Source organism: Panthera onca, chromosome A1, assembly GCF_046562875.1.
Source record: "Panthera onca isolate mPanOnc1 chromosome A1, mPanOnc1 haplotype 2, whole genome shotgun sequence".
In the NCBI taxonomy this organism is placed as follows: domain Eukaryota; kingdom Metazoa; phylum Chordata; class Mammalia; order Carnivora; family Felidae; genus Panthera; species Panthera onca.
In genome coordinates this window covers 8249916-8370235 of record NC_138339.1, presented here as the reverse complement: position 1 = coordinate 8370235, position 120320 = coordinate 8249916, and the positions used below count along the sequence as shown (strand labels likewise).

The window sequence follows — 120320 nt, the reverse complement described above, 5'->3', positions numbered from 1 at the left end:
CCAGATGAGGCTGTGTGCGTGTGACAGGGGTGAGCACTCAGTCGATCTTAACTTATCATCACTATCACGATGGCTGTTATTTAGGACGCAAGACTAGAGACACCATGAGACTCTGCCTGGTTAAAGCAAACACCACTAAGAGCCCGAAGAAACAGGGCGAAGGCAGTGGGGCCCTGCTGTAGGCCTCTCGAGAACCCCATGCTCTATGACCCCCCAATGCCGACTCAGGGGTGCACGAGCACATGCCTAAACCCGAACAACGCTCTCCCCATCCTTGATCCGGCTTCTTTCACAAGCCAGGCACGGGCGCAGGGAGCCAGCGCGCACTGGGAGCCAAGCTTCAGGGTGCGGCAGGCCCGTGGCGGGAACAAAAGCAGCCGGAAACAGCGGAAACGACTGGAGACAGTGGAACGACCACCGGCAAAGTGGAGGGCGCTGCCCGGCCCGGGCAGATACCGCCTTCAGGCACCCCAAGAAAGGGCAGGGCTGGAGGGAGGACCTGGAAGGGGACGAAAGAGATCGCCAGACCCAGCAGGTTTTTAATTAATGAATTAGTTCGAAAACATCTGCCTCCTGCCTCAGCGGCCGGCGGTGCCCTTCTGCTGTTCTCCAGCTTTTTAGAACGTCACAGCTGCCATGCTGGTTACATGCTTCTTTCTACAAACCCCAAAGTAAACTTTTTTTTTTCCCCCAAGACTTTGTATCCTGCTGGCCTCTGCAGTATACAGAACAAAAGCAAAACCAAACCAAAAAATCCCAGGCATTTCATAACCGTCCCGGGAGGCGTCTACGGCCATATGCTCCTGAAGTCGAGAGGGGGTGAGTGGGTGGTGGTGGTGAGCTGTGAAACTCCGAGGACTTGAAATTTCCTCAATAGTTGTATTAGCTAGAATTCTCCAGAGAAACAGAACAGGAGACGATGGTAGCTGACCATAGATATAGATGATAGATGGATATGATAGATGGATAGGTAGAAGATGATAGATAGTTAGATAGATAGATAGATGATAGATAATAGACAGATAGATAGATAGAAGATGACAGATGATAGATAGATAATAGATGATAGGTAATAGATAGATAGATAGATAGATAGATAGATAGATAGAAGATGATAGATAGATGATACATAGATAGATAGATAGATAGATAGATAGATAGAAGATGATAGATGATAGATAGATAGATAGACAGATGATAGATAGATAGTAGATAGATAGTAGATGATAGATATATGATAGGTAATAGATAGATGATAGATAGATAGATAGATGGATAGATAGATAGAAGATGATAGATGATAGATAGATAGATAGATAGATAGATAGTAGATGATAGATGATAGGTAATAGATATATAGATATATAGACAGAAGATAGATAGATAGATAGTAGATGATAGATATATGATAGGTAATAGATAGATGATAGATAGATAGATAGATAGATACATAGTAGATGATAGATGATAGGTAATAGATACATAGATATATAGACAGAAGATAGATAGAGAAGATAGATAGACAGATAGATAGATAGATAGATGATAGATATATGATAGGTAATAGATAGATGATAGATAGATAGATAGATAGATAGAAGATGATAGGTAATAGATAGATAGATAGATGATAGGTAATAGATAGATGATAGATAGATAGATGGATAGATAGATAGAAGATGATAGATGATAGATAGATAGACAGATGATAGATAGATAGTAGATAGATAGTAGATGATAGATGATAGGTAATAGATACATAGATAGATAGAAGATAGATAGATAGATGATAGATATATGATAGGTAATAGATGATAGATAGATGATAGATGAAAGATAGATAATAGATGATAGATAGTAGATGATAGATGATAGGTAATAGATACATAGAGATGATAGATAGATGATAGATTGATAGATAGATGATTGATAGATAGATAGATAGAAGATGATAGGTAATAGATAGATAGATGATAGGTAATAGATGATAGTAAATGATAGATGATAGGTAATAGATACATACATAGATAGAGATGATAGATAGATGATAGATTGATAGATGATAGATAGATAGATAGATAGATAGAATAGCCGGCCAGAGAAATAGATAAAGAGATTTGTTTTAAGGAATTGGCTCACATGATTACGGAGGCCAGCAAGTCCAAAATCTGCGGGGTAGGCCAGCAGGTGCGAGACCCAGAGAAGAGCCAGTGCAGTTCAAGTTCAAAGGCCATTTGCTGGCAGAATTCCTTCTTGCGGAGGGACGCCAGTCTTTCATTGTTCGCAGGCCTTCCCACGACTGGATGAGGCCCACCCACATTGTGGAGGACACTCTGCTTCCCTCAAAGTCCACCGATTTCAACGTGAATCTCAACCAAAACCTCACAGAAACATCCAAAATAACGTTCGACCAAATATCTAGGCCCCGTGGCCCAGCCAAGAGGACAGACAAAAACGAACCATCCTGACTCTATGTAGTGAGAACACAGAATGTACTTGGATACTAACGAAGTCTTCATTATCTCTAGGGCTGTGGTCCTCACTCGGGGGGGGGGGGGGGGGGGGGCATCTTACCCCCAGAGAACCTTCGGCAATGTCCCAGCCGGGGACTGGGGAGGAAGAGAGGGGCACTAGGGGTGACATCCAGCGAGTGGAGGCGGGGGGTGCAACCCAAACTCCTACAATGCACAGGGCAGCCCCGACCACAAAGAATCATCCAGACCAAAATGTCAACAATACCAAGGTTGAGAAACCTCAATGGTCCTGTTCTAGAAGTCCATGACTTCTCACAATGAAATTACATAATTAAAGGCAAATTTCCCTCATCCTGGACTCTTGAAAAAAAAAAAAAAAATGTATGTGTTTCAGTGACAAGGGCATGCTTGGTACAGGCAGCTAAAGTAGCTGGAGCTTCTGTGTGCTTTTCCGTCCCTGGAGCAGAAAATAGCAAACCACCCTGATTCAGATCCGCTCCTGGATGCAATGGAAAATTTTAGATAAAGCAAGCCCTTTCCTTCAGGGAGCGCGCACAGCATGACGGCTGTTTTCTCAGTCACCGATACAAAGGACAGCAGAGATTAATGTCCCCCGTGGCTCCCTCGGCACACTCACCTAGAACAGGCAGGACAGACACACAGGCTTTTGGCTCAGCTACTTAAAGATTCTCATAAGAAGGTCTAGAAACCTCTTTCCAAATGACTGCAGCCTATTTTCCAAAATGGACCACGTACGGCTCAAGCTGATGAGCCTCGGAGTTCATACACACGGCAGAGGGGTGAAGGGTGAACTTGGAGACGGCATCTGTCTATGGAGCCAGCCTCGGAGCATGATGTGGAGGGAAGAGAAAGCTGTATAAGCGAAGCTCTCCTTCAGCTGGGACTTCGGCCACACCTTACGTCCCTGTCTCCTGGCAGAGTCCCCACCCTCCACACCCACCAGCAACCCTCCACAAGCCCTTGTCTCTGTCACGGAAGGACTAAGACCAGCTGTGACCTCGTGGGGAGGCGGCCGCTTCTGACCCACAACTCCATGCGTGCGATGCTGACATCCTTTCTACCCCTCAGATGTGAGGATGTCCAGTGAGACGGTTCTACTCTTAAGCCGCGACATGCACGGCTGGATGACATCACGAGGTGGCTGGAAAACACGTTTCAGGGCGCCAGACGGAACAGGCATTTGCAAAAGTCACGTGCTTGACCACAAAAGTCTCCACCTTCGGTGCCAATGATGCCTCAGCCTCTGCACATCAGTTGATTAGAGACTTTCAGGTTCAGTCACTTCTAGAAACCCTATCTGCCAGGGTGACATCACTAACCGGGGAAGCCCTGTGTGAGTGCGGAAGTCATTCGGCACAAAGGAGCGGCTTTTTCGGTTACGTTAAGACTCATCCTAATTCCAGTCCCTAGAATTACCCGACGTCAGAGCTGGTGTCAGGCCAGAGCCAGAAAGGCAGCCCAAGGGTTTGTGGTCCCTGGATCTTCTGCACCTGCAACCTGGAAAGCAGAGCACGGCGGGTGAACACCCATCCTTGCCCGGAGGACCCATGTGAGAAACCCACATCCTGGCCAGCACCAGCTCTCAGACTCGTGTAGATTGGGCAGATTTTGGAGTAGAAAGGACCCGTGAACAAAAATCCCAACCCAAACAAACCAACGGACCTAGGAGACCATGTCTGGAGCAATCCTAAGTCAGATTTCCTTAAAGCATAATCAGGAACCCCCCTCAGACGACATATAACGTCACGTCATATACCTCTAACGGCCCCGGGAGGATGCTAAGTGGGTTAAGATAACTAATGAAGCCCTTCATGTACTTATTGTGTGGGTTTCACAGCTGAAGCTTTTTTCCTGCCTTAAAACAAGTTTTTGTCAACTTAATAGGTTCTTGAACTATCCTCATAGAGCCCCTTAGCATCTTAAAAGGATCCCCCCCAAAAGTCATCCTAGGAAACACCACCACAACCAGAAGATTATTACCTCGGAGGCAGAAACCATCACAATGTCTAAGAAAGAGAACCAGCATCAGTCTGATGAACAAGTATTTTCCTCAAGGACAATTAGGTAATCTGAACAGAATGAGAAAATGATAACAGAGCACTTATTACTTGTGCTTTGTCTCAACTCTAGAGACTTAACCAGAGTTACACTGTGTTTCAGGAATCACAAAGGCATCCAAGGAGACCTGTTTCCCACCACTACCTCCACCACCGTTATCTTCACCATCACCTTCCTCCTCGCATCTACTGAGCACTTGCCATGTGCCAGGGACTCACGGCAACCTTACGTGGTAGACGCTGTCACTGTTGATATTCCATAAGCACGGGGCGGTAGATAACCTGCTTCGCTCACACAGCTAGAAGCTGGCAAAGTGACATTGATCTGACACCAAGCTCTAGGCTGTTCACCACCCGTCTTTAATTTTTTTTTTAACGTTTATTTATTCTTGAGAAAGAAAGAGACAGAGCGTCAGCGGGGGAGGGACAGAGAGGGGGGCGGGGACACAGAATCCGAAGCAGGCTCCAGGCTCCGAGCTGTCAGCACAGAGCCCGCAAGGGGGCTCGAACCCATAAACCATGAGATCGTGACCGGAGCTGAAGTCGGACGCTTAACCGACCGAGCCACCTGGTGCCCCTTCGTCACCGATCTTTGAAGAGCAGAACGCTCCACTGCCGTTTCCACATTGCATCCATCCCCTACCCTCTGACAACCCCGACCGTCGCCAGGCTCCTCTGTCTCCCCACAGAAGAGGGCAGACGTTGCTCTGCCAATGCACAGAAGCCATCCCAGGGGTGGTAGGCATCAGTAGTGGGAGGAACAACAGTGAGGTCCTCTGGTTGCCAAACATCTGGATCGGAGCCCGACAGGTGCTGGGTCCTGCTCCCGGGATGGGTAAACCTAGGAGAAATTTGGACCCCATTCCTCCTGAGCCGGAGAACGAAAGGGAGGAAATCGTGAAAGACTAAAGTCCAGCTTCCAAGTTCAAGACCCCGTCTCCTCCAGAGGTCAATGGGACCCCCTATGGACATGCTGCGGGTCCTCATCTCCAGTGGGGCTGGGGCAGGGAGCTCGAAAGGAGAGCCGATGGGGAGAGCTGGTCTACAGTGGTGAGCGTCCCCCAAAATCAGATGGACAAGAGGATGGGGCCACCCCCTGCTTGCCCCTTGGGAGTTGACCGAGAGCGGAAATACAAAGAAAAGCACTGAGCTTTCCGCTTTGCTGCGGGGATGCCAGCTTCTCCCCAGGGCCCTTTCCCCCCTCTTCCTGGGAATGGAGCCCATTATAGACGTACGGGCAACGAGCCCATTTCTAATAGCTCCGTTTTGCAACCTGACAGTTACACGTGGCGCAGGACAGAGTTCTGGTGAATGTGATACAAGTGGGGGGTGTCTTAAGGGAGTTGGATCATCCAGAAGATTTGCGTGTTGTTGCCCCTCACCTCTTTCTCCTATGTGGAAAACAGGTATGATGGCTTGTGCTCCAGCAGCCACTTTGGATTATGAGGCAACCAAGGGAACGGACGCTGTTGCCAAGGGTGACGGAGCAGAAAGACAGAAAGACCCTGGATCCCTATGACAATGGAACCACCATGCCAGCCCCAACCTGCCTCTAGACTTCGCTTAGAGAAAAACAAACACTCGAGTGTTTAAGCCACTATTTTTTGGCCACAACAGCAAAGTTCAGAGCACACACTGAGTATATCTCAGCGCCTCCACTCACTAGCCCTGAGACCTTGGATAGGTTTCTTGACCTCTCCTTATCTCAGTTTCCCCATATGTAAAATGAGGCTAATTAGACCTTCTATTCCAGGGTTTTTGGGCGCCTGGCCCACAGTAGCATAGTAAGCTTTGACAGTGATATGAATCGTAATGACGATGACGGTCGTTGATACTAGTGACACCGACGACGATCATTCTTGAGTTTTCTCACACGTGCAGCTGAACCTAATCCTGTTTGATACAAATGCTCACCGTGGCCGAGCGGGAGTGCGTTTTCCCTGGAACAAAGGAGGAGACATCATTCCTTAACCTCCATCAGCAGCTGCACCAGGAAACCATGAGGTCAGAAAACCAGAGGCCAGTTCCCGGGAAGGAGCTCCCTGGGGCAGTCATGGCAAAAGCCTGGTAAGTGACTCGTCCAGCCCACTCCCAGGCTCATGTTTGCCGGGTCGGCATACAAGCAGGACGCAATAGACAGAATATCAAGGTTGCGTGAGGGAAGGAAGGGGGCGAGACCATCCGGAGACGACGGGGCAGGGATGAGGTTCCCGTGGGAGCACATCCGAACTGGGGAGAGTGGGTAAGGTTGTCCGGGATGACGCTCGATGAGGCCGGCCCCCCTTCCACCCTCTCCGACACCTACAGTAAGACCACCAGCCAGGCTCCTCATGTGCGCTCCTGTCCTGATTTCCTGAAGCATCCTGTGTCCATAAGTCCTTCAGGAAAGCAGCATAATTTCTACCTGCTTATAGCAGAGAGAAGAGAAGCTCACAGTAATTAAACACCTTGCTGGCTGTGTTCTCCGGTTCTCAGGGCAGGGGCAGACTCCACCGTCCTGCGGATGCCAGCATGGGCCAGAGCCAGGACCGCTGGGTGCTGACGTGCGGACCTGGGACTGAGAGCAGGGGCCCGCTTCTCTCTCTGCCTGCTTTTCTAATCCCAGGTGGCTGGATGGTCGGAGGGCAGGTTGGCAGCAACCGTCCACCTCGGGGGGCACCCCCTGCTCCCAGAAGGCCCGAGGATGGGCCTGTTAGCGGGGCTCCCCTGCCGGCTCTGGGGACAAATGATGCACTTCTCGGGGAGGGGGACCACCCTCCTACCCCCTTCCTCCTTCCTTCTCACGGTGGTTGGAAAGATCTTGACCCAGATGGCCGGGGATGCTGCACCTGGCCCTGAGGATACCGCAGCAGCTGAGCCGAGCACCGATCGGGGCCGACTACCCACAGTTGGCGGTGCGGCCCTGAGATCGAGGAGCTGGGACCCCTCTCCAGCCGCTTGGAAACCATGCAGCATCCAAGGCAGCTCACCATTGCAGGGACTCACACAGGGCCTGGGGCTGAAGAGCTGTGGCCGGATTCTCTCTCTCCTAATGGAGCTTGTTAGGACGCAGAAGGCCTTTCAAACGTGCCTGACCGCATCCCCGCCGCAGGCCATGATTGCACTCGCCTACCTTCCGCTGGGATTCGCAAGGGTTCTCCAGAGGCATTCCCGGTCACCTGGGGGCCATGGAGGCAGAGAAGTGAGGGCCAACCCCTGAGGACAGTCTGTCCAGGCAACAGGCCGGGCGTGCAGACTTCCTTCAGAGATTCGCTCTTCTTTACGGAAATGACTAGCGCGGCCGGGCTCACAACGAGAACGTGTAGTGAAGCCGGGACTGGACCCGTCTGTCCGTCTCCAAAGACCTTGCCCCGCACCGCCTAGAATCTGCATATCGTCACTCCGTTTCATTAAGCAAGCCAAGCATCTTCTTCCCCGTCTGCTCCTCTGGGAGAAAAGCCAGGCGGGATCCAGTAAAGCTGGGTGTTTTCCACAGCGCGGTTACCGCTGAGCCGATCTCACTGGTTTCCATTTTCACTGAACACGGTCCTTGTCGGATGGCAGTCTCATCAACGCGGCCTCATCAGCCGGATCCCCAGAGGCGATACCACTACCCCCTGGGAAGCGGCTGCTGGCAGGTCAGATTTTTGACCGTTGGGCAGACGAGATGAGGAGGCTGGTGGCTCCCCGAGGTGTGCGTGGTACCGCCCCCAACTTCTGCTCACCCCCCCCCCCCCCGGGAACACAGCCCCGGCCCTGTGAATGACCTCTGGAGAGGACACGGAGAGCAGCTCAGAGGGCAGCACAGCCCCGACGGGGAAGAGCCCGGAATGACTCCGGGATGGGGGCCCCAGCTCAGCCCTCAAGGCTGCCCCAGGGCCAGGCACAGAGAGGGAAGCGAGGCCTTCTCTTTCCTCCTGCCTCTGTGGGATGCAGGGGTTCTGTCTGGGGGACCCCAAGTGCCCTTGGTGCAGGCGCCGGCTGCGGCCGGCCATCCTTCCAGCGTCAGGATGGGAAGGTCCAGTAGGTCACGGATGTGGCCTCCGTGAAGTCAAGGACCTTTCAGAGCCGGGGGAAGTGAGCAGACGTATGTGGGAGACGGTGGGGGGAGGGCAGGGTGGAGAGCTCCACTCACCCGCCTGGGAGTCTGGTCTCAAGTTAGAAAGCAGATGTCGCTGGGACTGTCCCCGGGCTGGAGTCTGGAGGACGGCGGAGAAAGGAAGGAGACAACTTTTTACTGGCTGCCAGTTCCGTGTCCACCCTGATAAAGAGCTCGGTACAATTTGTGTCGTTTAATTAAATCTTCCTGAAAACCCTACAGACCAGGAAGATCCCCACTTGAAAAACGAGGACGCGGAAGCACGAGGCAGGCTCCTTGCCCGGAGCCCTGCAGCCAGAAGGGCGTAGGGTGGACCCAGGGCCCACGCGCTCCTGGGTCCACTGTGCCGCCGCCGCCCAAGGGACAGAGCGGAACTCTGCTCGTGGCCTCGGTCCCGAGTCAGGAGGCCAGAGTCCAGCTCGCCAGTCCACAGATACTCCTGGGGCAGCTGCCATGGGCCAAGTCCTGTTCCAGATGCTGTGAGATAGCACTCAACCCCAAAGACGTGGCCTCTACACTCATGGCTTCTCGCCTTCAGGGGTCGAGCGAGGAGAAGGGGCTGGTGACACCAGTGGCCAGCAAGGTGGGAGAGAGCTGGACAGCGAGTGTCGGGAAGGGGTCCCTCAGTGTGCAGAGTTTAGGGGGACGGGATTCCCAGGCTCCTTTGCCCAGGGAGGGAAGAACTTTGCAACCTTTCCCGCTACAAGCTAACTTCCCCCCCACCTGACAATCCGGAACCCCCCTGTCTCTCTGGTGGCCCAGAGAGAGCCCCCCGGCTCCCGGGGTCCAGCTTCTTCTCACCTAGGCTCTCGACGCTGACAAATTTCCTTTTTCTTTTTTTCAGTAAGAGCTAGAGAAAAGTTGAAATCATATCCCTGCGATTGAATTTCTTGGTGTTGTTTTGTAAATACCGCTCTTAAAATATCAAGGCAGGTTAGAGTCTGATTTACACATTTCATTTATTTATTTATTTATTTGCCAGGAAAATGTATTAACATTTTGTAGGTTTTTGTTTGTTTGTTTGCTTGTTTTTTTTAAGTGAGACCAAGAATGAGCTCGGGCAGGATAACAGGTCTTGAGGTGGGCGGTGCTGGGTGGTGGCCGCCCACGGCTGTGACCTCGCCAACCCTGATGTGGGGTGGGGGAGGTGGTGACCCCTGGGATCGGGAGCTGCTGGCCAGCTCACCAAGGACCTGAGCCATCTGCACATCGAACTTTGTTTTGTCAGCAGACCGGGGGCTTTCAGGCCACCTAGGCCACCTGTCCCACCACCCCCCCCCCCAAACCAGCTAACACATCACCAAGGGAGAGGGCAGGAGCGACCCTGGGGAGCCAGCAACCCCTCCTGGTGAAGGGGAACCGGGGCTACAGGCAGGTGGCCGTCCTGACATCCTTGGGGGATGACGTACTTGACCACACGACTGCCCCGTGTGGAGACGCTGCTCCGGAAGCCAGCGGACGGGGGAGGGCACCCCGGGGTGCACCCTCCCGAGGCCTGTCCCACTGCACCCTTAGCCTCAGTGGGCGGGGACCTGGGGCTTCACCGTCTCCCAGCGGATTCAATCAGGAAAACAGCGGGGGCAAGACCACCCCCCTCACTTTTCACGCCCCGGTTTTCACTGTGCTAAAGGACTATCCCTCGTACATATTCCTACTTACTAATATTTCTACCCAACACACGCACACCTCATTTGTGTTTACACAAACGACAAATACAAATAGTCTCCAATCACCGTCGTGGCCTGGACAATTTTATTTAAAATGTGACTTCCCAGTTAGGTCCTTCCTTAATAATTATGATTTTCGGGGAGTAGAATTATGATCTTTTAATGTGTCAGACTTCAGACTTCCTAAAGACAGGGCTGAATTTTCCAAATAAATAGGAGTTGTTTTCGGTCTCATCGAAAATAACCCAGGGGCACCTGGCTGGCTCAGTCAGTGGAGTGTGAGAGTCTTGAGCTTGGAGTCAGGAGTTTGAGCCCCATGTTGGGGGTAGAGATTACTCTTAAAAAAATAAAATTTGAGGCACCTGGGTGACTCAGTCGGTTAAGCGTTGGACTTTGCCTCGGGTTGTGATCTTGTGGTTTGTGGGTTTGAACCCCACATTGGGCTCCTTGCAGACAGCTCAGAGCCTGGAACCTGCTTCACGTTCTGTCTCCTTCTCCGTCTGCCCCTCCCCTCCTCGTGCTCTGTCTCTGTCTCTCTCTCTCAAAAATAAACATTAAAAAAAATTTGGGGGGGGGGGGTGGTGGCACGTGAGTGGCTCAGTCGGTTAAACGGCCAACTTCGGCTCAGGTCATGATCTCACGGTTCATAGGTTCGAGCTCGCATCAGGCTCTGTGCTGACAGCTCAGAGCCTGGAACCTGCTTCAGATTCTGTCTCCCTCTCTCTGCCCCTACTCTGCACATGCTCTGCCTCTCAAATATAAAAAATAAAACATAAAAAAAAAATTTTCTTTTAAAGAACATGGTCAAAAGACACATCAAAAGAGGCTCTCCCTCGCCCATAATTGGGGAAATGAAAATTAAAATGAGATACAACTTTGTAACCATCAGACTGCAAACATCGGAAAGTCTGATGACCAGCCGGTGTTGCTGCGGGAGGGGCACAGCCTCTCTCGTCCACTGCGGGTGGGCCAATCCCCTCCCTCGCTCTCTCGGGAATCTTTGGAAAGGACAACACAGCCGTGCCTACCGAAATTTACATCGGCCTTCCCTTCGATCCGGCAAATCCCGTCTACGCGCCTGTTCCGGAGAAACATTCACTTGTGCACACGGGTCAGGTCAAGGCTCCTCACTACTTGCGTATGGTAGGAGCCGACACCACCGCAATGAGCCGGGACCGGGAAATGGTTAAGTGAGCCACGGCACACCTGTGTCCAGCAATTCTGGGTGCCACCGACCGACACGAGCAAAGGGGCCAAGTGCACTCTCCCCAAAACACGAGAAAGCAGCTGTACGTGCTACAGGAACTCCTCTGGATGACACAGGAAGGGGAGAAAACATTTAAAATATACTTCTAGGGGGCGCCCAGCCGGCTCAGTCAGAAGACCATGCGACTCTTGATCTCAGGCTTGCGAGTTCAAGCCCCACGTGGGGTGTAGAGATTACTTACATAAAACCTACAATTTTTTCATTTAAAAAAAAATATTTTAATGTTTATTTATTTTTGAAGGAGAGAGAGAGTGTGAGTGGGAGAGGGGCAGAGAGAGAGAGGGAGAGGCACACAGAATCCGAAGGAGGCTCCAGGCTCTGAGCTGTCAGCACAGAGCCCGACGCGGGGCTCGAACCCACAAACTGCGAGATCATGACCTGAGCTGAAGTCGGACGCTTAACCGACTGAGCCACCCAGGCGCCCCATCCTAAAAATTTTTTAAATACATATATATATATATATATATATATATATATTTCTAGAAGGATGCCTAAGTAATTCATCTGAGGGACTGCCCCGAGGGAGGGTCAGGGACTTTTCATCTGAGACCCTTTCACGGCATTTGGTTCATTTTTTCTGTGTTTGTACATTCCTTTTTTAGCCATTAAAAGAAAATCAAATTAGTTTTAGAGTTTTTAAAAAGCTTTTCAAGGACATGCTTTAAAAAAAAAAGCATGCTTTAAATAAAGAAACCAAAGAACAACATTTACATTGTATCAGCTAGGAAAAAGAATACACAGAAAAACAAAACCTGGGGCGCCTGGGGGACTCAGTCAATTAAGCCTCGGATTCCTGATTTCAGCTCAGGTCATGACCTTGGAGTTCCAGGGATCAAGACCCTTGAGATTCTCTCTCTCCCCATCTCTCTCTGCCCCTCCCCCGCTCGTGCTCCCTCCCTCTCTCAAAATAAATAAACCTAAAATAAAAACCGTATTTTTGTTTTGACACATGTATGTAGATACATGGACAGACGACTGAACGGTGCCCACCTCCTAGTGCGTGGGCTGCAGTGATGCTATTTTAACATAAGTGAAAATATTCTTGGATAAACCATTAATTTAAAAATCTTACCATTGAAAAAGTAAAAGTAAAGCGTGTTCAGGTAAAAGTGTGTCAGAAAAAGAAAGTGCACATCTATCCCGATCAAAAGAAGTGACATGAAAAATATGTGACATATTTAATTGTCTCATTTCCTACACACGTCAAATATCACACCCCTGTACAGTTTATTTCACAAGCGCTTTTTAATCCTGTAGCCACAATCCCCCCGTATTTTTACATTACTTTTGTTTAACCTTTTTAAATATTAGATACAGAATTTGTTAGAAGGTGACAGGGAACAGACACATTCTTTATGCTGAATAATGTATCATATTTAACGTAAAGATTATTAACGTTTTTGATACCAAGAATTGGACGCTGCTGGGAGTCACATTTATTTGTAGGTCCCAAAATAGCCCTGAGGTCTAAATAGGAAAATATCTTTTATAAACCGTAACAAAACTCACCTTCAAAATAAAAAGCTATGAAATGTACCCAATGCTATCCCCGGTCAACATTTTCAAAACAGCCATTTTCAGAAATGACAATGGAAATAACTTTACATTCAGAAAACAGAGCTTATCCCAAGATGACAGAACTTGAAATCTGGTACCCCGTGCAGAAGTCTGTTCGATTCTCAGACTGCCATAAAGTTGCCATTATTAAACACACATCCTCAGACACCCAAAACATGACAAGGCAGGACAATGATTTCAATGAAGAGAATTCCAAGGAAACCTTTTTCTGTTCAACTGACCAGGGGTGTATCATTCAAATTCCTGAGGACTCCCCCACAGGCTCGGAGAGCTGCTGGTAACATTTCCAGGTTTACAGCTTTTTTTTCTTTTTTGGTTTTCATCCAGTCGTCCATAATTGTGCAGTTCCAAACCAGCTTCTAGAACTTCTGCTCAAGAGCTGGTGTTAATAAAGTGCTTCAAAGCAGGCTCCCAAAACATTATATGGCGTCAGGTCAACACAGGTCACTGCCCTACCAGCTTCATTTTTGTTTCTCACCTACATCTCCTCTAAAAACAATATAAACGTGATATACTATGAAGAATCGACGCCTCTCAAAACCCAAGTTGTGTTAGCTTTGATTAGAGTACTTCATACTTGGGATTTGGGAAAATCCTAGTGCTTCCTCGAGGTAAGGTGCTGATTCTATGGGCTAACCTGGCACCAAATTCGAAGTTCAGTCCCCACCCTGTGGCCACAGCTGAAAGTCTGCTGGAGCTCCCCAAGCAGAGTCCTCTCTGGCTTTTGCTTCTCAAGGCAGAGGACACGCGTCAAAGGCAGAGAGACGTCCCCGATTCGGCGACTGGACCTTGTCCTACGTGAGGCGCCTGGCCCAACACTCCACTTCGAGAAGATCCGGGTTACGACATGCATCTGTGTTCCACGCCCCACTGGATGAAGTGTTTCCAGTAGGTCTTGGACCGTCCAACCCTCCTGAACACACACATCGATGAAGGTCACGCCTGACGCTCCCCGGGAGCCACCGCAGCCGTCACCTTTGCGAACACAGGACCTGCTCTTCCTTTAGTTGTTCATTTGTCTGTGCGCATGCACGTGCGTGTGGGCACACTCACACCTTATCACACACCGCGCACTCCGGCTCGGCCTGCAGCCGAGGGCCATCAGAGCGCTGCAGGGACCGTGCCTCTCTCAGAAGTCTTGTTTCAGGCTGGGACACAATGCAGAAATTGTGCGCACGGCACGGGCATTCAACCGAGTCGCTCGAAAACCAGTTAAATCAATTCGGGTAGTGGTGAAGTTTTGTGTTTCGTGTTTTTCTGTTTGTCTCGGGTTTTTTCCCCCCAAAACCAGCCTCCAGAGGAATTTTTTTAGCCGCTCGTTTTCCACGTTAATGAAGAAACAAGTGAATTCGAGGCCACAGAAATGGGCAGCTGACTCAAGAGTTACACAGACGAAAGAAACAAGTTCTAGACGCATCGAGGTGTCAAGCTGAGAAAACGGCCGTCAGCACTTTAGGGAGACCGGTTTTGTCCTAAGTTCTCTGTGGGTAACAGCACCCCCACACTGAGGATTATTTGCCAGATTCCAGTTGCCATCATGAACGCGACCTCATCGTTCTGCACGGGCCGGTTGTGACGGACCTCCTGCCTTCCCTTCCCTGAAGGAGAGTGGTCCTCTAGGCCGTTGGCCTGGCTCAAAGGGGCTGGTGCGAGGCTGCCGTGGCGGGGAACGAGGACCCGGCACGCGGAGTACCCACAGACAGTGCAGAGCCCAGTCACTCACGTGGGCCGGAAAGGGCGCTGAGCAAATACCCGGGCAGCGTGTCAGAACTTCCCCAAATACTGTGAGGAAGAACGAGTGCTTGTACTTGACCGCATGAAAGACGGCGACTTGGAGCTCACAGTAGGTCATGATGAGCCTCCACGCTGCGGGGCGGACAGATGTTGTAGGAGACAGGAAAGGAGCAAGCAGGAACGTCCAGGGGAGCCTGGGGGAGGAGGAACCCCTGACTTCCATCAGAGCCTTCCCTAGAGCAAACAGGTAAATTAGGGAGAGACAGGCTCCTCTCTGACTGTAGTGTGGACGAGGGGGGAAAGGCAGTGCTCTTGCCAGAGGCTACAAGGGACGAATCGTGCCCCCTTCTGAGTCTTGGCTCATTAAGTTAACTCTCAGGGAGGCCTTTCTTCCTAACGTGGTACCCTGATTCTTCCCTGCAGAACACGGGCTTGGCATCCCTGTCAGGACGGGGTCCGGCCTCGCCTCGTGGGATTCTATCTCGCACACCAACTCCTGGTCTCCACGCAGACGCCGGGCCCCCGGAGACCCGCTCACCACTGACAGCGTGGAAGGAAGTGGGCAGAGGCGTCTGGAACCGCCTCTCCGCACATGCAGGCGTCACGTCCCAGTGGACATCATGAATCTCTGTCCCCTGCAGAATGAGCCTGGTGTCTCGGGAGGACCCGACGCTGAGACAAGGAACCAGCTGCGATTTCCCACCTCCTGTTCCTGACGTGCTGCCGGGAGCCTGTTGGGAGATGCTTCAGAGACAGTGACGAAGGTCCGTGATGCTATGGGCCGTGTGTCCCTAGTGTGGCCAAAGACGCGACAGCTTATGCCTCTCAACACTGAGGCCATTCCAGACGGACTTCCCTCGGCTTTCCAGATTTTCCCTCTGCCTCCCCAGTGGTGAGCGGCACACCGGGATGACCGTGGAACATGGGTCCACATGAGCCAGGACAAGAAACTGTCATTCCCACGGCATGCACCCCGACAGCAGACACGGAGGAACCAGTTCTAGAGGTAAAAGTGACGAATGGCCCGTCTCTGTTATCCCAGCCACCGCTGCTTACATACAGGCTGAATCTGTTTTAAATACAAGGGTTCACATCCACAAGAGGTAACTGAGAGGTGCCGAGGTGACCGCACATCTACCCCCAAAGCCGTTTCAGCTGCCAAAGTCCCGGGTCTCCAATAACCAGAAAATCTCAACAGAGGGAGCCTCTGGACAGCTCCCTGGAAAACAGCAGCACTGATATCGTGTTAGAAATATTTCTTCTGTCTAGTGTGATCATAATTCACTCAAACGCTAAAAAGTATTAAAATATACTTCATCTTTTCCTCTAACTATATTTATATATAAATCCCTGAGAAGGTACCTGTCAACTTGAAATTCACTATTTACAGTTAATAAGCATCAGGGGTGCAAGCAGACACCGGGTCCTCCCTGCTCCGCACAGCAGGGTGGTGCTGTTATCATCTGTCAGGAGAGCAAACGAGGTCTCTTGCCCTTAAAAGGGCATAGCGGACCGGGCCAAAATCCTAAACCAACTGCAAAGAAGCTGGGGAAATCTGTAGTTCATTCACTGGGCAGGTGGAGGTCACTACATGATAATTCAAGAGGGACACCGCACTGCCTCTCACGATCGCCTTGCTTTTCTGCCCTTTTTAGACCTCAGAGTGGTGGTGCCACGGAGGATCAGGGCATTTAGCCAAAAGTAGAGAAGAAAACAGGCAAAGGAAGAGAGTAGGCAAAGGAGATGGCAGGGAACAAATGTGGGGACATGTGCAGAGCAGAAGGAGGTCACCGCCCATCAGTGCCCCTGCCCCCGACCTACAGCGGAAGCCAGGTGACAAAGAGTGACCCTCAGCTAGAAAATGCAGCCAGCCATCCAAAGCAATGAAAATACATGAACGTGAAAGTTATCTCAAAGAATGCCGGACTGGACTGTCAGGGAGCTCAGGTGTGTTTCTCTTCACCTTGGGGACCAGTCCCCATCTCATCCGAGGGCATTTGGCCAATCCCGACTCACACACAAGGGTGGCCTGCAGCCCCCTAATATCAGTGATGCTGAAAGAAAGCATTAGCATCGCACCTTCTCCCATCAGTCTGGTGCTGCCCAACAGACTGTTGGTTGAGGTTTTTGGAGAGGTGAGTCTGAGACCCCAGATTGCTCAATGCCCGATGGTGCCGAGCATCACAGGAGGATAGGCAGAGGCCAGCGCCATCCCAGCCCACATCATGAGACAGGTGCACATCACGACACAGCCAGGGAGCAGCACGATCTGACATGTGAATCCAGGGTCGGTCTCTACTATTTTAAATCTATGGCTTCCAAGTAGGGTAATTTTTAAATAAAGTGCCGTCAGTAGTGCATATATATGACAGATACTCTGCAACCCAGATGGCCAGAGAGTCATTAGAATTTCTCAGTGCTTCAGAGATAAAAAGTATGGATGGAAACTCCCAGTGAGAGCTCAGAGCCCAGGGCAAATCGCATACATGCTCTGCCGAAGTCCCCATATCTTGGAAATTCTACAAAGTCAGCATGAGAATGAACTGAACATCACAGGGAGTCATCAAAGGAAAAATAAAAGTAATTCCACACCAGGGAATCTTTGGAACGGAGTCTGGAGGAGGGAGCGGCCCAGCCCACGCCAGGACAAGTTGCCTAAGATGAGTTTGTTTAATGTTTAGTCCTGATCCCTGTTCCGCTAGCCCCTCTCTCTCCCCCTTTTCAGTGGTTTGTATCACTCTGGAGCCTTACTCTTTTGCATCTTTTTTACGTTTTAAGGATATCTGAATTCAATTTCTGTAAGAGTACATAGAACTTAACTTTGTATTTCTACTAAAAATTTATTACATTTGCCCCCATTTTATTAAGCAATAGGTTTTTCTCCTATCTATTTTTGAATATGTTAAAGGCTTTGCATCCAGTTTATCTGAAGTCCCTTGATTAAAATGTTTAGTTCTAGCAATAAATACATGCTTCTCTATGCAGGGTTTTGTACTTCGACAACAGGTTTTTCTTCATTATTATTACTGTATAAATAAGAGCTTTAAAAATAAGATACAAGGAACTCTGATCCCCCTGTCTCACTTCATCATTTTGCTGTAAAAGTAAATGCCTCCATCAAATAGAAACAAATATTCAGCATCGCTTAATCAAATCAATAAGAACGTAGGAAGCTCATGCACACCTACGATGAGAAGGAAAGGCAAAGACTAGAGCAAACATCAAGGAAAGGGGAGGCTTCCGCAAATTCTGTATGAAATCATAGAGATATCACAAATAATTATTGCTAGAAACAGTATTTTAAACAAAAGGTCTTCGGGCAAATGTATTCATGACGTCTTAAATACAAAGACCAGTAAAAGGCAAATTTGATCATGATTAAAATACAAAATTATTCCGAAAAGGCCCTTTGATACATTGGTCTTAAAAATTTCTCAAGTGAGGTTCTAAAGGTAGGCTTTTTGGCAAATTGCCCTCTAGGTGTACCGACTGCTAAGGGAACTGGTTTTAGGCTAATCTTCTTGTGCCCTGCCCAATTCACTCTCGGGTGCTGCCTGAATAAATATGGAGCGCGTTCTGGGCCCCCCCGGGAGAGCCTGTCTGCAGGGGATGTGCGGCGACGTGCGGGGCTGTGCAGCGCGGGGGAAGGGGCGCAGGCGGGGGGGCGGAGGGGCGCATCCTTCCCGGCGCCGAGCCCCGCCGCCTCCTCCCCCAGCCGCACACGCTTCCAGGCAGCCGACCCCTCACGTCCTTTTCCTCCAGGACGGCGCCCGCCTTTCCTTCTGCGCGGCCGCCGCCCGCTGCCTCTCCGCCTCTTCCGCCTTCCTCTTTTCCTCCTTGGCCTCCTTGTACCTCCACTTGGGGAGCTGCAGGTGGGCGCTGTCCTTGGTGCTGCCCTTGGCGGCCGCCCGCTCCGGGTGGAAGGTGGGCGCGGGCGCCTTGCTGATGCGCACCCTGGGGATGACCACGCCGGGCCGCACGCTGGTCCTCCTCAGCAGCTGCAGGGGCAGGAGGCTGGCCCTCCGCGGGGCGCCTGGCAGCTGCGGAGACGGGAGGCTGGCTCTCGGGGCCCCCTCTCTGGAGACCCCCGCGGCCTGGGGGGTCCGGGATTGCCGCTCGGCGCCCTCTACCTGATCACTCTCCGGGGCGTGCGTGTCCGGGTTCCCCCGGGCCTCCAGGATTTCCTGCACCGCCAGCCGCCTTTTCCCCACACAGGGCGGGTTCTCGGGGCACACAGTCTGGCAGACGACGGCCACGGCGGGGCTGTAGAGGCTCGTGGTCATCCTGACCATATGGTCCAGGACGCCCCCATCCTCCAGGCCCTGGCGGGAGCGGGGCGTCAGCGTGGACCGCACAAACTCGGCGAGCCTCTGCAAGCAGTTTTTGGAGCCCGTGGGCTTCAGAACGGCCTCCGGGGGGAGCGGCAGCTCTGGCTTGTACTTTTCCCCAAACTGCTCGGGGCTGGGTCGCTCCAGCAGCCTCTGGATGAGGCGGACGGCCTCCAACCGTCCCGTGTAAGCAGCCCACTCCTGGGAGGACATCCCACGGCGGGGGTCCCGGGCATGGACATCGGCCCCTGAAAGAAACCAAACGCAAACAGTAATGGGAGAATGCCTCGAGAACTTTCCCCGTCCAATGGCAGAAAGTGAAAGACAGTGAAATGGATCAAAGGCAAAATTTCCACAACCTAGTAACAGACTCCCTGGAACTGTGCCACCCGGATGCGCCTGCATCTGACCATGAACTACTTACTGTGTGCACTACTGTAACACAACCCAGCTTTAAGTGCTCCTAATTTAATCGCTTGCCTTTCCTAAATAAAACCACCTGAACTCAGCACCTAAGTCATGGAATTTTTTAATTTTTTAAAAATGTTTATTTATTTTTGAGAGAGAAGGACAAAGTGCAAGTGGGGGAGGGGCAGAGGGAGAGGGAAACACAGAATCGGAAGCAGGCTCCAGGCTCTGAGCTGTCAGCACAGAGCCCGACGTGGGGCTTGAACCCGTGAACCGCGAGATCACGACCTGAGCCGAAGTCAGACGCTTAACCGACAGGCGCCCCTAAATCATGGGATTTTTAAAGAAATAAGATTTCATGGCTTTCCAGCAATGAAGAGATGACTAGACAGACGTGTGAACTCTTCAATGATGTCACCAAAATGTTCTAGAACACTAAAAGGAATAATCACTTGTGAGGGTCCCATTGTGCAGGAAACATGTGGCCCTTCACTTCTTGTACTGAGTTGGTCGGTCCTGGGTCTATCATCTTTACCAGACCGTGGGCTTCTCCAGGACAGAGCCCCCACCTTACTCATTTTGGTTTCCTCGACACGTCATCCTGGCTGGTGGGAGGCATGCATTTCATAAAAGTTTGCTACAAAATGGATGGCAGTCACAGTGGCCAAGGGACCTACCTGAGGCATCGAGGTTGCTAACAGAAGGTCTCCTCTGTGTGTATTTCCTGCCCACCCGTCAGGGAGGGTCACTTCCTCTATGACGCTTAGTGCTCTGTGTCAACGTGGCCAGACTCTGGCACCCCAGCGATTTAAACAAACACTAATCTAGGTGCCCTGTGAAACTGTTTTGTAGATGCCATTAGCATCCACAATCACTTGTCTGAGTAAAGGAGATTACCCTCAATAACGTGGGTGGGCATCATCCAATCGGTCGAAGGCCTCAAGAACAAAAGCTAAAGACTTCTGGGGAAAAAGGAATTCAGCCTCAAGACTGCGGCATTAACATCTGCCCAAGTTTCCAGCCTGATGACCCGGCAGATCTGGGGCTTGCTGACCCCCAAGGTCATGAGCTAATTCTTTAAAATAAATCTCTTAACATGTATCTCCCATTGGTTCTGTGTTTCCGGAGAATCCTGACTCCTATATCCTCAGTCTCCCTTATACTAGTCACTTCCTTAATAAATCTCCCCTGTTGCACCCACCGCCCCCTCGTAATATTGCAAATTTAAACTTCAGCTCAACCTGATGAGATGTTCATAAATTTCAGCGCAGTCGTATAAGAGAAATTAAGAAGGAATTGCTGTTCAATTAATCTTGGTCCAATCTCAGCCCCATACACAGTTAAAAATCATTCAGGATTTCAGGTCCCATTAGTCATACTTTGACTGGCAAAGCAGTGTGGAGAACTAGGGCAATTATCTAGTCTGTGAGCTCTCCAGGGACTGGGACCGGCAGAGGCTTCTGCATTTATGTCTCACGCGGACCCAGGTGTTTGACATGTGGTGGCGGCTCAGTACGTGCTGAACGGAGGCGAGGAGGGGCTCAGCAGCCTCCCCGGCCTGGCGCCCCTCCAGCGGCCCCCTGGCACAGGCAGGCCCGCTCACCTGGGCTTGCCTCGTAATGTGCTTAATTCTGTGGCACATTAAAGAATAGACGTACTCGGAGAGTGATAATTATTTGGAACTGGAAATCGGGATGGAACTCATTAGCCAGAGTACAATTTATAAACTGACAAAAATGAAAAGGGGGCAGTAAAAATGTCATCGCAAAAAATAGATGACACATTAAGCCTTAATTAATTGCACGTCACTTAAAAAGGAACAAACTGCAAAATTAAAATCTTAATGAACGTGGCTTGAGAGAGACATTTTTCAAAAGCTAATAGAAAACTAAAGGAGCAGCTGTCCAAAGGGTAGTTCAGTGCTTCCTGCTGTTTTCGTGCCTTTCCCAAATGATCTTGGAAGGGGCGCCTGGGTGGCTCAGTCAGTTCAGTGTCTGACTCTTGACTTTGGCTCAGGTGGTGATCTCTCGGTTCCTGGGTTCGAGCCCTGCACTGGGTTCTAGCGCTGACGTCACAGAGCCTATTTGGGATTCTCTCTTTCCCTCCCTCTCTGACCCCCTCCTGTCCCTCTCTAAATAAATAAACAGAAAAAAAAAAAAAAACCCTTCAAAATGATCTTGGAAACCACACACTTTTACAGAACAAAGGCCACTCTGATGGTAATGTAGCCTGAGGACTTGAGCTATGCTACACGTCTGGGATTCATGTCGTGAAGAAGGGCAACATTAATGGCCTAGACAGAGCGATGAAACCGTGGGAGGCCAGCACCGATGGTCAACACTCTATAAGTGAATGTTTCAGAGAACAGAGGACTCTGAAAGGCCGGTGTGTGCATCTTCTCCCTGGGACCCACTGGCACCCTCACTCCCTACCCCTGCTGTCTCACCCAGTGCTCCAGCCATGCAGACAAAAGGTGGGCTCCTACCCACGTGTCCGTTTGCTGCCATGTTGAGTGCTGTGAGTTGTCTACACAAAGTCCTCGATTTTACTCAAGGCAGCAGCATACTTAGTTCTGGGCAATGCATCATGACTGGCGTAGACCAGGGTTTTGCCATGTCAGTACTACTGACATTTTGGGCCAGATCATTTTGTTGTGGGGGCCGTCCTGTGCATCGTTAAGACTTTTAACAGCAACCCCAGTCTCTACCCAGTGGGGGCAAGTAGCATTCCACAGTTGTGACAACCAAAAATTTCCCCAGATATTAGCACGTGTTCCCTGGGGGGGCAACACCCACCCCCAGTTGAGGATACTGGTCTAACCCAGTAACTTCAATCCTGTTCCCCTTTTCCTTAGCCTCTCTTACAAGGGTCAGTGAGCCCCAAAGAGAAGGCTCTTGCACCCTGATAAAAGTGATGACTGTGGGTAGTGCCGCTTTCTGTCTAAAACACATATCTGAAGCCTAGAGTTCTGGTGCAATGTGAAGTAACCAGCCAACATGTGGGGGGAGGGGGTTGCTGAATGGGGGAAGGAGGGTGCTGGGGGGAGAAAGAGGTGCTGTGGGGGGGAGGGGGTACTGGGTGAGGGAGGATAGGAAGTGCTTGGGGGAGGGGGGTGCTGGTTGTGGGGGGGAGGTGTTGGGGGAGGGGGGATGCTGGGTGGGGGGAGGGGAGGTGCTGGGTCGGGGATGGAGGTGCTGTGGGAAAGGGGGTCCTGGGGGAGGGGATGGGAGGTGCTGGGGAGGGGGTGCTGGATGGAGGAAGGGGTGCTGCTGTGTGGGAAGGGAGGGGGTACTGGGTGGGGAGGATGGGAGGTGCCGGGAGAATGGGGGTGCTGGGTGAGTCAGGGGTGCTGGGTGAACAGAAAAGGGAACCCAGTTCTGGGATGTCCTCATGGAGCCCAGGGCCAGCTCTGCACAGCTACTGCCTGCCTTGAGACTTCTGGTGGGGGGGGGGGGGGGGGACAGAGGCTTGTTTGCTTTCAGTCCCCATCAAGTCAGGATGTCTGTTCCTGGAAGCAGAAAGCATCCCAAACAGGTGCCAAAGGAAAAGAAGCTACCTTCCGTCATTCATTCTCAGATACTGTCCCCCCAGCAGTCATGGCCAGACTAGAAGAAGGCAGACAGAGCCTGGGCACATCACTTCCTTTCCAAATTCTCTGCCAGCCCCCCCAACATTACCTACCCTTCTAAGCCCGTCTCTGGTCCCCTCCCAGCAAGAGGCCTTTCTCCTGACACAGGAGCCTGTGGACCAGCTCCTGCAGCTTTCCTCCCGTGTGCCATCCCGGCTTGTATCTTGGGGATCAATCAATACGATCAGTCAGGACACGGGGTCTCAGGAAAGAGCCTTGATTTGGGGGGTGGGGGATGGGGCACCTCCTTCTAGCCTGCCCCACCCCCAAAGGCATTTCTGAGATACCTTGTACTTGGTCCTTCAGGGAGTCTCAGCAGGGCTGAGTCCCAGTTGCCCACAGGGTCTCCCCTTTGTATCCTTCACCCGGCTCCCTCACCTTCCAGAGAAACTAGTTGTCCCCACGTCCTGTCTCAAGGTTTCCTTTTGCGCCAAGCTAAGCTCCCAAGCTAAGACACTGTCTGTGGTGACATGGAATGCCTGATTTTTAGCCCTTTCTCTACAAATTAATCTAAAATTATTCCAACTTGGCAAATTCTCAGCTCACAAGAGATTCCTGTTATCCTTATAAACAATAAAGAAACCTCTGCTGTGATGTTGTATCACTTGGCTTTGCAGAAGCACACACAGTCGGGGCTCGCCTAGGACACGAATGACCACAGGACCAACAAGGAGAGTGGCCCTCGTTAAGCAAGGCTCCTACACCTTCCTGGATGTCTGTGTCGTTGCTGGGGATCACAGACGCGTGAAGGGGTTTGCCTGTTTCCGCTTCCCGAAGGCCGAATGCCACAGAAATCACATCACACTTCAGGTACAAGAGCCTAGGCAGGTCTAGAGCTTGCCAACCTCCACTGAGTTCTGCTTCTCTTCAGAGAAAGTCGCATCCTCATTATGGCTTCTCAGGGCCACTTATTTAAATAGACCTGTCACTTCGGGGCATTAATATTCCACTGAATTAACGAGAATCCACAGCCCCACTTGGGATTCTTATCAGCAGAGCCGACGCTACTCCTGGGGAAGCCGAAAACCAAAGAGCCAATAAATCAGCTTCCCAGACCCCGGTTACGTTTTTAATAAAATCCAAAGTTTTGATAATTCCCACGTTATTTCGTTCTGCCTGACGAGGTAAGATAAGAGCTGACGTGTGTCTGTATGTTAGGAACTGGGAAATCTAAACAGTGCTGGCAGGGCATCCAATTCGATGATCCATCATTTCTCAAAGGAGACGCTTCCTACTGAATATAATGAAATTGCAACTGGGAAATTCAACTCAGGTGCAGGAGAAAGCCTGCACTTGGAACAAGAGGGATGATGTATGCATCTCGACCCATTAACGCATAACAGTGCGTGTGCCTTTTGCTTTTGAAATGATCACATGCTGACCACTGATTATCTCTCAAGGGACTTTCCACAGCTACACTAAACACGCTCTGTGTTCAAGTGTCAATCCCAGGAAACACTCATGCGTTAGTATCTTCAAAGGCTTTCTTAATATTGACATATTAAATGGAAAGAAGACTTAAAACTACCTGTGCAAATTTTTAGGCATCCCAACAAGTATCCTTATTGCTCTCCATCCAACCCAGGAAACACATCCGATCACACATTTTTTTTTCTTTCTTTAAAAAAATCTTTTTTGACGTGTATTTATTTTTGAGGGAGACAGAGACAGAATGCGAGTGGGTTGGGGCAGAGAGACAGGGAGGCACAGAATCCGAAGCAGGCTCCAGGCTCTGAGCCGTCAGCACAGAGCCCGACGCGGGGCTCGAACTCACGAGCCGTGAGATCGTGACCTGAGCCGAAGTCAGACACTCAACCGACTGAGCCACCCGGGTGCCCCTTTTTCTTTTTTAAAAAAGTTTATTTATTTTGAGAGAGATGTGCAGAAAGAGAGGGAGAGAGAGACAGAATCCCAAGCAGGCTCCTCACTGTCAGTGCAGAGCCCGATGCGGGGCTGAAACCCACGAAGAGTGAGATCGGGACCTGAGCTGAAACCAAGAGTCAGACGCTCAACTGACTGAGCCACCCAGGTGCTCCTCACTTTTTCTTCTTTTAAAACACACACTGTACATCTTTACATCTACTGTAAAGGGAAAGTGTAACGCATTTTCCTGGGGAAAAGAAGCGTGAGCCACCTCAGAGGTAATAGTAGAAAATTAACACCTTCGAGAAGTTAAACACCAAAACCTTAGAGGGCAGTTCAGAAACCCCTCCGAAGAGCTGTCAGATTTTTATTTTAAGAAGGACTATAGAACAAGCTGGAAAGAGGAATGCATATAAGAAGGAAAAGATTCTCTTCTTTTTTTCTACCCTTTCCCATTTAAATTACTGACATCAGTGTTTCTCAACAAGAGGCCGCTTTACACGCCCAGGGGACTTTTAGCAATGTCTGGAGACATTTTTGGTCGACTGGGAGGGTGCTAGCATCACCTGGTGGGGAGAGGCCAGGGCAGGTGCTGAATATCCTACAGTTCCCGGGATGCCCCCCTCCCCCCACCACCACAAAGAATTATCCAGCACCAAATGACAGCAGTAAAAAGATTCAGAAGCTGCGAGCTATGTGCCCACGACCCTCGGCAGGAAAGTTTAAGTATTTCACCACGGGGATATTTTTCAAGGGGGAAAAATACACCACTGCTTTTCATTCATGTGACAATTACTGAGCACATAAATTCACAAGTAACAATAATAATAACTGCCATTGACCAGAGGCTTCTTCCACACCGGACATACACCCAAGGGCTTTCCACATGGGAGTTCATTCAGTCCCCATTACGACTTCCTACAGTCATCCACCTCCCGTCCCAGCAGAGGCCCAGGGCGTTAGGTGACTGGCCCAGGTGTAGAGACAATAAACGAAGGGACTGGAATCAAGAACCAGGGGTCCTGGCTTCCAAGTCAGTTCTGCTGACCATTCTGCTCGGACAAGGAACAGTTCAGGGTGGGTGGACCACAGGTCTGCACCCGTGAGAACCGTGCTCGACTCTGATGCGCAGGGCTCAGGAGGAGGGCACAGGCAAGGGGGAGGAAACCTAACGCCATGAAACCTAATGCCAAATTCATTATCCATAACCGAGGCCCTGGACGCGCTGCCCTGAAGCAGGTCCATCCCTCAAGAGGCCCCAGAGGCATTTCTGCAATCCTGTAAATGCTTAGCGAACGCCTGAAACTTCCATCAGACCCAGAAAAAAAGCCGAATGACAGCCAACACCTGGGCATTTTCCGGAGTGATGGCAAGGCAATTGACCTAAGAACAAAAGGGCCTGTAATTCAAATTAATTCATCAGGAAAAATGAAGTGATGTGATTAACACCATAAATGCTTGGGTAGAAAAGGAAATTACTAAAAACCTATACTCAATTATAACTAAGCTCCAGAAGCAGTAAAAGCAGACGAAGCCTCCCCCAAATACAAGAGCATCACAAACACCGGTTAATTAGGAGGAAGCGTCTCTTTCCTGCTATAGGACAGGCAAGGCCTAAACTCGTCCGAAACTGCTGTATCTCGCCTTTCAAAAATGAAACTGTCAGAGTCAAAAGCACAATCAATGGGACTAATTCTAATTATGATCTTTTTTATTTCCATGAAAGTTTTCCTCTTTGAAGCCTGCCATCACTTACAGGATTTATTTTTCTTCCAGTTTCTCCTAAACCCTCAGGGTAAAGCAGGAGGAAAAAAAAAAAAAAAATCCAAAGCAAGCGGTGACTCATATAACCCCAATCCAATCACAAGGAAAACGACAGGCCGAGGACACCATACGGGCCAGTTTGGAGCCAGGCAGGTCATGAGCAGGGAGGTAAGACTGAGAAACTGTCACCGACCACAGGACACTGGGGACAGGTGGCCGTTACATGTGGGAGCCTGGATGGGATCCTGGAACAGAAAGGGGACAGCAATGGGAGAAAGGGTGGAATCTGAGTAAAGTCTGGGGTTTAGCTAAGAGTCCTGAACCAACGTTGGCCTCCCAGTAAGACGTTAATGTGCAGGAAACAAGTGAGGACCAGGTGGGACTCTGTACTATCTTTGTCACTCTCCATTCATCTAAATTATTCCAATAAAAAACTTAACTTGGAAAAAAAAAAAGTCAGTCCATTAAGCGTCTGACTCTTGATTTCAGCTCAGGTCATGATCTCATGGTTCGGGAGTTCGAGCCCCGCATCGGGCTCTGCGCTGACCATACAGAGCCTGCTGGGGATTCTCTTTCCTTCTGGCTCTGCCCCTCCCCACCCTTTCTCAAAATAAATAAAATAAACAAAGAAGAACAAATATGGGCAGGAAGGAGCTAAGGGTGAAGGACAGGTCATCAGGGAGCAGGGAGGGGTTTGCTGTGGGGTGACAAGTGCTGTGACCTCCCGCCCCACCCTGAGGGGTTTGCTTTCCTTTTTGTTTGTTTCAGCTCAGAGGATGACGGCTGCACACCTCAAAGAAACCATTCTTGGCCACATCTGCTAGGCTTAGTCTCTATGGAACTGATTCCTCTCGATACACATTCTTTTTTTATATAAGCTTATTTATTTTGAGAGAGAAAGAGAGAGAGAGAGAGAGAACACAAGCAGGGGAGGGCCAGAGAAAGAGGGAGAGACAGTGAATCTGTCAGCACAGAGCCTGACGTGGGGCTTAAACTCACGAACCCATGAGATCATTACCTGAGCGGAAAGGAAGAGTCGGGACACTTAACCGACTGAGCCACCCAGGTGCCCCGTCAATACACATTCTTTCAAGGGCCAAAATCAGCACTTCCTGAGACCCCTGGGACCGCACAGGGCAGGTAGAGACATACCTGCCAACATCAGGGCTCGGATGCATTCCGTCCGGCCCTGCATGGCGGCTTTCATCAGGGCCGTGAACCCAAACACGTTCCTCCTTTCAAGGTCAAGGCCGGGAAAATAGTTCAACAAGTAGTTGGTGATGGTGGCATGTCCTGCAAAGAGAATTACACACGTTTACTGACCACCTTCCACAAGGAGTGTGCACCCCAGTGAAGCATTCTTCCTAGAGAGAGAACGTCCCATGGTCGACCTCCCGGGCCAGCCCGCTTGCGGGGGGTGGGGGTGGGGGTTGCCTCTTAGACACAAGAAATAATTCTCACGAAGTCCGGTAAACAGGAAGACACAGGGAGCCACCCTGGTTCACTCTGGTTCTCTTTGGCCCGCCCCCGTGAGGGTTCAGCTGTCCGTCAGGGGGTAAGGTTCCGGATGCTGTCAGCTCCCAGCAGGAGATGCCAAGGCAAACAGATGCAGAACGAAAAAGGAACCTCAGAGCCATTTCTCAGTGCTCCCAAAGAGAAGGTCACCATCACACCAATAGGATACGCCCGTTCATGCTGTCACTGTCCATTACCACTCAGCCGTGTCTGTCTATCTGTCCGTCTGCCTGTCTCTCACACACACACGAACAGGCAGACAGGGAACTGGGAAAGATTGCTACCCAGACCCAGCCATAACCTAAGCTGGTCAGAACATTCATTTCAGAATACAGATTTTCCACTCCCACCCCCAAAAAAGAATACAGATTCTCCCCTTTATCACCTTGCACCTCCAAAAAGGACCCGATTTTCTGCTCATTCCCAAAGGGGCTCATCAAAAGCCCACAAGTTCTTGGATCTGGGTGAATAAGGAGAATGCCAGGTAAAAAGCATTATTCCCGGGATTCTCCTGGCTCAACCCCAGAGAACCAAAATGGAGGGGGGAGCTCCTCAAATACAGCTACCGGGGCCACATTAAGAGATTCTCGGGTCAAATAAACATGCTGCCCGATGCCCACCGCTATACTGAAGTCCTAGTGTGAAATGACACCCTGCGTCCCTCCACTTCAGTCACCTAGAGCAGGGTCCCAAGCTTGGGGCTAGTGACATTTGGGGCCAGATTATTCTTGTTGTAGGACTGCCCTGGGCATTGTAGGACGGTTAGCAGCATCCCTGGTCTCCCCCCTTAGATGCCGGTGGCACCCACATCTCTCCTCCTGCCCAGGTATGACAACCAAGACTGGAAGAGTCTGCACCCGAATTTTTGTTGACAGCGGGCAGCCATGAGGCCTCACCTCCTCTGCCACAGCCCAGATCTCATGCAGCGACTGTCCTAGAGTCAGCCAGGGTTGGAGGGCGGCGGGGGGGAAGTGGCCAAATATTGCCAAATATCCCCGGTGTTGGACGAATCCCCCCTGTTCAGAGCTCTTGCCCTAGGGGCTCAGATTTCACAGTTTGAGGACCAAACGCATGGAGGTGGGAGATGGCTTTCTCTCCACCTCCCCTTCACCTGGGCCCCTGCATCTGCAGACCCTTCCCTGCACCCGCAGACCCTCCCCGCAGCTGCCATCTGCACCCCGGCCCCTGCTGACTCAGCTAACCTACGCTGGAGACGGCAAGAGCCTGCAGGACACCGTCTCCTGGGCCTCCGGCTCTCCGAACCCCCCCATTCTTTCCAGCGCACACGTGCTCCTGGGGAACCCCCACTGTCAGGCTGCAGCCATGGGGCCTCGTGGACACTCCAGTGCTCTCTGAGGTTAAGTAGGTATCACCTCCTCCCCCAAGGAAGGCCTCTGCACCATGGAGATGCCAGACCCATGAGGCCACTTCCCCCCCCCCCCCCCCGCCCTGGCTGACTCTAGAACAGTCCCTGCATGAGATCTGGGATGTGGCAGAGGAGGTGAGGCCTCACGGCTGCCCACTCTCGACAAAAATTGGGGTGCGGACTCTTCTAGAAGCATCACTGTCCGCTTACCACGGACCTCAGCCCATCTCCTGAACTCATGGCAAAAACTGAAAGGTGAACCATGAAGCTTTCTGAGAGAGAAACACTGACTAACAGCACGACCTTGCCGGGAACAAGCCAGAAACACACGGGTGCCACACACCAGCCGTGACTCACGGTTTCCGACCAGCTCGTGCTTCCACTCACTGTGCCCTCCGTTGTCATCAAAGGTGCCGGGGAGGGTATGACGCCAGCCGCCAGGTGCCCAGAGCAGCTTAATTGCTCTAAACTGTCAGGGACCGGAGGGTCCTTTGATCTCAGTCAGGTTTGTCACCCAGCTGAACGCTCTGCGGCACCTGTCACTAAGATTTAGCCAGGGTCGAAGCGAAACGAATTGCAATTCGTTCAGAGCCATTTCTTCTAAAATGCGAAAGCGTGTCTGTCGTGATTTGCACCAGGATGTCCTTTGCACCAATATATCCTAAACGCTTTGAACAGGCGGAGAGAGGAAAATTTGAAAATCCACACTGCAAACAGCCCATTATACAGAACTGTTCTGCTCGTTATGTTGAGCTCAGAAAAATCAACGTGTGGCTGACGCCTTCTGACATCCAGGCCTGAGCTTCCAATGACCCAGGAAATCCATCCTGCCTCCCCACTGGCTTTCTCAGGATATCAGAATAATCCCTCTTTAACACAGATGGTCTTGTTCAATGAAATCAACAGTGGACAAGATGCTTCTAAGGACATAGAGATATTAACCTGTCTTCTGTAAATAACAAGACAATAGGTCCAAAATGGAATCACTATGCTAAGTCCTCAGTCACCAAACAGTTTTTAATTACAGTTTGGCTCTCCCAGAAACGGAATCTTAGAGCGAACAGGAGAGGGGCAGAGAGAGAGAGGGAGAGAGAGAATCCCAAGCAGGCTGTATGCTGTCAGGGCAGAGTCCAATGCAGGACGCAATCCCACAAAGCGTGAGATCATGACCTGAGCTGGAATCAAGAGTTGGGAGTAATAGAGACAGATAGACACAGAGGACAAACACACACAGCCTTGCTTACATAACCAGGACATGCACCACACTGAAATCTAGTTTGAGCCCCGTCCAACCTTCTGGGATTAGATTTAGTTCCTGAAGCCCTTGGATGAAACCCTTTCAAAGGATGGGCTCTCCATTGAGAGCCCCAAAGCAACCCCCATGAGCTTTACCCTGCCTAAGAGAAGGCCACAAGTGACCCAGGGGCTAAGTGAATTCTGGATGAATTAACTTCAGTGGTATGATTAAGCAACAGCCTAGACAGAGAACTTAGTGCTTAGAAGAGCTGGCTGCGAGAACACCCAAGTTCAAGTCCCAGCCTGCCACTTAAAAGGTGGGTGACGTTGGGAAGGTGAGCCAACTTCACTGAGTCTCTGTTTCCACTTCTAGAAAATGGGAGATAATATCGACCTCACCGTTTTTGAAAATTACAGACAGTGTGTGTAAAAAAAGTGCCGTGCAGAAAAATTCCAGGTAATTCATGCAGGGCTGCACTCTGAAGGCGGTGGGACGTAACAACCAGCTCCTTACGCGCGGCTCTGCAGAGCGACTTCCTTTCAAGGAGACTATGGTGAGCAGGGAGGGGACAGCGGAGACACTTGACGAACAGAACAGCCTCAGCCAGGTGACCAAGGTGAACATCCATGGTGGTAAGTCATGTTGACGGCCGTACTGACAAAGATTCTGTGCTTCACCAAACTTCGGTTGGGCTCCTGAACCCTCTCCCTGGCCCCTCTGTGCATTTCCTTAGAAAATCTAGTTTTAGCAAGAACTCCGTTCAGTTTGACCAGCACCCCACCCTCCATATCTGATCACGGTCCTCACCCTCCATACCCCCCCCCCGCCCCGGGAATGACAGATCACCCTGTCCTGTCTTCAGCAAGAATCCTGTTACCTCAGTTTAGCCAGAACTCCCTTTACCCTGGATATTCTTCTGAGTGATTTTCCACCTGCTGTCCCTCACCCTGTTCCTTGGCTATAAATTCCCACTTGCCCATGCTGTACTGGGAGCTGAGCCAAACCCCTTCCACCATCTGCAAAATCCCATGGCAGTGGTCCCTGTACCTATCTCAATGGTCCTGAATGAAGTCTTTCGCCATCTTTAACAACTGTCACTGCATTTTTTTTTTAAACAGGACCTTTGGAAAGATGTGACGAGAACAGTACTTTCCTCCGTGGTCCTCCCCGTCAAAAGTTACAACCCTAGTCTAACCACGAGGAAACATAAGGCACACCCAAACTGAGGGATACTCTACAAACTACCTGACCCGTACTCCCCACACCGTCAAGGTCACAAAAACAAGGAAAGTATGAGAAACCATCACAGACAAGAGAAGCCTCACATGACAACTAAATGCAACGTGGAACCCCACACGGGACCTGGAACAGAAGAAGGGCATCGGAGAAAAGCTGATAAAGTCTGAGTAAAGAACGGACGTGAGTGAATGGTAATAAAGCATCGATACTGTTCATTCACTGTGTCAAACGTATACCACTAATGTAAGACGTAACCACAGGGGAACCGGGTGTGGGTATAAGAGACTCTCTGTACCATCTCTGGAGCTCTTCCGTGAGTCCAACTGTTGTAAAATCAAAAGCGTGTTTTCAAAAAGGGGGATCTAGCATGGGGCCACTCGACAAGAATACAAGGTCAGGACAATGATTCTGGGTGGGCAGCTGGGTGTGGATCCTCTCCCCGCTGCGCCCAAGCCTTCCTGGGCGGTGGGTGGGCAATGAGCCCTGGGAGGGCAGGCGGGTGGAGAGGCGTGGCTGACTTTGAGGGCCCCTGAAGACCTGACCGGACAGGCCCTGATGACTGGCTGAGCCAGGAGCAGAGACTAAAAAGCTGAAGCTGAGTTCTGGTATCATTCTGGCTCCAATATGGATGGCCAAGAGCATCATCGCTGAGTGCATGTATGAGGGTGGAAATCCGTGACAGCCGTGGTGCCCATGGATGGAAAAGGTCGCCTGGATCCCCCACCCAGCCCACCTATGCTGTTTCCCAGCTGACTATCCCCCAAGTCCCATGTGGAAAAATTTTAACTCTCCCACTGCTTTTTTTCTTTTTTCTTTTTTTAATGTGGAACTTCACGAATTCACATGCCATCCTTGCACAGAGGCAAGGCGATCTCTGTATCGCTCCGCTTTGAGCACGTGGCTGCCGAAGCGAGCACAAACTTTCCCACTCTTAAACCACCTACCTCCCAGCCAACCCCACTCTCAGGAGATGACACACCCTCTACCTCACAGAGGGAACAGAAACCACAAGAAGGGAACCCCCCGACTTTCCCTCACCACCCCCACAAACTTCCCCACAGCCACAAGCAGTCTCTCGTCCTTCCCTCCTTAAGAAAAAGGAAGGGTGACTCTTCTGTTTAAAGATGCCAATCTCTACTTCCCTCCCAGTGCTTTAAAAACACTCTCTGCCCACTTCTGTGGAATATCTGTGCTACTGATGACCTCCTCTCTCTTCAACCTCTCCCTCCTAGCAAATCCACTCTGATCAGATTGCACTGATGGCTCAAATTTTTCACTTTGTCCTTTGTCACATGACTTCACAGTTCTTCTGTTAAGAAAAAACATTGGCTGGGGCGCCTGGCTGGCTCAGTCGGTTGAGTGACTGACTTCGGCTCAGGTCATGATCTCACAGCTCGTGAGTTCAAGCCCCACGTCGGGCTCTGTGCTGACAGTGCGGAGCCTGAAGCCTGCTTCAGAGTGTGTGTCTCCCTCTCTCTCTACCCATTCCCCGCTCATGGTCTCTCTCTCTCTCTTTCTTTGTCTCCCAAAAATGAATAAAACATTTTAAAAAATCCAAGTATGTTAAAATAAATAAATAATAAAATAAAATAAAATAAAACAAAACAAAACAAAACAAAACAAAATAAAATAAAATAAAATAAAATAAAATAAAATAAAATAAAATAAAATAAAACAAAATAAAATAAAAGGCATAATGCAAGCAGAAGCTTGAAACGCACTTACTTGGCTAAACTCCTTCTCGCACTTGTGCCTTAGCTATCTTCATAAGAAAAACATGCCCAAGCCAGCCTGATGGTCCCAGGAAGAGGACAGGAAGTCCATGGAGCAGACCTGCCATAGCTGGAGTACACAAGCACACTCTAGAACAGGGTCCAGCTCACTCACACACATGTGAGCCAAAGTAATCTAGATTATCTGATCCCCAGTCCGTTCAATGATGCATGAACAACAAATATATCTTAAACTAGAGTTTGGGGTTGCTTGTTACGCAGCAATAGCTAACTGGATATTCATGTGAACGGGTCTCCCATCTTAAAAAAATTTCATACATACATATGACTGTCTTAGTCCATTCAGGCTGCTGTAACAAACTGCCATAGAATGGGTGGCTCAAACAACAAATATTTATAGTTCACAGTTCTATTGTCTGGGAGTCCAAGATCAAGATACCAGCAGATTTGGTCTCTGGTAAGAACTGATTCTTGGTTCATAGACAGCTGTCTTCTTGTTGTGTCCCCTCATGGCAGAATGGGGGAGGGAACTTTCTGGAGTCTCTTTTCTAAAAGCACTAATGCTATTCATGAGGACTCCACCATCATGACCTCATCATCTCCCAAAAGCCCACCTCATAATACCATCATCTTCGGGGTCAGGATTTAACACAAGTTTGGAAGGAACACAGACATCCAGTCCATTGCAATGACCAGTAATAATCCTGTGAACCTGTCTGCCCATTCCAGCCCCGACCCTCAGTCATCTGACTTCTAAGCTCAACTTCCTGAGTCATCCACTCTCACTCTTGCTACTTACACTCCCCAAATCCTCCTGAAAGTACTTTCCATCCAATGACCATGTTATAGGGGAACCCAATGGCTATCAGTCAGTTTTCCTCTTACTTGACGTCTTCATAGTTTACCCCTTGTCTTGTTCCACTCTTTCGAAACACTCTTTTTCCATGGATATCCTGATAGTTCACCCTTCTGATTTTCCTCCTCTCTCTCCAGCCACTCCTCAATTTCCTTTATGAGAGTCTCTGTTCTCTTCTTCCTGAAATGCTGTTGTGCCTCAGATGCAAGACTAAGCCCTCCTCTTATCCATACACTCTTCCTCGATGACCTATCCGTTCTCCTGGATCCAGATATCACTCTAGAACTCCCAGACTGCTTATCTCTAGCTCTGTCCCTCTTCGTGACTTTCTTAGCTAAATATCTGTCTAATGGATATTTCATCTTGAGTGTCCCACAAACAAATCAAATCCAAAACAGGTTTCTTCGAAACCTGTTCCTCTCTCTCACATTCCTTATTCAGTGATGAACATCACCAATCACCTAGGTGTCCAAGCCAGAAATCTGGGCTTCGTCTTCAGCCCTCCCTCACTTTTCCCCCATCCAAAGTATCATGCAATTCTGCCAACCCCATCTCTTAAATATCTTGCAAGTCTATTCTTGTCTCCCCATCCCCATAACTACTCCCTGATCTGGACCATCACATCCCCAAGGGCTACAGCCCATCTCCTAACTGTCCTCCTTAGTTCCATTTCTGCCTTCTCATCAATTCTCCACATTACCAATATGATAACTCCAAGAAGAAATTCTTCTGATCAAGAAAACTACTACTTAAAACCCTTAATGGTCTCTACTACTTCATAACTCTTTAGAAAGCTAGTTCCTTTTGGGGCACCTGGGTGGCTCAGTTGGTTAAGCATCTGACTCTTGAGTTCAGCTCAGGTCATGATCTCAGGGCTCTGTGAGTTCACCTGCACCAGGCTCTGTGCTGACAGTGCGGAGACTGCTTGGGATTCTCTCTCTCTCTCCCTCTCTCTCTGCCCCTCCCCTGCTCGCCCTTTCTCTCTCAGAATAAATAAACAAAAACTTTAAAAACAAATAAACACTTAGCTCCTTTTAATCTGGCCCTGCTCCCTGAAAGGTAGCAGAAGATGCCACCCCAAATTATGCTGCTTTGATATATATTATTTTAAACTGAAGGCAGACACAAGGAAAGCTCCCTGTCCTCTCCCATTTGCTTAAAAGCAGGACACAAATTTCCAAAAGAGTCCCTCCTTCTCTTTGTACCAGGAAGAGAAAAGTTAATTGCTGAGGCAGTTGCAGATCCTATCAGCTTGGAGAGGCCCCAGAGAAATCTACATGACAAACTTTCTAGTCTTTAGCTACCATTAGTTTACCTTCCCACAGAGTACCATCCCTGGAAGCCTAAAACTACTTTGTTTTGTCCTGTCATTTTTCCACATGTTTGTTCTTTGCTCAAGATCCCATAGAAGCTGGAGTTCTAAGTCACCTCTTTGAGTTACTCATTTTTCCCTGGCTATCTCCTGTATGTACATGAAATATACATGTTTATAAACTTGTTTTTCTTCTGTTACCCAGCTACTTGATAAGCCATCTCTTCCAATGGAAGCTCTTTGCTGGTCCTCCAAGCCTGAGTTAGGCACATGAACCATCCTTGTATCCCAGACCCACATTTCCATGTGGCTGCGGATTCCCACCACCACTACAACCCTCATGACCATGCTCATACATCCAAAACTTCCAACTGACAGCAAAATAAATATATATCTGGAAAGTGATATGGCTCAAGGATTACTATCTCTCTTGGAAAAAATTCACTTATCAAAAAGGTTAATCACCAAGCTATAACCCACATAAGAATTATAAGGACATGGAATTACATTGTGTAAGAATTACATGGACATCACAAGTATTAATTGCTGATTAACTCAACATTTTATTGAATACCAGTTTTGGGCTAAGAATCTTGTTTACTCCTTTATTCGAGGGAAGGAAACAGACAATAAACCCGTGCTCCTCTAAAAATGGGAAAATGTTACAGGGTTTGAGTTGTCCAAAGATTTGACTTAGTTTGACTCCAGGTACTTGAAATGTACTTTTCCAAATTTCCAAATCAGGCCAGTAGAGGGAACTGTTGACTTTGGAAATGTCACATCCAACCACAGCTACAAGAGCAAATAGATGCTCCCCAAGTGGGGTGGGGGGGGGGGGTGGGGAGATACCGAGAAGGGAGTGTGAGAAAGTCATTGACGGGCTTCCTCTCAGTCTGCGGGACAGTCAGGTGTCTGAATGAACAGCAGGGTGAGCTGTGGCCTGGAGAGGCATTGCAGTGGCCAGAGAGAAGGGCTCAGGAAACGGGAGTTTACAGGAAAAGGTAGGGCAATGCTAGGAAAACCCAGAAACCTGCCAACCTCTACTTTCTTAATCAAAACACACAGAAACCAAGAAAAAGGAAAACACTTCAAAAAACTAAAAAGAAAAATCAGAATGAAGTCAGACTAAAATCATGACCGTGGGAGGTGATAACAGAATAAATAAACTGAAGAGGCATTTATTCCCGGTTTCGAGCCGAGTCATGCGTTCTCCTCTGAAAGGGGCCCTCCCCAAATCCAGTTCATGAGCCAGGCCTTGCACGGGCAGCCTGAGCATCCCCCCCCCACACCCCCAGCCCCAGTCCTCACTGCCACCCTGCCCTCTGCAGTAAGAGGCATACAGAATGTCAGGCCAGCTCTCAGTGCATTTCCTTCAGAACTGTAAAAATAAGTTCAAGGAATCACAAGTTTCAAGGACGCCAGAGGTTACTTAGACCCAACCAACTCTATAGTGTCACCAGCTCAAAAAGACACCTGCTACTTCCTCACGTTGTCACACTCCTATCAAAGAGGAACGAGAAACGGAGAAAGGAAATGCCTAACTCCATTCTTGAGACTAACTCATTTCTTTGGTTACTTCACTTTATATTTTTTTTGTTGTTGTTGTTGGGGCAGGATAGAGGTTGAAATTGCTGGCTAAATGAGATTTAGGGATTATTTGAGGATTTATTTTCATACACTCTCTCCAATGTAAAGGCCTAACACAGATTCAGTGGGATTTTTATTATGCATTAAGTATCTGAAGAGGTTAGACTTCTTAGAGAACCATTCGACAGGCAGATCAAAGGTATTTGCGTCTTAATTTACACTCATGAATGCTGAGTGAGGGCGGTAGAAAGCCAAGACCCCCGACATTCAGTTCAGTTGTGATATCAAATAATATAAACATTTGGTTGCTTTAAAGTTTTCCTTAACCACACAGATCCTGTTGGGGCCAACGTTGACCAGACCAAGTCATTTGGGGTCATTCTGTCACCCTTGCCAGTGACTTGCTTTGGCACGGGGCATGTAACACAACCCTGGCAGTGAGATATAAACAAAACTCTGTTGGAGGCATCTGGAAATGTTTTCCTGCCCTAGAGAATAGGACACAGACAGGGATTTGCTCCCCCCTCCCAAAGTCTCCCTGTGTTAGTCTTGGCAGCATGAGGGAAAGGTCAACAGCACTTCTGAGAAGCTGGCTCCCTGATCCTGGCCTCTCGGAGCCGCTCAATGAAGCAACCGCATCACCGTGGCCTTCAGACACATCGTGTTGCAAGAGAAGGCAGCTTCTTCGTCATCGAAGCCCTGTTTCACTGGGTGCTCGGGCAACTGCGCCCAGAAACATCATAGCAGATCCCGGGCTGCCGTGAGAATCAGGCAAACACAAGTTCAAACCATAATTCAGGGACTGGCAAACACTAAAGATTGATCTTTCCCAGGCTTGGCAAGAACGCCCTTGGGAACTTGGTGGAAAGTATAAATTGTTGTGGTTTTTTTCTAAAGGCCCCTCGGCAGCAGCTATGGAAATGTGTGTGTCCTTTGACCGAGCAATTGAGTTCTAAGAATCCAACCGTGCATTTCTTCCCCTTCCTTGTCTGCCCCCGCTTTCGGGCGCAGAGGCTGGCCTCCAGAAAGGGCACCTGCCCATTCTCAGCCCTGAGGTCTCTGGTGTGGCTCAGCAGGGGCTGTGGCAGAAGGAGAGACGGGGGTACTCACCCCTGCCTCCCACCCCCCTCCCACCCCACAGACTGCCAGCTTCCCCTTCGCAGTGTCAGGTGAATGAACTGAGGGGCAGGCCTCTGCCTGGGTCACTCTCCCAGGGTCCCGCCTCTGCAGACAGTCCCCTTACAATTCCTCACTCCAGCCATCTGACAACACCTGTTGCTCAATACACCCTCTTCAGAAATGCACCCCCAGGGCCGCCTGGGTGGCTTCACCGGTTGAGCATCTGACTTCAGCTCAGGTCATGATCTCACCGTTCCAGAGTTCAAGCCCCGCATCGGGCTTGCGGCCGTCAGCACAGAGCCTGCTTCAGATCTTCTGTCCCCCTCCCTCTCCCTGCCCCTCCCCTGCTCATGCTCTCTCTCTCTCAAAAAAAAAATAAACATTAAAATATATATATGTATATTTTTAAAAAATGCGCCCCCAGACACAAACGACCTCACTACAGCACTGTCTGTAACAGGCTAACTTAGACCCCACGTGCACTACACACAAAGGTTGGGAGGCTGGATTCTGTGTGCTTCGGCTCACTGTGGGTAGCCCTCGGATGGCAAGTAATTGCTAAATAAATATTTGTTTTAAGAGCGGATCTGCTAGAGAATGGGTGAGTTACAGTTTCCTGAACTGCCTCACAGTTACTGGACACGGGGGACCCGGCCGTAGACACACAATCGTACTCAGGAGTGTGCTGCAATGAGAGCAAGGTAAATCTTGCGTCCACGGGTCGATGTGAAAAGATCTCCCGGATCTACGAAGTGGAAAAAATTAAAGCCAACGTCTCTATGGAATTATCCTACGCACGTAAACAAAACGCACACGCACACACGTGTGGGCCTGAAAGGGAGACGCTGAGGTCTGGAAGTGTAGGCGGCTGGTCGATTTGTGAGATAGAGAATGTGAGAGAGGGGAACACGACCTTTTTAAGAAAAAAAAAAAAAAGAATACTTCCGTGGTGATTTTCTACTGTAAGCACGGATCACTAGGCATCTTTTGGAATTAAGAACTCACCAAATAAATAAAACTGGTTATGCAATTGGGGTAAAATGGGACACGACCATGTCTCAGCTGAAAGCTCAAATAGCCGCTTTCCTAAAACAGCGGGGAAAGGCACGAACAGATTCTCTGCTGCTTTCCTTTATTCTCGCTTTAATGACGCCTCTGTGTCCCTCTGACTTCTCACCGGGCCGCATGGCTTCCCCAGCCTCGAATGCCCATCGAGAGACGTCCCCAGTCACTGCAAGCTATGACAGCCTCCACGACCTCAATTCCCTGGGGCACCTGGGTGGCTCAGTCAGTTAAGCATCTGGGTCATGATCTCACGGTTTGGGGGTTCGAGCCTCGCATTGGGTTTTGTGCTGATAGCTCAGAGGCCGGAGCCTGCTTCAGATTCTGTGTCTCCCTCTCTCTGCCCTTCTCCCGGTGGGATCCCCAGACCAGCAGCAGCAGCAGCATGGGCTGGGAACTTAGTGAGATGCACATTTTCAGGCCCCTTCCCAGACTTTTTCAATCTGAAACTCTGGGGGCAGAGCTAGGCAATCCTTGTTTTAACCAAACCTGCATCAAAACACAGATTACCCACCCCAGGCTGGTGATGAGAACCAGGCTGTGTTGTAAGGTCCCAATGTTCACAGGGACAGGGGCAACCCCTGGGGGTCCCGTCACCACCTTCAGAAACAAATTAGGGAAAAATCACTTCCTCCTTTGAGGCAATTAAGACAAACAAGGAAATGCTTTTCAGTCAGATTTTTTAAGGTGGAAAAAAAGTCCCTCCCCTCCCAGCACCCCCCAAACTAGTCAGTTCTAAAGCAGGCTTGGGGCGGGTGTCCCAGGCGTCAGAGCCCAGGAACAGGGACGGGGAGCCAGGTGGAGAAGAGGGTGGGGCCGGAGAAGTGGCCTCATTCCCAGCTTGAGCAACTCAGTAAGCAAGTTAAGGATCACGGACACCAGCAGAAAGAGAAAACTTAAAAACAAGGAAAGCGGGGCCCCTGGGTGGCTCAGTTGAGCGTCCAACTCTTGATTTTGGCTCAGGTCATGATTTCATGGACCAGGAGATCAAGCCCCCGTGTCGGGCTCTGTGCCAACAGCTCCGAGACTGCTTGAGATCCTCTCTCTCCCTCTCTGCCCCTTCCCTGCTCATTTTCTCTCTCTCTCTCTCTCACTCTCTCTCTCCAACCAAATAAATAAACATTAAAAAAAAGCAAGAAAAGAAAATAGATTGTAATGATATACCTATTGTTTAAGAAGATAGAAGAAAAGCCAAATTAACCACGGCTACCTCCAGACAACAGAGCTGGAGCCCTGGGAGTGAGGGAGGAGCTAGGAGATTTTCACCCTGAACTCTACTGGCTTTCTGTGTTGACCTTTAGCTGCTTATGTGGTTTTCTTCCAAACACTGTGTGTTTTATTTTATACTCAACTGAGTGGCACACCCCCGGTGCCAGGCAGAGAAAGCGCCCAGGACAGCCATCCTGCTGGACCACCCAGTCCGGGTCACGGCCTGGGCACCTGCCCACTACTCGTCTACCCGTGGTGCCCATGTAACTAAATACACCCCGGCCATGCTTGGATCATCCCTAGTGATGTAACCTCGCCACAACCTGACCCAAGCCGGAGGAGAGGCTCCAGCAGGGACCCCCAGCTCTCTTGAGGTCAGAGTGGGGGTCCATGAGCACACAAGTCTCGTCCCCTTCCCTGCCTCCCACGGGTGACCAAAGGAGTAGAGAGGAGGCAGCAGAGCTGCGGGGAACCACAAAGGGACCGCTGGAGGTGGAGACGGATGTGGGACACAGGGGAGGACCCAAGCAGCCCATCAAGACCTTGGGAAAGTCAGCAGTGGCCCAAACGAGAAGGGCGGGGCCAGAAAGAAAGGTGGGCTGGGGGGGGGGGGGGGCACCGAGACCCACCCAGCACACAAGGCCAGACAGGAAGTCCCTGGTGGTCCCAGCGCAGAGCGAGCACGCGACGGTGGGGGCTCGTCCTCATAACACAGGCTGCTGACCCACCACGCACAGCCTGGAAATGAAACCACAGGGACGAACCAGGGCTGCGTGTAGCCCCTGATTCCTCCGCCTGTACCGCAGGGCCATGGGCCCTGAGCCTAGGTTCAGCGGCCCCCCCTTTGCTGGGCCTCTCTCTAACCCTGAGAGGGCCTACTTCATCTTCGACTTAAAATACATCAATTCAGGAAAAGCACGGTCCCTGCATAAGGATGGGTGTTACAGAATGAATGTTCATGTCCCCCCCCAACAATTCATATGTTGAAACCCCAAGACCCAGTGTGACTACATTTGGAGATAGGGCCATTGTGGAAATAATTAAAGTTCCATGTGGCCACAGGGGCGCCCTGATCCAATTGGACAGGTGTCCTCGTAAGAGGAGACACCACGGGGCGGCTGGCTGGCTCAGTCAGTTGAGTGTCCGACTCTTGATTTGGGCTCAGGTCATGATCTCAGGGTCATGGGATCAAGCCCCGAGTCGAGCTCTGTGCTGAGCACAAAGCCTGCGTAGGATTCCCTCTCTCCCTCTGCCTCTCTCCCCTGCTCGCTCGCTCTCTCTCTCTCAAAATGAGTAAACAAACAAGTAAATAAATAGGAGGAGACACCAGAGACCTCACGCTCTCTCTCCACGGAGTGAGGACACAGCAGGGAGGCACCATGTACAAGAAGCCAGGAAGAGAGTCCTTACCAGGAACCAAATCCCCTGACATCTTGATCCTGGATTCCCAGCCTCCAGAACTCGGAGAAACAAATTTCTGTTGTTTAATCCCCACCCCCAGATTCTGGGACTTTTGTTACAGACGGCTGAACAGACTGACCCTACACATGTTCAAGACGAATAAAGTAAATGTAACCCAGTGAATGGCAGAAAATAAACTACTGAAGTAATATGCAGAATTTACCCAGTGCTTAAAAGGATAGGGAAAAGAAAAAAAGGAGAAAGAAAGCGGTGATGGCAGGACCAGGTGACTTATTCTCCCCCTAAGAGGGAATCTCAGGAAGAAAGAACAAAACAAGGCAGGTAGTGTTTCAAAGAGATTAACACAAAAGTGTTTCCTGCAGTAAAAATATACCTAATATAAGTCGAAACGAGCACAGAGAGGAGCTTAGATGTAGGATAGTTGGGGAGGGGGTGTTTTCAATGTCAAGGATGAGACGGGAGATATTTCCAGGTCTCAGCAATACCTAGGTATCAACAAAGACACAAACACAGGCTGGACTCCCACTGATTCCCCTGCAACACTCAATGAGGGGAAAAAAGGGCAAAGGACAGATTGTTGCTCTAATGTGAACACAAAACGCATTTTCTTTTTTCAATTAAAAAATTTTTTTTGATGTTTATTTTTGAGAGAGAGAGAGAGAGAGAGAGCACACACAAGTGTGAGCGGGGGAGGAGCAGAGAGGGAGACACAGAATCCGAAGCAGCTCCAGGCTCCGAGCTGTCAGCCCAGAGCCCCACGTGGGGCTCAAACCCACAGACCACGAAATCATGACCTGAGCCGAAGTCGGACGCCTGTCTGACTGAGCCACCCAGACGTCCCCATGAGACATTCTGAAAAGGCAAGAATTCAAAAGGTGTCTCACGGGTATTAAACCACAACCAAAATCCTTACCACACACAGAGTTCTTGCCAATCAGCAAGAAAGGAAATCTCTTCCTACCGCACGTTCTCCTAGCGTTCACGCCTGGTCTGTGCCGTGGGCCCCACTCTCCACCCACCCCTGATGCCCCGATCTGTCCCCCATGGGAGCACTGGAGTTTGGAGCTCCAGACCGTCCACCTGCCGCGGAGACCTCTTACACGTGTCACACGTCTCAAAGGCCTGCGCACCAGATGGGCCCGGTGCTTCCCCACCTACTGCTCTCCGTGTACCCCTTTGCATCAGTCATCCCCTGCCCCGAGGCTAGAGGCCATCCCAGCTGCCGCCTCCCCTCCACCATCCACATCACACGTCCCTTTCTGCCAGGCAGCTTTTTTGCTCCTTCTCTGCCTCTGAAACCGCCTTTGGACTCCCAGGATTGGTCAGCCCCTGGCTTCACACACCCAGCCAGCCTCATGGCACCCAAATGGATTTGGTACCTAGACCCTTACTGATCTGGTCCCCGTCTCCTCACGGGACCACCCCTCACCTCTCCTACTCACACTCAATCCTACTGCCACATACAGTGCCCGAGAAGTGTCGGGCTCCCTCCTGGCCCCGCGCCTTTGGATGCCTCGCCTGCCACGGCCTCCCTCTGAGTTCCTTGGCACTCAGTTCAAGCCCCCCTCTTGCACGACCCCTATCCTGAACCCCCAGGCCCATTCTGCCCACACCACCCAGTGCACCTGCCGTCAGGGCTCCATCAGATGCCTACCGAGCCGGAGAATTACTTGAGGGCAGAACCGCCCTTGACTTTGGCATCCCTGGTTCCCGGCCAGGGGGAGGGGTTGAATAAGGAGCCACGATCACTGAATGCCTCACGATAGCCTCTTACACCTTTGCCGTTCAGGACACTGTGGACCTGGGCTTTACAAAGCGTGGGGTGCCTCTATGAGGGCAAAGCTTCATACCCTGAAACCTGCTGAGGCGAACGGGTGTTCGCACAGCCTGGCCCCTACGTTTGGGAAATTCTCCGCTCACCCGCCTCGACTGAAAAGCAGCGTGTACAGACTACTTCCTGCTACATTACGGGGAACGGAACTGCCAGATGCTGGCTTTGCGGGCTCCCTGGGCTCCCTGGGTCCGAGTCACCCACGCTGGCTCTGACCCAGGAGCTCGTGATGCAAAATATGGGACTGAGAGGTCTCGCTACGGTGGTAGCAGCAGACGCTGTGTTTCCAGAATCAATGTGCGGCATGGCTTGGGGCATCTCTGCCAGCCTCCCAGCCCCGAGTCCGACACTCAACAGCTCCCAGCGACACGGTGAGGGGTCCTACATTCCTGTAATAAGCGAACGCCTTTTCTTCCCGACTCAGCAGGAAGCGGCTTCTTTGCGACTGACAGCCTGACTGACGAAAGAGATTACTCTCGGAAGCCAAGAGTTTGGCTCTTGGCCACAAAGTGGCCACAAAGTGGTCAAGTGACAAACCCACTCAAGGCCACAGTTACAAATGACGCGTGGTTCTGAAGGGATGAGCACAGCTTTGCGTCTGTCTCCCACAAATGATGCTAGAAGAGGACAGCCACAAGGCACTTGGCGGTGTGGGCAGAAGTGCCACTCCTGGCAATGACCGTCTTGGGCCAGAGGACACTCAGTGGGACGCACACCTGCTGAGCTGTCTCCCCAACAGTCCTGCCTCTTTGCCCTGACACACCCTCAGCAGGCAGCTCCTGGCTCGTCTTCACGCTGCAGGCAAGTGTCAGGTGACCCTGTAAATACGCCGATTTGATACAGTAACTCTCACTTGTGTCTCCTTCAGCTAGGAGTCCACCAGCCTCTCCCGGCCCCCAGCTCCAAGCACCGGGTGGGGCGCGAGGCTCTAGGTGAAGGATGACAAGGCCGGGTGGCCGGTGCAGCGTCACGTTCGGGCGTCAGGGTGAGGTCCGCCCAACGCTGAGCTCTGCACAAGTAAACTCTGCATCGTCCCGAATGCACTACGATGATGTGTTTGCATACTGAGCAGCAGTTTCTCGTACCTCTTACTCGGAGAACGGATTTCTGATCAATTCCCGTCTTTACAATAATCTCACGAGCTGAGTTCATGTGCGGGGGGCCCCCCTCAACCCCACCACCGGGTAGCTGCTCCCCAGCCTCGGCTCTGGGAGGGAAGAGCTGGGTCTTACCTGCCTGCGCAGCCGTGATTAGGGCCGTGTTCCCCTCGCTGTCCTGCCAGTTGACGTCAACGTGGGGGCACTCTGCTAAGACCACAACAGTATCCACAAAGCCGTGGTAGCAGGCGACAATAAGGCCGGTCTAGAAGTGAAGAGGGAAGCGGGTGAGAGGGGCAGAGCCCAAGCATCACCCCTGCAGGCCCCGTGTGCGTGTACCGTCCCCTGGGGGCAGGGAGGGGGGTGGTGGGCGAGCAGTGGTGGGAACAGAGAACCCTGAGTCCAGGTTCTGGGTGGCAGTTTGGAACAACCCAGCCATGTTCTCGTCCTCCAGCGTTAATATTGAGCGCTGACCGTGAGGGAGGCACAGTGCCTGGAAAACACCAGGGACCCAAGACTCCTGCCCTATGTGGTTCGCCTTCTAGCGGGAGGAAAAACAGCAAACTCTACAGCTAACATACGGGTAATGACGGTTAGAAGGTAGATTAGGGTAAGAGAGGCTGTGAGTGCAGGGGGGACGTGGCTCAGTCTCAGGTAGGATGCTCAGAGGTCGGGGGCGGGGGCCTCCCTGGGAAGACGTCATTGGACACAGACGGGAAGGAGGTGAGGGAAGGGGGCCGTGGAGGGGGAACATCCAGCTGGGAGGCCCGCAGGCTGGAGCAGTGAGAACCAGAAGGAGGAAGTCAAGGACGCATCAGGACCACAGAGGCCACCGCACAAGTGCTCAGACCGAGTACCAGCATCCCGGCCGGCCGCTGGTTGGAGATACACTAGGAGACCAGAGTGGAAGCGGGGAGACCAGTTGGGAGGGGGTGTGTAATAAAAATTAAATGATTTGGCTTTTGTCCCCAGTTCCTGGTGCACAGCTCTTAAAACCCTCAGAAACGACTGTTTCTTACACGCAGAAGAGATGATGCACATCGGGGACAGGGCGCTGGTAGCTTCAAAATGGGGGCCAGTCTCTAGAAAGACCACCCACCATGTACGTTGGAGGTCGGATCTCGCCGCTGCTCTGCATCACCCAACCCTACCTCTGTGGGGGGAGCAGGGCTGCAGACCAAGTGCAATCACCGGTAGCCAATGACTGGATGGCTAGAGCAAACCATGTCTGCTTAACGTAAGTTTCATAAAAACTCCTGAACGACAGGGTTTGGGGAGCTTCCGGGTGGGTGGACACATCGAGGGGCTGGGGTGCTGGGTGGGTGGCACACCAGGAAGGGCATGCGATCGCTACACCCTTTCCCACACCCTGCCCTGAGCACCTCTTCCATTCGGCTGTTTCCGACTTTCACCCTTTATGATAAGCCAGGGATAGTCGGTCAAGGGCCTTCCTGAGTTCTGGGAGTTATTCCAGCAAATTATCGAACATAAAGGTGGAGGGCGGGGGAATCCCCAAATTTTATAGCCCGTGGGTGGACACCGGAGTCTGAAAGTGGGGGCAGTCTTGTGGGCCTGCGCCCAAAACCTGTGGGGTCTGTGCTAACTCTGTGTCAGAATTAATTGTTGGAGACCCTGTGGGGGTCAGAGAGCTGGAGAACTGGGATGGAGAAACGACATAGATCTGGTGTCAGAAAAAAAGACGTCCCAGGGGATTCCCGCGCATGCTGGGCAAGCGGTGACGGCGGTCATCCGTGAGCCAGGAAGCATGCCCCCACCAGAACCCGGCCGTGCCGGCACCCTGGTCTCAGATGGCCAAGGCTCCGGAACCGTGAGAAACAACTTCCCGCTGTTGACAAGCCATCCACTTTACAGTATTTTGCTACAGCAGCAGCTGAGCTGAGCTGACCCAACGCTTCGTAACAAAGGAAAACGATCGAAGGCTCCTCACACACGTGGATTCAGCGGCATGTGCAAAAACTCAGCCCAGGGAAAGACGTGTCAATCCGGAGTTAATGATCGCATGATCTGAGCCCCGCCAGCCACACACAACCACCCCACGGGGGATGCAGAGCTTAAGTTTGGAGCCACTCCACGGTGACCCGGCTCTACTGTTGCCAGACTTTTAACAAGAATGCAATTTTTCACGGAACAAGGAGAAGGCATGGGCGCTCCCACCTGCTTATCTCAGTAAGGTCTTAGTTGCTGTCCCAAAAGAGAAGAGCGAATCACAAATGTTACAATCTTTCGTCTTGGAGCCTACCACAGATTTTTTAAATACTGACACCCGTTCTACAATGCCAGGATCTCTATAATGTTGGGACTCTAAGAAAGGCTATTTAATATGCCCCGGCTTCTACGTTCTTTGCACTAAGTCATTCTGTCTACAGAGTGAAATGTTTCACAGTAATTTTAAAGAGAAGAGAGAGCCTGGGTGGCTCAGTCGGTTAAGCATCTGACTTCGGTTCAGGTCATGATCTCACGGTTTGTGAGTTCGAGCCCCGCATCGGGCTCTGTGTTGACAGCTCGGAGCCTGGAGCCTGCTTCAGATTCTATGTCTCATTCTTTCTCTCTCCCTTCCTCGCTCTCTCTCTGTCTCTCTGTCTCTCTCTCTCTCAAAAATAAATAAACATTACTCTGTCTCTCTCTCTCTCTCTCCGTCTCTCTCTCAAAAATAAATAAACATTAAAGAAAAATTTAAAGAGAAGAGAGCACAAGTGATCCCAGGCTTACAAGCTGCTAAAGCTTTCAGCTTCTCTGATAACTAGAGTTCACTGCCACCAACATCCACATCCTCCCACCCACCTTGTCAGCTCACTGCTGCATAAAGGGTCTGGAAAACTTGTGACTCCATTTGGCAAGTGCCAAAATCTCATTTTGAACTTCTTTGGATGGAGGTATTTCTCAAGTGGTCTACAATTTGCAGACTTATAAACAAGGCATGCTGGACACAATGTAACCTCTTCCTTTCTACATGATTGCACAAGAGGCTCACATTTATTACAGAAAAAAAAATCTGAAAACAGAGAAGAAAAAAATTACCCAGACATACACAATCTTACACACACACACACATACACACAATTTTTCTATGCCAAAATAGGATTATCTGCTATTATGTTTCAATGAGGAATATATGAGCAACATCTTTTCAAATCAATAAAAACACTCCGTGTCAACATCTCCAGCAGACACGGAACATTATATTCTAGAACACAGCATAGTAGTATCTAGTATACAATAGCTATTATATATCTACAATAGTATCTACTATATAATAACTATTCATAGTTATTTAATGAATCCTCACTCCTAGATACTGAGATTGATTCCTATTTCTCGCTATTATGAGTAAAATTTGCAATGGAAGTCCCCTGAACCACACCTTCATGCATCTCATTCCTTATGGTCTCAGGAGACATTCTCAGAAGTAGTATTTCTGGACTGTAGTAAAGAGGTATCTTGAAAGCTTTCAACACATATTGAAAACCTGCCCTTCAGAAATATCCCAAAGGGTGTCCACCTTGGCAGTCTGGCCATCCAATGGTTACCTCAGGACTCTGGGTTAAAAGGAGGAATTTCCATCGGCAGATAACAAAGCAATGAATGTTCTCCAGTGCTCCTGTGCACCTGCCTCTTGGTTCAGCTCTCTCTTTTGAGATGCTCACCTCCATTCCTTGTTACCACAACCACTGGGAGGGTCCACTCTGGAACCACAGATCCTTCCAGCCACCTAATGTAAGACTTCCCAAAACGTGCAGCACGCTGCTGCTGGCAGTAGCCTTGGAAATCTTGGCATGACCTTAGGTCAAAAATGAAGAGTATCAGGGGGAAAAATAGACCACTAACTTGGAAGGCTCAGAATAAAATGGTATCAGAAACAGAAGGGATATATCTAGTCTCCCAACAGAGACTGACTTACATTACTATCAAAAACAATTGTCTTTGTTCCCTGCCCCCTGGGAGTCTATCCCATAAGTCTGATATTTCTCTGTGTAAGATTAGTGTTTAACTGCAGGTTAAACTCGGTTTAAACTGGGACCCCTTGGTGCCCCTTGACAGGAACATTGGAGGTACAGTCCTTGGCCACCTCAGACCATGGTTTCCCAAGACCAACCGCAACAAAAGTCTCATCACAAAGGCAAATAAATATTGGAGCACCTGGGTGGCTCAGTCAATGGAGCATCCGACTTCGGCTCAGGTCATGATCTCACGGTTCGTGAGTTCAAGCCCCGCATCAGGCTCTGTGCTGACAGCTCAGAGCCTGGAGCTTGCTTCGGATTCCGTGTCTCCCTCTCTCTCTGCCCCTCCCCAGCTCACTCTCTCTCTCTCTCTCTCTCTCAAAAATAAATAAACGTTTTTTTAAAAAAGGCAGATGAATATTAACCACTTGCTCTAATGACAGAAGCCCATTTGTGGATGGTTCCTAAAGCCACATATAGGATTTTTTTTTAATTATAAGCAAACTGTCCATGAGAATAAAATAATATTATTAAGAAAAAAAATAAGTAAACTACCTACAAGTGGAAGTTCCCATTTGGACATCAGCAGGAAATTCTAGTCCCTCCAAATAGAAGCTTAATTTTGAAGCCAACACACCACAGAAAAGTTGGAAGGACAACAACAAAATGGGTTGAGATGCTTCTGCTTAAAAATTGTAAGGGTTGGTACATGGAAAAAAAACAAATAAACAAATGCAGACCCCATTCCTTGCAGGAAGAAAGGAGGATCTAACACCAGGATATTAGCAGCATCATTTATTATGTTGACAAATAAAGAGGGGGAGGCAGGAAGAAGAAAGGTGATCAACACACACACACAAACATCCAGAAAATGCACAGGAAACATCTAGATGAATTACACCAACGTATTAATGCCCTCTGTAGAAGGAATGGGAATAGAGTGCATGTGATGGTTAAGTTGATGTGTCATAAATTTACATTGTACCCAGGTATCTGGTCAAACATTATTCTAGGTATTTCTGTGAAGGAGGTTTTTTGTTTTTTGGGGTTTTTCGTTTGTTTCTTTGTTTTTAATGAGACTAACATTTAAACACACAAATATACACACATCTACATAGTTATACGTAATTGTTATATAATTACATATAGCTAAATAGATACATATCTGTGTGTGTATCTAGCTATACATACATATAGAGAGACACGCATAGATATATAGATATCTCCAGGTACACACAGAGATTCTGTTGGTCTATTTCTCTGGAGACTCCAGAATAATTCAAGATAGGTGTGGGAAAGGAACACTTTGAAAGAACTGCTTTTTATTCTTTTTATTCTTTATTTTTCTGCACAGTTCACATTCTTTGTTTTACTTTGTTTACATTTATTTATTTACTTTTAAGAGAGAAAGAGAGCACGAGCAGGGGAGGGACAGAGAGAGAAGGAGACAGAGAATCCCAAGCAGGCTCTGTGCTGTCAGCACAGAGCCCGATGCTGGGCTCAAACCCACAAACCGTGAGGTCGTGACCTGAGCCAAAATCGAGAGTTGAACATTTAACATTTAACCAACTGAGCCACCCAGGCACCCCCCCCTCCTCTTTTTTGTTATGTTTGTACAGCTCACATTCTTTAAAACAAAGTTGTATTTGTGAGGAACTTACACGATTTTAATTCACAATGAAAAACAAGTACAAGTAATGATGTTTACATTCATAACATTCTCATTAGGAAATACAGTTTTATAACTACCACTGTAAACAGTCAAGGAAAGAACCATCTGTGAGGAGGAGAGGAGGGGCAGCGGGCAGACGAAGCAGGAGATGACAAACAGCCAAGTGAAGAGACCGGGACACCAAGAAGCCCATAGAAATCCCACAGCTGTATGGTACAAAAGTAGGTACAGTAATTATCCTGATCATCCAGAGGGAAAAGGTTATTGCCCATGTTCTGATGCAAGAACAAAATTCCATCATTCATAGTACAACCGTTTAAAGTTTGGTACCAAGAGAATTAGCTAGAGTTACTCGAAAACCCATGTCTATAAAACACCTCTCTCCGTTCTCTACCACGATACCACCGACAGGAAGCAGGAAATGTTTATGCAGCTTTAGGAAAAAACTTAAGAAACTCAGTCGTCTAAAGATATGCTGTTATTTCTAGAAGATGCCATGAGTTACGGCTAGCATGGGTGTGATTCGTTGGGCATACTGTGTTTGGCACAGTTTCAACAATCTTATTTATGATTAATGGGCGCCATGATGAAAAAGTAAATCCCAGGATGGGAATTTGATCTACGTCGGTCACTGCCGTGTCCTCAGCTCTAAGAACGATGCCGAGCTGTTACGTACTTGTTGAACAAATAAATGAATACTAGGAATTTTAGTGAACAGCTTCTTCCCAGAGGGTAAATGGATGCGGCCTTTGTGCTACCACATTTTGATGGCAAGGGCATGGCCAGGACCCTCTGGACAGCGGGCAGTGTCTGCCATCAGCCTTCTGCTGCTCCCACCTTGGCCCATGCCCTTACACACGCGCTTGGAAGGCAAAAAAATCCAGCAACGATCACCCTCACATTGCCTGAGCCTGCAGGCTTTAAATATTTCTCACCAAACTATCACTTTGTAAAACGTTGCTTTTGTGTTTCGCACCTCGTAAAACATTTGCAGCTTCGGGGAGGAGATGTTTCACTCTAAGAAGCGGTTCCTGCTCCCTTGAGACATGCTCGCAATTGGGATGGCTGATTAGGTCGAGGGAGCAGTTGGGGGATGGTCAGGAAAATCCATACTCTCGGGGGAAGCGCTGTTTGCACGCCTGGAAGTCTGTCACACAGACGTTAATAAAACAGATGCTAGGCTGGCCGTCTAGAACTAAAATCACATGGGGCGCCTGGGTGGCTCAGTCGGTTAAGCGTCCGTCTTCGGCTCAGGTCTTGATCTCACGGCTCGTGAGTTCGAGCCCCGCGTCGGGCTCTGTGCTGACCGCTCAGAGCCTGGAGCCTGTTTCGGATTCTGTGTCTCCCTCTCTCTCTCTGACCCTCCCCTGTTCATGCTCTGTCTCTCTCTGTCTCAAAAGTAAATAAACGTTTAAAAAAAATTAAAAAAAAAATTAAAAAAAAATCACAACAAAGTGTCCCTTTGTTAACGTCCAAGATGATGTGAATTAAAATCAAGGGCCTAAGAATAGCCCACTGCAGGGTGGAGGTGGGAATCCAGGATAAAAATAAATCAGACCACTGGCTGCAGCAAAGACAATGGCCTGAGAAAAGAGAGGTCCCTGCGAGGGACGGGTTCCTGGTTCAGCCCCACACAGTAGAGCAGGCACACTCGGACCTGTGCAAGCAGAAGACTGACACAGACGGTCTACTCTGAGAGTCCTGTGAAAACACCTCCTTCCCATCTAATTAACCTATTCTCTCAACGAGGTTCCCAAAGGAAGGGGCTGGGTATTCTATAAAAGTCTTCCCCTGACACCAGTCCATTATTTCCATATATTATGGAGAGAAGGTGAGTGATGAAGCGACAAGCCCAGCCCCACAGGCAGGAATGCTTTCCACACCCGGAACACGGAAGGGGGATGGGAGAGGTCTGTGCACCTGCACGTCAGGGAATCCTTGACCTGAGCCATCTTGTAGAGACGCCCGATGGTGCATGTCAAATGGCACCGTTCCTCTTAAATTCTTCATTAAACTAAGAAACGGTTGTGGCTCGAGGCAAACCCTGCCCACCTGTGTTAGGGGAGTTGCATCAACTCAACCGCCCAGGCAGCAAACTTCCTCTCTGAAGTGTCTCCCCAAGAATGCACGTTAGCGTGCAATTTCTAAGATACAACATCTATTTTCCTTTAAAGACACACACTTGTAAGACTTCCTAGGTGTGATTTTTCAGTATCTGGAGCCGGATCACTTCCTCCGATGTGTTGTCAGAAGTTTGGAGGGTAAAGAGATGTCCAGGTCTGGTGGAAAGGGGTTGGGGGTGACCACCTGGCCAGCAGGCAGGTCCCAAGGGCACCTCCCACTGCAGAATGTAAGCCCAGCACCTCTCAGAAGGCAGTTCACAGGAACGAGCACCATGGAACATTCCGTGTACAGCGCGTGCAAACACACGCTTCCTGAGGGCCTACTTGTGTCAGTCACAGTTCAACACTGGGGGACGCAAGGGAACCAGGCAGAAATCAGCATAGCCCCTGACAATCGACTTGTGCACAGACAGCCCCTACACCCAGCAACAATCTCCGGGATGTATGCAAGAGTGTTCCTTGTAGACTAATTCCAAATACTGAGAAAAGTAAAATAGAAAGTCAGTAATGTAACAAACACCCTCGTCACTCAGCTACATTAACAAAGGCTAAGATTCTGTCATAATGGCTTCACATTCCTGTGAGAAGTCAACATTCCAGAAGGAGCTGACATTCCTTTTGTATCCTTCCTCCCCAGAGGCAACCAGTTTCTGCGCTGATATGTATCCTGACTTGCCTTTTGAATTTTTATTACCAATGCATGTGTCCATAAGCAATAGGTTAAATATAGAGTTGTTAGTTTGTATTTTAAATATTTACAGAAAAGTTGTATTTCCATGGATATACGAGCACGCACCCTGATTTCCTCGGCGCTAGATGTGACATGTATCATCTTCAAACACGGGTCTCTCGTCGGTCATTTATACCCCCAAACTGGCAGACATTTCAAGTGGTTCCAAAGTTCCTCAACTGTAAATATGGAGCACTGAGTGAAAACCTTGGTCTGTATCTCCTCATGCACACCAGCCAGAGCTCTACCTTGGAATCGGCATCTAGAAGTCAGGGTTTCTCGACTACAGCACCACTTACATTCAGGCCCTGTAGCCGTGTATTGTGAGAGGTGAGCCATGCACTGAAGGATGTTGAACTGCATCCCTGGCCGCTACTCACTAAATGCCAGTAGCACCCTTCACCCCCAATCAATGACAACCCAAAATGTCTCCAGACATTGCCAAATACCCCCCAGCCCGGGGAGGGGAGGGCAAAATCATCCCCAGGCAAGAAATACCTATATACATAGACTACATGGGGGCAGAATCTGCCAAAATCCTCCCCAAAGTGGTTGTAATGACTTAAATGCCGCCACCGGTATATCCAAGTTCATTCTTCACCAATATCTTCATTCTCACCAATATCCAATACTGTAAGCGATACCAACTTTTCTTTTTTCTTTTTCTTTTTTTTTAAGTTTACTTATTTATTTTGAAAGGGGGGAGGGGAAGGGGCAGAGAGAGAGAGGGACAGAAAAATACCAAGCAGGCTCCATGATGCCAGCGTAGAGCCCGATACGGGGCTCGAACTCACGAACCATGAGATCAAGACCTGAGCTAAAACCAAGAGTCGGGGTGGTCAGCTGAATGAGTCACCCAGGTTCCCCCCAACTTTTCTTCTTCACCAATTTTAGCTTGGGTTCCCAACTGCCAGATTGAAGGTCTTCCACACGTTTATTGGTCATCTGCTTTTCCTCTCCAGTGAAGGACTGATTTACACTCTTGGCCATTTCCTACCGGCTTCTCTTCCTTATTGATCAGTCTGAGTTCTTTATAGGTTCAGAGTCATCACTGTCCAAGAGAAATATAACAGGAGCCACAAATATAAGCCACATATTAATTGTAAATGTCCTGGTGGCCACATTCAGAAAGGCAAAAAGAGACAGGGGCTATTCATCTTAAATATGCATTTTACTTAACCGAACATATCCCAAATACGTTATGCGTTTAACACATGATCAACATTAAAAATTTTGATGAGATATTAGTGAGACCTAAGTCTTGACGGGAAGCCCCGAGTCACACTGAAATTGCCAGAAATGAGTTTTTTGCTGCATCTCCTAGAAAGGGGCACAGGAAATTGTCGTTGACAGTTGTTGACTCAACATTGTCAGCGCTATCAATAATAAAGTGAAAGCACTGAGAGTCCAGCAGAAAAACGAGTGGTTGGAAGCTTGCCACCTAGGGTGTTTTGCTGTCCCAAGTAACCTTCAGCATTCCTCAAAATGTCCTGATGGGGGCACCTGGGTGGCTCAGTCAGTTGAGCGTCCGACTTCGGCTCGGGTCCTGATCTCGCGGTCCGTGAGTTCGAGCCCCGCGTCGGGCTCTGTGTGGACAGCTCGGAGCCTGGAGCCTGCTTGGGATTCTGTGTCTCCCTTCCTCCCTGCTCCTCCCCTGTTTGCACTCTGTCTCTCTCTCCCCCAAAATAAACAAACATTACAAAAATAAAATAAAAACATAAAACGCCCAGATGGGCATCTTTCATCCTCTTTTCCTGTCATCTACATGTGGAAGGCCCACACTCACCCACGTGTGGGTGACAGTCCATGAGGGAATTGGTAAGGTACACAATAAAACCTTGAAAAACAAAACAAAACACAAAACAAGGGCAATGCAGTTGTGGGAGTCCCTGGAGCTGTCCCCACACTGTCTCCTCGTCTTGCCAGAACCATTTTGGTAGAACTGCACGTACCCATGGTTCTAGAAGTCCGACTCAACCGATCTTGCTTTAGGTAACAAGGCGTAAGTGAAATGCATTTGTTACTTCCAGACAGAAGTTTCAGGACACAGGGCATCAGGGGCCACATTCCCTTCTTTGTGTGTTGACGCTCCCTGAAATTCAGAGACGGGACGTCTCTCAGCCTGGGCCTGGGCGAGGGCTTGGAGAGCCGAGTCCCACCGCCACCTCCAGCCAACCCAGAAGAGCACGAATGAGCGAATGAGAGGTGAATCTTTGTTATTTTAATTTTTTTAACGTTTATTTTTTTGAGAGACAGAGAGCCCGCGCCTGCGAGTGTGAGGGGGGGAAGGGCAGAGAGAGAGGGAGACACAGAACTCGAAGCAGGCTGAGAGCACAGAGCCCGACACAGGGCTCGAACTCATGAACCGTGAGATCACGACCTGAGCTGAAGTCAGACACTTAGCCAACTGAGCCACCCGGGCGCCCCGAACCTTTGTTATTTTAAATCCCAGAGACTCGGGGTTGTTCTTTACCACAGCAAACACACCATATCCAAACATGACCTACAAACCCATGCACAGTGAACATGTCCACATGCACACTTATACATGTGTCAGTAGTTTTACTATTTATTTTTTCCTTGGGAAAAACCGTCCTTTATTGTCAGATTATGTCTTTGCTACTTGACTGGGTATAAGCCGTACTTTCACTTACAATATGATGGAGATAGAGTTTATGATGATATGTCTAATTTCTGTCTCAGCTTGCAGAATAAAAGCCGGGTAACTACGTCGTGCCACATGATCCAAAACCACTTACACAAGGCCCGTCCTCCCGCCTTTAACCACTGGTCCACGCGGTGCCATAAACGGTACCTGAGCGCCTGCGCGTGCCGCTACCGGGGCTTCTGACCTCTCACGCGGCCACACAAAGTCCCCAGGGCCGGCCTTCGCCGCTACCCTGACTCAGTTCGCCATGCCTCCAAGCCTTTGCACCTGCGGTGGCCTCCGCCCGGGACACCTTCCTCCCGCTCACAGCCACCGTCGCCTGGTCTCCCAGGCACACGTCCGATCCTCTGCCCGTCTTGGGCCAGCCCCCCCCACACCCATCTGCTCGCGCTCTCACTGGGCTGCCTGGCACACAGCACTCCCCACCGGAAGCGAGCTCCAAGCCGAGAAGCACCGCATCCTTCTGACTCTGTTCCCCCCGTGCCCGACGTCCGCAAGACACTCCGAAAGCATGTGTTGAATGAATGAAACGCCCCTGGATTGTTTCAGTACCTCCCAGCTCACATATGCTCAGGTGACTCTCAGCTGAGGCACTCCCACGTGGTGACAAGCTCCTGAGCTTTTTAACTTCCTAACGCATCCAAGCAAGGAAATTACCTGAGGTCCCAGGGAACCTCAAAGAACGCAGTTCCCTTTAGAGTGGTAAATAGCACTCTAGGCCGATGCCGCCACATCTGGAGCTGAGTCACCCAGCCGTGAAAGCAACAGCCGAACGCAAAGAAGTCGAAAGCAGGTTCAAGAATTCCACCGTGAGGGACTCACTTCAAGGGGAACAACGGTCTGTCAGGAGCTCTGCATAAAGATCTGTAACTACAAAAGCCTGAAAACGGCCCAAATCCACATCAAGGGATGATGGGCTAATTTGACACCGGCTGTGGGACACTCTGTCGCCCCCAACAGGAATGAGGTTGGAATGCAGGAGCCTCAAGGGAAGGCACGGGTGAAAAGTAACAGTAAGCACGGGTCAGGACAGGGCATGTGATACAACCTCTTCCGGGGGGTCCTGCTAAAACGTGGACGTGACTCCTGGAATGTCTATGTTCATTAAAGATCTTTTATTTTGGGGGCGCCTGGGTGGCTCAGTCAGTTGAGCGTCCGACTGTGGCTCAGGTCATGATCTAAAGGCTCGTGAGTTCGAGCCCTGCATCAGGCTCTGTGCTGACCGCTCAGAGCCTGGGGCCTGCTTCGGATTCTGTGTCTCCCTCTCTCTCTGCCCCTCACCCACTCCCATGCTCTCTCTGTCTCTCAAAAATGAATAAACTTTAAAAAAAAAAAAGAGATCTTTTACTTTTCTGAGAGGAGATAAAAGAAATTTAACTGGCCTCCTTGAAGGCACATATTGTAAGAAGGAGGCTTAGACGTTTTATGACATATTTTGGATTTGGTTCAAAGTCCTCTCAAGGCACACACATATTTTTTAAGTACACAAATAAAGTTATTCTGGCAATGGGGTTCCAGGTTATGTTTATATTTTTATTCATGCTTTCTTGCATCAACTAAAGAGATGCCTAATAAATTGTTTTAAATCAGGAAACCAAAACGAACATTACTATGGCTCAAATGGATAAAATATAACTGGAAAACTCTTTCAGAGTCAGGGCTCATGCCTTGGGATGAGGAACAGACAAATCCAAAGTTGTCATAGTTCAAAACAATTTCCCTTTAGACTGAATGTTGCAAACCACGTGAATTATTACCACTCCAAACCTCTAGTTTGGACTTAGAATTTTAGTACAGTAGTCATTTTAGGAAATGACTTTGTTCAACTCAAGCCTTTCTTTAAATCCACTATACACATATCATGCCCAGTATATGTATTATATATTATATATGTATCAGGCTTGTCTAATTTCCCCAATAATGGCAATGGTTTTCACACAGTCATCTTACATTCCGTGAGAGAAAACCAGGCCCGGTTCCCTAGAGATGCCCTGCCGGCAGCGACCTTCCATCATAATGACGTGTTCCTCTTGCCACTTATCCCCAAGTTTTTATGACAGATCCACAAAGCTCCAGAGAGAACTTTAAGTGGGGAGAAGGACTAGAAGGGCAACACACACAAAACAGAATGGCACAGAGACCACCCTGCCAGCGGGGAAGGGTTCTGTGTGCCGCAACCCCACAGAAGCGGGCCCCCCAAGCCCCCGTCGGGCCGTCAGACCACAGCCCAGGCCCAGCTGCAGCCTCATGCACGATCCTGAGTCAGAACCGCTCAATACCTGAGCCACAGACACTGGCAGCGGATGCGAATGCCGACTGTTCTTCCGGCCACTGTATTTTGAGATGATGTTACGTGGCATCAGATGAACACTGGTGAGTCACAGGGGTAGGCTCTAAACACACACACACGCATAACCTTCTGCGGCCCGCACACACGAGCAACTTATGTTTCCCCACCGTAAGACCTGGATTCTTGAACCAAGGTTGAATATACATTTATACAAAGAAGTATATAATTATACTAGGACTTCCTTAATAACCAACCATTAAAGTCTACTCGATATTATGCTACGTACGGGGAGATATAATTAATGCCACAAAACAGCTAAGTAAATCTGGGCTTACATCAGAACTCACTATATTCTCAGAAGACATGAACACAATGCTATTTCTTCCTTTCCTCAAAAATGTTCTCCTTTTGGGGCTGGGTGGCTCAGTCCGTTGAGCATCCGACTTCGGCTCAGGGCTCAGGTCATGATCTCACGGCTCGTGAGTTCGAGCCCCACGTCGGACTCTGTGTTGACAGCTCAGAACCCGGAGCTTGCTTCGGATTCTGTGTCTCCCTCTCTGCCCCTAACCCACTCGCATTCTGTCTCTGTCTCTCTCAAAAATAAATAAACGTTAAAAAAAATTTTTTTTAATGTTCTCCTTTTGAAATTAGGGGGGAAAAAAGAGTTAAAGAAAATTCTTCTATTATATAATCTTACACGTTATCAAGATCAATAAAACTGGGGTATATGAAGGATTTTTGCCATGAAGAAAGTCTTAAATCATAACGTAAAAATGAAAAAAATACATACTTTAATAAGGTATATGTTTTATCATATACTTTTAATAAGATTAATACATCGGTCTATAAAATGATCAACAATGCATTAAAAGAAAATTAAAAGCAAATGCACTAAAATTTCCATCGTGATTGATTCTAGATTGTTCTAGATCTAGACGTTATAGGTGATTTCTTTTTCCTTAGACTCTTCTGTAGTAAAAAAGCCCATTTTTACTACAGTGAACACTTACTTCTATTTACTAATCAGAAAATGAGAAATGTTTAATGAAGAAAAAATTCTGATATATCTTCCCAGTCTCCTGCTCATTCGATTTCATAAGCAAACCTGTGGACTGGGAGGAACTGGTAGGAAAGAGACCTGGTGCTTATCCCTTTCTGGGAAGAGGTGAAAAAGGGTAGAAATACATTTGCCATCAAGCAAGCAATCCATACATGAAAAACGAATCGACCCTTTCGGGACCTATGGGTTACCGTCCGCTTACTTTCTCGCAAAAACACTCCACTAAGTTTCAAGAAAGGAATCCAAGTGGCCCATTCCATCCTCGACTGGAACGCTTGCTGGGTATTCAGCCTAGTCTGCCAAGCATTCCTCCCTCCAAAGCTCTACCCAGCTGGCCTGCGGTGGGCGCCCGGACACCACTGCGTTCTCCTCGTGATACATAAAACTCTACGCTTTGTAGGGGGCAATTTTGTTCACAAATACTGAGTCTGTAATGTACAAATACTGGCTTGGGTCACACAGAGTGTGGCATAACACAGTACAGTACCAACCAACCAATGGAGAATAAACACCTTGGCTAATTATTCCCCCAGACAACCTATTTACTGTGTTCTGATTGGTTTAGGTTCAACCCTGGCCACTCAGAAGGCGGTTCCGGGACCAGCAGCAGCATCCGGATGGCTGGTCAGGACCGCGGAACCTTAGGCACCAGTCCAGACCTGGTGAATCAGAGCGCGCATTTCACAACCCCCAGCTGGGCCATAGGACAAAAAGTGTGAGGCGTCCTGCAAGCAGCACGCGGCTCTCAGATGGACATGATGATGGCCGTCACTGCACCTGGGAACCCAAGGTACAGACTTCGGTCACCCCTCTTGGGTGGCCGGAAATATAGCTCAGCTTGCTTTTCCTGTGCATTTTTGTTTTGATTGATTTTATTTTATTCTGATTTCCCGTTAATTTTTATCTTATTTTTTAATTCATCTTTCATGGATCTGATTCTGATTTTCCCTCCTCCTGGCCCAGGTGCCTCCAGCATCTTCTCACACGCCAACTAATTGATCCTGCCTGCCCCCCCCCCCCCCCCCCGGTCCTTGATCCTTCACTCTGAGCCATCCCTGGTCACAGGCTGAGATGGAGGGGTCACAGACAGAAGCTGAGATTGCAAGATTTTATGGTTTCTGTTTGCCTTAGAGATCTAGGGGCACGAGACCTACGATGGTGTAACAAAAAACAAATCCAGTAGGTCACCGTGCTTTCAGAACACTCGTTCGTCGACCCGTGAGTATTTGGTCACCATCCGACAAGCTTATACTAATGATCGCATATGCCTGGCTGGGTGTTGAGAAGGCAAAGGTGAACTCTGAAATCAGACAGTCCTTCCCCAAGGGGACAGCCAGTCTAGGGACGCATACAGGGAAGTAAACAACAGTTCTGGGGCCTGCCCAGTGGGCTGCAAGAGGACAAGGGAACAAAACCAGTTGGGGGAAGGACGTTAGCATCCCCCTGGCTGAGCCAAACAAAGGCAGGGGGCCCAGTGGTGCCAGGGAGGGTGGGGAAGATGTCCCAAGTGCTGGACAAGCATGTGCAAAAGGCTGGGGGCTGACAGCACCTGGGGCATTCGGGAAATCATGAAGGGCTGGCGTAGAGGGCCAAAGAGCCAGAGTCGTGTCCGAAGCTAGGGAGAACCAAGCAAGGTCTGAGGCAGGGAGCATCAGGAACAGATGCGCCTCCCGAAAACCTACCTCTCAGGTGAGAGGTAGGGTGGAAGAGGAGAGCTTTGCCATTTTCTTCTATTTTCAAAATATTCGTTAAATATGTGCGCCCCCCACCCCGACTTTTCAAACTGATTTGGCAACTCCTTCATGATCTAAGATGTAATTGAAACTGACATCTGTCTGTCTGACTCATATCTGTCAGGGCTGCTGGCTTCAACAGAACATTCCGGGCTCTGGGAGGCCTGTTCTCCAGGTGTTCATTAATGTCTTCTAACTTGACTTTTTTTTTTTTAATGTAAAAATTTAAATTATAACCTTTTCCAAATGTGAAGGTTCTTGATATCATTAGTCATCAGGGAAATGCAAATCAAACCCACACTGAAACACCACCATACACCCACCAGAACGGCTAAAATTAAAAAGACAATACCAAATGCTGGTGAGGGTGCGGAACTCTCGTGTTCCCAGCAGGTGGGCGTGTAAAATGGAAAAACCGTATTTGAAAACTGGCAGTTTCTAATAAAACTCACCACACGCCTACCTTATGACCTAGCAATTCCACTCACAGGTTTATTCCCGGGAGAAAGAAAGTCTATATCCACATAAAGACGTGCATAAGAATGTTTGGAGCAGTTTTATTCATAACAGCCAAAAATTGCAAACAACCCAAATATTCATCCTCAAAAGACTGGATAAGGAAACTGCTATACTCAAGTTTAGGAATACCACTCAGCAAAAAAGAACAAAATTCTGATACGTGCAACACCAGCAATAGGTCTCAAACACACTGTGTCCAATGAAATAACGTCAGACGTAACAAATTAGATGCTGTTTGATTCTATTTAATGAAACCCAAGGACAGGCAAAATTAATCGATGGTGATAAAAAAACAGTAAAGGGGATTATTGGAAGGAGTAGGAGAGAACTTTTCAGGGTAATGGAAACATCCTACATCTCAATTGGGGTAATATTTATATGCATATATTTGTCAGAATTCGCTCACTGTACCTTTAAGAGTTATGCATTTCTCTGTGTGTAAATTATATCTCATGAAGGACTGATGGCACAAAAAAAAAAAACTGAGCCAAAGATATACAAACGGCCAAAACCACAGTGAGATACCCCACATCTGCTAGGATGCCTATAATCAAGAAAAACAGAAAACATCAAGTATTGGCGAGGATGTGGGGAAACTGGACCCCGTGGGCACCACTGGTCGGAAGGTAAAATAGTGCCACACTGTGGAACAGTTTGGTGGCTCCTCGGAAAGCTAAACACGGGGTGACCACATGACCCAACAATTCTCCTCCTAGGGATGTACCCGAAGGAGTTTAACGTAGGGACTCAACAGATCTTTGTACAGCCCTGTTCCTGGCGCCATGATTCACGAGAGCGACAAGAGGCGTCAACAGATGTGTCCGTCAACAGATGAGTGGATGAGAGAAATGCAGCCACGTACAATGGGGTACTATCTCTTTAAGTTAAGGAATGAAACTCTAGCACGTGCCGCAACACAGATGAACCGTGGAGGCATTATGCTGTGTGCAAGGAGCCAGGCGCAAAAAGACACTCTATGATTCCATCTATGTGCCATCTAGAAGAGGCAAACTCAGAAACAGAAAGTAGGTTACAGGCTCCCAGAACCAAGGGGGGGGGGGGGACGGGGGGGAGGAGGGGAAGGAATGGGGAGTTATTGCTTCGTGGCTACAGGGTGCCTGTTCGGGGTGATAAAAATAGATGGCAGTGACACTTGCACAACAGTGTCAGAGTAAGTCATGCTACTGAACCGTGTGTTCGTTACAATGGCTAAAAGGGGAAATTTTATGTTATATATATATATATGTATATATATACCACACTATAAATATAAACATATATATATATATACACCACACTATATATGTGTATATATATATATACACCACACTATAAATAAGTAAATATATATATGGATATATATGTATATATACGACTAAATAAAGTCATAACTGGGTGCACCCAAAACCATTTACATCTATACTTTAAATGGACAAAGAATATGGTGTGTGTGTGTGTGTGTGTGTGTGTGTACACGCATATATTGAATTTTACCTCCATAAAGCTGTTAAAAATGAGAAAAAGAAATAAAAGCAACTTTGAGATGCATACATAGCACGGACAGATCTCAAAACCATGATGTCGCAGGAAAGAAGCCAGGCACCAGGGCACGCACTGTGTGATTCCACCCAAGTCCCAGTGCTGGCTGAACTAACCCGTGGGGACAGAAATCTGAGCAGTGGTGGCCTCTGATGGGCGGGGGTTGAGTAGAAAATAGAGGAAATTCTATTTCAAGCTGGGGGACGAAGCACAGGTGCGTGAGTTTGTCAAAAATCACGCAGCTGTTCATTCCGAACTTGTGCACTTTACTGTATGTAAATTACAGCTCACTGAACCACTGTTACTATAAAATATGGTATTGACAGTGCTATGGAGGGCACGGGGAAAAGCAGGGTCAGAGGCGGGAATGCAATTAGAAACCTCCTGTCAGAAGGAGGCAGTGTCACCGAATAAGGGGGCAGCTTGGCGGAGGGTAAAGGAAGCAAAGCCAGAAGCTGTGGGGCAGGAAAACAAACATGTGGACGTGAGGCGAGAGGTAAGAGGTGATTGGCTTCTGACCTGGGCCCCTAAGAGAATATCAAAGTCATCTCTGTGCCCAGGAAAGAAAGACAGCAAGAAAACTCCAGTGCTCTTGGGAAACAAACGAAGGCCCAGAAACCTAACACCAACGAAAAGAAGAATCTCACAAACTTAAAAGATACATTCAGTTTGAGTCAAAAGGGTCACAGTGGAAAGCACAGTCAATTTTAAAGGGTATGTAAGTCATTTGTTGTTTTGTTTTGTTTTGTTTCTGGCTGGAGGGAGTCTGCCTGGCTTATGCGAAAAACAGTATGTCCCCAAAGCACGTGCAAGACAGCACGTCCTCAAACTTTCCCCTGAGTCGGTGAATGGCGGTATCTTTTGTCCGAATAACAGCATTAGCAGAAGTGCCTCCCTCTTCGTTCATATCGTCACATCTGCCTGTTCACTAAGAAAGAAAAAAAAAAAAAGGACAGAGATTTCCAGAGTCAAAATCATCCAGATGGCGGTGACTAAAAAAGATGGGACAAAAATGTCCAGTTGGGGTGCAGGGATGAGCCCAGAAAGACGCGTCGTAGGCAATGATGAATCTCTGAGGATCCGTTTCCTCTCTGGAGGGGCGCTCAGGGCCTCCCCCTACCACACCCTGCCTCCCCAGAGCCCACTTCTGAGAAGGCTCCCTTCACTCAGGCCTCTGAGCCATGACCCTTTCTCCCTCACCTGCCCGCTAACCACCTGTCCTGGATTGAACTGTGCCCCCCCCCCACCCCCAACCCCTGGTACCTGTGAATGTGACCTTATTTGGAAAGAGTCTTTGCAGACATACTCAAGTTAAGGATCTTGAGATGAGGTCGTCCTGGGGATGAGACACAGACACACAGGGAGGCCATGTGAAAACGGAGGCAGAGGGTAGAGTGGTACAGACACAAGCCAACAATGTCTGGGGCCACCAGACGCTGGAAGAGGCAGGAAGGACCCCTCCTAGGGTCTTCAGGGGGAGAACAAACCTGATGTCACCCTGATTTGGGATTTCTAGCCTTTGGAACCGTGAGAGGAAAAATTTCTGTTGTTTAAGCCACCAACTTTGTGTTAATTTGTTACAACAGCCCGAAAAAGCTAATACATCAACACTCTAGCACCGCATCTGGCCTGTGTCCTCCAAGCGTCTCCCCCACCTGACCTTCCCCCTCCTTTCCTGCTCGGATACCACTCTTGGATAAGGCCCTCGCTCGTCCACGAAGGCAGCAAAAGCCCCCCTCCGGTCACCTGCCTCCTGGCTTGGCTCCCGTCCATCCTTCCCACTCATGTGTTCTGTTCTCCCTGCTTAGAAGGGTCCATTCCCGAAATTCCCAGTTGTCCTCAGGAGGAAAAGCCCGGGGCTGGCCCCCGCCCCCATCCCTGGCCTGAGCAGGCATCGCGTCTGTCACACCCACTGCCAAAGTAACAGGAATTGTTTGGTGCATTTGCAAACATAAGATCCCACCGTGCCACACACCAAAATACTCGAAATGCAGGGCGACCTGCTTACCTTTCATTCCTCCACCCACCAGCAACCTCAGCTTTTACTGAATGCCAAAATATGGCTGATTGGGCAAATGAACAGGACAAGGACTGTGCCAACAGAGCCTCGTGACACAAATGCCGTTCCTCCAAAAGAAACAATCTGGGCAACTGACGCCATCAGAGACCATCCCATACCAGTAACAGGGGACTCTAGGCTTCCCATTCGTTCCCTAAAACATCCAATCATCTAATTCCCTACAGGAATATCAGGAATGCAGCGTATTCCTAAGCCCACGGGGAGATGGGACCGTGGCTCAGGCCACTGCTTGTACCACAGCCACCACAAGTCCCTTCGATTCTCAGGTCTGTTATGTACAGTCACGGGTGCCTCTCGGTCTTTCCCAAATCAGCAGCCAATCGTTGGCTGACCGAATGCTCCAAACATCCAACTGCAGAATGTTATTGTCGTTGTTTTAGCAGGCCTTATTTCTTAAAGTGGTTTCAGGTTCACAGCAAAACTGAATGGAAGACTAGGGGCTTCTTCACCTGCGAAGTTTTAATGCCTCAAATCACGTCCAGCACAATTTGTTACACTCACATATATCAACAGTGGAGCCATTTGAGCTAAGACCCGTTATTTTTTTTTAAGAACTTACTTACTGGGTTAATAGCTAAAGCTTTACAAAAAGCAAAGGGGGCATCTGGGTCACTCAGTCGGTTGAGCACCAACTTCTTGATTTCAGCTCTGGTCATGATCTCACAGTTCATGGGATCGAGCCCCATGTTGGGCTCTGCACGGATAGCATGGAGCCTGCTTGACATTCTCTCTCTCCCTCTCCCCCACTTGTGCACTGTCTATCTAAAGTAAAATTTTATTTTAAAAATTAAAGGGGCGCCCAGGTGGCTGGGTCAGTTAAGCGGCCAACTTTAGCTCAGGTTGTGATCTCGCGGTTTGTGAGTTTGAGCCCCATGTTGGGCTCTGTGCTGACAGCTCAGAGCCTGGAGCCTGCTTCGGATTCTGTGTCTCCCTCTCTCTCTGCCCCTCCCCTGCTTGCACTCCCTCTCTCTCTCTCTTTCTCAAGAATAATAAACATTAAAAAAATTTTTAATAAAAATTTTAAAAAGCCAAAAGGAAATATAGAGTAAACATATGCCATAATGCTTAAAAATGTGTTACTGCGTAGAAAAGGAAAGGTGGGCCAGCACACTGGCTGATTCTTCAACTGATGGCAGCCATCTGGTTAGAGTGATATGAAAGTTATTGTTTTCAAGCGCTGGAATCAAAGAACAGACAAAGTCGAGATAGACACAGGCATAATTACAGAGCAGAGAAAATGACGTTCATCTTGTCCGTGAAAACATGAGAACAAAAATGAGAGGAGGGTGTGGGGAGAGGAAGGAGGGAAAGGTGAGGAATGCTCTTCTCTAACACAGAAGCCCAGAAATATTGACCACAACTATGGAAAAGAAATCAAGGTTGAAATACAATATATAGTGTAGTGTAGGCACCCAATGATTGGCTTATACAATTGTAAGTGCCTGACATTAAGTCTTGATTCTTGAGGCCTCCATTTCAGAGACCTCCGTCTTGAATGAACAGACACGGGGCCAGTTATTCAACTAGATAAGGGGCCAGGCAGCCCCACCCCTGACGCTCCCCTTTCTAGGAAGCCCTGGGTGACCTACATACCTCACGGTGGACTGATGGACTGCTTGCTTTCCTCTTCCCGCACGTTAATTCCCACTTTAGGTTTTGAATTCACCAGTTCACCCTAGGCTCCACCCTCAACCCCAATAAAGGCAGAACCCCAGGCTCCTGAGTGTTCTCCCTCCCCGCCTCTCTCTCTCCTTCTCTCTCCCTTCCTTCCGTCCCTCCCTCCCCCCAACCAGTCCCATGACCTCAGACAGGCTGTGTATCCTCCAGATCTGTCAGTAATAAACCTTGTTTTTTCAGTTTCCTGATGATTATTGCTGAGGGCATCTTGCAATCCTAAAGAGAACCACAAGGGCCGATCCAACCACAACATGGGCTCTGGTTGGGGAAATGCCCAGGTGAGTGCCCCAAGCTGTTCTAGCTGGTAGAGTCACCTCTGATAGGCTGAGAACACAAAACCACTAGGGACTAGAATAAACATGAAATACTGATTGGAGAGGGCAGGGAAGTAGTCTTGTCAGCATCCATCCATCATTGCAGGAGTCATTAGTATTGTCCCAAATGGATCAATCAAGACACCCATTATGAGCAAGCTGTCCATCAGCCAGCAGGTGACCACCAGAAGAAAGTGGGAATGATTCAAAGTGACCCCTTCTGGAAAGCAGACAGAGAAGAAAAGGTCTGGGGTGCATTCAGTACAAGCTCACCAGCAAGAATCTATCTTCTAGCATATAAGCAGGTGCACTACTTTAAAAAAAAAATGGGTGAAGGGGGTTAAAAGGCACAAGCTTCCAGTTATAAAATGAGCCAGGGGGATGTCATATCCAACATGGTGACTATAGTCAATGATATCCTGTTGCATTATTCGAAAGTTGTAAGTTGTTAAGAGTAGATTTCAAAAGTTCTCATCACAAGAGAAAAAGCTGTTAACTCTCGTGATGGATGATGGTGATGATGGATGTTGACTGCAGTTATTATAGTGATCACTTTGCAATACATGTAAATATCAAATCATTACACTGCACACCTAAAACTAACATAATATGACATGTCAGTTATATCTCCATTTAAGAAAAAAAACAGGAGGAAGAGAATAGAATACTAACAAGAATTAAAAAGTACATTAATAGGGGCACCTGGGTGGCTCAGTCGGTTGAGCGTCCGACTTTGACTCAGGTCATAAACTCGTGGTCAGTGGGTTCGAGCCCTGTGTTGGGCTCTGTGCTGACAGCTCAGAGCCTGGAGCCTGCTTTTGATTCTGTGTCTCCCTCTCTCTTTGCCCCTCGCAGCTCACCCTCTGTCTCTCTCTGTCTCTCAAAAATAAATAAACGTTAAAAAAAAAAAAAAAGGTACATTAATGGGAACAAATAGAACAGATGGCACAGAATAAGATTCTTGTCTTTAAAGGCCGAGGCATGTTAAAGGAATAATATGGAAAGTGGATGGATTATTTAACCAACATTGCTGGGAAAGTTGATTATTAAGCAGGAAAAGTTTATACACATGCACCATATATCAAAATACAGATCAAAAGGATTAAAAAATTAAGAGCAAAAAATACATATACATATACTTATGTCCTAAAACAGCTAACTGATCATAAGACAAGGAAGGGCTTCAAAAGCATAATAATAATGAATAAAATAACAAATAAAAATATAAATTTACTTTGCACGAAAACATAATATTGATTTACATTTCAAAAAGCACAAGCAAATTTAATAGAAGTTTAAAAACAACAACCAAAATTAATGACAGGATCGTTTAAATATCAACAGAAATATATTAAATATCAGCATTAAACACACCAATAGTACAATTTTTTAAATGGATAAAGAACAGAAAAATCAGAAGAAAAACAAGGAATCAATAAATAAATGTGAAATACATATAACCTCACTAATAAGAAAGAAGTGAAAATTAAAATATTAATGAGACACCGTGTACTTAACAAAAAAGATTAGATTTCAGTTATTCACAGAAGATGGATTACTCAGTTAATGGTGTTGGACAAATGCCTTAGCCATATGGGAAAAATAAGATTGGATCTTTACCTCATGGCTTATGCCAGAATGAATCATTAAATATACAACCAAAAAAACACTGGGAGGAAATTGAGATGACGATTTCTATAAACTTGGCTTTAAAAACGCATCTTGAAGCATAACAGCAAAGCCAGAAACCATAAAGAAAAAGACAGATACATCTGACTATTCAAAAACCTACACCTCTTCAGCAAAACAACAGAATAAACAAAGTAAAAAGACAAACGATGAGAACGTCCCCCTTCGACGACAAAAAGCTAGATTCAATCACATCTACTCTGCCGCCGAGAACGCGAGTGAAATTGAATTAAAAAAAAAAAAAATCTATTTGGAAGCATCGGACTTCCGAAACAACAAGGACCTGCAGGCTCAGTATCCCAGAAAGAATGCAGAAGCCCTGAGACAAGCTTCCATTCCCCCCGCGCTCCGCCCGTGGCACCTGCAGATTCGGAAGGCTGAGAGACTGAGAAACCAAGGAGGGAACGGGAGCTAAAGGTCAGGGGCACGAGGCAAAGTCTATCAGTCTCGGGCGTTAAGGACACAAAGCTGGAGTTCATGGGCTGCCAAGGAAGACAGGCCTGTTACACAGGCCACATTTCCTGTAGCAAGCGCCAGGTCTGGCCCCTGGGAGTAAGGCAAGCCAGACCTCACAGAGACCACAACCCAGCCTCTGCGATCATCTCTGCCCCACTGTGCCGGAAGTAAATTAAATCTATCCTGGAGGAAGACAACACTACTTCAGTTTTTCACGTACCACGTCTGCCATTTAAAAAGAAAATTACTGGGGCGCCTGGGTGGTTCAGTTGGTTGAGCCTTCAACTTTTGGTTTCCACTCAGGTCATGATCTCCCGGTTGTGGGATGGAGCTCCGCGTCCGGCTCCCCACTGAGCATGAAGCCTGCTTGGGATTCTCTCCTCTCTCTCCCTCTGCCCCTCTCTGCCGTTCTCTCTCTAAAGTAAAAAAAAAAAAAAAAAAAAAAAAAAAAAAAAAATTAAATAAAATAAATAAAAAGTAAATAAAAACTTAACAAAGATATCAGGAGACAGGACCAAAAGAAAAAGAGACCAAAAAAAAAAAAAAAAAAAAAAAAAAACCATCTCCAGGTAGATACAGATATTGGAGTTACCAGACTTTACAGTGACTGTGTGATTAATATGTAACAGAAAATAATGACAAATGGAGAGTTTCAGCAGAGAACTAGAATACGTAAAGAAAGAGTCAGATTAAAACTTTGGCAATAAAATATAAAGTAACTGAGACTTAGAGTTTAAAAAGGAGTTAAGAAGCAGATTAGGCCACATAGAGAATTAGTAAACTGAAAGATGGGTGAAGTGAAAATGCCCGGACAGGAAAAAAAGGATGGAGAAGATAAGAAAAAAACACATACGAGTCACATGGAAGATGGTGGAAAAGGTCTAATATGTGTGAATCTGGTGTCACACAATGGGAAGAAAAAGAGAATGGGACAAAACAATATGTGGCAAAATAGTGGCTGAAGATTTTCCAGAACTGACCAAAGATATCAAGCCATAAATTCAAGCAATTCTATAAACTCCAAGAAGATTTACAGAATCAATACAGGGAGGGCACCTGGGTGGCTCAGTTGGTTAAACATCCAACTTCAGCTCAGCTCATGATCTCACAGTTCATGAGTTCAAGTCCCGCATCGGATTCTGTGCTGACAGCTCAGAGCCTGGAGCCTGCTTTGGATTCTGGGTCTCCTTCTCTCCCTGCTCCTACCCTGTGTGCTCACTCTCTCCTCTCTCACTCTCTCTCTCTCAAAAATAAATAAATATTTTTTAAATAAATAAACACAAGGGCACCTGGGTGGTTAAGCATCTGGCTCTTGGTCTCGGCTCAGGTCATGATCTCATGGTTCGTGGGATCAAGCCCCACATCAGGCTTTGCACTGACAGCGCAGAGCCTGTTTGGGATTCTCTCTTTCCCTCTCTCTATCAAAATAAATAAATTTTAAAAAATAGTTAAAAAATAAATACAAACTGGAAGAAGAATGTGGAACATATGCTAGACAAATAACATCTTTAGCATATTTTCAAAATTCTTAGAACTCAAGAAGAAAACACAGACTCATAAAAAAATGGGCAAAGGATAGATATGAAGAAGCTGATGTTATATGAAACATGCTTTGACCCCGCTAATCATCAGACACACTCATGTTAAAGTCAGATGTCATTTTCTTACCACGAATTAGAAAAGATTTAGAAGGGTGAGTGAAAGGAAAGGTACTTTTCTATCTTGCTAAAACCATGAGCCGATTCTAGTGGGCAATTTGTTAGTATCAGTCAGGTTAAGCTACGTTGTGCAGCAGTAACAAGCAATCCCAAAATTTCAGTGGCTTATGACAAATGTCTACTTGCTCACATGACACATCCACTGAAGGTGGGCCATGGCTCTTTGATGCTGTCTTCCCTCCAGGACTCGAGTTCGTGGAGGAGGCTCTACCTAGAATATTTCGAGTCTCACCGCAGAGGGACAAGCGGGTATGGCAAACCATATGCCATGGGTCTTAAACTGATGGCCAAAAATGACACTGATTTTGCCAGAGTAAGTGGGATGGCCAAGCGTAATGCTATGGAGAGAGAAGCCTACTCATGCTCCAGGGAAAGGTGGAATTTGGGGGAAAATAATAGGACCCACCATGTGCATCCAAACTCAAGACCTAACGATTTCCTTAAAAAAAAAACAAAAAAAAAAAACTGGATCAAAATGCAAACGTATATGTAAACCGCCGTATCGCTCATAAAGGACAAACTAGAAATAATCTCAGTGTCCACCAGGAAGTCATAAGCTAAATCACTGAAAACATACAGAAAATAGATTATATTGCTGTAGTTAAAAATAATGACGTGTGGGGTGCCCGGGTGGCTCAGTTGGTTGGTTAAGCACCTGACTCTTGATCTCAGCTCAGGTTTTGATCTCACGGTCATGAGTTCAGGCCCCGAGTTGGGCCCTGTGCTGGATGGGAAGCCTACTTATAAAAAATAATAATAATAAAATAATGGTGTGTACTTGCTGACATGAAAAGATGTCCTCAATAAGTTACTAAGGAAAGCAGATCATATGTCCCATATTATATTAAATGACTGAAGTTAAACCTAAAACGTGTAATTATCTCTAGATCAGAGATTTTCGGATTTGGCATTTTGCCTTTCTATTTATCTGAACATTTCACAATAAGACTGCGTGACTTCAATCCTTCAGAAACCAACAAACCCCTTTCAATATTTTTAACAACAAATGTTCCGTGTCATGGGGATCCAGCAAAACAGGCAATTTCATAAACATGCGCGTGGAAGGAGAAATCGGTAGTCTTCCTAGAAAGCAAAATAGCCTTTAAAAGGCTCATACTCTTCTTTTTTTTCCTTTCTTAACTTTATTTATTTATTTTGAGAGAGACAGAGACAGCACGACCAGGGGAGGGGCAGAGAGAGAGGGGGGGAGAGAGAGAGAGAGAGGGAGAGAGAGGGAGGGAGAGAGAGAGAGAGGGAGAGAGAGAGAGAGAAAATCCCCAAGCAGACTCCACCCTGCCAGCCGTGGGACTCGAACTCACGAAACTGCAAGATCATGACGGGAGCCGAAACCAAGAGCTGGACACTTAACTGACTGAGTCTCCCAGGTGTCCCGGAAAAGGCTCAAACCCTTAAACCCTATAATATGCCTCCTAAAACTTGACATAAAAAGCAACGTTCCAAGTGCCAATAAAAGATATACTAAGACATCCATTCATCAGAGCATTATCTAAGTAGAAAAATTTCGCAAACAAGGAAAATGTCCAACAGATGATTAAATAAACAATGACAAACGCAGTAACAGGTTTTTAAAAATCAAGATTCTTAAGTACTTTAAACATAGAAATGGGGGTGCCTGGCTGGCGCAGTTGGTAGAGCGCGTGACTCTTGATCTCGGGGTTGAGCTTGAGCCTGACATTGGGTGTACAGATTGCTTAAAAATAAAATCTTTAAAAATAATAATAATAGAGAAATGAGCTCAGACTATGCTTATAAGTGAAAAAAGAAGGATATCCTGTATTTACAGGATAAACTTTAGAGACAGATAAACAGAGGGACAGATCACGTTGACTTTGTTATCTCCGGGTACCAATGAGACGTGTTTATATTTTCTTCTTTGTACGTGGCTCTTTTTTTAATTTTCTTGAATGTTTATTTATTTTTGAGAGAGAAAGAGACAGACAGAGCCTGAGTTGGGGAGGAGCAGAGAGAGAGGGAGACACAGAATCCGAAGGAGGCTCCGTGCTCTGAGTTGTCAGCACAGAGCTGGATCTGGGGCTCGAACCCACGAATCACAAGATCATGACCTGAGCCGAATTGAACACTTAACCGACCGAGCCACCCAGGCGCCCCTGTACGTGGCTCTTTCTTGTCTTGCTTTTGTTTTGTTTTCATTTTCCACACCCGAATACTTACATTGGAAGCAGAAGGAATATCTAATAAATATTACTGCTACATGTCAGGGTATCGGAATAAGGATCGGAGGGTGCTGTGATCGTTGACAGGGGAAGTCAGACTCCACCCAGAAGGATCTTCATGAGTCACTAAAATCAGAAACTGCACCGCACCTGGAACGTCAGCAAGCAAAAGATTCCCCCAACGCCAAGCATATACTGCTGTTGAGACCCAGGAAACACAAGAATAAAGCCTTGGTAACTGTAAATGTATTGCAAAAGGCCCACATTTGCACTAGAAAGATCTCTCCTCATCTGAATCCACGGGGACACTGGGAGGCCAACAGCAAATTCCTCAATTACACATGAAGATAGCGTCCAGGGGCACCTGGGTGGCTCAGTCAGTTAAGCACCCAACTCTTGATTTCGGCTCAGGCCAGGATCTCAAGGTTCCTATGATAGAGCCCTGCATTGGGCCCCGTGCTGGGCGTGGCAGTGAGGCTCAGTCCTCTACCTTTCACCCCAGAACTCTGGCTCTGCTTCATGCATGCCCTCAACCTCACATGGAAACCCATCAAACACCACAGCCCAGCTACCTCTTCGTGGGAGGGAGCCCCGCACACCTGCCTGCAGCAGGTGCCTGGGCAGCCAGGCCACGGGGGCTGACAGAGGAAGCCACAAGCACCCCAAAAGTGCTTTCCGGTTCTAGGATTTCTTTCAGGGTCTCCTTTCCCAAGAGTGAAGCCTCAGAGCTCCTACGGACTCGCACAAGCACATTCTCAAACAACCTGCATCCAAGGGAAATGGCCACACGGACTTGAAGTCAGTCCTAAAAAAGCTGAAGTTTAAGGACGCTACATGAGCAGCCCAAATACAGCTTTGTGAACCAAGGGCAACGTCTGGGGACCTCGGCTGCCAACCCAACGTGCATCCATGAAACACCCGATTCAGTTACATGACCGCTGAAAAGACATTAATCCAGTTAAGTGTGATGTAACAGACCAGCTCACCACCACCAGTCCTTACAGACCTGTGGCCCCAAATACCTGTTCTGTCCACCGGAAACAGCACCGTGTTTCAATGGGACGTTACTGAAACTTTCCCTACAGAGTGGAACCGGGTGTTTTTCCTTCCCCTCTAACTCTCATTGCCCAAGACTGGTCTTCGCTCATTAAGTGATCTCATCAGTCCCTTCTGACCTCTCCTGCCAGCTCCTTCTCTCCATTCAGCTCTTGCCCCTCCGGGCTTCCGGCTGTTTCAGAACATTCCTTGTGTTCCCACCACACAGCCCTTTGCCGTTGCTGCTGCATCTGGACTGCCCTTCCCCTAGACAACAGCACAGCCAAGACTTTGACTTCTCTCCTGCCTTTGCTCCAAGGTTCAGATCTGCCCCGCACCGTCCGCTCACACCTCGCCCGCTTTACCGTTTCTCCTCGGCACCCCGTGCTCCAACCCATGCTAGCGGTTTCATGCCTTTTACTGAAATGCCTAGGTTATTGCTTCTCTCCCCCCAGAGCCCACGAGCCCCATCCGAGTGGGGATTTCAGACTTTGTTCAGCACTCCGGTCCCGAGAACAGCGCCTGCGATAGGTGCACCTGCTCAATAAACATGTGCTAACTCAACGCATCCCTCGAACTGAGGAGAAAGTCACTTCAAAGCTCAGGAGCCAAAACCAAGAAGCATATTTAATGCAAAAGGCGTTTGTGGTGCTTCTTTTTAAAGGAAGCACTGCAGTCCGGGGTTTGCTTGGAGTGCGACTGGTTAATAAAAATCCCTCTGAAATCAAAACCAAATGTGGGCTTTACGTGCTAGAAGGCACATCACAGTCTTGCCAGGCGTGATGTGGGTCGTCTCTGGCTACTCATTAGCTTCATGATCAATTAAATATCCACGAGCATGTGGTGGCCGCCTCCACACGTCACACGTTCTCCGAGCACCGGATGAAGCCGGAATGATCATCACTGAAGACAAACTCTGGGAAATCTGAGTGGATGCGTCATGCCTCTTGAGGCTCATCTCCTCGTATTACATTTTCAAAAGCACAACTTGTCCTATTATGAGTATTTTCCAAGAGGAAAATGAAGTATAACATTCAGATTCTAACAACAACAAATAGTCCGCCTGAGACACTGAGGCGCGTCTACTGCACTGAGGACACCAGCTCATTTTGTGGACCAGGAGCCTTGCACAGGAGCTGGTAAACACAACTTTCCAAAGAAGCCGTGGAAGTTTTAAAAGCGCCTCATGAAACGTTTGGTCAGTAAGAGGCAGGAGAGCGCGGCCAGATGTGCCAAATGCTATAGACTTTTCTGTCAGACCTCAGGAATTTCTCCATGTAAATAGGTACCAGCATTCACAACTCAAAACAATTTCACTTCCTTTTGTCCTCTATTTCAGTGATCTTCCCCTGGGGAGTGATTTTGTTCCCTGAGGGGACATTAGTCAATGTCTGGAGACATTTTTCATTGTCACAACTGTGCGGGGTGGAGGGATGCTACTGGGCTGAGGCCAGGGATGCTGTTCAACCCCAGAGTGCACAGGACGATCCCCACAACAAAGAATTACCTGATCCCAACCGCCATTAATGCCAAGGTGGAGAAGCCTCAATATAATAAAGGCCACTTATGAAAAGCCCACAGGTAACACACTCATCAATGAGGAAAAAACTGAAGTTTTCCTTTAAAATCAGGAATAAGACAAGAATGCCCACTGTCACCATTTCTACACAACACAGTACTGGAAGAACTAGAAAGAGCAATCAGACAAGAAAAAGAAATGAAATGCATCCAAATCAGAAAGAAAGAAAGAAGATTATCACTGCAGATGATGCAACCCTATATATAGAAAGCCCTAAAAACGGCACAAAAAACTATTAGAAATAATATAACGAGTTTCAGTGAAGTTGTCGGATACAAAATCAACATGCAAAAATCAGGCACATTTCTTTACACCAATCAAGATCTATCTGAAAAGGAAATCGAGAAAACAATTCCATTGATGATACCATCAAAAAAGAATAAAATACTTAGGAATAAATTTAACCAAGGAAGCGAAAGATCTGTACACTGAAAACTGTAAAATATTAATGGAAGAAACTGAAGAAAGTATAAAAAAAAAAAAGATGGAAAGATATCTTGTGTTCACGGGTTGGAAGAATTAATATTGTTAAAATAGTCACACTACCCAAAGCAACACACAGATTGAGTGCAATCCCCATCACAATTCTAACGGCATTTTTAACAGAAATAGGAAAATAAGAATCGAAAATTTGTATGGAACCACAAAAGAGCTGAAGCAACCTTGAGAAAGAACAATGCTGAAGACATCACCCTCCCTGATTTCAAATGATATCACAAAGCTGTAGTCATGAAAACAGTATAGTACCAGCACGAAAGCAGACACCCAGGTCAACGGACTAGAATAGAGCCCAGAAAAGGTTTCAAGCATGTAAAGTCAACTGATTTTCGACAAGGGCTCCGAGAACACGCGGCGGGGAAAGAATGGTCTCCTCAATGAGTGGTACCGGGAAAACTGCATATGCACCTCCAAAAGAATGACATTAGATCCTTATCTCACACCGGCCACGAAAATCAACTCGAAGTGGATTAAAAAACTGAAATATAGGACCCTGAAACCTTAGTTTTAAGTATTTCAAAATCAAGGTATATAACTGACAGCCAGACACGGCACCCAATTTTATTCAACAAGCAGATACAAACCGCCTACTATGCGCGGCCAACTCTGCCTGACTGAAGGGGACATAAACTGAATGGTGCTGACGCCCTCCCTCATGGAGCTGACCAAGCCTAGACAGAAAATATTGACCCAGCATTATCAAGCAAAGCCAGAGGAGTTTTGTAAACAAGTTGCAAACCGTGCTGGGAACCCCAGAGAGAAGCCAGCGTGTGAGGAGGTGTGGGAGAAAGATCCCAGCAAAAGTGACATCTGAGGGCATCTGGGTGGCTCAGTCGGTGAAGCGTCCGACTTCGGCTGGGGTCATGATCTTGTGGTTCATGAGTGCGAGCCCCACGTCGGGCTCTGTGCTGACAGCTCGGAGCCTGGAGCCTGTTTCAGATTCTGTGTCTCCCTCTCTCTCTCTGCCCCTCCCCTGCTCGTGCTCTCTCTTTCTCTCTCAAAGAATAAATAAACATTAAAACAAAAAAACTTTAGGGGCGCCTGGGTGGCTCAGTCGGTGAAGCGTCCGACTTCGGCTGGGGTCATGATCTTGTGGTTCGTGAGTTCGAGCCCCACGTCGGGCTCTGTGCTGACACCTCGGAGCCTGGAGCCTGCTTCGGATTCTGTGTCTCCCTCTCTCTCTGCCCTTCCCTTGCTCACACACACTCTGTCTCTTCCTGTCTCTCAAAAGTGAATAAAAACATTTTTAAAAAAAAGTGATATCTAAGACTGCCCTGCAGTAGAGAGAGGGGACGGGTGTGGGTCCAGGGACAGTAAGGATCTGCCGTGGCATGGAGGGGGCACGGCACGTGGCTGGGGGGACAGCAAGTCACCCCGGTGCTGTCACCTTCCCGACAGCAAGGGCAGCAGTAGAAACTCAGGCATCTGGAGCTTTCCTGCAGGGGGCCTTGAAGGAAGCGCTTCCGGAGATGCTGCTCCTGTACTGAAAGGCATGTGTGTGAAAACAAACCCAGAAGTAGCGGCAGAACAGAGTGGAAAGTGGCAAGGACGGGCGGGCGGAGACCGGAGAGGAAGCACGGCATCTATTTCAGGGAGATGGCGCAGAGCCCCAAAGTAGAGCAGCGGTGGGACACCCCAAAGGCAAGGGGGAGGCCGTCCCAGGCCCGTCCGGAATTTAGAAAGTGACGTGATGGGGGAGGCCGGGCCTGCCCCAGGATGCGGACCACCAGGGCCGGCCCTGTGATTTGCGGCCCCCGTGCAAAATGAAACCGCCAGGCCCTGGTTCAAAATCATTAAGAATTTCCAGAAAGCGACAGCAGAGCATTGCACCACACAGGGGGCCTTTTTTAAGCACAAGGCCTGGAGCGTGGCACAGGTTGCACACCCACGACACCAGCCCTGGAGGCAGAGGCGATAATGACAAATGTTGGAGGGTGGCAACGAGCCGTGTTGCAAACACGTAAAGTAGGAGACATTGGGAGAAGGTTTGGCGCAAGAAATCCCGCGGCTGATCCGAATGCGGGTATGACTCCGGGAGTGCTGTGCAGGGCTGAGGGCTGGCATCGGCAGAACAGACCTTGAGGGGGCTCTTCCAGCAGCCAGTCTTCCTAAGGGAATATGTGAGTCAGGGCTCTCCAGAGAGACACAGCCAGCCGGAGATGTAGACACAGAGAGATGTATTTTAAGGAACGGGTCATACAAGCAGGAGAGCTGGCAGGCTGGAGACTCAGGCAGGGGCTGATGTTAGTCTTGACGCAGAATTCCTCCTTCGCCCGGAAAAGTCAGTTTTTTGTTCTTAAGGCCTTCGACTGATTAGACTAGGCCCACCCACATTAGTGGTGGCAATCTCCTTGAGTCACTGTAGCTGTAACCACATCCACAAAGTACCTTCACAGCACTCGGAGACCAGTGTGTGACTGAGTAACTTGGTGCTATAGCCTCGCCCAAGATGATGCCTAAAAACAGCCACCACAGGGAGGGGAGGGACAAACCCATGGCAAGAGGCTCAGGAAATGGGCAAAGAAATGGACACCAGAAAGTCCAGGTGAAACCAGAAAGTGAGCAGGGGACAAGAAGCCTATGGGGTCCAAGGAGGTGGCTTCAGTGTGTGTGACCTCAGCTGCAGAGCATTTCACAGGGGCTCGGGGGGTTGGGGGTACCCCGAGGTCAGGCCACTGTTAGGATCATGCAGCAGACTGTTCAGACCAGGAGCACCCAGCCGAAGGGGACGGAAGGGGCTCCAAAGCCCAGCCAAGCTGCGTTATCCCCCACCTTCCATGCAGAAAGGGATGTCATTTTCCAGTACTGACAATAGTCAGTCTGGGCCCCCAGAACAGATGCTTTCATAACACCCAACCACAGAGCCACGAGGAGAGTTGCAAAGCCAGAGAAGGCGGAGGTCCTGAGAGAGCCCCCACGGTCATGGCTGGGCACCAAGCACTGGGCACAGACCCGCCCGCCCCACATGCCTTTGGCCTTGGAAAGCAGAGGACTTCAGGATCCCATCAGAGCCAACCCACTGGGGCAGGTGAGATTAGGGTTTGTTTGGTTTTGGATTCTTTTTCCCTTGTTTAGAAGGGTTCCAAGTCCATTGTAACAAGAAGGAAAAGAGAGAGGGCAGGACGGAAGAGGCTGGGCAGACAGCAATGAGTGGATAGGAGCTGGGGGGCTTGAGGGGGTCCAGACCCACTCGGGGAGGGGCTTCGTGCTCCGAGGGCAGGGGTGACGGCAGTGCAGCTGTGTGTCCTTGGCCTTTACTGAGCACTTCCCCTGCTCCCGTCCCTGTCTCGACACAGGTCAAGGGCAAAACCAGCTTGGCCAGCCCAAGGAAACACAGCTATCCCTTGATGCAGGATCAAGGAAAAGGGGGTGGGGGTAACAAGCTTGAAGAACACTCCCTCCCTCTTCTCTTCAAAACAGAAAGCCAGGATGCGCCTGGGAGGGACAGAAAGCCTCCCAGGTTGAACTGAAACACTGACCAGGAGATACACGTGCAACCCATCAGGCTTCTCAGAGCTGAGCGTCAGAATGTCCTGGAGGGTTTGCTAACCACACAGAGCCAACCCCACCCCAGAATTTCGGATCCAACGAGTCAGGAGTGCGTCCCCAGCTGCTGCTGACGCTGCTGGGCACTTTGAGGACCTCAGTGACCAGTCAGCAAGGCGACGGAGGGATGCCCAAGAGGGCAGTTCGGCCTGATGCTCAGTGTGAAACAGGTCAGGTTTGGGGCTGGGCACCCTTTTGTAAAGACTTCAGTCCTGTTCATACATCACAACTTCTAGGAAGTTTATGGTTAAGACGCGTGAAGGGGGGACCAGCACATGTTACCCCATCGTGTTAACCCCATCGCGCCCGCGGCCGGTGCTTCCTGCAGCCGAGTGAAGGCTGTGTTCTTTCATTGAGTCAAATGTCACGATGTCTTGTCATAAAGTGACAGGGATCTGGTTCTTCCTTCATAAATTTCCTTTCGTAAATAATGTAAATGGTTAAAACGGATTAGGGGTTGCCTGTGGCTAAAGGGGCGGCTGGGATAGAGGGTCACATTGGAGGTACAAGGTTTTCTCAGAGGGGATGCTGACATTCGTCTGTGAATGTCCCCAAGTCCTCTCAACTGTACCAATGTGGCTGCTGTTAACACATTCATTTTCCTTCACTTTCCCCTTCGCATTACTTCCTTCGAGTTTGCCTTTGGGGGATTCCCCATCACTCCCAACCTTAAAGACTTAAATTAGCTTTCCTGTGAACAAAATTTTTTTTTTCTATTCCTGGACATCCTATGATGACTTGATTAATTTTACTCATGTAAACATTTTTTTTTTTAATCACAGAACAATAGAATTCTACCCTTTCAGACACAGAGACCGTCTTCATGTGAACCCAATCCAAATCTCCAGGTGGACCCCCTTGGGTTTTTTGAAAGTTGGGCACCTGTGGTTCTCTCCACATATTATACAAATAAACTACGTACCTCCTCTGCAAGTAGAATAATATTTTAAATCATTTTTAAAAAGTTCTTCAGCACTTGATGTATTAGGAGGTGGGGCCTCTGGAGTGTGATGAGGTCAGGAGGGTGGAGTCGCATGATGAGATTAGTTCCCCGATAAAAGAGACCCCAGAGAACTCTGGAATGGGGTAAAAACATGTTTTAAACAGCCAACATTCAGGAACAGCCACTCCTTTGACAAAAAGAGCTTTTTCTTTTTTACAGAAACTTTTTGCTACAGTACGCATGTTGCTGATAAGGAAATACAGCCCCCACGTATTTGCCAAAGCTCTTAGGTCGAAATCAAGTCATTTGCAAAATGGTACATGGAAACAGCCCAATGCAAACAAACGGAGTTTTTAGCTCTTTTCAAAGGGCCCCTCCATTGATTTAACATTAGGAACCCTTTATTTTTTTATTTTTAAAATGTTTATTTATTTATTTATCTTTGAGAAAGAGAGAGAGAGAGCGCGCAAACACGAGTGACCGGGAGGCAGAGAGAGAGGGAGAGAGAGAATCTCAAGCAGGCTCCACGCTGTCAGCACAGAGCTGGACTCTGGGGTCGAACTCACGAACCGTGAGATCATAACTTGAGCTGAAGTCAGGAGTTGGACACTCCACCAGCTGAGCCACCCAGGCACTCCCACTGGGAATCCTTTCAAAATAAGTTAACAGCATCTTACTGAGCATGATTGGGGGGGGGGGGGGGGTAGAGGGAGGGAGGGAGAGAGAGAGAGAGAGAGAAAGCACAATCAGGGGAAAGGGGCAGAGGGAGAGAGAATCTTTAGCAGCCTCCTTGCTCAGCACAGAGCCCAACACAGGGCTCGACCCCATGACCCTGGGATCATGACCTGAGTGGAAATCTAGAGTCAGACGCTCAACTGACTAAGCCGTCCAGGCGCCCCAGTTCTGGTTTTTCTAAAAAAAAAAATAACTCAATTCACTCATACCTCATTCTAAAACCAATGGGTTTAGATCTGTCGACACCAAAGAAAATTTCAAATTCACCTCAGAGTTCCTGGTGCATTTTAGGGAAATGTATTTATCCTACTTTTCACGTGTGGCAATGGAGACTCAGCCCTCCTCTCCAGGATCCACCCGAGGGCCCTTCCTGATCAAGGGCTCCCCTGCCCCCCAAAAGTACCCTCAAGAAGCTACACCTGTCACGTGTTCCACGTGGGTGCTGTAGCATAAAATAAAACAAAACAAAACAAAACAAAACAAAAAACAGTCCAGAGGTGCCCGGCTGTCTCAGTCGGTAAAGCATACAACTCTTGATCTGGGGTCAGGAGGTCAAGCCCCACATTGGGCATAGAACCTATTTTAAAACAAAACACAACAGGGGCGCCTGGGTGGCTCAGTCGGTTGAGCATCCGACTTTGGCTCAAGTCATGACCTCACGGTTCGTGGGTTCGAGCCCCACGTGGGGCTCTGTGCTGACGGCTCAGAGCCTGAAGCCTGCTTCAAAGTTTGTGTCTCCCTCTCTCTCCACCCCTCCCCCATTCGCACTCTCTCTGCCTCTCAAAAATAAACGTAAAACAAAAACACAGTCTGAGCAACTAAATTTAGGTAAATGCTTCCCCCCCAGGGACAACCCCCCTCCCCACCCCCCCACCAATATAAATTAACACAACAGCTTTCCTCCAAGATAAGAAGTCCAGGTGCCACTAAAGGAGGAAATCTGAGGTCAGCAGGTCTTTCAGCTTCTCTTGGGGACACTTCGTATGTGGCCCCAACGGGTGACCGACCACCTGGATCTGCCAGGGCACAGGGGTTTCCCAGGAGGTAGGACTTTCAGGGCTGCCGCAGGAAACTCCCAGATGCAACAGAGCAGGATGATAACCCCACAGGGCCATCGTGTGGCTGCTGAAGGCGGCCTCCCCCACTCCATCACAACGCAGGGAGGATGTGCCAGAGACCTCCGAGGTGGCCTGTCCCAGCCCACCCTTCAACAAAAGAGGATGTGCGGTAACAAAATGCACCAGGGTCGCTCCTTCCCCACTCCTCGGTGCCTATGTCCCTTTCCACTGTGGACGAAACAGGTCCCCCAAAGATCTGGATCCCGAGAGGCAGGACAGCCAGCAGGGAGATGCATCTCCTGGTAACAAAAGGACCCCACGGCGCAGCAACCTGGCTTCAAAGTCTCCTCGGCTGAGTCCGGTGCAGCTCGGCACTGCTATAAATGGACGTGATTTCCTAGAAACCCACCCATTATCTAACCCGAAAGAGACAAGACCGAACTCACAGCGCTGGTAAAACTGACCTAGGAGCTGAGTCACCACTGCTGTTTTTAGCACATGACTACTGTCCCTCGTGTTTTCAAATACAAAAGCTGGAAGGTCTGGGCAGAAGCCATACAGACCGACCAACTTGACAGGAGGGGCAGGGCCAGGCCCTTTGGAATGCCTGGCTCGACCATATCAAGGAAAAGTAGAAACGGAAGGAAACTCTGGAAACCCGCTGCAGTGGCATCAGACTGTGAGAGTCTCCGGATGGACCAGGGCTTTGATTCCTGGGGTCTCCGCACTAACCTGTACTCGAGGACAATGCTGAAGAACGAAAAAGGCTTGTAATGATCCCCAGCACATATGTGCCATCTTCCCCCTCCCGGAAGTGCCCTCCTTCCTCATCGGTTGGGAGTCTAAACCCTTCTCGTTCTCCCCCAAGCCTCAGACTGCTTCCCCTCCACTTCCTGAGGCAGCGTCTCAGTCTCCACCCATCTGGAATCACAGGCGCTCCCAAGATGCACCAAGATGGGGCGCCACACCCTTCTCTCCCTCCCATCTACCCTGACACCTGGCTTCATCTGCACCCATGGCACCAACTGCCGCTCGCTGAGTATAAACGCTCAACACAGGCTCCACCCTCAACATTCTTGCGGTGACAGAAGAGTCATCACCAACTAGACATGCCATTCTCTTGCTTCCTCCTTTTCTCTTGGCTAAAATTGGAACAGCCATACTGGAAACCATCTTGAGATTAACTCGCCATGGAAACAATAGCTCCACTTACTGAGTGCCTGTGATGTGCATTCTGCCTCGAGCCTCTGTAACGTGTTGCTATTTCCATACTAAGCATCCCCATTTTATGGCTGGGGATCTAGAGGAAACTCAAGACGAAAAGATCATGTGACTTGTCCACGGTCACGTAACCAACCTGAGCCCGCCATCTTTGGCCACCAATCTGCTCTAAGAAACGTCCCAGAGCTCTTCAAACGGGTGTACGTGCCAATCACATCAAGGCCTGAGTAAAGTACTGATTCTGGTCCAGTAGGTCTCGGGAGGGCCTGGGATCCTGTATTTGGGAAAAGCTCTCATGTGATGCCAGTGCACGGCAGCAATGGCTCATACATCTAATATTCCCAGCGGGTGCCATTCCCACACATTAACCAGGTCTGACACTGCTTTGCTTTTCTAAAAACTATGTATCTAAAACTGATCTATTCATGGTGGTAAGGCTACAGATAAAAGGTAACACATGCCTTTATTTTATTTTCCAATTTTTATATGGTGGTAAAATTGACATAAAATATCTCTACCTTAACCACTTTTAAGGGTTGCCTTCCTTCATTATTATACTGGTGATCGTGAAATAATGATACAGGCCAATAATGACACGTGGCTCAGTCGGTTAAGCGTCTGACTCTTGATTTTGACTCAGGTCATGGTTTGTGGGTTCGAGCACCATGTGCTGATAGTGAGGAACCTGCTTAGGATTGTCTCCCTCTCACTGCCCCCCTTTCTCTGTCCCTCCTCTGCTCTCTCTCACTCTCAAATAAATACTTAAAAAAAAACAAAAAAGAATGATAGATTCACAGAAACCGCCGCCTCCCCCCCCCCCTCCCCCGGTGTTGACATGTGACAGAATTACAGGGCAGGGGCACCACCATGAAATGCACATGGCCACAACCCACAGAGCTTGCTCAGCTGTGGGGTGGGTGGGGTGATTCTCTGCCATTTCAACCCACGTGTAGACCACCACAGTCCAGATGCAGGCCTGGCTGTCACCACAGGCCCCCGCCTGCCACCCCGTTAGGGAGCCCCTCACTCCTCCTCTCTCAGAAACCCTAGCCCCGGCAACCCATAAGCTGGTCTTCATTGCTACAACTGCATTATTTCAAGAATGTTACACAAATGGAATTACACAGCCTAATTGCCCACCTTCCTTTATGTTTAAATCAACTTCCTGCACCTTCCGTCGTCTCAGGAAATGTGCGACACTGAATTTATGTAACACCCTGCTCCTGCCTCTTCAAGGGGCTCGCCTCTACACCCCCCGCCTGGCCTCTCTCCGCTGGAATGGCCCTCGCTTAGCAGGTGCTGTATCTGATCCAGGAGTCAGTTAAATCCCAGAAACAGAAGCAAGAGAGAAATGCTTGACTCCACATCCCATCACTTGCCTACTCCGGATTGAACTTATTCGGAGCTGACATGAATACACCTTGGGAAGCATACATCTGTTTTTGTGACTTTGAAATTGCTCTCAGTCCCACGACTCCAACCCAATTTTAAAAGCCACTGAGCCAACCGTCACTCGAGATTTCATGTCTACCGTAATTTCCTATCTCTGACTTGGTAGAAACAAGTAAAATTCACCTTCAATTGTCTTTCAAACTTAAGAACATCACTTGAGGGGCGCCTGGGTGGCTCAGTCAGTTGAGCGGCCGACTTCAGCTCAGGTCATGATCTCATGGTTCATCAGTTCGAGACCCACGTCGGGCTCTGTGCTGACAGCTCAGAGCCTGGAGCCTGCTTCGGATTCTGTGTCTCCCTCTCTCTCTGCCCCTCCCCTGCTTGCACTGTCTCTCTCAAAAATAAATAAACATTAAAAAAAATTATAAGAACAACACTTGAAAACAGTCTCGTTTATGTACACACACAACGAATAACATCAAGGATTCTTAACATCCTACTTCATCTTAAAATCTGACTCCATAAGAACACACACACACACACACACACACACACACACACACACACACACACCCATACCTACACCATCATTCCACCAGCCTGTCTAAAAAAATTACTTCCCAATTGTCTTGAATGAAACATACTTTCTTTGTTCACACATGTTAACAACTTCTCTACAACCTTCTTATTTCTTTTAATTAAAAGGAATTACAGGGGTGCCTGGGTGGCTTAGTTGGTTAAGTGTCTGACTCCAGCTCAGGTCATGATCTTGCAGTTCACGAGTTCAAGCCCTGCGTTGGGCTCTGTGCTGACAGCTCAGAGCCAGGAGCCTGCTTTGTATTCTGTGTCTCCCTCTCTCTCTGGCCCTCTCCCTTTCTCTCTTTCTCAAAAATAAACATTAAAATTTTTTTTAAAAAAAGGAATTACATATTATTTTATGTATGGAACTACTTAATTTGGAGAAATCATAGACTATCACTTGGTTATCATTTAGAATAGCTGACCCAATAGGCTGTAAGGCTAGTCTCAAGAAATTTCAAGTAAGTATCATATAGACCATATTCTCAGTATGGTCTATATGTGCTGTGCTGACAGCTTGGAGCCTGCTTGGGATTCTCTCTCTCCCTCTCTCTTTGCCCCTCCGCTGCTTGCACTCTCTTTTTCTCTCCCAAAATAAATAAACAAATAAACATTAAATAAAAAGACCATATTTTCTGAATCAGGCTTAAAAAATTCATTTAATAAAGCTTAAAAATATGTATTTTAAAAATGTTAAACATAATCCTAAATAACTTCTAGATCAGAAAAAGAAGAGGGGCACCTGGGTGGCTCAGTCGGTTGAGCATTCGATTCTTGGTTTAGGCTCAGGTCATGATCCCAGGGTCATGAGTTCAAGCCCCACATTGGGCTCGGCACTGAAAATGGAGACTGCTTAAGATTCTCTCTCTCCCTCTCCTTCTTGCCCTCCCCCATGCGCTCTCTCTAAAATAAATAAAAAAGGAAGAAGAAAAGAAATCCTAATGTAAATTAGAACAATAAAAAAATACTGTATATCCAATTTGTAGGAAAAGCAAAACTGTTACTTTAATAAACCTGAAGGAAATAATTTTTTTTTACAGACAGAAACTGATGAAATAGTGAGGAAACAGATCCAGAGGGGTGCCCGCATGGCTCAACTGCTCAAGCATCCCACTCTTTTTTTTCTTTTTTTTTTTTTTTTTTTAATATTTATTTATTTTTGAGAGAGAGTGAGAGAGTGTGAGCAGGGTAGGGGCAAAGAGAGGGAGACACAGAATCTGAAACAGGCTCCAGGCTCTGAGCTGTCAGCACAGAGTCTGACGCGGGGCTTGAACTCATGAGCCATGAGATCATGACCTGAGCTGAAGTCGGCTACTCAACTGGCTGAGCCACCCAGGCACCCTCAAGCATCCCACTCTTGATCTCAGCTCAGGTCTTGATATCTGGGTCGTGAGTTCAAACCCCACACTGGGCTCTGCACTGAGCCTGAAGCCCTACTTAAAAAAAGAACACAGAGCAAAAGTTGACTCTCTAAAAGAAGTAATTGGATGGATATTTTGTATGATATTCATCACAAAAGAGAAACAGCACAAATTTAAAAATATACTAAAACAGCTATAAGACAGTTATAACAAACATTAAAAAGGAAACTCTATAAAAACTTCCGACAATTGACCTTCAAAACTTAGAAAAAATAGGAGACTTCCATAGAAAAACAGCCATTTCCATAACGGACTCAGGAAGAAGAGAAAATCTGAATTATCCCATAACCATTAGAGTTACTGACCTAAACATCTGACAGGACGGCTTGGATTTTAGCAACTTAAACAATTAGTTAAATACTTAGAGCGTTTCCTATCTCAAAGCCATATATAGCAGTTCTCATGCAAAATCGCTTTGAATAGCTTGCATATTATATTGATATAAATGTCAGACGAATAAATGGTATTCCAGGAGTTCGTATACCTTGTTATTTCATATTTCTAGAACGCCTCTGCCTTAGTCTTCCCTTACAAGTATAGGATGAAAAAGCAATCGGATGTTCAAAATCACCCCAACCACTACCCCATTCCCCATGGACACCCAGAGGAGGAAAGGGCACAGTGGAGAGACCCATGGGGGGCTCAACGGAGCAGCGGGAGCAGCCTGGGGTCCTTCTAGAACCCAGCTCTCCTGACGTACTAGATGCCTTCTCCCCTGAGCCTCACTTTCTTCAACTACAAAAAGGTGAACACAAATAACCTCTAAAATCTCTTCCAGCTCCAAAATCCCATGACAATGGTCTTTCTAAATTTCTAAAACCTTCACCCAAGCTACGACCCAGCAATTGCACTACTAGGAATTTACCCAAAGGATACAGGAGTGCTGATGCATAGGGCCACATGCACGCCAATGTTTATAGCAGTGCCTTCAACAATAGCCAAACTATGGAAAGAACCCAAATGTCCATCAACCGATGAATGGATACAGAAGATGTGGTTTTATATACCATGGAATACTACTTGGCAATGAGAAAGAATGAACTCTTGCCATTTGCAGCAATGTGGATGGAACTGGAGGGTATTATACTAAGTGAAATTAGTCAGAGACAGGCAGATATGTTTTAACTCATATGTGGAACTTGAGAAACTTAACAGAAGACCATGGGGGAAGAAGGGAAAGGGAAAAAATTAGTTTCAAATAGAGAGGGGGGCAAACCATAAGAAACTTAAATACAGAGAACAAAACTGAGGGTTGATGGGTTGGGGGGAGAGAGGAAAAAGGGTGATGGGCATTAAGGAGGGCACTTGTTGGGATGAGCACTGGGTGTTGTATGTAAGTGATGAATCATGGGAATTTAATCCCGAAGCCAAGAGCACCCTGTATGTTAGCTAACTTGACAATAAATTATTTTTTAAAATAAATAAATAAATAAAATAAAAGACCATTTTATAGTAGATTAAATATAGAAGCAAATATAAGAATTTAGCTTATACTATAAAGTCAGACATTAAAGAGTTTTTCAAAAATCTAAAACAATGGGTAAAAAAACTCAGAAAACTTAAATTAGAACAGGACTTTGGGAACTGATGTTGTTTTTTTTTTTTTAATGTGTATTTATTCTGAGAGGGGTGGGGCTAGCAAGGGTGGGGCAGAGAAAGGAGAGAGAGAGAAAATCCCACTGACAGTGCAGAGCCTGATGCAGGGCTCAAACTCATGAACCGTGAAATCGTGACCTGAGCTGAAATCCAGAGTCCGACGTTTAACCAACTGAGCCACCCAGGTGCCCCAGGAGCTGATGCTTACTGATATTGGATGGTTAGGAGGCAGAGGCTCTTAGTACCCTCTATTTGGGAGTCTATCTGAAATTTTCTTTCAAAAAACTAAGTTTAAAATAAATAAATGCTCAGGGTTAGTGAATGACATCTTTTACAAACAAAAGCAAATTCACCCTTAAGAGGGCTTGGCCTTGTGACTTGCTTCAGCAGAAGGGACGCTGGTCCTTTTTCGCTCTCCTGCCCTGGAGAACAAGCCCAGGCCGGCCTGCTGGAGGATGAGAAAACCCACCGGACAGAGTCACCCCAGATAAGACCTCCCTGGTCCTGCCCTCCTCAGCAGACTCCCGCTGGTCTCAAGTCCAGCCAAGATCAGCTGAGCTGGACCGTCCTCAGCAAAATGTTTACTGTCCTACACGCCCCGGGGGTGTCACAGTTATTCCTTATTCCACATTCTTGTGTCCAAGGAAAACTGGTACACTTGCGTCAAAAACACATGGGAGACTCTTAATGGTATTATAATAATGGGTACATTCGTCCAAACCCACAGAATGTATAACACCAAGAATGAACCCCAATGTAAACCATGGATTTGGGGATCATAACGGGTCAATGCAGGCTCATCAGTTGTAACAAATACACACTCTGCTTGTGGATGTTGGTAATGGGGGAGCCTATGCATGTGCTGGGACAGGAGGTCGATGGGAAATCTCTGTACCTTCCCTTTAATTTTGCTGTGAATCTAAAACTGTTCTTAAAAAATTACACCCTTAACAAAAAAAATCGGAGATGGGGCACCTGGGTGGCTCCGTCGGTTAAGCGTCCGACTCTCGATTTCGGCTCAGGTCATGATCTCCCAGTTCATGAGTTTGAGCTCCCGGCGGGCTCTGCACTGATGGTGTGGAGCCTGCTTGGGAATGTCTCTCCCTCTCTCTCTGCCCCTCCCCTGCTTGTGTTCTCCCTCTCTCCCTCTCTCTCTCTAAAGATAACTAAATAAACTTAACATTAAAATAAAATAAAATAAAATAAAATAAAATAAAATAAAATAAAATAAAATAAAATAAAATAAAATAAAACAAAACAAAATAAAATAAAAACAAAGATTCAGAAAAGCACATGGACCTCCCTACTGATGCTGGGCCCAGAGCGAAGCCCCCACCCCTGCATGGTCCCTGGGGAGGAAGAAGCACAAATCGGCCAGCCTGTCTGCCGCATGCACGTGTCGGCTTCAGCTGACCGCCTCTCTGCTCCGGCCCCTTGGGCTCCGGCCTAATCTGCTTGTTCTCCCTTCCCACCCCTCCCCCACACTTCAGAATCTACGATAACACACTAACATACATCCCCAACAGCAAAGTCAAGCTCCCTGCCCACAAGCTCCCGCGCTTGACTGCCTGCCGGCCCTCAGCTCCACAGAGGCCAGAAGTCACTTTCCATCAACGCGAGGCCACTCTCGGCACATTCAGTGCATGAGGCCTGGGAGCCGCCGAAGGGCTGGGTGTGAATTCCAAACCACCTGAGTCTCAGTTTGGGGAAAGGTGATTCCAAAGTTTGTAAGTCTCCCTGCTGCATTCGAAAAACAAACAAAAAACAAAAATCGAACCCAAATTTTTCCTTACGGGTGTGTCAAGATAAAAAAAGGCCCAGTCACTGCTGCAAATGTATAAAACGCGAGTGAAGGAAGAGTTCGCCCGTGCCGAGGTGTGGCTTTGCTGAACCGAGAGACAAGAGACAAAGGGGCGGAGGGGACTTTGGAGAGTCCCTAGAAGTTAACCATATGTGAGAAGAGTTACAGCAAGAAAGGAGTGCAACAGGGGTGCGTGGGTGGCTCAGCTGGCTAAGCATCTGACTTTGGCTCAGGTCCTGATCTCACCCTTTGTGAGTTCAAGCCCCGCATGGCGCTCTCTGCTGTTAGGGCGGAGCCTGCTTTGGATCCTCTGTCCCACTCTCTCTCTCTCTCTCTCTGCCCCTCTCCTGCTCGTGCTCTCTCTCTCTAAAATGAAACATTTTTTAAAACATTAAAAAAAAGGGGGCGCCTGGGTGGCTCAGTCAGTTGAGCGTCCAACTTCGGCTCAGGTCACGATCTCACGGTCTGTGAGTTCGAGCCCCGCGTCGGGCTCTGTGCTGACAGCTCGGAGCCTGGAGCCTGGAGCCTGCTTCAGAGCCTGGGTCTCCCTCTCTCTCTGCCCCTCCCCTGCTCACGCTCTGTCTCTGTCTTTCAAAAAAATAAGTAAACATTAAAAAAAAAATTATAAACAATAAAAAAAGGGAGTGCAATATTTTCAATTTAGCATAATTGGGTCTAATTTGGTTCAAGAGCTATCTGACATGCAAAGTGCTGTTCTGCAACAAGGAAAGCAGCACAAACACGTCCTCTGGCTTCAGTCCTGTCTCCAGAGCTGTCACAGCCATAAAGGTGGAACTCAGGAGATAATAAGTGGAAGAGAAGAATTAAGAAAGAGAATTATGGCAGCTTGCAGTGTCCCCAAGTCAGAGGGAACAAAACCACCATAAATCTAAATGACAGCAAGAACACAGTTTGAATGTCACTGGAGAATCATTTGACAAATATTTACGTGTTGCATATTAAAGTATGCAATCCTTTTAGAGCAATAAATATTTTAGAAAAAAACCGTATGCTGACCCACATCCAAGATAAAACCCATCTCAGGAGCCAGGAGAGAGCACGTTTTTAAACAAGACACATCTGATCCTTGGTTACTCAAACCAAATGAAACATCTGTCAGCTCAGGAAGCACACCCTTCTTAACTAACAGGAGATTATTAGCTCAACAAGTATACCCAGAAAACCTTTCAGAGCCTTTACAGACATTTCTCTTCTAGAAACCTGGCTGTGGGCAATAACTCTGAGCTGTGCATTCTGCTGTTCGCGCAATTACCCCTCTACTCCCAAACCTCTCTCTAGGGCTTTCTGTAAGGTTTTTACTGTCACTCATTGTGATAAGCTCGTAGATCAGGCCCAAAGGGCTCATGCCTCAGGGCCTTTGCACCTGCTTTGCCCTCTGCCCAGTGTGCTTTCCCCCACCTATCTCCTCTACATCTTAGTCAGATGTCACCTGCTCTCTCAAATGACCACTCTCAATCCCTGAACCCCTAGACTGTGCTTACCCAGCTCCAGATGCTGCTGGCTAGATCCCTGCGAAGGTGCCCCTGAGATGAGAACCTGAAGGCAGTGGGTGAGCGAGCCATGTGGCCATCTGGAGAGGCACACCTCAGCCCCAAGGCTGACCGCTGTCATGCTGAAAACAGCTGGCTTCCCAATCTCCTGTTTCTTAGCCAGCTGCCCTGGGCCAGCCTCTTACCACCTGACCCAGGTTGGCCTCTCCAGCTCAGGCTCCTACATCCCCCCCTCTCTGTACCACCCCACAATCAACCATACTGCCCCTGCCAACACCCCCTTGGCTCGGTCAGCCAGATCAGAACATCTTCCCTCCACTCCCCCCAAGTCTCCCCTGGGCTCCCGGGATGCTCCAAGCTGCTTGCATTGGAGACATTAGCCCACATCTCTTTAGACTGCCTTCGGGGCCCTGCCTCTGGCTCTAAGCACCAGGAGCTATTACTCTCTGGGTTCTCTCCTCAAATAAAAGGTGGCCTCATAAAGACAAGCACTGTTTGATTTTTCTCCGCGTCTCCTACGGGACCTAACCACTGCCTGGCACAAAATACGTCTGTAAGAAACGCTATGCAATGACTTGCTACCCCATTTGCCACTGGTCGTGTATTTGCACTTTACAACACTTAATTCTCAGTTTTCACAGGAAGAGGGAGGCTGTTTGATCAACAGAATCCAGGAGCCACTGGGAAGAACAGAAGCTCTGGCCTCCCTCCTCCCCCAAAGCACCTAACGCAGGACTTGCTCCTGATGAGAAGATACAGGGGCCCAGGGGTCTTGCAATCTGTCAGAAGGGTACCGTTTCTCCATCCTGATTTGGAGGGGAGCAGAGAGGAGGAGACTCAATGCAGAGGAACAAAGAGAGACTCTGTAATCAAGGGGAAAAGCCGAGAGAAAAAGAGCTTTGCCTGGCAGAAGAGAAAAGTGCCGGAGGAGGCTGGCGAGAAACAGACAAGATGCTAACCAAGGGCCATGTCAGGGGCGCGTGGGTGGCTCAGTCGGTTGAGCATCCGACTTCAGCTCAGGTCATGATCTCACAGTTCGTGGGTCCGAGCCCCGTATCGGGCTCTGTGCTGACAGCTCGGAGCCTGGAGCCTGCTTTGGGTTCTATGTGTCCCTCTCTCTCTATCCCTCCCCACTCATGCTCTGTCTCTGTCTCTAAAAAAATGAATAAACGTTAAAAAAATTTTTTTAATAAATAAAAAAATAAACAAGGGCCATGTCAGAGCGCCGTGTGCATGAGGGGGTCGTGTACTCACCACGCCAGGAGGTACAACTAGGAAACCGAGGCAGAGAGGCTGGACCCTGTTCCGCTGTCCATTTCTACTGTCCTCCCCCGACTCTATGCTGAGGGAGTGGCTTTCAAAAGTAGCCCAGAAACCCAGTTGGTCAGGCTCAACTCCCCTGGCATCGGCTTATCGTTCAGTTGGCTTGAAGGCGGCCGTTCCCAAACTTTTATTTTTTGCCCCCGAAGGGAACATAATAAAGCTGAGCCCAGGGGAGCCTCGAAGTGGGGGCTGGCCAAGCCAGGCTGGGCCTCTGCCCACCCGGGCCCACTGGAGACCCCAGGCTTCCCAGGACACAGGACCTACCGGCCCCCCCACCATGTTCTTCCAGATCCCTGTGGGGCTTCCTTTAAAAGCAGGGCCTGATGCCTCCTTCAGGAAAGAGAGTTCTCCTGTACACATCTGTGTGTGAAAACTCACCTGAGTAATAAATAGCAAAAGCAGAGCTGCAGAAACGGCCCCAGCAGCCCACGCACCTTCCCAGAGAGGGGGGAGGGAAGCTGGGATACGGGCACTGTCCTGAGTCACAAGGCCACACAGGGCTCAGGGTTGCACCAAGCACAGTCCCTTCTGCCATTTCACACGCTGTGTCAAGCGAGCCGCCCAAGTGGCAGAAAGTGACACCAGCGGGTCCCAACTTGACTGAGCCGAGCCCAAAACACAGGCAGAGACAAACCACCCTGCTCCAGAGATAAGCCAAAGACACAGGGTCACAGCTCACAAGTAAAATCGCGGCCTTTCTGTCAGCTTGGGCAAGGGAGCAGGTGCACCTGCACTCCAGAGATGTGCGAGGCTGAGGCTGCAGACGCCCCTGGAGACTGTGACAGTCAGGTGAGAAGCAGCCGCTGTCCACCCAGCGCAGGCTAACGGGCACTTGGTCGCTGTGGTCGCTGTGCGGTTTTTCCCTCCGTGTGCTGGGTTGTTCTAGTCATTCTCAAGTCTTCGAAAGCCAACTTTTTCTTTCCTTTTCTAGATGCGCCCTGCCATCTGTGAGTCTTGACGTGATTAATGGATACCCCGTGCCTCTCTCCACCTCCACCTCTGCCGGCCCTATTTGGTGGGTGTCTGCCCCTCCACTGCCCTTCCAGAGCCTGCCTCCGGGGACCCCGGCTGGCCCTGGCTCCTGACGGTGACCATGCAGATCACGCTCGCAGGTCGCCACGGGCAGCAGGGCCGGGGGCTGGGGGCGGGGGAGGTGGGCGGCAGGCACTCCGGGAAGCAACTCCGAATCCCTGGGGCCTGGAGGCGCCCGCCCGCGATCGGGCGTAGAAGGGAAAGGGCAAGGTCACCGAGGGGCGCCAGTGGGGCTCCGGGCAGAACCGTTTTCCCTGCAGGCGAGGAAGGGTAACGGTCGGGGGGAGCCCAGATCGAGCAGCCCCGACGAGAGGTGTCCAACCTGGATCCGAGCGCGGGCTCCCGGGGGTGAGGGGGGGGGGGGAATTCAAGGGCAGGAGGACTCCGGGGGCGGGAAGCGACCAGGAGGCAGCGAGGACGCGAGATTAGCGGCGTCTCCCGCGGCGCTGTGACCTCGGGCAGCGCCCCCCACCCCCCACGCCCGTGACCCCGGCCCGGGATGCGCAGGCCACCCCCGGCGCCGCACGCGCCGCACGCCCAGACAGCGACGAAGAGGCGCTCTGGGCGGCGGCAGAGGCGCCGCGGGAGCCTGGGCAGAGCCGGGATCGGGGTGGCGCGGAATGGCAGGGAGGGATCCGAACCCTGCGGAGAAGCCGACTTACCCGGCCGTTGCGGTCGGTCTCCTGCACCTCCTCGGCGCTCGGCCCCCGCCGCACCAGCGCCCTCAGCAGCCCCACGTCGTTGGCGCAGGCGGCGCGCAGGAGGGTCGCCTCCTCCGGGACGCCCTCTGGGACGCTCTCCGCGCTCGCGGTGCCGTATTCCTCCTCGCCTCCGAAAGGGTAGAAGGAGTCGTCCGAGGCGATGCTGCGGGTGTCGGGCAGACACGAGAAGTCCTCGTACTCCTCGTAGTCGGCAGGGTCCGCCCCGGCCTGAGCGTCCCGGGGTGGGGACGGCGGCTGCGGAGACACGCGGCGCGCCCCGCCGCCCTCCGGCCCGGGCCCGGCCAGCAACACCATGCCGGCGGCCGGGTCGCGGGCCGGGAGACCGGGGCGCGGGGCGTGCACCGAGGTCACCGCCCCTCGTCCCCCGCGGCCCCAGAAGAGCGGTGCTCCGCGGGCCCCGGCCCGGCGGAAACGAGCGCCCGGCGGCCGCGCTCGAAGACTAAAGTCGCCGCAGGCGGGAGAAAAGCCCCTCGGGCGTGGGAGGAGCCGCGGGGGCTTTCCGGGCGCGGCGGGCGGGGACCGCGCGGGGCGGGGGGAGGAGGGCGGGGCGGCCGCGCGGGCGGAGGCGCGCGCCCCGGGTCCCCCGCCCCGGCGCCCGGCAAAAGTTCGGAGCGCAGCGAGGGCTCCCCGGCGCCGGAGCGCGGAAAAGCACGCGCCCGACAACTAGCAGCAAGGCCCCGGGAGCCCGGACGCCGGCGCCTCGGGCGGCGAGCGGCCCCGCCCTCTCCTTCGGCGTCCCGGGGGAGGAGGGCGAGGGTGGGGGCCGGGGGACCCCGCGAGCCGAGCCTGCTTCCCGCCCCGGGAGCCTCCAACACCCCTCCCCCGCGCCCCCCTCCCCCACCCGCCGTGGCCCGGCACCGCCCGGGGCGTCAGGCCTCCCGGTCGGGGTTGGAAGTTTCCCGGCGTCGGAGCCCCTGAGCTCGCTTTTCCACGTCCCCGGGAGCCGGGGCTCGGGGTGGGGGCCGACTCCACTCCGAGCTCAAAGCGGGGAGTCGCCGCGGGGCGCGGAGGACTAGGGGGTGCACGGGCGGCGGGGCTTGGGGCCGGGGCTGCCCGGCGGGTCGCGCCCCCCTGAACTGGGAGCTCCCGGAGGGGAGGGGCCGCAGAGTCCCCCGGTCGCGCAGCCCCCGGGCCCACTGTGGCTGGCAGGCTGCTCCTAAAAGAGCCACCCTAGGGCGGCGTCTCAGGGCCTTGGTGGAAACTGGGGGGCGGGGGGGGGGGGGGGGGGCTCCAGGCCGGGGCTGTGAGGCTTCCCTCCTCCCCCACTCCTAGCCAATGTCACCGCGCCTGGATCTGCGGAGTCAAGACAGAGAACCGCGTGAGGCCGCGACCGGGCGCTGACACGGCGGCCGGCTGCCAAACGCAGAGAGCGGGGCCGCGGGAGACTGCCGCGGTCCGGTCCGGCGCCGCCGCCCCGGCCTGGGGGTGGAGGTCTGCCGCGGGGAGCCCCCGACCTCGGGGAAGACGGTGTGCGGCGGGCCACAGCCTCGCGGAAGAGGCTGTGCGCGGAGGGCGCTGCGGGGAGCCCGGGTTGGAAGAGTTGCCCCTTTGGCAGAAGAAACCGTTTGGGTCGTGGGGGCGATGCGGGTCCCGCGAGGGGCACAGCCACGCCTCTCTCTGCCCCCCCTCCCTCCTTTGCCTTTCCACCGCTGTTGACAGCGTGCCCACCCGGGGCCGGCCCGGGCAAGGCCCCCGGGGCCCCAAGGCGGACGCGACCAGGCAGACGAAACCACGCGGGGGGGGGGGGGGGGGGGGCTAGCTTAAGGACCCCTGGCTTGGGAGGGCGAGCGGAGGCGCTCAGTAGGGGAACACGGTCAAAAATGCCCTGGGTGCGCGGTGGGGCCGGAGCCAGGTTGACCTGCGAGACCTCGTGAGCCTGCCTCACTGGGCGAGACCCTCCGTGGCGATCACGCGGACCTCCGGTGTCATCGGAGCCGGCTCAGAACCCAGCGTCCGCAGGGCTCACGAGGGTGCGGGGGGGCGGCGGACAGCGACTTCTGGCGAAGACGCATCCACGCCTGAGCGCTCCCTGAGCTAGCAGTGAACTCAGGTGCCCTGCTCCCTTCTGTACTCGGGACTTTCTTTCCGACGTCAAAAATACCCAAGTCATGGTTTGCTTCTCACCTTTTTCTGTAACTGGCCACATTTACATAAATTCCCACTGGGAATTTCCCCCTTTTCAGGGTCGCCAGTGGTGTTAGCGTTTCCAGAGGCCCGTCAAATACAGTCAGGGGATTTACAAGTTGAAATGCCGCCCTCCCACCCCCATCCCAGGTCAGGGTTGAGTTGGCTAGCCCTCCCCTCCCAACCTTGTAAGGCAGCGTGTGGTTTTAAAGAAAGAACTCTAGCGGGCTGCGGCGGAGTCCCTGATGGATGGAGCCCCAGAACCCACGCACCCTTTTCTGGAGTCGGGCAGCCCCGTGGCCCTCATCACCCCACTACTGAGCAACATAACTTAGGCCCTATGTTCAGAGTTCACCACTTCCTCCTTTTCTTTCTTAGAAATTTGGATCCCAATAGCGCCGGGATGGGGTTTTCCCTTGAAAGATAAATTTGTGGAGCCGTTTACTCCAAATGAGAACTAGCTGGCCATTTGCCAGTGACCAGACTCCCAACCCGGGCTGACCGTTTTCAAACCCTTTTAGAAGCGCACCCCTTTTACCCCAAAGACAATGGATTCTCAATGTGCCAAAAGAACACAAAATGAGGCATATGTATTTTTAATAAAGTCAACACTTACACGTTATGCGTACAAGATCTGCAGAGCAAGGAGAAAGTAGCTTATGAAAACTGCCAACACACTCAGGATAACTATAAATCAACATTTTGAGAAACTGTGTCGGATCCAAGACGAAGCCCACCCCACCGTTCAGAGCCAGGGCTGGAGGGAGGATGGACTGGGAGAGTGGTTTTAAACCTTTGCACGTCTGTCTGGAATTCAGCACACAATTACTGTGAAGTTACCCTGTTATTAAAATTAAGATAACCATAAATCTTGATGATATAAACGGCTCCGAAGGATCTGCTTCTCCAAATATGTTGCCCGGTGGGCACAGAGAGCTAGCCGATGTGAGGGGAATGAAAAAGGCTTTTTATTTTTTATTTTCTCGTAGGAAAGGCGTTGTGGTTTGGGGTAAAGAGCAGATTCTGATACCAGACCCGGCTTCTTGTTATGATTCCACCACTGCTGAATTGGAAGCCAAAGGTTCTAGATTTTGAAAGTGTATTACTGTGGATATACTCAGGCATACTGTGGGTATAACCTTAATTCGGGGAGGGGGAGGTTTTTTAAGCCAAGTGGGAAGAAAAACACTAATTATAGGGAATGCATTAATTTTGCTGCCTGTTACAAACGATTCCCAACTAGAATCGAGAGAGATGCTTGCAAATAAAGAAGAAAAAGCAGTGTGTTTATCAATTTTGTTAACCCTGTTGCCCTCCCCCCTCCCCCGGCCGGTAGCAATAAAGCTCATTAACATGAAGACGTTTCTTAGCTTGGCTTTGGGCTTTGGGCTTTGGGCTTTGGGAGGGAGCTTCGTGGGCTGGCCTGCGTCTTGCTTTCTTGGGGTCCGGACTGAATGACAGGCACAGTTAAAAGAAAAGGGGAATAAGGCCAGTCCCTGTGGTTGGTGTCAAAGGAAGAAAACGGGGTCTCGGGGTGGGTCTGGGGCCGTGGAGGAGCCCATAGGCTTGGCTTCGCGAAAAGGCTGAGAAGCTGCCTGTTCTTGCTCCCGCCTTCCCCTCGGAACGCAACTTCCAGACGGAGCTTGGAGATGCACATGGCCTTCTAAGGTCAGCAGCGGGCTCCAGCAAGCTCCCCTCTTCCTGTGTGAGAAGAGGAAGAAGGGATGGGAGACAGGACACCTTTCAGTCACTCGTTTTTTGAAAACAGTTTAAGCAAACCAGAATCCTTTGATCTGGAGTTTTTGCAAATTTCCCTGGGTTGATGACAACGAGGGAAGCAACTTAGAGTATCCTGAAATCAATCTATAGAATGACGAGACCAGCTTACCTTTCTGAGCTGCTTAGAAGTAGAAGAGTCTCTGTGTGTATTTCTGGATCTCCTTATTGAAGAGATTACCTGCTGTTTGGCCCTAACGCCTTTCAACTGACACAAGAGCCCGCTCTCGCCGTGACCTGAGTGGGTCTAACCATTTAACAGCTTCGTTTGCTTTTAGGGAGGATTTCTGCCTTGGAGGTTAAATATGTGGAAGATGTCTGTGCAAGGGCACCTGATGCCAGTTCTTCCTTTTTCCTGCTCTTGACAAGGAATTAGCAGTAACAGGGCATAGCAAGGGACGCCATGTTGACTCAAGGACAAAAGGCCTTGGGTCTTCATCTGAATAAAGTTGGTTCTTTTTTAAGATCGAGGTTATGATTCTGAAGGCCAATTCGAGGAGTGACATCTGATGTCAAAAGCTGTTAAGCAACTTACACAACAGAAGGCTTCTCCATGACCCCTGGCCTCCCACCCCAAGTACAGGGCAAATGCCCCCCCAGGCCCCACCCCTGCCCTTCTGCCATCACTACTTCTTTGTTCACGCCCCTGGAATAGCTCTTACAGCCCCGTTCTCCAGTAATTTTTGCAGAACTATCCTCCTTAAAACGCGAGGGTTCACCGAATTCAAAATCAAGTCTTGATGTCTGGCAGCTAAGCGGGTACCTCGCCGTCTTGAGTGGTGCTCAATAGGTCCTTGTTAGAGGAGAGGGCTGGCAGGGCTGCTAGGCCAGTCCCAGCTGTGTCTGGGAACCTTCTGGATTTATACGCGATAGAGCACAAGAACCTGAACTTTCTTTAGCCATTTGTACTTCCAAGTCCCTGTTTCTTCAGGAATTAAAAAACAGAAACAAAAACAGCGCACTTGGGATTCCCACCTGGGTGGGAGGACTTGGGACCCTGAGCAATGTCCAGGGCAATGTGCCAGCTTCTGACCTTCTGTGGTTTCCCGTAAAGCCAGATTAATATCAGGAATTTTTGTTACGTTTATTTATTTTGTGTGTGTGAGAGAGACAGAAGGAACGGTGGAGGGGCAGAAAGAGAGGGAGAGAGAGAATCCCAAGCAGGCTCCATGCTGTCAGCACAGAGTCCTACGTGGGGCTCAAACCCACAACCTGACCTGAGGGGCCTTCTCAGACCTTCCTCACTGCCCTCAAGCCCAACCCACCGCCCTCCTCAGAGCCGTTGCCTCCTGCTCCACGCAGAAGATGAAACCAATCTCCTCTGGACTCACAGTCACCTTCGCTGACACTCATCTGCCTCCTGGCCTTTGTCACCTCTCAGTTGCCAGTGGAAGAGGCTCCCTCCCCCACAGCCAGAGCCAGCGCCCTCCTCCCTGGGGACTCTTAATACCTCCCTGTCAGGGTCCTCATATGTCATGCGGCACCTGTCCTCGGCCATCAACAACCCCTTTCAGATCTGCATCTTAAAACAGATTCTGCTCCCCCTCTGCCTCCCCCATCCTGCTGTGCTTTCACAAACGAACTTTCTGCAAGATAAATCTTTACCAAGCCCCAGTGTTCGTGTTTCAGTTACTCGTTTAAAAAATGTGGATTTTTTTGTTTGTTTTTCAGACAGAGAGAGAGAGAGAGAGAGGGAGGGAGGGAGAGAGAATCTTAAGCAGACTCCATGCTCAGCACGGGAGCCCGACAAGGAGCTCTATCCCACGACCCCGGGATCATGACCCGAGCTGAAATCAAGAGCCAGACTCAGAAGCTCAACCGACTGAGCCACCCAGGCGCCCCTAAAAACGTGTTTTTGAAGATTACAAAAGTCACATGTTTTTTTGGAAAAGCCTCCAAGCACTCTGAGTCCACAGAGTGGGAGGACGATGTCTCCCCTCTCGGTTGCCATTGTTACTGTTTGAATGTCTGTCATCTGCTTCTTCCCCTCCCCTGCTTCCCCCAAGGGACCTGCAGAGGCTTCTTCATGGACATTTCCAGCTCTGACCCAAAGTCAAGTCTCCACACGGCTCCCTGCCTGAACAGTGGCCCCCGAGAGGAGACACAGACAGGGTCGCCTGGACTCCCTCTGGCTGCCCACAGGGTAGTCCCTGCGGCTCCTCAAGGCAGAGCTGGAAAGCAGGGATGCCCCTTACTCCCGGCCCCCAGGACTCCAGGAAGGGGAGGGCAGTGGGAGAGGGGCAAGGCTGAAGGACAGTGAACTGAGTTCCCTCCAGAGTTCACCAGAGCACTCTGGTATTCCATTCTTGGACCAAACATATCCCCCAGTTTAAGATGATAAAATCGCAAAGTTCTATTCTTCCCCCCCTCCCCCCCAATCTGGAGTTATTCAGTCAACTGGTTACTGAGCGAAGCAGATGTACAATCAATGTCTCAATATGCACATTTCATCATAGATTTCCTCCACGGAGCCCTCCCCGCCACCCCCCCCCCACCAGTGACTCATGCCCACATTCCCTGCAGTGGCAGCTGGTCCCCCTCACCGGACTGCAAGGACATTTCAGGGAGAGGCTCCCCTTTGAGACCTGGCTTCTGCTTTCTTCCTTATTAGCACAGATTCCCATCCCTCAAGCAGGTATCTTCGACAGTGTTTGTAAGTTTAGCGCTGATTTAATGGGAGGGATAGAAAAGCACTCCAGCTTGGTCCCGCTCTGTGAAGCAGCCGCTAGACTTGGGGAGGAGACGCGGGTGCCGGCCCACGTGCTCACCAGATAGGCGGTCAGTGTCCCCGAGAGCCACCATCTGGGGCCGGGGGTCACTCCAGCCGGAGGGTTGCACGATGTCCCCACAGGGAGCAGGCCCATGACAACGTCCTTGAATTTGGGGAGGCAAGCTGAAAGGCTTCCTCTGTTGAGGGGAGCAGCTTGACCGGAGTCCTTACGCGGGGTGGTCAGCTGAGGGGATGTGCCATCCAAACCTCACGGGGTGCGTGTGTCCAGTGAGGTTGCCCGTGTCACTGTTGTCTTGTCACGTAGGGCCAAGCGGCTCCAGTGGTCCCCATTCTCCCTGGCAGGATCGTGTCCCCCAACACATACCTAGGAGGACATAGCGTGGTGGCTTTTTCGACGTCACCCAATTCTCTGGCTCTCTGTTACCAACGGCCTGTCACCGCTCACCATGTCGGACTCTGCTCTTTGAGCCCCAGATGCTTGGGCCCTTCTCCAGGTCGTCAGGGGAATGGCACCATTTCTGAACTCTATCAGCCCCAAAATACCTCATACCGAACTGAGTTTCTTTCTTCCCCGAACCAGCACTCCTAGGGCTCTCGGCTGTAGGCGTTCTCTCAACGTACCCTACTCCAGCCCACCCTACTAAAAGAGAAGGGTCCTGAAAAAGTGAGTGTGGTCCCCACCCTGGGAGGTGCTCAGAGCCACTGGCCAGTTCTTGGGCCCATTCTTGGTTCTTGCTATCCAGACGCTTACCACTTTGTCTTCCCCTGACCACGCTTGGTCATGGAAGACCACCTGACCCTCCAGTGTCAGGGGCCACCAGGCTCTTCACTCTGTGACCACCCTCCCCTGGCAAGCTCACCTCCCAGGCTGGCCCCACACCAAGGGCTCCTGAGGGAAGCGTCAGGAGCACAGCCATACTGCGCCCAAGACAACGCCACCTGAAGGTCCCTCCAGCATCTTGGGACTCCGGTGGGCCAGACGGAGCACACATTTTTCTCCCACAGGTTGGCTCCCCTCTCTGCCCTCAAGTTGACTGACGTCAGCATCAACCCTGAGACAAGATCCTTCTCCTCATCACCTGCAGGTCTCCTAGCTCTGCTACTCCCCCCCATTCCCTGTCAATTTCCACTGCCACATCGGGTGTCTCCCCAGGATGCCTGTCTGCGGCTTTGCCTCCACATCCCCAGCCTGATGCCGACCGTGGCACATGTTGGCATATGGCACAACTGTTAGGGGTAAAGTTGACACGTGTGGTTCGAGATCCCACTTGGCACCAGCCTTACAACTCAGTCATTCGCACAAATGTATATGCGTGTCCAGTAAGATGGGGGCCGGGCCACTCCCAGGAGCTTCATTCATCATGGGGAAGAGGAGGAAGGAGGAGGAGAGAAAGAGAAAGCGAGAACTAGAAGAAGAGAAAACAAATGTTGGCCAAGAAGGGATCGGATCCATTTGCTGTGGCCTATTCGGCACTCCAATCATGGAGCGGAGCATCACAGTGCCGTGGAAATGCATGACCTAGGCTCCGCTGGGCAACAGGGATAAATGTCACCAGCAGAATGTTGACCAAAGGAAGCCAAACACAAAAGAACACACGGTGTATGGTTCCATTTATAGGAAGTTGAACATAGGGCAAAACTAATGTTTAAACACACACACACACACACACACACACACACACACAGACCCTAAGTGGTGTCATTTAAGCCAAGTCACTAAATCCGGACTTAATACCTAGCCTCCTTGTAGTTTCAACCTCCCCTTGAAATGCAGTCTTATGGGGTCAATTAGGAATTGTCGGATCAGCACCCAGGAGGAATATGTCACCTGAGCCTTCCCCATTGGTCAACCCCCACCCCCATCACAAGGAAGATGAGATAATCTGGCATAATAAGACCCCTGCAGTCCCCCTTAAGGTAAAGTGATATTACCTAAACCAATCCTTTCTCCTTTCTATTCTTTTGCTAATAACTTTCTATAAAAACCTTCCATTTGGGGGTGCCTGCGTGGCTCAGTCATTCGGACACCCCACTTCGGCTCAGGTCATGATCTCACGGTTCGTGGGTTCAAGCCCTGCATCGGGCTCCGTGCTGACTGTGCGGAGCCTGCTTGGGATTCTCTCTCTCTCTGTCCCTCCCCCACCTCAAAATAAATAAACTTCAAAAAAAAAAAAAGAATACCTTCCATTTTGCGGGACTTCTAAAGCTCTCTTCTACTTGTTCCATGGAAGGCCTCTGGATTCATGAGCCACTTAATGAAACCAATTAGGTCTTCAAATGTACTTGGTTGGGTTTTGTTTTGTGAACACTAAGCTCTTTTGCTAGAAATCTGAATAATGTTTACCTTTGGGGAGGAGGAGGGGCAGATTGGAAAGGAGCCAGGGAGGTGTTTGGGGCATGTGGAATGTCCTGTCCCATCCATAATCCTGAGAGATGACTGCAGATGATTCATCAATCTATACCCTTACGATTTTTCCCAACGTTGACCACACTTCAATAAATTTCTTAAAACTCTCTTTAGCTTGGGCAACTTATTTAACCCCTCTAATACTAAATATCCGTCGCTAAGGATGAGGGAAGACAGGAAAACTTTACAAAGAGGTTTAACATGGAAACTAACTGAATAAACACTGGATTAATATTAGCTATTCTTATTCATTAGCACTCAGTGAACCTGCCTGGAGGGAAAGATAAACAAAAGCCCAACTCTCCCCACCCCCAAAATTCTCTTAATCCCTGTAGCTGGAGGCCCTGCTTCTACAAAGGAAAACCCTCTGGAGGGGCACCCACCCCTTTCCAACCCCCCTCTGAGAATGGAATTTCTGCCCCACCCCACCGAGTGGAGCGAGGAGGGCCTTGTCCAGGCTCCAGATCCCCTCAGGATCTGGAATCTGGGATCCTTTCTAGGCTTACTCATGTTTTAGACATTTCTGGTTGGCTCAGGAACTTAATTAACCATTACTAACATCATTGTTTACCCCCGAATTCCCAATGGCCAGATCACCGACCGGAATGTCTGCCCAGTGTGCCCCTAAGATCTACTGTTGCACATTTTAACCCAAAGAATGACATTGAAGATGAAGAATGTGCCAGTAGCTCCCAATCCCCAACTAGCTCACCAGAATACCCACCATTCTTCAAGATCAGCCTTCTCTGGGGGACATGATTAATGTAATTCTCAGAAAAGACATGAGCTTTCCTTGACGAGTAGAATAGTCTTTCAGCTACTGTTTAACCTCTTTGTGCTCCACTTTCTCTGTCTATAAAGATGACAATAGTAATCGTGTCTTCCTCACAGTTCTGTTAATGAGGATTAAATGAGCTAGTTTATGTAAAATGCTTAAAACGGAGCCTGGCACATAATACGCATTACGTAAGTGTTGGGATTGGCATCACCGTTGTTCTTTAGAACACAAGCACATTGTTTCTTCAGTTTAACTGTCCTGAAGTCTGAGCTCTCGTCTTCCTCTGCTCTAACTAGCCTCCAGTTATACCAGGTTCCAGAAAAACACACAGGAGAAGCAGGGTGGAACACGGGAGAGCACCAGCCACCTGAGACCTGGTGGAATTCTGGAAGATTAAAAAGTGAAGCAGTGAAGAGGGTAAAGACGACGGGCAAGGATATGATCATCATACTCTCCAAAGCCCCAGGGCCACTAGGTGCCACAAAGCCGAGGCATTGGTGGACCCATCCTGGGCCATCTCCCAGGTCACTGCCCAGCCTCCCACCAGCTGTGGCAACAACGTCCTTCTTCTTTGAGCAAGTCCTCCTTTAACACAACAACTAGTAGCCCTTCCACGCCGAAGGCCCTTCTCCAGTTATGCGGTGAAACACGGTCACCGCCCATTAGCCTGCCTTCTCTCCTGGGACAGGAACGAGGGAATAACAAGCACAGAAAAGCTTCCAGAAATTTACAGACTGTCCTGATCTGGAATTGCCAACTTCCTTCCGCCATGATATGTCAAAGCTCCACTGAACTTTCACACTCGGCTTTTAGGAGGACACTTTGGTCTCCTGGAATCTTCCTCTTCCCCCTGCCAATCCCTTCCTGGGACAAGCCTAATCTTTCCTGCCAGAGGGGCTACTTCCCAATCCTGAAGCTAGAAGAGCCACCCAAGGTACAGCCATGGATATTCCCTGGTCTCGAGTGAGTATTTAAATCTTTGAAACCTGCCAAACCTGAAATCCATTTATCTGACTTCAACTCTTTTTGGGTGAATGCCACAAAACGTTGAAAACCTAACTTTCAACGGCTCATGGCTCCTCTTCAGTCAGAACCAGTTCTTAAGAAGTATGGCTTTGTGGGGCTCCTGAGTGCCTCAGTCGGTTAAGCATCCAACTTCAGCTCAGGTCACGATCTCACAGTTCGTGAGTTCAAGCCCCAGGTCGGGCCGTGTCTGACAGCTCAGGGCCCGGAGCCTGCTTCGCATTCTGTGTCTCCCTCTCTCTCTGTTCCTCCCCGCTTGCACTCTCTCTCTCTCTCTCAAAAATAAATAAACATTAGAAAAAAAAAATTTTTTTAAAGAAAAAAAAGTACAGCTTTGCTTCTGGTTGACCTTGGAGGTTGACACATACTTCCCTACCAACCTGTGGGATTCCATCAGAACCTGCTCCATAATTAAATGAGACAGTCTTATGCACGATATCTTTTCATCCGTTCTTTCTACTTAAGAATATGTTGTAGATATCTTCACATGCTGTCATGGGTTGAGCTCTGTCCCCCAAGGAGATATGTTGCCGTCCTAACTCCCAGTGCCTCAGAATGTGACCTTATTTGGAAATAGGGTCATTGTAGATATAATTAGTTAAATTAAATGAGGTTGTATTGGAGTAGGCTGGACCTTGATCCAGTACGGCTGGTGTCCTTTTAAGAAGAGAAGAGAAACAAAACACCAAAAAACCAAAAAAAAAAAAAAAAAAAAAAAAGGAAGAAAAGAAGAGAAACAACACGAAGAAGGCCATGCGAAGACGGAGGTAGACTGGCCAGCAACCACCATAAGCTGGAAGAGGTGAGAAAGGATCCTCTCCCTCAGGTTTCAGAGACAGCACAGCCTGACCAACACCCTGACTTCACACTTCCAGCCTCCCAACTGTGACAAAACAAATTTTTGTTCTTTTAAGCTACTTGGTTTGTGGTACCTTGTTATACCAGCCACAGCAAAATGGAAACAAATACTAATCTAATTTACAAATGTCTTTTTTTTTTTTTAAGAGAGAGAGGACACAAGTGAGCCAGGGGCAGAGAGAGAGTCCCATGAGGGGCAGAGAGGGACAGAAGGAGAGAGAAGCAGGGCTCACCCTAAGCAGGGCTCGAGCTCACGTTTCACGAGGTCACGACCTGAGCCGAAGGCCGATGCTTAACCAACTGAGCTACCCAGGCATCCCCTAATCTACGAATTCCTTAATGGTTATATAGCATTGAATGACACAGTCACATCATAATTTACGTCAACAATCCAATGTTGATGAGCCCTTAATTTATCTCCTGTGGGAGAGTACAATGCACATCCTTGCCTAAAAATATCTTTAAATCCTTAAATTTATTACTATAAGTGGAATTATTTATATGCTTGTTTCTACACTTTTGAAAATGTAGACTAAATCACCTACCAAGGGGGGAATAGAAAAATTTATAAATAAAAAAAATTTTTAAAGCAATTGCCCATTTCCAAAAAATAAACACATTAAGATTAAAAAGAAATGTTTTGGGGGGCGCCTGGGTGGCTCAGTCGGTTGAGCGACCGACTTCGGCTCAGGTCATGATCTCACGGTTTGTGAGTCTGAGCCCCGCGTCAGGCCATGTGCTGACAGCTCAGAGCCTGGAGCCTGTTTCCGATTCTGTGTCTCCCTCTCTCTCTGCCCCTCCCCCGCTCATGCTCTGTCTCTCTCTGTCTCAGAAATAAACATTAAAAAAATTAAAAAAAAAAAAAAGAAAGAAATGTTTTGGGGCGCCTGGGTGGCTCAGTTGGTTAGGCAACCGACTTCAGCTCAGGTCTTGATCTCACAGTTTGTGGGTTCGAGCCCCACATCGGGCTGTGTGCTGACAGCTCAGAGCCTGGAGCCTGCTTCAAATTCTGTCTCTGTCTCTCTGCCCCTCCCCTGCTGGTGCTCTGTCTCTCTCTCTCTCTCTCTCTTTTTCTCTCAAATATAAAAATAAAATAAAATAATTTTAAAAAATGTTTTATCTGAAAATGTTCCCAATTTGTAAGAGCCGACTTTTTAGCTATCTACAGTATCCTGCTGTGCCATAGGAAGCAATTGTTAAAAAAAAATAAAAAAGTAAAAAAAGATTTAGACACTTGAATTCAGCAGCAAAAGAGGAAAAGGCTGGAAAAGGCAGGAATAGTATCTTGATTACACTACTGGAAGCCATACTGAAGAATGGTTAAACTGGATCAGCAAGCATTGTCTTTTTGAAAAGCAGGAGATTGGGTTCCTGGGTGGCTCAGTCGGTTGAGCATCTGACTTCAGCTCGGGTCGTGATCTCACCGTCTGTGAGTTCGAGCCCCACGTCGGGCTCTGTGCTGACAGCTCAGAGCCTGGAGCCTGCTTCACATTCCGTGTCTCCCTCTCTCTCTGCCCCTCCCCTGCTTGTGCTCTCTTTCTCTCTCTCTCAAAAACAAAGAAACATTAGAAAAAAATTAAAAAGCAGAAGAAGGTGAAGGTGTTTGGGGGGCACAGGAGGTTAGTTACTCCCTGGGAGCTAGCTCACACAGGAGCCACTGAGGACGGTAGGCCTTTGGATGGGGAAGGTGGGTTGGGTTTATGAGCAAACATTTGTATCAGGTGCTCAGGCCCCATGTGAGGGTTCCAACCACTTGGGGTGCAGGACAAACCTAAGAAGACATCTCCTGGGAGACTGGGCAGGTGCTGAGTGGAAGGCAGAGGTGGTTCAAGGTAGCCTTGACCTACTTCAGCAGTTTGCTCAGGGCTCACCCAAGGCCCATGGAAGGGGAAGGGAAGTCCCTGTGCATTCCTTTTCCTTCCTTGTGTATTCCTTTTCACTGTCCAAAGACAATTATTTTTTAAAGTAAAATAATGATCTCATACAGATATAAAAATGAGTGCTTGTAGGGGCTCCTGGGTGGCTCGGTCGGTTGAGTGTCCGACTTCCGCTCAGGTCATGATCTTGTGGTTTGTGGGTATGAGCCCCACATCAGGCTCGCAGCTGTCAGCACGGAGCCTGCTTCGGATGCTCTGTCCCCCTCTCTCTCTGCTTTTCCCCCACCCCTCAGAATAAATAAACATTAAAAAAAAAAGATATTGAGATGAATGTGCCAATAAAGGCCACACTGTGCCAATAAAGGCCAAGGGCAGAGGGAGAAAGTCAGTTGAGCCTCTCCTGAACAGGACAGAATTATTTTGTGTTGTTATCAGTTATTGTACTGGGCTGAGCAGTGACCACCAAAAATCTGTGTCCATCCAGAACCTGTGAATATGACCTTCTTTGGAAGTAAGATCTTTGTATGAGGTCATCCATCCTGGACGAGGGTGGGCCCTGAATCCATTGTGACTGGTGTCCCTATAGGAAGAGGGACATTTGGACACAGACACGGGGAGAAGTCCACACGAGGACTGGGCTGAGAAACTACAAGCCCAGCAGTAAGCACGCAGCTGATACACCTACAAAGAACAGTAAGCATTGCCGGCAACCGGCAAAAGCTGGCAGAGGTGAGGAAGGGTCCTCTCCTCGAGCTTTTAGAGAGAGCACAGCCCCGTTGACCCCTTGACTTCAGACTACTGGCCTCAACAACTATGAGACAATAATTTTTTTTGTGGCTCTAAGCTGCTCGGTTTGTGGCACTTTGACATCCATCATAAGTCACTTGGTTCAATTTACAGATACAGGACATGGCTGAGCCACCATTTGGAACATTTTGTTTGATGGAGACGTGATTCCAGATTCCAAATAAATGACTGACACACGGCATTTTAATACACACCTCCGTGCGTAACCTGAGGACTGCCTACTTTAGTGTTTTGGTTTCACGCCCGTTTGAGCAACTCAGTGTAGTTGAGTTTCACAAAATCACTCTTGCTTCTCGGAGATTCATTGCTGGGTCATTTTACGTTACGTACTTCGTGTGGAAGGATTTGGTAGCAGAGGATGTCAGAATATGGATGGCAAGAGTGAAACACAGTAAGTATCCTAATCTAAAGTTATATTTGGAAAATTAAAAATGCTTGCTTATTTATTTATTTATTTATTTGAGAGAGTGCACAAATAGGGGAAAGGGGCAGAGAGAGAGAATCTTTTTTTTTTAAGTTTATTTACCTATTTTGAGAGAGAGAGAGAATGCATGGGGGGGGGGGGTGCAGAGAGAGAGGGAGAGAGAGAATCCCAAGCAGACTCTGAGCTGTCAGTGCAGAGCCCAACTTGGGGCTTGATCCCACAAACTGCAAGATCATGACCTGAGCCAAAATTAGGAGTCAGACACTTAACCAACTAAGCCACCCAGGTGCCCTGAGAGAGAGAATCTTAAGTAAGCCCCATGCTCAGTGCCGAGCCTGACACGGGGCTTAATCTCACAACCCTGGGATCATGACCTGAGCTGAAATCAAGAGTGAGACGCTTAACTGACTGAGCCACCATGGCGCCCCAAAGATGCATATTTATTTTACATAGAAACTACGAAGGGTAAATAACAAGATTCCTGAACGGTGGGGATAAGCACAAAACAAAGCAAGAAAGCCTTTAGAGGAAACTCACGTGTTCATATAACGTGTTGTGTTCACCTGGTCTACAAAATTTAATTCATTCTATTTCCTACTACACAGTGTTTGAGCTTTCTGTTTAAATGCAAAGATACATATATCCTTAAAATAACATTGGACTATATCATTATAATCATATACTGTAATAAAGGTATAAAATAGACGCTGGGAGCATCTTTGGTCTGTACAGGTTAGCACGTGTCCTGACCCTGCAAGGATGACATTAGATTACTATTGAGAGAGGGGACTTGCATCTTGCCACAGTGCCATTAGACGTGGTGGGCTCGGGCCAAGGACGGGACTGGGAAACCGAAGGCGGTCTCAGCATCACAGGTGTCTGGACCAGCCACCACACCACACCCTTCATCACTCTACAAATGCAGGACCAGAAGTGTATGTCCAAACCTTTCATTTTTACTCACATTTTTTTCCTTTCGGGTAGTTGAAGCTGGCATCACAAATGTTTGGCAATGTCCTATAAGGATTCAGGTAAAGGACGGAGTATTTTTTCCCCTGTACGTTGGAGTTCCATAAATCCGCAATTGTGTCAGAAATTCTTGATTTAAATGATACTTTGGCCAAAATTTTTCAAGAGGACTTTCTGTATGTTTATACACTCGTTTTTTTCCTGCAAAAGAGAATTTTCGGCTGCCCGTAAGATTGGACAGAACCAGAACACCATATCAGGAATCTACAAAGTGCTGAAGGTTTTGCATGATTCAGCTTTTTCAACATCACAACACTGGAGGAACAGCAGTAACGGCAAAGTCACCCTTTCGTGGTGGAGAAACTTACGTGAACATTTGCATTCTGAAAACTGCCAAAGTTTTCTTTGGAGAAGAATCTGAGAGACAATTAAAAAACAAAAACAAGAAAACTAGATATTGTGGTTTAAGCCAGTCCAGTTTTTCAATCAAATAATGATTAGCTGGATTTGCTTAGGTCATCAAACTTCATATTTGCAAGAGACTGACTCAATGCCCCTCTTTTCCCGACTACTTGTGATAAAGAGACCCATGGAGGAAATGCAGCTTCATAATCTGATGAGGCACAATGGCTCAAGACACTGTTGGGAAAGAACTGTGGTTTTCTCAGGTCTTAGACGAAGCTGATGATATTTTTGAAGCAGTGTGAAAATTCTTCAAAGTAAATTGGCCAAATAGAAAAAAAAAAAAAAAAGTAATAACGGGTTTCTGCCCTGGTGACGCTCCAGAGATGCTGGGCTTTGCAGATACCGAGTGAAAATCAAAAGGAGACAATCATTTCTGGAACACATTGTGTCATGCATCATCAGCAATACCTTTCAGCACACTGTCCAGGAATTGATAAGAAAGCCACAACTAACGGTAATCAATTACATGAAAAGCTATGCGTCAGCCCCCAGATGATTCACTCTGCTCTGCGTGAAGATCTGAACGCCAGTCAGAAGTTTCTGCTCCACTGAGGTTGTTGACTGGCAAAGTGAAATAAACATCTTCTCTTCTTGCAAGAGGCAGGTGTCCTATTTTTGAAATACTGGAGAAAAGATCTACAGCTGTAAATTTCTTAAAATTATGTGTTTCAGCAAAGCCTATCATATTTGACAACTATATTTGGAAGTTTGAATATACACTTCCCCTTATTACGAAGACATTTAGCGCCCAAATCAAGCCATGGATGCTGGCAATCATTTGCTAAAATTGTCAGTTTATACTTTTTTTTTTTTTAATTGAAACGTTCAAGGACAAAGGTCTTGAAACAAATTTCATGAATTTCGGGGGACCTGGGTGGCTCAGTCGGTTAAGCGTCCGACTTCGGCTCAGGTCATGATCTCACGGTTCATGGGTTCGAGCCCCTTGTTGGGCTCTGTGCTGACAGCTCAGAGCCTGGAGCCTAATTCAGATTCTGTGTCTCCCTCTCTCTGCCCCTCCCCCGCTCATGCTCTGTCTCTCTCTTTCTCACAAAAATAAACATTAAAAATTAAAAAAAAAAAAGAATTTCGTTTATTTCAAGAATTTCAAAAAATAAATTTGTATCTAGTGTGTGTATAGGCTGAATTTAGGAACTATTTTCTAGATGTCATGACTGAAAAATCTCTTTTCAGAGCTTATCAATAAATCCCCTCTCCCCCTAATATTCCAGCTGTGCCCAAGAAGAAATTTTGACAATTGAACTTTTACCAAAGGTAACTTTCAGAAAATCACTGCAGAGCAGAGGTCCCTCCCTATAGGGGGTCTGCTGGCAGGATCTGTTGACATTTCCCCCTTCCTAAGGGTAACCAGATTTTCATTTGGGTGCACCCCCCACTGCCTGGGGAAGCCCAGAGTTTGGGGGGAAGGTGATACCACCTCCCCATTCCAGGGGCTGAGCTGCTGCTTACTGGTGCCCAGTGACCTTCACATCACTGGTCCAGGGATGACCATGTGGTGCGAACTGTCCAATCAAGTGACCCTCACACTTGGGGATTTGTAGACAGACCAGCTGTCTGTCTCCTGCTGGATGTTGAGGAGGAAGTAGGTGGCTTTGACCTCTACAGGTCCACAATAAAAGTATCTATACAAAAGGAACCTGGGTTTCTACATCACATAACTCAGCCATCCATCAGCCTTCTGGGAAATCTGCCCACCTCTGGCTTCCATTATGGGAGCCAGCGAATCCCCTTTGTCATTTAAATTGGATTTCTAATTACTTGCCGCATCAGGTATCTTTGCTGAACTGAATTTGAGGCCAGGGCGTGGGTGTGGCAAATAAAAAAAACCCTAAAATTCTGAAGTGCCTGGAGAACAGTGAGGACACCATCAGCGCGGTTTTGAAACTGGCAAATCTTGCTACATGTTTGCAAAATGGTTAATTAAATTGTCTTCAGTTACATCTTAGGAAATAGGCCATGTGTCTACCAAGATAGTATTAGGTCTTGGTACAAAATGTTCCAGACGTGTTAGCTAATTCTTGTGATCTTTTGTAAGATTTAAAACAAAAAACTAAAAACAAAACCCCAAAAACCTAGCTTGGGTTGAAGTGCGATCAGAACTGACAGTCCCTTAATCCAAACAGGGTCTTAACTGATAGAATCACTTTGGAGAATTTCTAGGTAAAATATCTATCTACCAAATGAGAAGGAAGGCATTCTTAGATTTACGCAACTTTTAACCACATGTGCTTGGTTTTTCCTCATGATGGACTCTGAAAACCAAACAGCACATCAGGCTGATGTTGAGGGGAGGGACCATTTTCATCCTCTAATACAGGGGGTCAAACGTAAACCCTAAGCTCACCCAGTGTTTTTGTACGAGTTGACAATATTTTTACATGTATCTTTACTTTTTTAATGTTTATTTATTTTTGAGAGAGAGAAAGAGAGAGGGAGGGGAGGGGGTGGTGGACCCAGGATCCCAAGCCAGCTCTGTACTGACAGCAGACGGCCCCATGGAGGACTTGAACTCCTGAACTGTGAGATCATGACCTGAGCTGAAGTTGGACGTTTAACTGACCGAGCCACCCAGGCACCCCTAAATGTATCTCTAAAGGAAAAGAAATAATCATTTTCTGTTATTATTACCACTGCATTGCTTTGTTTGTAATCGTGTTGTTTTGAAATTTCAAATAACATTCAAGGAAAGCATATGATTTTTTTTTTCTCAAAATGAGGATAGATTTTGAAGTATGAGAATATCCAGCCAGAGAATCTGACAGCAGAGAAGCTAAAGCTACTTGGATATATTGTCAAAGGGTGCCCGACCAAAAATAATTGAGAGATGGTAGAACAGTAATGTTTGACACAGGAAGGAAGGAGGAATTTGATTTACAAAAAAAAAAAAAAAAAAAAAAAAAAAAAATCACTTTAACTTTTATAGAACTTTTCTATTTTGAAAAGCAAGAGTAATTGAACTGATTTCCACTTATATCCGCCTTCCTGCCAAAATTTCAAAGCATGTTTTTTCTAATAATGATAATATGTGTACCTTGCCTTTCCGTAGCTCCAGGGAACCCAAAGCATTTTGCAGATATTATCTCATTAGCCCCGATTCTGTCCCCAGATGCTTCAAACACATTATCCTGCCTTTCTAAAATGACTGTAACTCAAAATCGAAAATGACACCAGATCTCTAGCAGCTCTTTTTTTTTTTTAATGTTGCACGTCAATATGGGGCTCCGCGTCCTGGCCTAGGCACAGGACTACAGAACTCTCTCAGCAGCTGGCTTAAGCAGAAAATGGATGTAGGAAAGACATTGAATAACTCGCCAAAATGGACAACTAGAGATTCTGGCTCTCAGGCTGGCCATCTCAAATCTCACTGCCGCAGGTGGATTTTTTAATTTATTTTTAAACAGATGTTATGTGTTTAGAACAATTTTGGGTAGTACAGAGAGTTCCTACGTGCCTTGCACCTAGATTCTGCTATTATTAATAGCTATCATTAGTGCGGTACATTTGCTACAAATAATGAACCAGTACGGATACATTATTATTAACTGAAGCCCAAAGATTATTCAGATTTCTTTAGTTTTTACCTAATATTCCTCTTCTGTCACAGGATCCCATCCAGGACTCCACATTGCATTTAGTTGTCATGTCTTCGTAGGCTCCTCTTGGCTGTGACAGTTTCTCAGGCTTTCCTTGTTTCTGATGACCTTGACAGTCTTCAGGAGAGTGTCAGGAATATTGTAGAATGCTCTTCTATCGGAATATGCCTGGTGTTTTTCTCACAAACAGATGAAGACAATCGGTTTTGACAGAAAGACCATAGAGGTTAAGTTCCATATTCATCACACCCTATCGAGGGGCCACATTTTCAACCGGACTCATCGCTGCTGGTGTTGACCTTGATTGTTTGGCCAAGGTGGCATCGGCCAGGCTTTTCCCATACAACGCTACCTTTCCCCCGCTTCCACTGTGCACTGATGGACTTTTATTGGGTGTATTTCCAGAGCAGCAGACCAGAATGCTGCAAGAGATAAACGTGCTGTGATCACTAACACAGCCTCGGGACTCCTGGACACCTTCGTCCCCTCCTGCCTCCTTCCCGTGCTTCTCCTGACGAAAGGTTGGCATCGTATCTCCACCATCCGGTGCATCGGGCACAGCCCCCCCTGCACTGCCCTGCACGCAGCGGCCGTTTGATCAATCTTTACAGACTAGGAACAGAATTGGATTTCACCCGATGGCTAATAAAACGGCTCCTGAGACGCTGGTAGGCGAAGGAGGGTATGGGCTGCGGGAGCAGACAGTGGCCTGGCTGGGGAACACCTACACACAGGAGCGGCCAAGCCCTGGGGCTCTGATCATGACCCTGACTCATTATGAATTTAAAATCCTGTGTAGCAGAGACTGATTTGGTGACATGGCTTTTTCTTTCTCCCTCCACGGCCAGGCTCTCCCAGGCCCCGCACGTGAGGGGATGGAGCATCGTGGGGGTAATGGGGTCCAGACTCTCCTGAAGGTCCGAGCCATGACATGTGTGGGCCAGGATTTGGCGACGCTGGATGTGGATGTCCCGAGGGTCCAAGGCATGGTGACCTGGGCTCGAGGGGTGTCTGCTGCCGGTCAGGCCATCTCTGCCTGAGCTGTGCCTGGCGATCCACTGGCTTCCTTACTCGAGACCCCACATCTTTTGTCTGACTCATCTTATCTTCCGCTTCTGATGAACCTGTGATCACCCATGACCCCCGCTGCACCTGCTGAGGATGACTTCAGCTTTACCCTCTGCTCCTACTTGATGAATTCTCGAGACCCGGAAGCTGATGGGCCCAGCCCTGTCCTTATTGCACAGGACTCTCTGCACCAGTCTGTCTTGCAGGCTGCCACATGGATTTCTCTTGGGCCAGCAGTCCACCCTATACTCCTGGCCAACTCCGCTGAGTCCCAGAAGGCAGCCAGCAGGACCTGGGAATGGGACACGCTCCCCGAGATGGGGCTGTGGCATGCCCAGCAGGGTTTCCATGTCAACCCAAAGATGTGAAGGAAAAAAAAGCCTTGCCTAATTTGCAGCTGAAACACAGCCAGTGAGGTTTCGGAATCATCTAGAGAAATCAGAAGGGTGGCCTCCAACCAGCGTGGTGAGACATGATGAGGTCTTGCCTGAAAATGCTTCCACTCCACCACGTCACGTCCCCGCTCGGTTTCCCCAGGGCAGAAGTTAACTCGGTTCAACCTGCTCCACCAGACGACGCTTTTATCAAATCACCTGCAGGCCGGATGCTATCTGTCCGTATGTAAACAAGCGGTTTAGGCGGCCCTGTGTGTTAAGGGGGAGGGGGCGCGCAAAGTGATCCCGAAGCCAATGTTTACAGGGACTCCTTGGAACCAGCACGACATAAAAAGTAAGAAGCGACGGCACAAATTGAATAACAGGCAGTGCAGTTGTGGTTTGTCGGTGCCTCTGCCTCCGCGCTCCGTCATCCTCCTTCCCTGCCAGAAGTCCCACAGGCGTGGGAGGCGTGGGGACTTTCTATTTGTTCCCTTCCACCTTGCACAGCATGTTCTTCTATCAAGTGATTTATTCTCGTCTTCGAAGCAGGGCTTCACTGCGGGCGTGGCCATGGAGTCCGTGTGCCCGCCACCTGCTCCCTCGTGGGAGAGCGGCCCGGAATGCCCTGGACAGGAGCCAGCTCTCCCAGGTGGAGGTGGGGACAGCAGAGCTCCTGCCCCTGACCGGGGGCCGTGTCCACACGCAGGCTCACTCCCACACACACACACACACACACGTGCAGGCACAGGTGAGACCCCCCCCCCGCCCCCCAGAACTTTCTATGCAAGACTACAGGTCAGTCAGCACTTTCTTCTCCTTTAGGCTCCTTCTGGAACATTCTCATGGCCACCACCTGGTCTGAGGCCCTCAGTACTGGATGTCTAGGGTTTAGATTCTTCCCCCGAAACCTTCTATTCCTGAAATTATCCTTAGCCATTAGACAACAGAGAATAAAAAGAAGGATCAGGAATAGGGACTGACGTGGGCAACGCCTCAAGTCTCCAGCCGGACCCCAGAGCTTTCTCCAAATTGGCCCAGCTCACAGCACTGGCCTCCCCTCCCCTCCTCTTCCCTCCCCTCCTCTCCTCTTCCCTCCTCTCCACTCTCTCCTCCCCCCTCCCCTTCCCTCCTCTCTCCTCTCCTCCCCAGTCCTCATGCTGCTCCTCCAGACGTCCTGAGTCACCAGCATCTGAACATTCCTTCCACCTGGAATTTTCCCCTTCTAGGCTTTGTCACCCAAACCTCCCTCCTCTCAACCCAGCTGGGCCCAAGACAGGTATGGAAAGGACAGAAGAGGCTGACCTCAGCTTGCCTGAGTTTTCCTGCAAATGACGGGAGGGCCTCCAGGAAGGCCATCCAGAAGGTGGGCAGTGGGCTGGGGGTGGGTGGGACCATAGTCCATGGGAAGTGGGTGTCCACACCAAGAGCAGCCCCCGGGACCCCCACCCCTGCGGTGCCCTGCTGGTTTCCAACCGTCCGTCAGGGCCTGGGCCGGGCCTTCCCTGAGAGGACAGATTCAGAGTCACCCCCCGACTGGCAAGTAGCCCAGGCCTGAGGGCACCAGGGATGGGGCCTGCAGGGCCCAGGACACACGCCTCCTGCGCCCATGCCACAAGCAGGTGCCCATCCAGAGATGGGCCGTGGCCCTGCCCCTCTGACGGGCCTGTGAGTGAGCAGGCCCCATAGACAGGCTGCGTCCTCCACGTTTGCTTTAAAGAGACAAAGCAGACACGTCAGCAGGGATGGGGGGCCTGAGCACCTTTTGGTTATAATTTGGTCTGACATGTGACATCTTTCATTTTCTTTTGGACTCCGGCACCCCCACTGGCCGAGGGGCCCTCTCCCAGGCGGGAGCCAGCTTGGTAACAGCGATCCGTGCTACTTACTCATGCCTGGCTTGTCCCGTCCAGGATGGACAGACAGTAGACATTTCAGAACTTTTGTTTGCGACCTGATCTAAGTTTGGAAGGGGATTTCATGTTTTAGGCCTTTTTGTTTGTGAGTTTGTTCGTTTGTGTTAGATAATAGCAGTCATGGGGCGTTCCCGCAAAACACATTTCAGTAGGCCAGTAGGCTGATGTGAATCAACAATTATTTACCAGGTCGTGACTCATTGTCTAACATGGCAGTTCTCCCAATTGAAAACGAGATATAAGAGGTATATTTTCATATATTAGGGCTGAGTTTGCTTCCCTTAGAGCCTGGAAAGTAACAACAAAGTCTGATTTGGCTACTGATAAAATGTTTACACTTGAAAATAACACCAGGGGACAGGTGAGGTCACTGAGAAAGCTGCACCCCTGAGGTCCAGCACCCGGCGTGGGCAGGAGGCTCGGGAGACCTCCAGGATGGGGCGGCAAACAGACGGGGTGGCAAGGGACTAGGCTGGGGGGAAGGCCACCTCCAAAGGGGTGTCACTATACAGGGAGTTTTGGAAGTGTTAGATCTGTTCTGTCTTGATTACGACGGTGGTTTCCTAACTGTATACATCTGACAAAAATCATAGCCCAGTAGATGATATAAATCATGTAACACCATGTTGTGTTATATTATATAATTATTATATTATATATAAATGTTTTTTATAATGTATAAATTATACTATATAACAGTACATACAAATATATAAGTTGTACTATATAATCATGATACTATATGCAATATTCTATTTTAGCATTGTATAATTCTATAAACTACACAATATAAGGGTGCCTGGAAGGCTCAGTCAGTTGAGCGTCCGACTTGGGTTCAGGTCATGATCTTGAGGTTTGTGAGTTTGAGCCCCATGTCGGACTCTGTGCTGACAGCTTGGAGACTGGAGCCTGCTTCGGATCCTGTGTCTCCCTCTCTCTCTCTCTGCCCCTCCCCTGCTGAAGCTCTCTGTCTCTCAAAAATGAATAAACATTTAAAAAAAGTATAAATTACACAATATAGACACGGTGTTACACTTCACTGAACTGGCTCAGAAAGAGAAGACATCCGAGGCAGAGGGTGGGTACCTTTTCTGAGAGCCCAACACCTCACCCACAGGGCAGCTGGGTTAGCCCTGGATTTGCTTCTGGAAAGCCCCACAACTCCTTGTTCCCTGAGAAGAAGAGCAGGAAACTTGCAAGCATCTCCCTGGGTCCTGCCGTTGTGGTTCTGTGACCTCCCGTCCCC

At 49.0% G+C, this 120320-nt stretch overlaps 1 protein-coding gene and 3 long non-coding RNA genes across 5 annotated transcripts; 2 read left to right on the top strand and 2 right to left on the bottom strand.

Moving 5' to 3' along the window:
- Positions 1-9570: 9570 nt before the first annotated feature.
- On the bottom strand, positions 9571-96299 carry ANKRD33B (ankyrin repeat domain 33B). Of its 2 annotated transcripts, XM_060634360.3 has the most exons (4): positions 95807-96294; positions 45588-45717; positions 28020-28160; positions 9571-19452 (listed from the first exon to the last, which is right to left on the bottom strand). In XM_060634360.3, exons 1-4 carry the CDS (start codon positions 96158-96160, stop codon positions 18620-18622), a joined length of 1458 nt encoding a protein of 485 aa, XP_060490343.1. In that variant the 5' UTR covers positions 96161-96294; the 3' UTR covers positions 9571-18619. The 2 variants fall into 2 exon arrangements, with proteins under 2 accessions (XP_060490343.1, XP_060490344.1); XM_060634361.3 differs by lacking the exon at positions 28020-28160 and having other exon boundaries at positions 95807-96299.
- LOC144615913 (uncharacterized) lies at positions 45730-60762 on the top strand. The gene is made up of 3 exons (XR_013554616.2): positions 45730-46035; positions 46425-46689; positions 60520-60762. It is a non-coding gene; the product is annotated as an uncharacterized LOC144615913 (long non-coding RNA).
- On the bottom strand, positions 82394-87572 carry LOC132680680 (uncharacterized). Its single transcript, XR_009610662.3, has 2 exons — positions 86065-87572; positions 82394-84763 (listed from the first exon to the last, which is right to left on the bottom strand). It is a non-coding gene; the product is annotated as an uncharacterized LOC132680680 (long non-coding RNA).
- A 1187-nt stretch (positions 96300-97486) lies between the features above and the next one.
- On the top strand, positions 97487-99348 carry LOC145715577 (uncharacterized). Its single transcript, XR_014137851.1, has 2 exons — positions 97487-97916; positions 98369-99348. It is a non-coding gene; the product is annotated as an uncharacterized LOC145715577 (long non-coding RNA).
- The last annotated feature ends 20972 nt before the right edge of the window (positions 99349-120320 follow it).

Excerpts from the sequence above, each read along its gene's own strand:
- ANKRD33B (XM_060634360.3), bottom strand. The coding sequence starts at position 96,160 with ATGGTGTTGCTGGCCGGGCCCGGGCCGGAGGGCGGCGGGGCGCGCCGC. Across the intron at positions 45,718-95,806 it reads AGACCGACCGCAACGGCCGG|ACCGGCCTTATTGTCGCCTG; the intron begins GTAAGTCGGCTT and ends CTTCACTTCTAG. Across the intron at positions 19,453-28,019 it reads CCGAGCCCTGATGTTGGCAG|GGGCCGATGTCCATGCCCGG; the intron begins GTATGTCTCTAC and ends GGTTTCTTTCAG.